Source organism: Brachycentrus maculatus, unplaced genomic scaffold (genome assembly GCF_059751285.1).
Source record: "Brachycentrus maculatus isolate JH-2025_06_01 unplaced genomic scaffold, ASM5975128v1 h1tg000248l, whole genome shotgun sequence".
Classification (NCBI taxonomy): domain Eukaryota; kingdom Metazoa; phylum Arthropoda; class Insecta; order Trichoptera; family Brachycentridae; genus Brachycentrus; species Brachycentrus maculatus.
Window position 1 is genome coordinate 102,580 of NW_028280999.1, and position 119,399 is coordinate 221,978.

A 119,399-nucleotide genomic window follows, 5' to 3' on the forward strand; every position below is an offset into this window, starting at 1 on the left:
ATTAATTCATCAAAGCTGAATTAATAAGGCTTGTAATATATTTAGAGCGATGGTTATTTACCCGTACTTATTCTAGTTGTTTTGAAATTTTCTGGAGTGACTTTAGTAATTTTTTCTTACATGAAAGGAATGAAATTACATTTCCTTCATAACAGTGATAATGTCCTACACTCTGAGTTTAGATCATCTGTATCCCTTCAAATATATTTCACGTCTCTCAAGCCTGGACCGCGGAACTGACCGTCTGGCCCGCATATAATCAACGATTAATTTATCACCACGTCAATCCAATGCGGTGTCCTGTATACCATTTGAAGAAGAAAGTATTTACAGATGACATCCTGAACATTTTCATTTAGAAAGATTTTTATAAACCTGAAAAAGAAACAAATAAAATAAAAATTTTAATTACATGGATACACTTGCGTTTGAGGAATAAAGCTGTCATACTTGTCTCCAAATCCAAATGGTGAAAAGAGCACTATTTTTTCATGAAACAAAACATTTCAGAGAAGTATTAAGTACGATAACCGCTTCTATACAGTAGTATTAAACATGCAGGACTTAGATATGTTTTTTATAACAAGAGAAATATTCGTGTTTTTATTATTTTACAAAAATACTACAATTTCATACTATTTCTGTGCTCAAAAATACTTCAATTTCATACTACTTCTGGCTCATTATTAAAAATAGGTATCAAATTGTGTTTGTGGGTTTGAACCCAGAAACTCTAACTCAAAAGAGTCACTAACACTAACCTGACACTAACCACGGGACCACAACCCAACGCTCGAATAATTTGTAATTATATATTCCCTCGACCCAGTAATAAAAGGTAACTTACTTAAATTAAAAGTTAGTCTATCTTGAGTACTGAAGTTCTTACATCTTGAAAATAGTCCACCAGCTTTTAAGTAATGTTAAAACATCTCTTTTATTAAATTTAAACAGATTAATCACAATTTCATTGCATTGTTATGTTACAAAGAAAACTAAACCATCCCACAGTAACAGTCACCTACCTCGAACAGTTGATAGTGTCATATTTGATTTTGAGGATTATTGTCACAAGTTTTATGTTATAAAGTTATCATAATGTGGGCAATGCAAATAAAATTATACTAACAGTAAAAATGTCCTGATTTCAACATCAATATTTTTTATCTTGAAAATGATAATCTTTATTGATTTATACTCATAGGTACTATAACGAAGAGATTAGATAAGTATTTGAATCCGAAAATATGTTTTTTTTTATTATTTGATTTCCCTTGAGGATTATAAATCAAGATTTTTAAAATGTACTTTTTTTATTTCTTTAGTTAGCTTAAATTATATTTAATACAAACTATTATTTACACTTAATTTATGTTTTGCGCAAAAAACCTTTTCATTCCTTGCGCCAAAGATATTGAATTTGCTGCCCGTAACCATTAAGAATTCCAGTAGTGATCATGTCTTTAAGAACAGTGTCCGTCGATGGTTGCTTCTCGATGGAAGGGACAAGGTAGACAGTGAATTAATTAAGCCCAGGTGTAATTATTTTATTGTAAAACCTTTATACTGTAAATTGTAATTGTATTTATTGTATGTAATGTATAAAATCTAATAATTAAAAAAAAAAAAAAATTAAAAAAATTGTATTAACATGTAAGTGTTTCGGCTCAACACAGGCCATGCCTAAAGAGCCGTAATACATATACACGTAACAGTAAAAAAAAATATATGTAGCTATGAAATAAATAAATTCTTCTTCTTCTTCTTTTTCCATGTTCGCTCCCTAGGTGGAGCATATGGCCAACACGAGACGTCTCCAAGTCACTCTGTCACGCGCCATCTTCTTGGCTTCCTCCCAGGTCAGTCCGGCGTCTCGGAGTTCCGCTGAGTATAGTATGGTCGGTAAATAAATTCCATATATATATATAATAAATAAACTTTTTTTATTTCAATGAAATTATTTCCAGAGGCCATAAATATTCTCAGATTACAGCACGCCTTCTTATCTCAATGGTAGGCAATAATAATTCTCTAATTACAATTCTTCTAAATATGAAATTATCACTATTTACTAAAATGGTACTGCAAAAATTATAATTTCTTAAATGTGACAGTAAAATAATTAAGATCGACATAACGCAATGCCCTCTGCATCACTGGCTACATATAAAGAAAATTAAAATTAAAATCATTTATTATTTTTTTGTCCGCCTCCGTAGTGTAATGGTCAGCACGCTCGGCTACCGTTCTGGAGGTCCCGGGTTCGATTCCCAAGGGGGGTAAAATAAATATGAGTGATTTTTTCACTGTAATATTTATTCAATATTATTACCCTGGACTGGTACCTGAAGCGGAGGGCTGATCACCTTTCCTTCATGTGTAAACGATCAAGGTAACACTGCGTTTATATGACGCAGTGCCCTATGCATCATTGGGGTGCGGTAAGGGATTTATTATTATCAAAAAAAAAATATGTTTCTATGAAATAAATAAATAAAATAATAATAATAATAAAAAAATTAAAAAATCTGTCTCTTCTTATTTCAATGAAATTATTTCCATAGGCCATAAAAATTCTCAAATTACAGTCCACTTTCTTATCTCAATGGTAGGCTATAATAATTCTCAAATAATAATTCTTCTTAATATGAGATTATCACTATAATGTTACGGCGTAATATTTGTAGCAAGATGAACTATGACCCCAAGCGCCCGCTAGGGGCAGGGCGGGGTGTACGCGGGGAATGTTTACGTTATATCCCTTATGAGATTGAGGCAGGGAAGACTGCATACACGTGTCATTGTCTGTCATGGTGACCTGTGGAATAAACCGATTGCATCCTAATTACGAGTTATTATTACCTATACCCGAGCCCCGTAATAATTTACTAAAATGGTACTGCAAAAAATATAATTTCTGAAATGTGAGAGTAAAATAATTAAGATTGACATAATGCAATGCCCTCTGCATCACTGGGTACAGATAAAGAAAATTAAAATTAAAATCATTTATTATCTTCTAATGTAATCTTACATTTTAATTTTTAGGAGTCAAAAACACTGTTGTAATTGTCTTCAGCGGTTCTTGAATAACCTTTTTTCCCGTCATCTTCGTAATTGTACGAAGAGATTAATTTTCTTTTCACGGGGGCAACAGTTGTGGTTTTACAAAGCAAATAGACAATAAGGCACATGGATAAGAAAGCCAGAAGAGAGAGGACTTTTAAATACATGCATATTTTGGCATTTGTCAAAGCTCTGATCTCCCTTTGCCTAAAATAAAAAACAACCGAGTTAGTCAATAAACTCCCTCAAAATAAAAAAAAATAGATGATATAAAAATCCTTAAGAAAAAAATTAAAGCTCCATATTTAAATCTTTAAAAAAATACATAAAAAAAAACTATTTTATCTTTTATTATATAATATTAAACCACGAGTGTAAGTCCCTCTCCAAGCACAAGAGCACAGTCTCTTTTATGGAGAGGCACAGCTAATCGAAATATAAAAGTTCTCCGTATGTATAAATGATTCAAATGTATTATGTTATAAATAAAAATGTAAATATATTAAATAAATAAAAAAAATAAAAAAAACATAAAATAACCCATAGTTCACGTCAGTTCTATTTATAAATTTACTTCACTGTGTAATTAGTGATATTTTTTATTTTTATTTTATTTAATTTATTTATGGTTTTGTCCGCCTCCGTAGTGTAATGGTCAGCACGCTCGGCTACCGTTCTGGAGGTCCCGGGTTCAATTCCCAGGGGGGGTCATACAAATGTAAGTGATTTTTTCACTCTAATATTTATTCAATATTACCCTGGACTGGTACCTGAAGCGGAGGGCTGATCACCTTTCCTTTGCGTGTTAACGATCAAGATAACACTGCGTTTATATGACGCAGTGCCCTATGCACCATTGGGGTGCGGATAAGGGTTTTGTTATTATTATATTTATATCTTGGTATAATCATCGATCAACAAGTAAAATCATACAGTCACAATTTAATGCAGTGCCCTATGCACCATTGGGGTGCAGATAAGGGTTTGAATGAAAATTAATATTTATGGTTCACAAACAATGAAAAACATATTAGAAGAATTGAAATACAGTGCAATACAAATTGTTTGAATGTTTTTCATCAATTGTATGAGGAGATGCATGAATGTAGAAGAGGCGAAGAATGTTTGCAAAGACAGAGTGGTGTGGCGTTCGATTCTCTCTGCCTACCCCTGCGGGGAAGCGGCGTGATGGTTAGTTAGTTAATTAGTTAGATGAGAACACAACCAACTTACAGAAACAAATAAAGGTGCAGGTTAAATACATATATATTTATATATATAAAGAAAAGAAATTTGGTTTAAAAAAAATTGTTATAACAATTAAAAGTAATAAAATAAAAAATAAAAATTAGAAGTAAAAATTAAAAGTGAAATTAAATAAATAATAATAATAATAAAACCCTTATCCGCACCCCAATGGCGCATAGGGCACTGTGTCATATAAACGCAGTGTTATCTTGATCGTTTACACATGAAGGAAAGGTGATCAGCCCTCTGCTTTAGGTACCAGTCCATGGTAATATTGAATAAATATTACAGTGAAAAAATTACTTATATTTATTTTACCCCCCTTGGGAATCGAACCCGGGACCTCCAGAACGGTAGCCGAGCGTGCTGAACATTACACGGACTTTTACGGAGGTGGAAATTAAATTAAATGAATGAATATTTTGAACTATAACTGTCAACTGACAATTTGTCGGCAGTTCCCATCTGAACTTAGGGATGCGGCCCTAACCTGGAAGAATGCAAAGGAGCAGGCAGCCAACAGAAAAGCCTGGATACAGTTTGCGAACTCCATATGCTGTATAGGGGACAGATATGGATAAATGAATGTATATTTTCAACTATAACTGTCAATTGCTTAATTAAGAACACAAATTTAACATTCTTTTTATTTTTAAGGAATAACCTGCTAAACTTCTATTTCAGAGGCTTGTCCGCAGGTAGGATAGTTAGGAAAAGGAAGGTATATCGCTCACTCCTTTCAAGAACGTCATAAATCAAAAATCGTACATTTTTAGTTTTGCATGTTTTCGGAATGCCCAGAAAATGTACTACATCCCAGCAAAAGAGGCATATTTTTAACTTAATATTTACCCGCTACAGGGCAGAAAGTGTTGTTTTTTGCATTTTGAAGAAAAGGTTAACTATTTTTTTTAATTTACTAAATATTTTTCAAATGGAGAAAAAAACCTTCAGGTTTTACCTTGAAAGATCTGTTTCACAGCAAAAACTTTAATAAGTGGCTTGATATTTATTTTCAATACATTGTATTATATTTTCAAACTTTAAAAATGTTCTCCTGAAAAATCAGTTTTTTTGATTTATGACGTTCTTGAAAGGAGTGAGTGATATGTGAAAAATACATTACAAACACCCAGACCAATTGAAAATGAATATTTCTTGAGTTCACTTTGCAGTTGGAGGGAAACGAACCAGCAACGCCAGTTTCGCAGTAGAGCGTCTATGCAACTACGCCACTATGCCTGCAGCTTTATTAATTCTATAATATGTCAAATAAGGAAAGAATATTTTACGAATAGCAAACTTCCAATGCGCTATGAATAAATTCTAATGTTTCTTGAATGTTTTTCGCAGATACATTGGCACATTTTATAAACTTTATAAAATTAAACACATTTAGGATTTTTTACAGAATGTGTGGAAGTTTTTGGTAAGGGAATGTAATTAATTATTTTAATGTTTTTAGAATTTAATAAACCCTGATGATGGCAAGGTTCTTGTCGAAACCGGTAGGTTAAAGTGTACTAATAATAAAAAAGTGGTTAAAACAAAGTTGTTTAATTTTATAAAATTCTAATATACTTACGAGTTTATTGCTTTTTCCTCCATCTTGATTGTTTTATTAGAAATCTTTGAAAATGAAATATAATTTAAAATAATATTTATTCTGTTATTAAAAACCAATAAAATGTAGGTATATGTCAAAACCCAAACTATCAACATTTTAAAACAAGTCATTGGATTCTACTGTTTTATACACATGTATTTAAAATAAAATAAAATCTGTAGGTACCTACTTTTAATGTAAAATATATATTCTATATATATATATATATATATATATATATATATATATGTATGTATATATATATATATATATATATATATATATATATATATATATATATATATATATATATATATATATATATATATATATATATATATATATATATATATATATATATATATATATATATATATATATATATATATATATATATATATATATATATATATATATATATATATATATATATATATATATATATATATATATATATATATATATATATATATATATATATATATATATATATATATATATATATATATATATATATATATATATATATATATATATATATATATATATATATATATATATATATATATATATATATATATATATATATATATATATATATATATATATATATATATATATATATATATATATATATATATATATATATATATATATATATATATATATATATATATATATATATATATATATATATATATATATATATATATATATATATATATATATATATATATATATATATATATATATATATATATATATATATATATATATATATATATATATATATATATATATATATATATATATATATATATATATATATATATATATATATATATATATATATATATATATATATATATATATATATATATATATATATATATATATATATATATATATATATATATATATATATATATATATATATATATATATATATATATATATATATATATATATATATATATATATATATATATATATATATATATATATATATATATATTTATATATATATATATAATATATATATATATATATATATATATATATATATATATATATATATATATATATATATGTATATATATATATATATATATATGTATATATATATATATATATATATATATAGAGAAACTGTATCAAATTGTATGAAAAATATAACTGTATTAAATAAATAAAAATTGAAAAAATATCTTTTATTAGTATCAAATAATATAATGGTATTTTTAATAGAGTTATGTACAAAAAATATATAACTGAATAAGAGCGCTTGTGCACTACAGGAATTTTACCATCCGGCAGTCCGGTTTTTTAAATAAAAGAGACTACAACAGTTTAGCGTGATCGAATTTACGCGCACCGATCCGAAGAAAGAAAGACAAAAACACAAGCCAATCATCCGTTTTATCATGCTAACAGAATGTGCCGGACGGTGAAATTCCGTGTAGTGCACAAACGCCCTAACAATGACTAGTTTCATCCAATAACTTTTTCCATATGTCAAATTGTTCTTTGAACTCCACCATATGAATACTAATAACTCGTTGCACTGTGCACGCGTCCAGAGAAATTCGATTATTTATAAAACCCTTTTCGCCAACTCTCTTGATATTTAATGTCTCTGCCACTATGCCGGTCATGAACACATCTTCCAGGAGCATAAACCTCTGCGTTTTAGAAGCGTTGTACAGCGAAGGTGCCAAGATTGCCGGGAGAATATAAGACGGCCCCGTTGTGAAATCTGGGAAATATCGGCCCGGGAAATCTTCTTCCCCTACATAGTACTTGTTATTAGGATCTCTTATAGGCCCCCATCTGTGAGCCAATCTTCCGAATATCGTGTTTGTTTCACCAATGTGATCATCGACAAACTTCAACAATCTGATCATGTTTATGTACATGTCGTCGTCAGTTTTCAAGAAAAACTTGGCTTTTAAGCAGTATTCCATAATCCATTGCATCATTGCGATCGTCTTAAGAGTTAAATTGTTGTATTTCTCGTAGAAGCGACCGAATATCATGTCCGAGTAGAGATCATTTTCTTCCTGTAGTTTTCGCGCGATCTCTTCATCGTTAGTGATGCCCATGAAGAAAGCTATGGAGACATCACGCCTATTTGTAAAGTGTCCCCAAGTCTCGCGGATGGCCATTCGCGCCTTGAAATTTGGAGGCGCCGAAACAACAAGAGCGATGATTTTAATTCCTTCGCCCGAATTTTCGCAAACTTTCGGATTAGGATCTATAAATCCCGGCTCGTAATAGTCCTCAGCCACTTTGTTGCGTGTTGAAATCGTAACCTCAGTCGGTGGATCAGTTGTAACGGCCTCTTCATTGATCGAAATGATCGTCTTGGCACTTTTTAAAGTGTGGAAGGACACATTTCTGATTGTTTTAGCGAAACTGCTATCGTAATATGTAGCGACATACGTGAGATATAAAAGTAGGCATATGGCGCCTAGCGCCAAAGCGTGAAATGTTTTAACTATCATGGTAGTGAGGTGATTTGCACATTGTCATTTTATCTTGCTGAAACCTGAAAAATTCAGAAAACAAAACATTTAAACATCTGAATTTAAATTATATGTGAAAACTTAAGAGAAAATATTCCTTATATCCAGACGGAGTCAAACTACCACAGCCTAAAATTCTTCGTATCCATCTATTCTCCTTGCTAAGTATACGGCTGCTTTGGACCGTATAAGAGAATAAGATATATATAAAATAACAAAGATAGAAATATTATTATTATTAAACCATATCCTCTGCCTAGGTGGAGCATATGGAGTCCACAAACTATCTCCAGGCTTTTCCGTCGGCTGCCAGCTCCCTTGCATCCTCCCAAGTCAGATCCGCGTCCTGAAGTTCTGACGAGAACTGCCGACGAATAGTCAGCAGTGGTCGTCCTGGGCGGCGCGAACCTGATGCCTTGTAAAAGAGGCAAGCTTGATTAAAGCTCGCAGGAGGCATGCGGAGTACATGGCCTAGCCAACTGAATCGCCTTTTCTTGACGACAGTTGTTTGATTTGCTGCGTCATACGCCTTATCTCTTCATTCCTCACAAAGTCAAACCACCGCACGCCTAAAATTCTCCGCAGACATCTATTCTCAAAGCTTAGTACACGGCTGCACTGGGCCCTTGTAAGGTGCCACGTTTCACAGCCGTACAAGAGAACAGGAGCAATGCAGGCATTGTATAGGCGGCAATAATAAATATTTTTGTCCAAACTTTTTGTTCACAAATACTGGATTGTATTCCACCTCAAAGTTTCTCATATTAACACAATGTTTGCGGGAAATGCTTAAAAGCATCTTTTACATACTGCTAGTAGAGGGCGGGAGACGCCTACAAGCGTTTTATTTGCTTACTTTTGGTAGAGAGCGAGCCGCCAAAAAACATTGTACAGATCGGAATTGGGTTTGCTGTTACTTGTGATAAGTATACAAACCTTATTATTATGCTAAATAGGGTCGGGATTGATGAAAAAACCGCCCGACAACAATATGTTGACACCAAAGATATCTGGTGTGTCTCCTCGCAATCGTAAGAATAAAAATTCAGACAAACTTAAAATATTGTGATTAGAAATTATTTATAAAATTGTTTTGTGGCGGAAACTAATTATTATGTTAAAAAGTCAGGTTTCAGGAACAGTAAACTCATATTTAATTGTTGGGTAATATATCCAAAATAAAACAAGGCTTTTGTCGGATTGAATTCTACATTTATTTATGTATATCTTAATACGTGTATGGAAGTGAAACATGGAGTTGGCAAAAGAAGGATGAAAGTAGACTGAATGCAGTCGAAATGCGATCTCTCAGAAGAATGTGCGACAAAACGATGTATGATAGATGTGCGAATAGTGAAATAAGGAAGGAATGCAAAGCTGAGATAAGCATTATCGATAAAATTAACAAAGGTGTGTTGAGATGGTTTGGACATGTAGAACGAATGAGTGAGGAAAGAACGGTAAAACAAATTTATGAGGCGAATGTTTTTGGGAAAAGAAGCAGAGGAAGACCGAGAAAAACATGGCACGATCAGGTATGCCAAATACTTGAAAGTGGTCAGGTTAGGAGTCGTAACAATCGGCGGGTGTGTATGAGGAGATGCATGAACGTGGAAGAGGCGAAGAATGTTTGCAAGGACAGAGTGGTGTGGCGCTCTATTCTCTCTACCTACCCCTGCGGCGAAGCGGCGTGATGGTTAGTTAGTTAGTTAGTTAGTTATCTTAATATGTGACGCATTTTGTATTCTTAGGACATTATCAAACACGAGTGACATTATCAAACAAAAACAAGAGTGTTTGATGATGTCCTAAGAAGACGAAATGCGTCACGCATTAAGATATACATAAATAAATATAGAATTCAATCCAACGAAAACCTTGTTTTATTTTGGACATATTACCCAACAATTCAATATGGAATTCTACCAACTGTCTGCGGATACAATAAATAACTCATATTTACCTGCGCTCTTGTGTGCAATGTTTCCCTGGTCATCATATATGCTTTTAAAAGCACCAAAAAAATATTACTATATCTTCATTATTATCACTCACTGGTATCAAAATACTTAATTCGAACTAGTATTACATTAGGACGTGTTAGTAGGATGTAACATTGAACATATTGACTGCAATCTATAATGTATCTAGGGCTGCCACTTCAAAATTATTCAGGTATATGTAACTATCAAGAATCGGATTTTTTTTTAGTTTTCTTCTGTCCCTCATCTGCACCCAATGGTGCAAAGGGCTCTGCATCGCATTGCTGCAGTAATATTCTGATCAGTAATTACTTGTATTTCCAGGAAATTTTAGCAGCAGAAGAAGACTTGTAAACATTATAACAAAATCATTGAGAAAAACACTGTTGGGATCAATGTTATCTTAGACATTTTTTTTCTCGATATCTCAACAAAGATGAAGAAGAATATGGAAGTCTAGGTATTTACATCGCTTACGACCTGTCATAGTTTGATTAAGTAATCACACACATGCAATATTCACCATTCTACCAATGATTGACAATCACACTTCTCAAATTTTTGAAACCCCTAGATATATCATTAATTTTGTGACACAGTACATATCGCTCACTCCTTTCAACAACGTCATATTTCAAAAATTGTCAATTTTGAGTTGTACATGTTTTCGGAATGCCCAGAAAATGTAATATATCCCAGAAAAAGTGGTATATTCTTAACTTTATATTTACCCGCTACAGGGCAGAAAGTGTTTTTTTTGCATTTTGAAGAAAAGGTATAGTTTAATTATTTTTTTAACTATAGTAAATATTTTTCAAATGGAAAAAAAACATTCAGGTTTTACCTTAAAAGATCTATTGCACAGTAAAAAGTTCAATAAGTGGCTTGATATTTATTTTTAATACATTTTATTATCTTCTTAAACTTTAAAAACAATCTCCTGAAAAATCAAGTTTTTTGATATATGACGTTGAAAGGAGTGAGCGATATGAGTTCACAACAGCCTCTGTCATAGGCTGGTTTAAGTCATCACTTGCAGCGACAGCTCACTGACAGCGTGCTTCTTGACGGCTGCTAAAATAATGTAAACCCCAAGCAATGCAAAATATAACATTTTCTTTCTTTTCCATTTAACCACACTAAGACACAATAACGAATGAAGTACAGCTTAGTTTGAATAAAGAAAAATATATTAATCCATGATTTTTCCACGATTTTCATTTTTCAAGACTGGAAGGCATATTTGCAAAATCTCAATAAGTAAGTCACATCTAGACTAAAAATACTTAAAAAGGGAAAAATTAGGTAAGGAATATTTTTACTTTATTAAAAAAAATACTCAAAATAATTGGTTACATAATAATTTTTTTATAATAATAATAAGTTTTTTATAATATTTTTTTTACTTTAATTTGAAGTTAAGAAAACCGTTGAAAATAAGAAATAGTTTTAAAAAAGTGAGCATTCATTAAAATCATTGAATTCATTAAATCCTAAAAGTGCTGATTTTTTTTATTTTGCAATGGAAACAATGATATTACGTAATTCATACAAGTTACTTATAAAATAAAATACAATACATATTATTTTTTGACATCTCATCAAAGATGAAGAAGAATATGGAAGTCTGGGCATTTACGGGGCTGACGACCGTCAAAGGCTCATTTAAGTGATCACTTTACACACGTGTAACATTCACCGATTCTACCCATTATTGACAGCCACACTACTCAAATTATTGGAAGTTCTATATATATGAACCAATTTAGAAACATTGTTCTTGAATCACTAGAACTTCACTAGAGACATCTGTTGGTGAGAAGAAAAGAAGCTTTTTATTGAGCAGAAACTCTTTTATTAGTATGTGAGGTCCAAATCCTTGATTATAATCACATACATAAGAAACGCCAGATTTTATTTTTTAAGCTTATATTTTGACCACTCAAAATGTCGTAAAAAAAACAGTAAAATCAGTTGACGGTTGGCAGCCCTTGCTGTCATCTAAAGATAACATCCTTATCAATAAATACGAAGGGATAAGGATACATTTATCTATCAGCTTAAGGTATAAAAACGAGATGTGATAATTTACTATTTTTATACAAATTTTTATGAAAAAGCAATGGTTTAAAATACAAAATATTAACCTATAGAGGAAAGGATGAAAAAATACGAATTAAAATGTAACTTTGTTTTAAAATCACTATAAATATTTTATTATAACTTAATTAAGAGAAAACATCATTTTATCATTTTGTATGGAAATATTATGTACAAATTGGCTATGCCGTCAATAAAGGGAAAAAAAGTTTAAGTTATCCGTTTAAAAAACCTATAAAAACGTACTGGTTACCTATAAAAAAGAGACTAATATATCGCTCACTCCTTTCAAGAACGTCACAAATCAAAAATCGTCAATTTTCAGTTGTCTATGTTTTCGGAATGCCCAGAAAATGTACTATATCCCAGCAAAAGAGCCATATTTTAAACTTAATATTTACCCGCTATAGGGCAGAAAGTGTTGTTTTTACTTTTTGAAGAAAAGGTATTGTTCAACTATTTTTTTAAATACACTAAATATTTTTCAAATGGAGAAAAAACCTTCAGGTTTTACCTAAAAAGATCTGTTGCACAGTAAAAAGTTCAATAAGTGGCTTGGTATTTATTTTGAATACATTGTATTATATTTTTAAACTTTAAAAACATTCTCCTGAAGAATCAAGTTTTTTTTATTCTATATCTGCTTATAAATCTGTGTTTCTTTGGCTCAAAATACAAAACAATAATTAAGAGGAAATGACAAAACAATATGAAATACACATTTTGGGATTTCAACATAGAGGAAGAAGAATGTGGAATATTATGAATATTAAGAACATCTATTTCGTCCGCCTCCGTAGTGTAATGGTCAGCACGCTCGGCTACGGTTCTGGAGGTCCCGGGTTCGATTCCCAAGGGGGGTAAAATAAATATAAGTTATTTTTTCACTGTCATATTTATTCAATATTACCCTGGACTGGTACCTGAAGCGTAGGGCTGATCACCTTTCTTTCATGTGTAAACGATCAAGATAACACTGCGTTTATATGACGCAGTGCCCTATGCACCATTGGGGTGCGGATAAGGGTTTTATTATTAAAAGCATTGTTAACTTTGTGGTATAGTAATATAACACTCTCCTTATCATTCGTCCTTCACTTTGTGTAATACCACTTACTAGGGTTATTACACAAAGTGAACAATGAATGACAGCTGGGAATCGACATTGCAGGATGTTAATGCCTCTTAAAAACAGGCCACAAGGTCTTTACAAATCTGTGTTTCTTTGTTTCAAAATACAAAACAATGATTATAAGAGGAAATGACAAAACAATATGAAATACACATTTTGGGATTTCAACATAGATCAAGAAGAATGTGGAATATTTTAAATATTAAAAGCATTGTTAACTTTGTGGTATGGTAATATAACACTCTTCTTATCATTCATCCTTCACTTTGTGTAATACCACTTATTAGGGTTATTACACAAAGTGAACAATGAATGACAGCTGGGAATCGACATTGCAGGAGGTTAATCCCTCTTAAAAACAGGCCACAAGGTCTTTACAAATCTGTGTTTCTTTGGTTTATAAGAGGAAATGACATAACAATATGAAATACACATTTTGGGATTTCAACATAGATGAAGAAGAATGTGGAATATTTTGAATACTAGCTGCGGGCGGATTCGCCCTCATAATAGAGATAAACATCTCTGAAAAGAAGTGATAACATTTAACCATTCTGTATACATCGATATGTGATCAAAAGATGGCACAAAAGTCATGCGTAAAAATAACTTACTCGCAATTTACGACGAGTCGAGTGAAAAGGTAAAATTACCCTTCCCGCCGAACACTACCAGTCGAGTGAAACGGTAAAGTTACCCTTCCCGCAGATAGTGTGTTAAAAGCATTGTTAATGAGTGGTATGGTAATATAACACTCTCCTTATCATTCATCCTTCACTTTGTGTAATACCACTTTTTAGGGTTATTACACAAAGTGGACAATGAATGACAGCTGGGAAACGACATCTCAGGAGGTTAATCCCTCTTAAAAACAGTACACAAGGTCTACACCAAGAAGAAGAAGAAGAATAAATGTAGGAGATAAAGGAAAACTCGAAAATGTTTTATAATTTTCATTTTAATTTGCAGGTATAATTCAAAATAACAATACACAGAGCCACCTAGATTATTAAAACAAGTAATTTTTTCTAACTTATGATTTATGCATTCATTTTTAAATCAAAAACAGATTTTTTGAGTCTAATAAATTGCATTTTATTTTTTATAAAAAAAAAACAAATAAAAATTAATATTGTGACAGTCATTTCGTCTAGTTATGGCATTTTCAAACGAATGTTCAAACATTATAAAAACCTATCGTTTCAATTAAAGTCAATAATTAAAGTTATAAAATTGACTACATAAAAAAAACCTTTAATTCACAGATAATTTTCAAAATGAAAAAGCTGTATTTACATTAAAATTTTGTAATTTCTATGCTTTCTTGACATTTTCACAAAATTACAAAATAAAAATAGACACAGTAATTGCAAAAAGTTAGTTATATCTAGGTGGCACTGCTTAACCATGATGAACTTCGGAAACAAGAGCATCTAGATTTTTCTCAAACATAAACATTATCAGGAAGATATACATATTTACATACAAAAAAAATATTTCCTTAGTTACATACACTTTTTTTCAGCATTAATATCACATCCCATAAGGTTCACGATTCATCTGTAATATTAAATAGGTATTTTTACAATTTATACAATGTGTAACACAATTTATACAATATGTTACAACGTGTAACACATTGTATAAAATTTATATAAAACAAATTTGAGATATTCAAAATTAATGCACAATATAACAAGGTTCAGAATTCATCTGTTATGTAAAGTAGGTATTTTTACAATTTATACAATGTGTTACACAATTTATACAATATGTTACAATGTGTAACACATTGTATAAAATTTAAATAAAACTCAAGATATTCGAAATAAATGCACAATATAACGAGTACAAATATAAAATAAAAAAGTATGATAGCTAAGAAAAAAAATCATTTTCATGGGATGAAATAATGAAAAACAACTTAAAAAACAAATATCGACATTTCAATTTATATAATAATTCTATTACAATCTATATAAAAAAATATCACTAGAAATTCATAGAATTAAATAAAGTGATGCCTCGTATAACGTACTTTATTTGTTCCAGGAACAAATTCGTTATGTGAAACACGTTTTCTCATAACAATATATGTTTGAAAAAATGAATTCATTCTGTAGCATAAAATATGCTATTTTAACATAAAAAATATACGCAAATTAAAAAAAAATTGGTTAAATTTTTCTAGCTGATCTCAAGTGGCTTTATTTTTTGTGTCGATTAGCAGTCACAGTCAAAAGGGATCAGGGACTTTGAGTTATTGGAAACATATTTAACAACGGACGGTTTACTTGTATATTTATTAGTAAATTATTATCAATTGCTTTTTTTAATTTGTAATATTTCTAAGTAATATAATTTAAGTCCTTTGTTGCATGTGTGTAATATATTATATATTTATATATAAATTATAAAAAAAAATCTGTTTCATTGTGAAAGTGTATTGGCTCCATGCAACCTTGGAGCATTTAATACGATACAGTTCGTTGTATGAAGCGAGGGGCGTTATATGAATCGCGTTATAGAGAATTCGTTATGCGAGGCATCACTGTACCAAAAAGACTAGTTGTCTAAATTAGACTATACAATATTTACAATTATATTACCCTGTACTATCGTACAAGTAAAAATAACAAAATTATGCCCCGTCATTCAGGGATTCGTTTGGCAAAATGTTAATGATTACATGCATAATACACACATCCTATCTGTGTATTGGTACATACATACTTGTGTAATAATTTATTTTGAATTTAACCTGTCCGAGAGTGTGTCCGTATATGGTCATCCAAACAAAACTTACCTCAAAGGAGTATGGGCGTTTGTCCACTACACGGAATTACACGGAATTTTATCGTCCGGCACGTCAGTTAGCGTTTTAAAACGGTGATTGGGTTGGATTGGGTTGGATTGGCTTGTGCTTTTGTTTATCTTTCTTCGGATCTGTGCTCTTGATCGGTGCGTGAACACGTTGCGCGTAAATTCGATCACGCTAAACTGTCGTAGTCGCTTTCTTTTTTCAAAACCGGACTGCCGGACGCTCAAATTCCGGGTAGTGGACAATCGCCCTAAGGGTGTATAGGAGTATAACTAAAGCCTGGTGACATTTATTAATAAAATGGCACTTTTACTGCCATCTGTGTTTGCATGTAAACAGTAAAACTACACTTCAGATTATTTTTCTGTTTTACCCACGACATTTTAATTTAAATAAAGTTTGTATGATGTCATCGTGATGACCCTGTCACAGAAAACCAATAAAATAAAACATTGATGATTTTAATATCAAACACGTTTCTTCATTCTTCTTTTTAAAACCCTTATCCGCACCTCAATGGTGCATAGGGCACTGCATCATATAAAGTCAGTGTTATCTTGATTGTTAACACATGAAGGAAAGGTGATCAGCCCTTCGCTTCAGGTACCAATCCAGGGTAATATTGAATATATATATATTAGAGTGAAAAGACCCCCCCTGGGAATCGAACCCGGGACCTCCAAAATAGTACCCGAGTGTGCTGACCATTACATTTTATTTAAAATAAAGTGTGTGTGACCTCATCGTAATGACACCGTCAAAGAAAACCCATGAAACAAAACATTGATCATTGTAATTTAAAACATGTTTACTGGTGTTTTATTTTTTTATTTAAAAAAATATGTAGCTTATAGCATTGACATAAAAAATTAACTAACTAACCATCACGCCGCTTCCCCGCAGGGGTAGGCAGAGAGAATAGAGCGCCACACCACTCTGTCCTTGCAAACATTCTTCGCCTCTTCCACGTTCATGCATCTCCTCATACATACCCGCCGATTGTTACGACTCCTAACCTGACCACTTTCAAGTATTTGGCATACCTTGGAACATCCACATCCAGTTTTGTCAGCAGAAACTCACTCCTGGACAAGTTAATGGATAGGATGTGTATTAACACAACGCATCACACACACTTTACCAAACGTTTTCCGTTTTTTGGCCTTGTCTCTGCTTCCACTTATCAATTTGATAAATCAACATTTTCACTCAATATATGCATAGTAATTGATCAAAAATATCAACACAATTCAGACGGGAAGGGTATTTCTACCCGTTTGGTCGATTGATGCAAAAGGACGGGGAGGGTATTTTTACAACATTTTGAGTGTGTCCAAATACTTGTTCACAAAATCTGGATTATCTCCAATTACAGGAGTTATTTTCATATCATTTTTTGACATCTCATCAAAGATGAAGAAGAATAATAATGATAATAATAATAGAATAATAATCTCATCAGGATTCTGACCTCACATACTAATAAAAGAGTTTCTGCTCAATAATAAGCTTCTTTTCATCTCACCAACAGATGTCTCTAGTGAAGTTCTAGTATAAGAACAATGTTTGAAAATTGGTTTATATATATATATATATATATATATATATATATATATATATATATATATATATATATATATATATATATATATATAGAGCTTTCAAGAATTTGAGTAGTGTGGTTGTCAATAATGCGTAGAATTGGTGAATGTTACACGTATGTAAAGTGATCACTTAAACCAGCCTATGACGGTCGTCAGCCCCGTAAATGCCAAGACTTCCATATTCTTCTTCATCTTTGATGAGACGTCAAAAAATGATAAAGGGTATTTTTAGCTTCTGCACTGCCCTCATTTCAAAGGCAGAAAACAAGAAATTATCCAACGTTTTCATATGAATATTATATACTAATCTCTTTGTTAAATGTACATAATTATCAAATCCCGACGTCAGCGGTCCATAGGCATAAAAAATACCAGTCTGAAATGTGTTGATGGAGAGAATATTTGATTTCTTAAGGTGGAAACTGACCGGAGCATTTCGTCGTAACGTAACACGTTACGATACGAGCATTCGTATAGTCAGTACAGCGAGCCGAGTGCTCCGTCCATAGTTTCGGATGCCCGCTGAAGCTCGCCGCGAGCGATATTACAACGTTATGTTACGACAAAATGCTCCAGTCAGTCTCCACCTTTAGATGGTTATTCAGACTTTTATAACATTTTTAAAAATTTCAACAGGGCTTTTCTGTCTATATTTATGATCAGGCGCCTAAAGGATAATTAAATGCACTGCACACATTTTTTTTATGGAAATCGCAAGTTGACATTAACACACTAAGGGCGTTTGTTCACTACACGGAATTACACGGAATTTTACCGTCTGGCACGTTAGTTAACGTCTTAAAACGATGATTGACTTGGATTGGCTTGTGCTTTTGTCCATCTTTCTTCGGATCGGAGCTCTTGATCGGTGCGTGAATACGTTGCGCGTAAATTCAATCACACTAAACTGTCATAGTCGCTTTTATTTTTCAAAACCGGACTACCGGACGGTAAAATTCCGTGACAAGCGCCCTAAGGACGGGAAAGTATTTTTATCTTCTGTGCCGGCCTCATTTCAAAGTCAGAAAAGAAGGAATTATTTTTGGTTTTTATATGAATATTATGTACTAATCTCTTTTTTTTTGTTGTTGTGAGGGCAAGGGATCTTGCATCTATTATTTCTATGCGACCATATTAGATCTATTGTGATCTTACCAATCTCTTTGTTAAGGTCTGAACTATATGTACAAAAATATCAAATCCTGTCGCCAGCGGTAAATAATTAGGATAGTTTATATAACGCCATTTTCGTAAAATACTACCTTCAGGGCACTTCACAGTGAAAGAATTGGGGAAAAGAAGATGGTAAAAATGATTTAGCAAACAAATGTGTCGCCTACTTTCAAAATCCGCCAGATCCAATTTTATAAGATTTGAAAATAAATACTCTATCGGAATGCCGATTGCGGATTTTATTGTTTAAAATATTTACATACTTGAAAACCCTGCTAAAAAATAATTAAAAACAGCGTTGTATTTCAAATGCCGCCATATTCATGGAACTTGCCTTCTGACCCGTATCGGCCAATCAGAGAGCGGGGATAGGTCAAAAATTAAGATGACATCATTATCGGTTTATGTCTCGTGTTTTTTTTAAATACTGAAAAAAAATCTTAAAAAATGGGAAAATTCTCCAATTTCATAATATTTTATCTAAAGATATACAAATCTTTGAAACATAAACGTTACCCGGAGAATTTTGTATTTTTTTTTAAATCGACTTTCATGGATCTGGCGGATTTTAAAAGTAGCCGACACAAATGTGATTTTTGTTTGTAGTTTTTTTCTAAAGATCATCTCACTCTCGCTATTTATAACCACTGGTGGAAGAGCATTCCACGCCATCGTTTGCCCGCAACAGCAAAGGCACGCTTGCCAAATTTAATGCGCAGGTTGCGAGCTGGTAAGATCACTTTGCCCATTGCAGTTGTTGTAACCAATCGAAGCGTGAGACGTAAAAAAACACCCGTCCTAAATGTGTTAACTAGAATTAATTAGTTCTAACTATAATTGTAAAAGGAAAACACTTGTTTTTTACCACATGAGTTTATTTTATCACGACGACTAATTTCAGAAGCTATGCTTCCTCTACAAGTCTAAATATAAACATTTTTATTTAGACCTGAAGAAATAAAAAAAACATTTACATTTATTCCGTTTATATTTAGGCCTGAAGATGGAAGCATAGTTCCGAAACTAGTCGTCATAATAAAATAAACTCACATGGTAAAAAACAAGTGTTTTTCTTTTACAATTTTATCATGTCTTACCACAAAGTGAATGCCGAAACAATAAATAAAATATCTTTGTAAAATTAATTAACTGTGTTTTCACCACTTTTTTTATTAATACAATTCAACCTACCGGTTTCAACAATACATTGTCATCATCAGGGTTTATTTTAAATCAAAAACATTAAAATACTCTCACCAAAAACTTCCACACACTTCATAAAAATTCTAAATGTTATGGAGTGTGTGGAAGTTTTTGGTGAGAGTATTTTAATGTTTTCGATTTAAAATAAACCCTGATGATGACAATGTATTGTTGAAACCGGTAGGTTGAATTGTAGTAATAAAAAAAGTGGTGAAAACTTAGTTAATTAATTTTATAAAGATATTATAAAATGCGCCACAAAGTATCTGCGGAAAACATTCAAGAAATAAATAAAATATCTAACTATAATCACAAAACGGTATTTTTTCTCTAAATTCACAGTCAGGCCTTTTACATATTCTAGTCAAAATTGATTTATCAAATTTGTGACCTGCGTTCTCCTCACGGCCGCGATTGGCCGACGTGCCCGCGGCACTCCTGTCTCGGGACAGTCGCTCAGACAGACACAATGTGGCGATCTGGACAGTGTCCGGTTCCAATTGCCACCAAGCGCCGCCACGCCGGCGGCAATCAAACCAAATATTACTTGAGAGTGCGGTAATGCAGCACCACGTCGGCGTTGGACTTCCATATGAAGTGGCGGACCGTCCTCAACTCCATGCCTGGCTCCAAAACCTGAAAAATAAAGATGATAATTAATATTTCCACATATCAACATAGATGAAGAAGGATGTGGAATATTATAGGAATAGAATATTATACATACTAAGCAAAAAAACTAGCAAGTTTTGAAAATAGGTGCCTGAGGCGAATACTGGGTATAAAGTGGTAGGACTTCGTCAGGAATGACGATGTGAGGAGAAGAACTCAACAGCCCCATACTGGAAGTCCGGAAGTCCGGAAGTACTGGAAGAGGAGAAGGTGGACATGGTTGGGACATGTCCTTAGAATGCCACCTGAGAGCATCAACCCCTCATGTCTCATAGTCTGGCCGCTTGGACAGAGAAGGAATTACTGAAGAATGTGTTATGGCGAGTAATGGAAAGTGTTCTTTCTTGGTATATGTTACCTGGGTTTAAAGAAAATGAAATTGAACTTTATCATATGTTGGACCTTAAATGATAAAATTAGGATGCTATCGCGCCCCTTAGAGTGGACCTTACCTGTTCACAGCATAGCAGCTCGATTTTATCCTCTGGCGCTTCTGTTTCCCCGTTACCAGTCTTGGCGTTTGCAGTAGTCGGCGTCTGAGAAGTGGACGTGCTATTCTGGCCGGATTGGCCGCCCTGCCCGCTGGCGGAGGTGGAGTTGTTGCTGTTGACATTGTCCGACCCGACAAGAATCTTGTCCGAGACATGCTCCGATACCTTCCGGCACTGGATGAAGTCGTTTGCTATCAGGCGTTCCTAGATGATCAAAGTTTAAAATTAGACAAAACTCTATTTGTGAATGTGGTTAATGGAATGTGTTTATGTAGACAAAACGTGTGTGTTTTTGTAGACAAAACTCTATTTGTGAATGTGGTTAATGGAATGTGTTTTTGTAGACAAAACTCTATTTGTGAATGTGGTTAATGGAATGTGTTTTTGTAGACAAAACTCTATTTGTGAATGTGGTTAATGGAATGTGTTTTTGAAGACAAAACTCTATTTGTGAATGTGGTTAGTGGAATGTGTTTTTGCAGACAAAACTCTATTTGTGAATGTGGTTAATGGAATGTGTTTATGTAGACAAAACGTGTGTTTTTGCAGACAAAACTCTATTTGTGAATGTGGTTAATGGAATGTGTTTTTGTAGACAAAACTCTATTTGTGAATGTGGTTAATGGAATGTGTTTATGTAGACAAAGCGTGTGTTTTTGCAGACAAAACTCTATTTGTGAATGTGGTTAATGGAATGTGTTTATGTAGACAAAACGTGTGTTTTTGCAGACAAAACTCTATTTGTGAATGTGGTTAATGGAATGTGTTTATGTAGACAAAACGTGTGTTTTTGCAGACAAAACTCTATTTGTGAATGTGGTTAGTGGAATGTGTTTATGTAGACAAAACGTGTGTGTTTTTGTAGACAAAACTCTATTTGTGAATGTGGTTAATGGAATGTGTTTATGTAGACAAACGTGTGTGTTTTTGTAGACAAAACGTGTGTGTTTTTGTAGACAAAACTCTATATGTAAATGTGATGAGAGCTCTTTTTTTTTCTTTATTTTAAATTCTTTTGCATTTCACAATATATTATAAGTACAAAAAAATATATAATATTAATAGAAAAAAGATCCCACAAAGTCATGGCCTGTTAACCAGCCTTGGCTGGTCTCTGTAAAAAGTATATATTTATGTCGCTCACTCCTTTCAACAACGTCATAAATAAAAAAAAACTTGATTTTTCAGGAGATCGTTTTTAAAGTTTAAAAATACAATACAATGTATTAAAAATAAATATCAAGCCACTTATTGAACTTTTTACTGTGCAACAGATCTTTTTAGGTAAAACCTGAATGTTTTTTCTCCATTTGAAAAATATTAAGTATATTTAAAAAAATATTTAAACAATACCTTTTCATCAAAATGCAAAAACAATACTTTCTGCCCTGTACCGGGTAAATATTAAGTTAAAAATATGCCGCTTTTTGCTGGGATATAGTACATTTTCTGGGCATTCCGAAAACATGCACAACTGAAAATTGACGATTTTTGAAATATGACATTCTTGAAAGGAGTGAGCGTTGTATTAACACATTGTTTGCGGGAAACACTTAAAAGCGCCTTACATAATGTTGGAGATGCCAAAAAACATTGTACAGATCAGAGTTGGGTTTGCGGTTACTTGTGATTAGTGTACGACCCTAATAAGTATACTAATTAGGGCCGGGGTTAATGACAAAAAACTGCCTGACAACAATGTTTTAATTATGTTTTTGGATTTATAAATTAATGTATTTGGGTAGGCAGTAAAGGTAAGTAGTAAGGTAAGCGAGTGCTGCTTAGTGAGGTAGGGTAGAGTTATTGCGTTTTTATATCGCTCACTCCTTTCAAGAACGTCATAAATCAAAAATCGTCAATTTTCAGTTGTGCGTGTTTTCAGAATGCCCAGAAAATTTACCATATCCCAGCAAAAGCGGCATATTTTTAACTTAATATTTACCCGCTACAGGGCAGAAAGTGATGTTCTTGCATTTTGAAGAAAAGGTATTGTTTAATTCTTTTTTTTAAATATACAAAATAATTTCAAATGGAGAAAAAACCTTCAGGTTTTACCTAAAAAGATCTGTTGCACAGTAAAAAGTTGATATTTATTTTTAATACTTTGTATTATATTTTTAAACTTAAAAAACATTATCCTGAATAATCAAGTTTTTTTATTTATGACGTTCTTGAAAGGAGCGAGTGATATGTCACGTGGGTAAGTTAAGATAGGTACTGCTTTTCTGCCTAAACGGAAGACACGTCTTTGTATATATGTATGTATATGCACAAATATTTAATGAATAAATAAAATTATAAAAATATTTAATTTAAAATAAAAAATATTTAATAAAAATATATAATATATTATATGTATATATGAGAGGCACAGCGAAACTAAGATTATAATGTACGTAGATGTACGTTTAACCTCGGCTCGTAACGCATGTCTGTATTGAAAACTATAGTGCATGTTGGTCTTCGGGTCGACCAAAAATCGCATGTGTTAGACATTTTGTGTAGTTTTGAGTGTGTAAATGGTGCTATGGTGGTGAAGGGTAGTATTGTTTGCATGCTGTGCTAGTGATTGTCCTGACGAAGAGACGGGTACGTCTCGAAACCGGTAGACGTAAAAATCTCGGCGAGTGGTTATATACTAATTTTATTAACATTTTTGTAAAAAAAATAAAAAAAAAATAAGTAAAAATGACTAACCACAAAGTAAATGCTTTAAATATTAATAATATTGAGAATAAGATTATAAGTTTGCCATGGATAGAAATCGTATCAAATTGTATAGAAATGTAACTAAATTACATGAATAAAAATATGATACCTTTTTCTGGCGATCCTGTTTTGTTTGGCAAGTGGAGTGGGGCAGTAAGTAAAAAGGTAATTTTACTAATTTAGGTGTCGTCATTTCAATGGCAACATCGACCACCCACTGTGGGACCGTCTCATTGAGTAAGGTACACTCTGTTTCACCGCTGGCGTCACCTACTGACAACCTGTACAGCGTTCTCCCGCCAACCTCGCTGAATATCAACGGAGTGTGAATGGGGACAGAGAAATAATTGTTTCCTACGATTTTGGCACCGGTGTCTGGATGGGTGGTTAATCTCTGAGGATGGTTCCAGTGCTCCAGAAGGGCTTGCAGGAGCAAGTTTCCGTAATTGAGCTTCTGGTCTCTGTCTGAAGTTAGACCCGCCTCTTTAGCGCTCACCCAAGCTCCGAGACAGTCCACTTCATCCTGCCCGAGATGTATCGTCAACATCCCCGTCTTAAGGTCTACGTTGAACCAGTTCGGTACATAGATCATTTTGAACCTATTTTTTATCTCTTCTTCATAGTCTACTTCCCCGAGGTCTTCGACTTTAACGGCTTTTAAGACGTCGTAAAGTGCGACTTTGTTATCGGTGTCTTTAGTTAAAATGTGTCTCTTGTCGTTTAGTACCGTGTAGTTTCGTATCGCCGCGCCTCCCGGGATTAAGACTAAAGGACCGTTTGGATGGTTGACGTGGTATTGAGGAAAGCCGGCTACTTCAGCGTTTAAGGAATTTACAGGAGGTAAACGCCAGCATCTTATATCGGAGTCTGACGTCGCTACCCAGACGCCTTGATGATCCGAGGTAAAGCATAGCTTCAAAATAGGAGCAGATTCTTCGCAAACCACGACAGAATTATCAGGATTACGCAGTTCAGTCATTATAACCCGTTTATCTCTGCCGCCAGATATGATGTGTGTGAAGTTATCGGTTGCCAGGATGGCCCAGACGGCTTCTTCATGTACCCGGATGGTTTGTATCGGCCTCTGTTGGCCGAGAGACCAAAGCTTGATGGTGCCGTCTGAGCTTCCCGAAACGCATTGCGATCCATCCTGACTTACGACGAGGGCTTTCACGTTGTCCGTGTGCCCTTTCAGCTGCATGAGCTTCCCGCAAGTCCTCGGATCCCAGACCCTGAGAATCTTCTCCGTCGACCCGCTGACCAGCACCGTCCCTGGAGGGTTCATGGCCAGACTGTATATAGACTCCATGCTGCCGCTCAAACTCGACGTAGTAACGGTGTTATTACTCGCGGTTAGCGCAGTCAGAGTGTTGACATCCCAAAGAAAAATGGCTCTGTCCAAACCAGCGCTAGCGACTTGCTCTTTATCCTTAGCGTAAGCCAGAGTTCGCACGTAATCCTTGTGAGTTCGGAGAGTAGACATACAGAACCCCTTGTGCGCATTCCATACTTTAACAGTAGTATCGCTAGAAGCGCTGATCAAATTCTTTCCCCCGCAACACAGCACTATATCGTTCACCCAATCCGTGTGATGCTCCATGCTTTGAATATACCGATCTTGCGCGTTAGTAGAAGTGTGCCATACCCTAATAATACTATCCCTCCCGGCGGAATACAATCTCCCTTGCACGGGGTCCAATTGCAACGCGCTCACCCCGGCTTTATGCCTCCGTTCCTCTTCATCCCTTATAACGAAAGAAACTTGAGTTTTCTTCCTCATTGGCTGGCCGGTTTTGTGATTAGCCATGACTTACAAAATATACTAAATAGGCGTATTTTGAACGCTTTTAAAGCGAAAATATTGGAAGCTCTCGAGCTTTATCACTTTCGCGACGTGCGAAGATCGCTGATGACATATTAATTTGTGAATACACTCAATTCTAGCCGATATTTAGACACATTATTCCGACAAACACGTAAAACTCGAGTGAAAACTGTCAATTTGCGAAGCCCTATTCTCGAATACTTATTTACCATAGAAAATATGTCAACTGGAATGTTTCCAACTTACGATAATAATAAATATTTGAAAAATCTAACATCAATTTATATAGAAAAAAAAAAAAACTTTATTTTTATAAGAATAATTTTATTATTTTAAATTTTCAGGTTCTTTTTAAGAAATTCTAACGGAATTTAAAAAAAATATTGTCATTATGTTGATAAAACATTCGTAAATAGGGTTTCGATGCTGTATACCAATACGTCTACATTTTTTACTTTTCTCTGGTTTATCTTACGAGTCGGTAGGTACTATAATATGTAAATTTTGTTTACAAATAAAACTTTAATAATAAGCTAATCGTAGTAAAAACGACCACAAAAAATACTTAACAAATATTTTTCTACAGTATCACAAACGTTATGTGTTATTATTTTTCCGAATGATTGAAAAAAGTGTCTTGTTAGACGACAGCTAGAAATCAATGTTTACAGCCATAAAATTTTGAATTTCATTATTTTTATTTTGTCTTTTGTCTGTTTTCTGCCTGATTTTCGCGCCAATTCTGCGCGAATGTCAACCACAACATTTTCGCGGACGTTTCGTTCCTTGACGTTTTATATAGAATTACAACCTATTAATTACTAGTTTTGTGTTCAAACAATCTTTCAGAAATGCATGTGAGAGTGAGGTTGTGCGGAAAACCCGAAACAATTGTTGTAGTGCCGTCAAAGTTGACAAAAATTGAAGCGTTTCGAGTTTTGCTCGAGGAAAAATTTGGCATAGTGCCAAAACTTCAACGACTCTTTTATGGAGGAAAACTGGTATTTAATAAAGCTTTTTGTAAATTTTTATTAATTAATCGTACGATTAAATGATTTTTTTAAACATTTTTGATATTTATATCCTGAATAGTGTGTATTTTTGCACAAATCTATAGCTATGCCGAATCCGATTTTTTTTAGCACGTATACATAAATATACATGAAAAAACAATCCGGTTTAAATATAGGTACCTCAGCGAGGCCATTATATTAGCAAATTCATCCTGCATCCATTTAAAAAAAGTAAAATTCCATTGCAATTCATAGTAAATGTATCCATCTTTCATGTTTTTTTTCTATGCTGTTCCATTTTTAAATAACCAAACAAAATTGTCTTTGTTCAAATTTGCAAAAATAATATTCTTTCATATTTACCATTGCTATCCCTTTTTAAATAACCTGATAAATTAATCATAAATACTTTAATTAAAAGAATTTTAGCCAATTTGTGGAATGACCACAATAAAAATGAAGATAATTTAAACCCGGTCACAGCATTTCAAATCTGTTGTGTCATTTTCAACACATAGTGCAGACATCTTTTTATTTATTATTTAACCCTTGATAACTAAACTATATTTGTAGATACAATGCCATTGATGATCGCACAATATTGACATATCGCTCACTCCTTTCAACAACGTCATATATAAAAAATAGTCAAATTTCAGTTGTGCATGTTTTCAGAATGCCCAGAAAATGTACTATATCCCAGCAAAAGCGGCATGTTTTTAACTTTATATTTACCCGCTATATGCCAGAAAATGTTGTTTTTGCATTTTGAAGAAAGGGTATTGTTTGATTATTTTTTGAAATAAACAAAATATTTTTTAAACGGAGAAAAAACATTCAGGTTTTACGTAAAAAGATCTGTTGCTTATTCTGTCTCGTAGACTCTTGCCATTATTATTAGTAATTTTTTGTTACTCAGGACCTTGAAAGTGTTCATATAATATGTGACTATTCGGCAACTAACATTTATACTGTACATCTTACTTGCTCTTCAAAACTACCAATCAAGTTGGCACTGCATCATATAAACTTGATTGTTAACACATGAAGGAAAGGTGATCAGCCCTCTGCTTCAGGTACCAGTCCAGGGTAATATTGAATAAATATTATGGTAGGGACTGACCTCCACATTTCGTCGTAACGAAACACGTTACGATGCGAGTATTCGTATAGTCAGTACAGCGAACCGAGCGCTCCATCCATAGTTTCGGATGCTCGCCGCGAGCGATGTTACAACATTACGTTACGACGAAATGCTCCGGTCAGTCCCCACCATTAGAGTGAAAAAATCACTTATTTTTAGTTGACTCCCCCCCTGGGAATCGAACCCGGGGCCTCTAGTATGGTAGCCGAGCGTGCTGACCATTACACTACGGACGCAGACAAAGCATAAAGCGTGGAATAAACCAAAAATGTTGTCGTTGTGATAACAATAATAATAATAATAATAATAAATTTTGATAATTTATAATCGCCAATAAGCCCCATTTTCTTACTAATACTACCTCAATACTACGCTTCACTGTGAATGAATTGAGGAAAAAAAGAGTGGTGGAAATAAATTAGCAAACAAATGTGATTTTATTTTTTTTCTAAAGATCATCTCACTCACTCTTTCTAACCATTGGTGGAAGTGCATTCCACACCATCGGTCCCGCAACAGCAAAGGCACGCTTGTCAAATTTAGTGCGCTGGTTGTGAGCTGGTAAGGTCACTTTGCCCGTTGCAGTTGTTGTAGCCGATCGAAGCGTGAGACGTCTATCAAACAATTCATCTGGAATTCACAGCTCTTTTAGATACTCTGGAGCCATATTAAGATATTTATTTAATTTATTTTTTGACATCTCATCAAAGATGAAGAAGAATATGAAGTCTGGGCATTTACGGGGCTGATAACCGTCATAGGCTGGTTTACGTGATCACTATACACACGTGTAACATTCACCAATTCTACCCATTATTGACAAACACACTGCTCAAATTCTTGACGTTCTGTATATATGAACCAATTTTGAAACATTATTCTTGAATCACTAGAACTTCACTAGAGACATCTATTGGTGAGATGAAAAAATTAAATTATTTAATTTGTTTCAAATTTGTTTCAGCTTGATAATGGATATTCTTTCCATGACTATAACATTAAGTTGAATGATGTCATTCAGCTGATGGTAAAAATAGAACCCCCCCCTGAAAAATCTGAGAAAACCGATGACGACTCAAAATCTGAAAATGTTTCGGAAAAGAAAGAAACCAAAGTTAAATATGAAGGTAATTTTTTTACTATCACAATTTTATCAATTGATTCGGCAGTCACTTTGTGGTAAAAATCTATCCATTTTTAATTAATGTTTTACCTAGTAAATACCACTTTTTAAAATCTACTATGTACTAAAAATACACATTTCTTAAAATCTACTGTGACACGTGTTTCGATGCATTCCGCATCATACGGTGTTTGAGAATGATGCGGAACGCATCAAAACACAGTAGATTTTGAGAAATAGTAGTATTTACTAACTTAAACATTAATTAAAAATCATTATTTTAAATAATTAACTGCCCTACACATGCTAGCGTACGTGATACGCGTCTTTTTTCCGCACCATTGGGTTTACCCTGTGCCAAAAATATTAAATGCGAGACAGAGAGAGGAACACGCTAATGCAAAAGTACATCATAATTAAAATGTAACTTTGTTTCAAAATCACTTTAAATATTTCATTATAACTTAATTACAATGTCTACCGGTTTCGAAGTTAACCGCTTCTTTATCAAGACTGATTAATATTAATCAGTATTGATAAAGAAGCAGTTAGCTTCGAAACCGGTAGACATTATAATTAAGTTATAACAAAAAGTTTTTAGTGATTTTAAAACAAATATAAAATGGAAAATAGCAAAGTAAATGCTTCAAATATAAATTATAAAAGTACATCAGTTCTGTCCTAAAAACACCTATTGTGGCAAAAAAATCCAGTATGAATAAAACAAACATTGTTTTCATAATTCTGTAGAAAATAAAATGATCTACTGAATTAACTCAGAAAATAACCCGTGAGTAGGGTGATTTAGTAGTATTATTTTCGTAATCTTTTATTTATTTATAGTATGTATTTGTATTACTACTACCATCACACCGTTTTTTTTTTGAAGCAGTAGACAGACAGGATGGATGATCGGCTGTCCAAACTCAAAACACAGTAAGGGACATTTTTTTGCATTTTTAGACTAAGTAGACTCTACTTAGTCCAAAAATGCAAAAAATACGTACTACAAAAAAATGTCCCTTACTGTGTTTTGAGTTTGGACAGCCGTGATGATAATAACAGGAGGACGATAATAATAATATTGACAATTTTTTATATTGCCGTTTTCATAATAAATCACCTCAAGGGCTCTTACCAATTTCAGATCTACCCTTCTCCATTATCCTTTTATGAATAGCTCTTTTAGGGCGCTTGTGCACTGCAGGAATTTTACCCTCCGGCAGTCCGGTTAACATGATAAAACGGATGATTGGCTTGTGCTTTTGGCCCTCTTTCTTCGGATCGGTACGCTTGATCGGTGCATGATCACGGTGTGCGTAAATTCGATCACGCTAAACTGTCGTAGTCACTTTTATTTTTAAAAACCGGACTGCCGGACGGGAAAAATTCCGTGTAGTGTACAAACGCTCTTATACTTATTTTAGTTATTTATTGACTGTATGGATAGTGAAAATAGGTTGTATAACTTTATTGCATAATAATCAATGTTTTTCTGAGCAAAAGAGTTACGTATTAGGTTATATTTTATGTGTTTCTGTGTTTTGGACCTTTTGATTCCTAAAAACAACTTCTTAATCTTTTCATATATCCCTAACATGATCTTACATCATTTTAATTTTTCATCAAATCTAACTTTGCCATACATCGGTTTCAAATAGTATAATGATGTATTTTAATTGTAGATGCCGCCAGTAAATTGTTCAAAGTTGGAGATCTGGTTGACATGAGAGAAAGAGTTCATAACGCGTGGTTCGAAGGAAAAATTGTCCAAATTGTTAAAGATCCCGATTATGTTTCAAAGAAAAATTCACCAGGATCAAGCAAGTGCAATGGAACCCCGAAAAGTAGTAAAAAACTTGCTAACTCTTTTAAAAATGACCCTGAAAAGGAAATTGACAACAATACTTCCATTGGCAGAATACAAAACGGTGATGCAAAGTCGCCTTGTAAAAATGAAAGTGCCGATTCAAAGTCGCCTCGTAAAAATGAAGGTGCCGATTCAAAGTCGCCTCGTAAAAATGAAGGTGCCGATTCAGAGTCGCCTCGTAAAAATGAAGGTGCCAATTCAAAGTCACCTCGTAAAAATGAAAGTGCCGATTTAAAGTCGCCTCGTAAAAATGAAGGTGCCAATTCAAAGTCACCTCGTAGAAATGAAGGTGCCGATTTAAAGTCGCCTCGTAAAAATGAAAGTTCCGGTTCAAAGTCGCCTTGCGAGAAAGAAAATGGTGAGTCAAAGTCACCGTGCGTGACTCCCAAGTCAACAAAGTCCCCTAAAAACAAAACCCCAATGAGGGGAATAAAGGATTATTTTTCTAAAGCAAAAGTGAATGGATCTACCGGTGAAAGTTCTAAAATGGATAAGGTTGTAAATGGTGATTCAATCGATGACAAATCCAGTTCGGATGATAAAATGAATGTCTCAAATAAATCCTCCGATAGCGATGACCATAGCATTGATGATGACAGTGATGGGGAAGTTGGACTTCTCTACAAGACATATTTCGATGGGTAAGTCAAATATTTTATATATGTTTTTTTTATTATTAATTCCGAAGGGGGTACCAAAATACCCCAGTTGATATGTGTATGGAAATCGTAGTACGCAGCTCTCAACCAACTCTCGCCAACTGAGTCATAGATAAATGTTCCTTCCCAACGTGCCGTCAAGCGGCGACTGAATGCTGCCAACCGATAAGGGAGAAACCGGTTATCAGATCAAACGAAACCCGACGAGTTTAGTTGTCTCGCTCACTCGTTATGGTAGTGCTACGTTTATTAGAGTGAAAGAAATAACATGTCGCTATCAGACAACAAAATTAACATGCTGAGTTATAATTACGTAGATCTCACGACAGTGACTGATTGTGCTTTTAATCAAAAATAATATTTTGAAATTAAAAATATAGCTTAACACACTAAGGACAGGTGTTTTTTTTATGCCTGAGGACCGCTGGCGATGGGATTTGATAATTATGTACATACAGTTAAGACCCTAAGAAGAGATTGTTGAATATTCATTTAAAAACATTCAATATGTAATTCCTTCTTTTTTGACTTTGAAATGAGGCCGGGGCAGAAGGTATAAATACTCTTCCCGTCTATTTATTGATTTGGCGTTTAATTTGTAGAACTCCATTTTAATTTATGTATTAATTTTAAATCAAACACAGATTTTTTGAGTCTACTTAGTTGTATTTTATTAACAAAAACACATAAAAAATTATATTGTGTCAATTGTTTCGCCTTGTTAGGGCATTATCAAACGAATGTCTATAATATATAATATATATATATATATATAATAACATTCGTTTGAAAATGCCCTAACAAGGCGAAACAATTGTCACAGTATAATTTTTTGTGTTTTTGTTAATAAAATACAACTTAGTAGACTCAAAAAATCTGTGTTTGATTTAAAATTAATACATAAACTCTTCCCGTCCTAAAGCATCAATCTACCAAACTGGTAGATAAATAAATACCTTTACCATCCTTAGTGTGTTAATATTATTTTTAATATTACAAAAAATGTGGAGTATGTAGCTCTTATAAAACTAAAGTTAAGGAATAAAAATTCATTTATGGGGGGATTTCAATCCTCATGTTACATCCGGCTAGGTTAATATTACCCTGGACTTACACCTGTAGCGCAGAACTGATCATCCAACCAGTCCAGCCTTCAACTAATCAATAATCATTGTAACACTGCGTCAATGCGATGTAGTACCCTATAAACTATTTGGTGCCGATAAGGGTTAGAAGAAGAACATTGCGGATGTGCTTTTTTATATGTATAGAAACAATTTTTTGCTGTTGAATTTTTAGCATATTGCTCACTCCTTTCAAGAATATCATAAATCAAAAACTGACAATTTTCAGTTGTGCATGTTTTCGGAATGCCTAGAAAATGTTCTATATCCCAGCAAAATTGGCATATTTTTAACTTAATATTTACCCGCTACAGGGCAGAAAGTGTTGTTTTTGCATTTTGAAGAAAAGGTATTGTTTAATTATTTTTTTAAATAAACTAATTATTTTTCAAATGGAGAAAAAACCTTCAGGTTTTACTTAAAAAGATCTGTTGCACAGGTGAAAGTTCAGTGAGTGGCTTGATATTTATTTTTAATACATTGTATTATATTTTTAAACTTTAAAAACGTTTTACTGAAAAATCAAGTTTTTTTTATTTATGACGTTCTTGTAAAGAGTGAGCGATATGTGACTCGCAGCTGCTCAGATAACGTAACGTAAATGTTGTTTATCTTTTCAGGGAGGAAGAAACATCTGCCCAGTATTGCAAATTGGCAGAGATAAGGCCGCGCGCTAGAAAGGAAATTCTAATTGAGGATGTCAAACCCAACCAAACTTTTATGCTTAATTATAACATAGAGGAACCTCACGAAAAGGGATTTTGGTAATTTATTTTCAATTTACAGTGAATTTTGATGTTTACACATTGTTTGCGGGAAACGCTTAAATGTGTCTTTTGCATACTGTTGGTAGAGAGCGGGAGACGCTTATAAGCGTTCTATTTGCTCACTTTTAGTCAAACGCGAGAGACGCCAAAAAAATTGTACAGATGGGAATAAGGTTTGAGGTTACTTGCGATTAGTGTACCGAGGGTCGGGCGGAAGACTGTTTGAGTATAAAAACCGCCCGACAACAATGTGTTAACACATTATTTACAGTGCACACATATTTGTGCACTTCAGAAACCTTATGTTGCGGCAGTGTGTACATTTTTGTGTATTTTGGTCTTGCAAAAAATAATTATACACAAAAAACAATTACATATATAAAATATAGAAAAAAAACGTCTTAAACTTCTAATTTTTTCTGTCAGACTAGTATTTTTTTTTATTCGCCAGTTACTTTGTCGTAATCTTATATATATATAATTTCCATTTTTAATTTGCGGTATTTTAAAATGATGCCACCATAATGTAATGGTCAGCACGCTCGGCTACCATGCTGGAGGTCCCGGGTTCGATTCCCAGGGGGGGTAAAATAAATAAAAGTGCTTTTTTACTTTTATATTTATTCAATATTACCCTGAACTGGTACCCGAAGCGGAAGGCTGATGGTGTTACCTTTCCTTCATGTGTTAACGATCATGATAACACTGCGTTTATATGATGCAGTGCCCTATGCACCATCAGGTACGCATGAGGAGTTTGGAGAAAATGATACAGAATGCATCGAAACGCAAAAATAGTGGTTTTTACCAAATAAAACTTAAATTAAAAATATTATTTTTTATTGCAGGTACGATTTCAAAGTGCAGGAAGTCAAGAAGCTGCGTAAAAACACGGAATTGGTGGGAACACTCTTCCACGGGAAAGATGTACCTTTGAATGACGTAAGAGTAAAAGTTCACGACAAAATATACGCCATTGAAACGGTCGTTCCTCTGAGCAAACGCAGTCAGGAATATGAGAAGTTTATGGTTACGGAAACGGAGAAAAGTAAGTGTTATGTACCGTCAGTCCATCTAATCTTCACATTCGTTTGAAAATGCCATAACTAGGCGAAACAACTGTCACAAAATTGATTTTTATGTGTTTTTTTTTTACAATAAAATACAACTTAATAGACTCAAAAAAATCAATGTTGTATTTAACATTTAATACATAAATTAAAATGGATTTCTACAAATCAAACGTAAAATCTATACATAAATTATGTACAGTGAAACCCCTATTTTACGTTTTTTAAGAGACTAAAAAATAAAAATATAAATAGAGGGAAAATGTAAATGTGGGGTATTGAAAAGAAAACATTTTAATTTTATGGAGGGAATGTATAAAATGGAACGCATAAAGTGCACTTGGGTATTGAAAAAAAAAATATTTTATTCATTTGTAAAAATGACAAAATTACATACAAATATCCACAGATGTCATTACTATACAAATTACATCACACCAACTGGCAGACAGACTTTGACAATTATTTACATCTATACTCCCGGAAATGTTAACCCTTTCTGGTCCCCCAAAATAAAAAAAAATCTAGGTAGACAGTTACATTCTCCATTTGGAAAAAAATCTTTTGTCCTCTGCTCCACGTACTGTTGTAATAGATACGAGTGACAAAAATGTAAGCTTGGAATTTAAATAAATGCCGAATAACATCCGACAAGAGCAAAAAATCGATGTCCAATGAGATTCTACATTGGACCAGTAAGGGCTTAATATTTTAAGGAAATAATTTTGTTTGAATTTCTCTTTTCTTTAATTTATTGTTATTTTTTGTGTAATTTGATATATTTTTATATACATTTGTTAAGGGTCTGGTCCTTTGGTCTGTACAAAGTGCAGGGATGATCCGGAGATACCTTGCAAGGAGTGCGGCTGCAATATTTGTTCCGGAAAGAATCAACCAGAAAATGTCAGTATAAATACATGTTTTATTATTGTATTTATTTATTTTTTAATTAAAATAACACACTGTTTGCAGGAAACGATTAAATATCTTTAGCATACTGTTAGTAGAGAGCGGGAGATGCTTATGAGCGTTCTATTTGCTTACTTTTGATACAGAGAAGCTAAAAAACATTGTACATATCGGAGTGGGGTTCACAGTTACTTATGATTAGTATACAACCGTAATTAGTATATTAATTAGGGTCGGGGTTGATGAAAAAACCGCCTGCAAACAATGTGTTAGCCCATCCGCATATCAGTTTTATTTATTTTATTTAAGGCGTATATATTAAAAACTTGAATAAAAAAGTAAGCAAGAAGACTCTTGTTAAAGATGTAGAAGAATCCCTCTTTGGAATACCCCCTCACACACATGGAACAGATCAAAACCTGGCATGAAATAAATGAGTAAATGATATTGTTCAGCATAGCTGTAGCTCTTCCTACAGGCATAACCACCGGCAGGTTGGTCCTGTATATAGGAATATGAAACAATCTATGCCGACGCTGTCCTAGGTAACTATCGGGAACATGGAGACCAACGCTCCAATCGCAACAATCGATTAAAAATGCGCAGTCAAATACACATTGCTTCTAGTATCTAAACTAATAAGAAATAATGCATTACCAAAAGTTTTCTTTACTGATTTGAAGATATCACAAGAAAGTATCTTTATAATATGAACTACCCGATGACGATGTGTAGCTCACACTGCGGCTGATATGTGCATGTAAAATATTCTTAGGCGCCAAGATATGGCGGCTGGTATGCCGATGGGTTAAGTCCGGATGATGGGGGTTCTATTGTATATTGACTATGCATTTTCCGCAGATAATCCTCTGCGACGAGTGCAACCAGGGCTACCACCTGCAGTGCCTGCAGCCGCCTCTGGAGGGCCTGCCCTCGGAGGACTGGTACTGCGCCGAGTGCCGGCGTGACCCGGCCTGCGTGGTGGCGCCCGGCGGCAAGGCGCAGGCCCGCAAGCCCAACCAGCACAAGGCCAGGGACTGGGGCCGCGGCATGGCGTGCGTCGGTGAGCCACCTCGTCTGTACTAACACACTATCTGCGGGAAGGGTTATTTGACCGTTTCACTCGACTCATCGTAAATCGCGTGTATGTTGTTTTTACGCATGACTTGCGGCATCTTTTGATCACATATCGATGTATACAGTATGGTTAAATGTTATCACTTCTTTTCAGAGATGTTTATCTCTATTATCAGCGCGAATCCGCCCGCAGATAGTGTGTTAAGGGCTAATATTAATAATAAAACCCTTACCGCACCCCAATGGTGCATAGGGCACTGCTTCATATAAACGCAGTATTATCTCGATCGATTACACATGAAGGAAAGGTGATCAGCCCTCCACTTCGGGTACCAGTCCAGTGTAATATTGAATAAATATTAGAGTGAAAAAATCACTTATATTTATTAAACCCCCATGGGAATCGAACCCGGGACATCCGGAACGGTAGATGAGCATGCTGACCATTACACTACGGAGGCGGACAGGCGGAAGGGCTAATATTAAGCACGTATATCTCCAAGTTTATTATGCAGATAAACGGAAGAGTATTTATTTATGTGTCCGCCTCTGTAGTGTAATGGTCAGCATGCTCGGCTACCATTCTGGAGGTCCCGGGTTCGATTCCTTGGGGGGGTCAAATAAATAAAGCGATTTTTTTCACTCTAATATTAGCCCTTCCTCCCTTAAGGTTCAAAAACACCCTGGACTGGTACCTGAAGCGGAGGGCTGATCACCTTTCCTTCATGTGTTAATGATCAAGATAACACTGCGTTTATATGCAGTGCCCTATGCACCACTGGGGTGCGGATAAGGGTTTGAAGAAGAAGTGAATTTATTTCATCAGATAAGGCGGTGTGGACATGCGCAGCGAATTGACATCGAGAAAATAAAACTTTTTTTTACAACATTTTGAGTGTGTCCAAATACTTATTCACAAAATCTTATCCGTAAATGCCCAGACTTCTTACCATATTCTTCTTCATCTTTGATGAGATGTCAAAAAATAATATGAAAAGAACTCCTGTAATTGGAGATAATCCAGATTTTGTGAACAAGTATTTGGACACACTCAAAATGTTGTAAATAAATTATCTGGTCAAATTATAAACTTAAATAATAAAAATGTAAATTATATTTTCTGGCATTTCTCATGTGTGTGATTATAAACCAGGATTCGGATCTCACATACTAATATAAGAGTTTCTGCTCAATAAAAATCTTCTTTTCATCTCACCAATAGATGTCTCTAGTGAAGTTCAAGTGATTTAAGAACAATGTTTCAAAATCGGTTCATATATATAGAACTTTTAAGAATTTGAGTAGTGTGGTTATCAATATTGGGTAGAATTGGTGAATTTTTAAGTGTGTAAAGTGATCACTTAAACCAGCCTCTGATTATCGTCAGCCCCGTAAATGGCCAGACTTCCATATTCTTCTACATCTTTGATGAGATGTCAAAAAATAATATGAATAAAACTTAAATTACATTAATTTTGATGTTACAGGAAAAACGCAAACCTGTGCAATGCCGGCAAATCATTTTGGACCTATTCCCGGAATTGAAGTGGGAATGGCTTGGAGATTTAGAATACAAGTAAGACTATTTTGTAATTTTTCGTTGTAAAATAAAATCTTTGTTATCCTAGTCCGGCTCCATAGTGTAGTGGTCACTGCGTTTGGCTACGGTGCTGGAGGTCCCGGGTTCCATTCCCAGGAAGGTTCAAAATAAGTATAAGTAATTTCTCGCTATACTGACCACCTTGCCTTGACATAATTAAAGCCACGCTCGCAACGATAAAATTCATTTAGCTTCTGGCAATGCATAGAGCCGGATGTCATGTCATGCCCATTTTTTTTAGTATACATACTGGGTTTTTTTTGTTTTTTAGAATATGATATTGAAAAAATATTTTTATTTATTTTTCTCTCCTAGGTATTAACTCCTTACCTTTCAATAACTCTTTTTCTAACTTATTTTTCTAATACAAAAACAGTGTTTTAAAAAAATTTGGGCTTAAAGAAAATTTAGCTTTTTAACAAATACAAGGTCTTAACAATCAACTTAATATTTCATCAATTTGATGCGGTGCTCTATGCACCATTGGGCACGGACGAGGGTAAGAAGAATGTGTAGAAAATATAATAGTTAAATCAATGAAAATGATATTTCTGCAATTCTGATATTATTTTGCTGATGGTCATAAGCCAGTATTGTTTTTGCAGTTATCAGAGTCCGGAGTACACAGACCCCCTGTATCTGGAATTCACGGGAGAGACGTCGAAGGAGCATATAGCATCGTCCTATCTGGTAAATAACTTTTGTCCATCTGTAATATGAACTACATATGTTTATTTATTTATTCATAGCCGTAACCAATTCTTACAAATCGAACAAACAAATTGTAAAATAACAATAAAATAACTGATCAAATTATAAGCCATTTAAAAAATTTAAAATCATATTTTCAGGCGGGTCTCAGTTTATGAATATAATCCGGGGTTCAGATCTTGCACACATTTTTTTAAAGAGTGCTAAATAAAAGCTCATATGTACTGTGTCACAAGATTGATCAATATATCTAAGAGTTCCAAAAATTTGAGTAGTGTGGTTGTCAATCATGGATAGAATTGGTGAATTTTGCACATGTGCTAAGTGATCACTTAACCAGCCAATGACAGGTCATAAATCGTGTAAAAACCCAGACTTCCATATTCTTCTTCATCTTTGTTGAGATGTCAAAAATGTAACAAACAATTCCTAAGTAGAGATAATCTAGATTTGTGAACAAGTATTTGGACACACTGAAAATGTTGTAAAATTATAAAATAAATAAGACACTAACTTTGTTTTTATACCACTTTTATTTTGTTATACTATTATACCAACTTTGTCCTCTTCAGGGATGGATATGCACTAAACTATGAGTACTCCTTTATCTCGCTTACTAACCCAACTATGAATATTTCTCTGTTTTAAGTTCAGTACGCTTGAATTATAGATAGTTGTTTTTCTTTTCTTTTTTTTTATTTCATCATACACATATTTACAATTTACTTTTTGGTTGTCATGTCATCTAGCTGGGATATTTATGTTCTTTAATTGTCCATTTCTCTTTTGATTCTTATTGTTATTATTTTTTATGTGTGATATTTCAGGTGGCTACGAAGATGACGTTGACCATGGCTTTGAATTCACGTACACAGGAAGTGGAGGCCGAGATCTATCTGGAAACAAGAGGACGGCTGATCAATCCAGTGATCAGACACTGACAAGAGAAAACAAGTATGTCACACACTTAGAATTTTTTTATTTATTTACCAATCATTGCTCCGTTGGGAACTGTTATGGACAGCTCGGCTGTCCAAACTTAAAACACAGTAAGGGACATTTTTTCTGTAGTATGTTTTTTTTGCATTTTTGGACTTAGTAGAATCTACTTGGTCCAAAAATGCAAAAAAAAAAACTACTACAAAAAAATGTCCCTTACTTTGTTTTGAGTTTGGACAGCCGAGCTATTATTATGTTCTTTTTCTTTAAACTAAACACTTGTTATAAACCAATAAATGAGTTTTATTTAATTTAAACACAACTTTCGAAAACTAACAGATGTTTTCATCTCATAAAATATATTTGTATAACTTTATCGGATATTATTTATTAATCCTAAAACTAACTAACTAACTAACCATCACGCCGCTTCTACCCGCAGGGGTAGGCAGAGAGAATAGAGCGCCACACCACTCTGTCCTTGCAAACATTCCTCGCCTCTTCCACGTTCATGCATCTCCTCATACATACCCGCCGATTGTTACGACTCCTAACCTGACCACTTTCAAGTATTTGGCATACCTGATCGTGCCATGTTTTTCTCGGTCTTCCTCTGCTCTTTTTTCCACTTACATTCGCCTCATAAATTTGTTTTACCGTTCTTTCCTCACTCATTCGTTCTACATGTCCAAACCAACTCAACACACCTTTCTTAATTTTATCGATAATGCTTATCTCAGCATTGCATTCCTTCCTTATTTCACTGTTTTTCTCGTAAGTATTCTTGTAATATTACAACTAATTGCAAGATGTAAATGATCAGTTGTTCTTAATTTCGATGTATGAAATAAAAACATTAAATGAAGCGAAATATTTTGCACAATCCTGAAGGAATCCCTAACATAGGGTGCTTGTCCACTACCCGGAATTACACGGAAGTTTACGGTAAATTCGATCACACTAAACTAACGTAGTCGTTTTCATTTTTCAAAACCGGACTGCCGGACGTTGAGATCCCGTGTTGTGGACAAACGCCCATACTGTCTCTGATACTTAAAATAAATCAAAAATCAAAAATCTCTGATACATAAATGGCAATGTCGAATTTTTGTCAGTATTTCTCACTAAGGTACCGAAAGCCGATATATCGAATTTTGGTAACCAAAGGGCTTTACATTTGTCTAGTTTATTTTGGTTAATCATTCGACTGACTTGATTTTTGATCATTTTTGTATTTCAGGGCGTTGGCGAGAAACTGCGCAGTCAAAGAAGTGAAAGAAGAAGGTGCGGACAGTGGAGACAAGTGGAGAGAAGGAAAACCAGTTCGCGTTGTTCGTTCCTACAAGATGTTAAAACATTTTCCGGAATACGCCCCTAAAGAAGGAATCAGGTATGTTATTTGTGCTTATTTTAAGATGTTGATTTCATCTGTTTTTTTGCTATCTTTAAAAAAAAAAAGACAGTTGTATCAAATAAAAGACTATTACCGAGAGCTAAACTTGCAGTATACAACGGAGTTCTGGTTCCAACTCTAATGTACGGAAGTGAATCGAGTTGCCAAAAGAAGGATGAAAGTAGACTGAATGCAGTCGAAATGCGATCCCTCAGATGAATGTGGAGCAAAACGATGTATGATAGATCTTTGAATGCTACAGAAGGACAGCATGATTCGAAGGCATGGCCTGGGTGACGTTGTACCATATATGATAGAAGGACCTACAACCTGAGGACGATGAGAGCTGACCCCAACAGTCTACAAAGACCGATATATAAGTCTAAGTTGACATTATTCAAGGGGATAAAGTGATCGCTTATGCCAGGCAAGTGCAATGAATGAGTGAGGAATGAACATAAAACATATTTATGAACTGAATGTAGTTGGAAAAAGGAGCAGTTCATTATTTAATTTACCTGATTATTGTCAAATTTGAACGACACTGATTAATCATCTGCAGGTACGATGGAATATACAAGATTGTCAAATACTATCCGGAGAAAGGCAAGTCTGGTTTCCGGGTTTGGAAGTACCTGCTGAGGAGAGACGACCCCACGCCTGCTCCGTGGGAGAAAAACGCCAAGATTTTCCCAATCAAGGTATTTTTTTAAAATTATTGAATACTATATATTATTATTTAATACTAACCTTCCCCTCCCGGTGATATGTATTTACTACAACACGACTTTTCAAAAAAAAATATATTATGTTGGTTTGTCCGCCTCGGTGGTGTAATGGTTAGGATGTTTGCCTTGCTGGAGGTCCCGGGTTCGATTCCCAGGGGGGATGGGGTTATAATAAATAAATATTATTTATTTATCAATCTAATATTTATTTATCATTACCCTTGACTGCTCCCAGAAGCGCAGGAGTGATCACCTTGCCTACATGTATGTAACAATCGAGATAATGCTGCGTCAATACGATGCACTGCCCTATGCACCATCGGGTGCAGTTAAGGGTTGAATAAGGGTTTAACTATTTTTTCTGAATCGCAATGGCAGCGCCATCTGTTAAACGTAATAGCAATACGCTCAATTATAACACTGCTCATGACGGATAGATGGACTATATTGAGATATCAATTCCTAAGTGGAGGAACCCAGATTTGTGATCAAAGATTCGGACGCACTCAAAATATTGTGATTTTATTTTATTCAGTATCCCGACGGGTATCTGGAGGCGGAAGCCGAAAAGCAGGCGCAGAAGGAACGGGAAAAGCTGAAGAACCACAAGAGTCCGGCCGTGAAGAAGGCCCGGAAGCGTCCGCTCAGGGAGAGCAACGGTGCTCAAGACAGCGACGATGAAGGGGAGGCCAAGAAGCGGAAGTCCAGAGGCGCCAAGGACTCTTCTCCGCCGCCCAAAAAGATGAAGACCAGGTCTTCTATGGGAGAAGAGAAAGAAGTCAAGGTTGCCAAAACGCCTACGCCGAAAAGAAAAAAAATGAGTATGTATTTTTTTGTACATTTCTATGATGATGTTTGATATTTGAGATGTTCGCTTACTCCTTTCAACAACGTCATATATCAAAAATTGTCAATTTTCAGTTGTGCATGTTTTCTAAATGCCCAGAAAATGTCCCAGCAAAAGAGGCATATTTTTAACTTAATATTTACCCACTACAGGGCAGAAAGTGTTGTTTTTGCATTTTGAAGAAAAGGTATTGTTCAATTATTTTTTTTTAAATAAACTAAATATTTTTCAAATGGAGAAAAAATCTTCAGGTTTTACCTAAAAAGATCTGTTGCCCAGTAAAAAGTTGAACAAATGGCTTGATATTTATTTTTCATACATTCTCTTATATTTTTTAAACTTTAAAAACGTTCTCCTGAAAAATCAAGTTTTTTTATTTATGACGTTCTTGAAAGGAGTGAGCGATATGGTACCAATGCTAGGCTGAGATGAGCGTTATCGATGAAATCAAGAAAGGTGTGTTGAGATGGTTTGGGAATGTGGAACGAATGAGTGTAACTAACAGTAAAACAAATTTATGAGGTGAATGCAGTTGTAGCCTTAAAAAATGTGTTATCACATTGTTTGCGGGAAATGCTCATAAGCATATTTAACATATTGTTGGTAGATAGCGGGAGACGCTTATAGGCGTTCTATTTGCTTACTTTTGGTAGAGCGCGAGAGATGCCAAAAAACATTGTATAGATGGGAATTGGGTTCGCAGTTACTTGTGATAAGCATTTTGAGAGTGGTGGACTGTCTGGAGTATAGTTAGGGTCAGGGTTGATGAAAAAAAAACCTGACAACAATGGTTAATACAAAAACTAATTTAAAATAACATAATCTTTTTTCTTCTTCTTTTAGCCAAGCCTGCAGAGAAGATGTCCAGTCCCAAAGTGAACCCGTTTACTCTGGCCGCAAATAAAAAAGCGACAACGCAAAGCGATGAAAACGAACTCGTCATTTTGTCTGTCGCTGACAAGAAGGCCATCGCTGAGGACACGGCCAATAAGAAACTTTGGGACGAGTGTCTCAAAGCGCTAGAGAAAGACGGCAAGAAGGTACCGTATTTTACATATTTAATCTTTCCATCCCTAGAAAACATTCTTTCCAAATACGCAAAATCATCTACCTACTCTATAAATAGTAAAAATACTTTATTACTGTATTTTATGTTACAAAAATTTGAAGACACTCGAAATACTGAGGTTCTACTGTATTCTAAAAAGTAATAAATAAATAAATATAAATGTTGAATTAAATGATCCTCTGTTTTCCAGGGTCAAATTAAGTGTTGAATTTAATGATCGTATATTTTCCACGGTCAAATTAAGTATTTAATTGAATGATCCTACATTTTCCAGGGTTGAATGAAATGATCTTCCATTTTACAGAGTCGAATTATGTGTTGTGTTAAATGATCTTCCAATTTCCAGGGTCGAATTAGGTGGTAAATTTAATGATCCTTCATTTTCCAGGGTCTAATTATGTGCTGAATTAAATGATTTTAAATTTCCAGGGCCTAGTGGACAAGGTGACCGAAGTGTTCCTGTGTATCATCTGTCAAGATGTTGCCGCCAATCCTGTCACCACTAGCTGCTGTCATAACTTCTGCATGGTGAGCCATTTGTTATTACTGATTTCCGAGATATATGCATTTCATTTCCATCAAGACTAGAACCGCCAAGAAATCCGCCATCAGAGATGGCGTTTTGACAACAACAACAAAAAATGTAGGTGGAGAGGTTGGTAGAGAGCGGGAGACGCTTAAAAGCGTTCTATTTGCTTACGTTTGGTAGAGCGCGAAAGACGCCAAAAAACATTGTACGGATCATAATTGGGTTAGCAGTTACTTGTGATTGTCGGGCTGTTTTTTCTTCAACCCCGACCCTAATTATACTCAGACATTTTTCATTAATAGATTCGGCAATCACTTTGTGGTAAAATCAATCCATTTTTAATTTAAGTTTTACCACTATTTTTTGCTGTTGATCAACTCCCGCTCTCTACCAACAGTATGTAAAAGACACTTTTAAGCATTTCAGTAAACATGATTTTTTACCACTAAAATAACAAAGACTGCCCTTACCTTTTCCTAATAATTTATATTGTAAGTTAAAAAATAAACTTTTTCTTCTAATAATAAGTGAATATTTTATTGTTTATTATTGAAATGCTTTTTTTTGGTTGGATCAATCTGTTAGAGTTTTATTCTTAAGCAATTATTTTAGTTTATAAATAATTTACTGTCTGACGGATCTACTGTGTTCTCTTATTAAATTTTTATTATAATTTTTTTCCTTCTCATTTACAGGCTTGTTTGAAACTGGCATTCAAAAGCACGGAATCCAACAGCTGTCCATATTGCCGAAACGATTTATCCAAGGAAGAACCGCTCCAGAACGAAATGCTCAAATCCGTCTTGCGATCAATTCTTCCCGGATATGACATGCACAAGAAATAAATTAAATTTCACTGTGGTATCGCCAGTACAAATATTAACAAAATTTCTCTTGATTAATTGATAATTAATTTTGTATCAATTGATTTGGGTAGACAAAATATTTATTACGTATGTATCCAGTCAAGAAAGATTAATATCTAATAGTACTGAAATATCTGGAAATTTGACTTATTCATAGGTCTTTAGCATTTAGAGAACAATGTAATGCCAAGATCAATGTAATAGCCCCAAACAAGCCCAAACAAAACTTTAATAAGCCCCAAACAAGCCCCAAACAAAACTTTAATAAGCTAGTTTATATAGAGAACTATTTAAACTAGCTTACTAACTGACCATCACGCCGCTTCCCGCAGGGGTAGGCAGAGAAGAGAATGCCACAATAATCTGTTTTTTCACTACAATCTTTGTCTCTTCCACTTCGTGCATCTCTTGTATTTCTAAAATTGATGACAGTAATGGAGTGACTAACACGACGAGTGTTGACATTTTATTTTTGGTCAGACACAATATAATTTCTGCTTTAGAAACATTTGCTAGCTTGCCAGGTGTGAAAATTACTCCATATTTCCACGTGATTCACGCGGCGACACAGAAAATGGTCCCAACAGCTGGCAACTTCAAAGGACTCTGCTACATAAAGTGATAAGCTCTACATGTCATTGGACAACTTTGTGCTTACCTTGCAATTGTGTCACTACAATTGCATATATATGTACAATATGAGTACGCTATATATTTTTTACTGCACAATTCTTCATGGTTGCCAGGTGTAATAATTACTCCACATAAACTACATGATTCGTGCGGCAACACAGAAAATGGTCCCAACACCTGGCAACTTTAAAAGGCTCTACTAGATAAAGTGTTTAGCTATACATGTCATTCGACAACTTCACGCGTAGCTTGCGATTATGTCGCTACAATTGTATATAAGTACAATATATGAGTATATTTTATATTTTTTTACTGTACAATACTTCACGATTGCCAGGTATGAAAATTACTCTACATAATTCATGCGGCGACACAGAAAATGGTCCCAACAGCTGGCAACTTTAAAGGGCACTAGGATGCAAAGTCATTGGACAACTTTGTGCTTAGCTTGCGATTGTATCGCTACAATTGTATGTACGTACAATATGAACTATATCTTTTTATTGTACAATTCTTTGTTGGCTGCAAAAGACGCAAACTTAAAAAATTAATTTAAATCGCCACCATCAGATGTTGATTATTTTTAAATACCGTTACATATTGATGATTTTGTCTGTTCCATGTGATTTCATTTTATTTTTAAACGTATTTATAGAATATTACCAATGTGCCTTATTTTTTTATCTGTTACTCTTTAAGTTTTAATTTTTAGATCTGATAAAGAAATTATATATAAGAATTAGATTATTGTTACTATTTGTAATAACTATTGTGAACATTACGGCTGCCCAATTTCAAAACGTAGAAACTTAAAACTTTTAAAAAATATGACATTTTTTGCTTGCATTAAATTACAATACAAGTAACTTTTTGGACTAGCAGAGGTTACATCTGTAGCAAAAATCAAAAGTGACACTATTCAATTTGAAATATTTTTGAAATAATTATTAAAAACTGTTGTACAATGTATACTTCATACAGAAAATATGCTCATTTTATCATGTTGGCAGTTATCCCTGTTTTATTGCACATAGACATTACTTCTTCTCCGTCTTATTCCTCATTACTGAGGGTTGTGACCCTTGTGGAAGCAATGACTCTTCTCTAGTTATCCCTTGACTGCGCTGCACGTAGCGCTCCAACCACCGAGGTGCCTGCCGCTGACTTTTGATCGGTCCATCGTGTGGGGATCTTCCTCTCCCTCTCTTCCCCTCCAGGCTACCGATCACAACCAGGCGTTCCAGGCTGCCCTAATTGCCACACGCAACGTGGCCAAGAACTGGAGAATCCGTCGTGTACAGACATTCGATGATGGAAATTTGACGATACTCGGATGATTTGATCATTAGTTGCTCACTCCTTTCAAGAACATCATAAATCAAAAATTGTCAATTTTCAGTTGTGCATGTTTTCGAAATGCCCAGAAAATGTACTTTATCCAAGCAAAACAGGCATATTTTTAACTTAATATTTACCCGCTACAGGACAGAAAGTGTGGTTTTTGCATTTTGAAGAAAAGGTATTGCTTAATTATTTTTAAAAATAAACTAAATATTTTTCAAATGGAGAAAAAACTTTTAGGTTTTACTTAAAAAGATCTGTTGCACAGTAAAAAGTTCAGTAAGTTGCTTGATATTTATTTTTAATACATTGTATATTATTTTCAAACTTTCTCCTGAAAAAATGTTTATGACGATTTATGACGTTCTTGAAAGGAGTGAGCGATATACGAACGCACGTTTTTCGTTTTATAAAAATATCTAAGGTTTGAACCTTCATATATCCCTTATTTCTCTACATATTTCAATAAGAATGCTACCGATAGTCTTGTGATTTTTCATATTAATTTATTAGCAAATAATCACACATCGTGGTATTTTTCCATTGGGCAGCCAATTAGGTTATATTAAACTCAGGGTATTTTTACTTAGTGTCCGGAAATGGCTCTTAGCGATTGTTAAACGATTTCTGTTTTTACAATAATCGGTCAAATGATAATAATTGTGATTATTTTTCTTCTCCCCTTTTGAAACTTTTCCTATCTGCCTAAATTTCACTGTTACCGTCGTGTTTCTTATTTTGAACTAATTATTTTAAACTTAAGCAAATGTATTTTGTGCCGAAATAATTATAAATGTTGATCGTTGTAATAATAATGCATTCCATAATTCTTTATATTTTTTGTATCCATATTATGTAATAACTCCATATTCATGTTTAATTTCACTGTGAGTATTCTTCAACATACCTCAATATATTTTTATGATATTTCTTGTTGATTTTTTAAAATAAAATTATGTGCCATAACTTTGTTTTGATTTTTATTTGACCAAATAATATATCTTCTTCTACAACCCTTATCTGCACCCGATGGTGCATAGGGCACTGCATTATACAAACGCAGTGTTACCTCGATTGTTTATACCTGAAAGAAAGGTGATCAGCCCTCCGCTTCAGGTACTAGTCCAGGGTAATATTGAAAAAATATTTGAATGAAAACATCACTTATATTTATTTGACCCCCCCTGGGAATCGAACCCGAGACCTCCAGTACGGTAGCCGAGCGTGCTGACCATTTCACTATGGAGGCGGGTGGAATAAAATATATCAAAGTAACAGCTCAGTAAAGTTAATGTGATGGAGTGGCATTAAAAATATATATATATCAGTATTCTTATAAGTAATACTTTTGCTATTTGGCATAAGTAGAGGAAAATGAGCAACTTTTTAAAAAATATTCGAAAACTAGATGAATCCAAAAATTAAAAAAACCTTTCTATTCACCTCATTTGATGGGATCTCAAAAATGTTACCTAAAAATGTTTTAGAAGCTAGCAGAGACTTTTTTGGTCAACCAGCCAATGTTTTGTTGTAAGACCTGTAAATAACTATTCTTTCACATTTTTAAATTATTAGATTTTAATAAATATCTCAACTGGACCAAATTCAGCATTTGTGAATAAAAAAAAAGTATCACAATCGAAAAATTGTGAGGTAGGTACTAATAAAATATCAATACCCGGTAAAATATACAAAATTACAAACGTAAAACAAACTTCTCCCACGCCATACTAAAAGATTTCCAATTCCACCTGTAAGAACGCAATAAACAGTTAATTTAGTAGTATTTTTTGACATCTCATTAAAGATAAAGAATAATATGAAATTCTAGGCATTTACGGGGCTGACGACCGTTATAGGCTGGTTTAAGTGATCACTTTGCAAATAAAACCTCGTAGGCTGGTTTAAAGTGAGGTTTTATTTCTAAAGTGATCACTTTAACCAGCCTATGACGGTCGTCAGACCCGTAAATGCCCAGACTTCCATATTCTTCTTTATCTTTGATGAGATGTCAAAGATTAATTTGAAAAATACTCCTATAATTGGAGATTATCCAGATTTGTGAACAAGTATTTGGGCAAACTCAAAATGTTGTAGTTAATTTTGTGTTTTTTTTTTATACCATTGGGGTGCGGATAAGGGTTTGAAGATGAAAATTATTTTCTAGGGTAGTTTATCCCAATTTTTTTTATATTCTTTTTTTGACAGTTGTAAATAAAATGCTTATGGCAATCTTATTCAACGGGCTGTCAACGTGACATTTTTAGGTTATATTTTAATAAATTACATCGAATGACAGTTGTGTGCAGTTTTATGAGTCGTGGAAAAAGTCATTCATAGGTGATAAAATGAACTGTGGTGTGATCAAAGTGAATTTGATGAAATTGCAATGAACGCTTCGGAAAAGGACATCAACGACGTGTTCGACGACCTGCTACTGAGTGAAGAGAAATCTGTCGAGAAGGGCTATGAAGAGGGAAGAAAGGCTGGTGCTGAAGAAGGGAACGTAGAGGCATATCATTTGGGATATCACCGAGGAGCGGAGATTGGCGCTGAACTAGGTATATGAGTTGTAAATGTTGCCATTATAACCGAAATGCAACTTTAGCCCTTTTTTCGTAGTGATAACTAGGTTTGACTATGTGGTTTTGTTAGAAAAAGGGTTTTAACCCTTACCGGTCCGATGTCGATTCTCATTCCTCGTCGTTTTTTTCATCCTATGTCGAACGTTCTTTGTTTATTTTAAATATGCTCCTTACCTTATGTTTCCTCATTTATTTCTTTTAAATATGCTTCTTATGCCTATTTATTATACCTGTTTATTGTTTTTAAATTTTGCCATGTATTAGTATTAGTTTTGGTTACTTAAAAAAATATTTTTTGTTACTTTATTATTTGTGTTCCAGTCTTGTTAACCTTAATCCCATCTCCCAAAATGAGAAATATAAATTAGTCATTGGGAATATTAAATGTATATTATATTACATAAAACATTAAACCTGAGTGTAAGTCCCTCTCTAAGCACAAGAGCTCAGTCTCTTTTTTGGAGAGGCACAACGAATCTAAAACTATAAGTTTGCCATATGTATGAATGTTTAGAAATTGTATTATGTTTTACTTAAAAATGTAACTATATTAAATGAATAAAAATAAAAATATGACTTATGTGTGTAATATGTTTTGAAATAAATAAAAGTTGTTTGACATTTTTTTATCATTAGTATTATGAAGTTAAAATCTCACATTTTTTTTCACTCGTATATATTACAACAGTATGTGGAGCAGAGGACAAATGCTTTTTTGCCCATTTGAATGAGTAAATGTTAACCTGGAAGGGATACAAAAGTGTCATTTTAGGAGCTGGCTCATCACGCGGCGCCGCACAATCTCCGAACAATTCGCATTCAACAGTTAGTAACTTATTTATTGTAACTGCAGACAGTTGGTAGAATTCCATATTGAATTGTTGGGTAATATATCCAAAATTAAACAAGGTTTATTGGTATTTTAATTAAATTAAACACTTGAATAATCCACTGAATTGAGTTTTATTTTTATTTACGACTAGTTTCGAAAACGATAAAACAATAATTAATAATAAATTTAAATTCAGATAAAACAATAATTAATAATATACTGTTTCAAAATACGTCACCATTATTATCAATGTTTCCTTTTACAAAAAATGTTGTTCCTTAATCCCCCTACCTATATTTATTAACCTATATATACACCTAAATATATTTTTATTCGTTAGTTTTAATTTGTACCAGAAGATGAAAACAATTGTCGTTTTCGAAACTAGTCGTAAATAAAAATAAAACTCAATTCAGTGGATTATTCAAGTATTTAATTTAATTAAAATAATTATGTCATTCCACAAAGTTAATGCCGAATCAATAAATAATATAAAGGTTAATTGGATTGAATTCTACATTTATTTATGTATATGTTAATATGTGACGCATTTCGTCTTATTAAGACATTATCAAACACTCAGTAACTGTCAGTTACACTTGCTCCGTGCACGCATGAACAACTATTAGCAATGCGGAAATTATTATCAATATTTAAGAATATTCAACCTACGAGTACTGTTAGGAATAAATTCCTGATTTATTATATTTATCGACTTTATCTAAATATCTTAATACTTTATAAAAACTATAATTAGTATAATAGGCAGGTTTTCAATTTTTGGGGAGTGTGTCTGAAATATTATTTGCTAATTTTTTATCAACATATAAATAATATTCTTCTCCACTGTGAATTTTCATTGAATGTGAACATTCAATGTGAATTTTCATTGGTGGACAAGAATATAAGTATGTGTTTCTAATATTTATTTTTGGTTTTTTATTTAAAATGGAACCTATTAGTTACGAAGCAGTTAGCTTCGAAACCGGTACACATTTTAATTAAGTATTAATAAAATTGATTTTAAAACAAAGTTACATTTTGATTATAAATTGTTGATGAGTTTAGTTGGTGATTTCCAGGCTACTATCAATAAAAAATATATTAAATATAGATAATAAGCTGTACGGTGTTTGAAAATGATGCGGCATGCATCGAAACGCGTGTCACAATAGATTTTAAGAAATAGTGGTATGTACTAAGTAAAAATTAAATTAAAAATATATATTTTCATCTCAATGTCAGTAAGTAAAAGTTGGTACCAGGACTTCATTGCGTATTGATCAATTAATTTTTATTTTCTTTCTAGGTTATTACTTCGCTGTAATCTGCTGCCATTTATCATCTCACGAAAAGGATTCAAGCATTTATCCCGAAAAAGTTGTGAAACAGTTGACAAAACTGAAGGAAACCATCACGGAATTCCCTAAAATCAACAGTGAAGAATTTGACATACACGCCATTTTTGAACAAATCCGCGGAAACTTCAGACGAATTTGTTCTCTATTAAAAATTGAAAATGAATACGCTTCTACAATAGCCATATCTTTTTAGCAAATTTTGGTGATTGTTTTAAATTTGTATTTACTATTGGGTATTATATTATCCACTGACACCTCGTGATGGAATTGCATTTTTAATATATTATTAGATTAAAACCAATATTTTTAGCTTTTCAACTTTATTTTTATTTGACCAGCGACCGGGTTTCGTTCGCTGGTCAAAATATTGGTTTTAATCTAATAATATATTGGGTATTGTTTGATTTTTTTTTTAATTATAGATACTAAATATTTTTCAAATGGTGAAAAAATCTTCAGGTTTTATCTAAAAAAATCTGTTGCACAGTAAAAAGTTCAATAACTGGCTTGATATTTATTTTTAATACATTGTATTATATTTTTGAACTTTAAAAACATTCTCCTGAAAAATCAAGTTTTTTTTATTTATTACGTTCTTGAAAGGAGTGAGCGATGTATCTTCAGCACAGTAAAAACAAAACTTTTTTTTTTCTATTTTCTACTAGACTTAGTGAATAACCTAATAATAATAAAAATATATCAAAATCTTCTAGTACACAACCATGATACAGGATTTACACACAACGAAGGTTTGATAGTCCCTAGAATTAACAATAAATATGGGAGTCGAACACTGCAATATATCGTTCCGAACATTTTAAATTTGTTGCCGACGGATGTTAGAGGTCAAAATAAAACATGGGACATAGGCAAAATAAAGGAATGGGAAAATGATCAAGAGTTAATTTGATGAAAATTGTAACATGTTTATATTCTTAATTTTTCTCTCTTTTTTGTGTGTATATTAGGTTAAAATGGTTAAAAATAATGAAAAATGTACTCAAAAAGAACTCCACCGACAAGACACACAAGGTGGCTTAGTGGGTCTCTGCAATAAAAAAATGTTTAAAATTGTGATTCAAATAAATGTATACAATTTATGTTAATAAAATAATAAAAAAATTTAAAAAAATAAATGTTATACAAAGGTCCTTTAATTTTTAGGAAATTAATGTACAAAATGAGTGAAATAAAGATGAAATTGATACAAAATAGCATCGATAAAACTGTACGTTATCTCCAGCCATTCCTACCATTGGCGAACTGTCACATGGTGGGGTTTATAACTCAAGATTATTGGAAACGTTTTGTCCCGACTGAAATTGCAGAGGAAACTGAGCAGAATGGAGCGAAATGTACTCTGGACGCTTTTGGCGATACCGTCAGAAATATTCTCATTGAAAATTGTAAAGGCGATACTGACAAAAGCCCTATTAAACAATCCTTATTCACTCGTAAGTATTTATTCTACTATTATTTTTTGACATCTCATTAAAGATGAAGAAGAATATGGAAGTCTGGGCATTTACGGGGCTGACGACCGTCATGGGCTGGTTTAAGTCCTCACTTTACACATGTGTAACATTCACAAATTCTACCCGTTATTGACAACCACATTACTCAAATTCTTGGAAGTTCTATATATATGAACCAATTTTGAAACATTCTTGAATTTATAGAACTTCACTAGAGACATCTATTGGTGAGATGAAAAGAAGCTTTTTATTGAGCAGAAACTGTTTTATTAGTATGTGAGGTCCGAATCCTGGATTATAATCGCACACACGAGAAACGCCAGAAAATATCACTTTCATTTTTATTATTTAAGCTTATAATTTGACCAGATAATTTATTTACAACATTTTGAGTGTGTTCAAATACTTGTTCACAAAATCTAGATTATCTCCAATTATGAGATGTCAAAAAATAATATGAAAATAACTCCTGTAATGTTGTAAATTTATTCTACTCACTGACTAACTAACCATCATGCCACTTCTCCGCAGAGGTAGGCAGAGAGAATAGAACTCCACACCAATCTGTCTGCAAACAATCTTCACCCCTTTCACATTCATGCATCTCCTCATACATACCCGCCGATTATTCCGACTCTTGACATGAGCAATTGAAATACTTGGCCATGCCAAATTTTCCTCATTCTTCCTCTGCTCAAACTCAAACTTTGCTTTTAACCACTTTTATTTTTGGCACTATTTTTCCAACCGGTTTCAACAAATACCTTGACTTCTTCAAGGATGGAGACATACTGTGTATCCATTCCTGAAGAAGACAAGGTATTTGTGGAAACCAGTCGGAATAATAGTACTAAAAATAAAAGTGGTTAGAAACAAAGTTTGTGTTTTATAAATTTTATATTGTATTATTTATTTACATTTTTTTTAAATATTCTCATTTTTTCCTTCTTTTATTCCTAACACCTTCCATATGAATTAAAAAACTTCCGTCTTAAAATAGTAAGAGGGCATAGAAATATAGAAAGATGGGGGTGTTTAATAGATTTTGTTTCTGGAATTGATTCGTCCATGAAGAAACATCTCCAGAAAGCAACTGTTCCAAAGAAATTTCTAAGACAATCAAAAATAATTAATTGTATGCAATTTCAAGCAGAATTAATTTAAAGTAGACCCGTTCTCCGCCTCCTAACATTAGTGAATGGTTAGCACGCTCGGCTACCGTTCTGGAGGTCCCGGGTTCGATTCCCAGGGGGGGAGGTCAAGTAATTATAAGTGATTTTTTCACTCTATATTTATTCAATATTACCCTGGACTGGCACCTGAAGCGAAGGGCTGATCACCTTTCTTTTATGTATTAACGATTAAGATAACACTACGTTTATATGATTCAGTGCCCTATGCACCATTGGGGAGCGGATAAGGGTTTCAATGATTTTTTAAATTAAAATGCACTGCTGACATTTTCTCTCTACCATTATTTTAATCTCATTAATTGAGTCGGCAGTCACTTTGTGGTAAAATCTATCTATTTTTAATTCATGTTTTACTTAGTAAATACCACTATTTTATTGCACACACAATAGCTTTATGTGCAGCGATACTGTTACATTGAGTTTTTATTTGATTGAATTTTGGAAACACTGTTTGTTTTATAATTTTTATCTCTTATCTGCTTGCCCAGAATTTTAGCTCTTTCAATATTCTTAGTTTATTTTTTATATCTTCTTCTTCTTCTTCTTATTATTGTAGGCCTTGCGGCCTGTTTTTAAGAGGGATTAGCCTCCTGCGACGTCGATTCCCAGCTATTGGCCCATCTCTTTGGTGGTCTACCCGGGAGTCGTCTACCATGGGGTTGGCCGTACAATGCGATGTGGGGGAGTCTGTATGGCTCCATTCTCCTCACATGCGCATACCATTGTCTTCTTCGTTGCCTTCCTCACCTAACGACATCTTCGATCTCGCATATTTCCCTGATCTTGGCATTTCTCAATCTATCTCGAAGACTCTTGCCTGTTATGCTTCTCAGAGTCTTCATTTCTGACACTCTAAGCGCGTTTTTTGTGGCAGCGGTGTCTGCTCTACTTTCGATTCCATACGTCATGGTGGGTCGGACACAAGTTTATATGAATTTTTTATATGAATTTTAGAAAAAACGGCAGGTTTTGACAATTTGGTAAACTTTATCCACGAAGCAGACAAACACAGTTTGAAGGCAGACGGAGTGCTGTGTCTCACGGTCGATCAACTGAAACAAAAGTTTGAGGATATGGGAGAGAGCAGTGTGGACTCGTGGCGAATTGACGAGTTCATGTCTAGTAAGAAAAGTCACGAGGTAACGGTTTAAGTACAAAATATGATAATGAAATGTGTTTCTCCCAAATTAGATTATGCAGAAGTTTTATTTAATAAGAATTTGTGTATTTTTTTATAAAAATATTGTATTCATACATGTATTCGAGAAGAACTAAGAGACGCAGTTTATTGACTTGTTTAACCTGTTAACCGGGCGGTCCGCTGTCCAATTACGCAACTTGTAACGGGCGCAAATACTGATTCACTCCGTGTCTTAAATTCATGTCGAGACATGTATGGATGACTTATACCTTTGTTGTTCGAAAAATATACATCCATATAAATAATATAATAAACATATATTTCAAGGACGTATTCATGTCTTACCCGTACCTGATAATGGTTTACGTTTGACGTATTTATGCGTCCCGCCCGGTTAACAGGTTTATAAATGCTTACAATATTGTCCCCACCACATGTAACTCCTTTAAAATAGTATATAAAGGGTGGAAGACCAATATTTTTGTATAATTTATATTTGAAGCACTAACTTTGTGATTTCCCATTTTATAATTAAATGTAACTTCGTTTAAAAATCAAGTGATTTTAAAACAGAGTAACATTTTAATTACAATATTTTTGTACTCAGATTAGATAATATTTCAAACTTAATACTTTGTCCTTTGAGTTTCTGGACTGAGTATTATTTGATCGGTTTGGTGGTGTGTTTTCTTTGTGTTTATACTCAGTGCTGTTAAGAAGCGAAACATTATGCTTCACTCAATTTATTGGCATCGCTTTGATCTTCTCGCCCTGAAAATTTTGTAATTTTCGGTAAATAAATAATTGTTTTCCATTTGCGCGTTTCCGTCTTCCTCATCATCAGTGTTCCAGTACCATTAGCCGCTACAATATGATTTATTTTTTGTAACTGCAGACAGTTGGTAGAATTCCATATTGAATTGTTGGGTAATATATCCAAAATAAAACAAGGTTTGTTGGATTGAATTCTACATTTATTTATGCATATGTTAATACGTGACGCGTTTGTTTTTTTGCAAACTTTATTTTTGCAGAGACCCACCAAGCCACCTTGTGTGTCTTGTCGGTGGAGTTCTTTTTACATATATTTTTTATTATTTTTATCCATTTTAACCTAATGTACAAACAAAAAAGAGAGAAAAAACTAAGAATATAAACTATTTCGCAATTTTCATAGAATTAACTCTTGATCATTTACCCATTCCTTTATTTTGCCTTTGTTCCATATTTTAATTTGACCTCTAACCTCCGTTATGTGTGTATGTATGTGTATGCGTGTGTGTGTGTTATGGAATGACTTATGCTTTATATGTTTTTTATGTAATAAGTATATGACAAGAATTGTAATGTACATAAAAGAAAATAAACCAATAAATGAGAAAAATATTAAAAATACCTTACATTTTTAGGTTGAAGTTTTATCCAGTGTTGTCGCTTTGCTGGCTACAAGTGCCCGGGTTGATTATTCCGTAGAGCTGGGAGGTGGAAGAGGTTTTCTGGCGACTACACTGAATACTCTGTATAAAATGCCAGTTCTAAACATAGATTGTGCCGAAGGAAATCAACAAGGCGCTAATAAAAGGAATAAAAAAATGCAGGTATTGTATATCAAGCTGAATGTCTGTTGCCTTTTGTATGCTGACGATGCTGTGCTTCTTGCCGATAGTAGAGAAGACTTGCAGGAGCTGGTGTCAATGGCGTAAAATGTGTGCAAGGAAAGTGATTTAAATTAATGTGCACCAAATCTAATATATATTTTTTTTTAAGAGATGAATGTATTGTAATCTGGGTGTAAAATAGTAGTCAATGGGATAATTATGGATTTTGGTAGGTTGGGAAATATGTTTTCTAGAGATGGAAATTTGGAGATTTGCTGATGAATGTGCAGCAAATCCAAAGTCATGGTTTTTTAACCTCTCAATGTGTTCCGCTCCAACTGTGGTCCCAATTTGTATTTGACTACGCATTTTTATCGATTGTTGTGCGGTATGATCTATCGATCAGATAATATCGATAATTTCAGGATTATCATCCTGAAATTATCCGGAACATTGGTCTGCATGTTCCCGATAGTTACCTAAGACTGCGTCGACATAGATTGTTTCACATTCCTATACACAGGACCAACCTGCCGATGGTTATGCCTGTAGGAAGAACTACCGCTATGTTGAACAATATCTCATTGGATATTGATCTGTTCCATGTGTCTAAAGGAGTTTTCCGAAGCGGGATTCTTCTACACCTTTAGCAATAGTATTCTTGCTTATTTTCTATTTTTGTTAATATATATACGATTTAAATTTAAGTTTGTAATGTGTATGTTAACTATGAATAAATAAATTTAATTGAAAATAAAATACCAGATAGCGTATGGCTCCGCGCATCTGTTGTAGTGATTATTTTCAGATTATGCCAGGATTTAGACTACCAACGCCATCTATTGATGATACAACTCAATTAAATCATTTATCGGCTATTTACATGTTTTAACGACTGAATAAACCATGTTTTAAAATTCTCATTTCATATAATTTTACTGCTCGAGAGTTTAATATTAATCTTCTTCAAACCCTTATCTGCACCCGATGGTGCATCGGGCACTGCTTCATATAAACACAGTGCTATCTTGATTGTTAACACATGAAGGAATGGTGATCAGTCCTCCGCTTCAGGCACCAGTCCTGGGTAATATTGAATAAATATTATAGTGAAAAATCACTTATATGTATTTGATCCCCTCCTGGGAATCAAACCCGGGACCTCTAGTATGGTAGCCGAGCTTGCTGATCATTACCAGGAAGGCATCCTGCCCAACACCTTGGCCATTCTCCAGCCCATGAGATAAAGAGGAAGGCGTTTTAATTTGTCGGCTTATCTCTTCCCCGCTCCAGACTCGAAGGCCCGAGACCAATTGATGACGTTCTAATCCATTTATTTTTTGTATATCATTATCATCATCATCCTATTATTATTATTGACCCTTTCTTTATAAGCGCCGTTGAGGTAGTATTTTACGAAAATAGCGCTATAAAAATCATCCAAATTATTATTATATTATCACTACGGAGGCGGACTAATAATAATATTTATAATTGAATTAAATTATAGATTAATTGTGTCAGCTCACATATGTTTTTTTTTAGAAAAAATGGCCTGGGCTTATAAAGAAAGCGGAAGAAAGCAAATCTGGAGCAAATACAAATGAAAATCTTGATGACAAAGTTGAATTATCGGAAAACAGTACGCAAAAAATTGCAACAAAGAGTAGTAATGTCGATAAATTGGATCCTTTATCATTGGAGATCGATCTCGACAAAAGGACTGGTGAACTTTACAGACATGTTACAGAATTTGTCACGGTAGAGACAGATTTGATGAAACATGTCAGATGTTCTTATCCCGGCTGTAAACCTGATATAAACCTTTGTCTAACCGGTAAATATGGTTACAATTTTCAATTTTATTCGCAAACTAAAATATTGACCAAAGGAAAAATAAATAAATGGGTAAATGATCAAGACAGGTGCCGTGGGGTAGTTGGGTAGACACTCGACTGCGAAACTGGTGTCGCGGGAACGATTCCCACCAATTGCAAAAAAATTCAAAAAAGATTTATTTTTAATTAGTCTGGGTGTTTACGATGTGTTTTTCGCATTAACCTTCCCCATCCTTTCTATCCTACCTGCAAACACACAAACCTTTTGAAAAAAAAGAGTTAATGCTGTTAAAATTGTAAAGAAATAAAAATTCCTTCTATTTTGTGTGTTTATTATGTTAAAATAGATTTTAAAAATGTACCGTAGAACAGGGCCACTTGAACTTTGATGTGTTTTATGAGCCCAGTACAAAACATTGATTTAAATCTGTATTTGGTCTACAATAATGAACGTATTGTGACAAAAAGTGTCACCTGTCAGGGAAACAATGAATCATGTCGATACGTTCATTATTGTATACCAAATATAGATCTAAATATTTTTTTTGTACTGGGTTCAAGTAACACATCAAAGCTCAAGTAGCCCCATTCTACGGTACATCATGTGTTTTTTTGAGGGTACTCTAAAATTAATTAAGTTTAGGTCAGTGGAGTCGAAAGTATACCAGAGTCAATATATCGATTCAGACCACTCTAAAGATTTATTTTTTAATGTTTTATGTAATTCTTTCAGGTCTTCATACATGCGGTGACTTGGGATCCACAGCATTAAAACTATTTGTGAACAATCCGTCAGTCTCCGTTCTTTGTGCCGTACCTTGTTGCTTTCATCTCTTGACTGAAGAAGCAGTTGGAAATATGGGTCCAGGATTTCCAATATCTAATTATTTGAAAGGTAAGATTAATATAAGACGGACTCCCACAGAGGAAAAAGTCAAACAACTGTACGCTAAAACAATCCTTACATATGCATATAAGAATTACTCATACATAATAAAAGCTTTCTCAATCCAATCGTAGATCGCTGTTGTGAAATCATATGTACTGTGTCAGGAGATGTCCGAAAATTTCAGCAGTATGGTTGTCAATTAACGGTAGAATTGTTAATGTTACATGTCGCTCACTCCTTTCAAGAACGTCATAAATCAAAATTTGTCAATTTTCAGAATGCCCAAAAAATGTACTATATCCCAGCAAAAGAGGCATATTTTTAACGTAATATTTACCCACTGCAGGGCAGAAAGTGTTGTTTTTGCATTTTTAAGAAAAGGTATTGTTTAATTATTTTTTTAAATATTCAAAGTATTTTTTAAATGGAGAAAAAACCTTCAGGTTTTACCTAAAAATATCTGTTGCACAGTAGAAAGTTCAATAAGTGGCTTGATATTTATTTTTAATACATTGTATTATATTTTTAAACTTTAAAAACGTTCTCCTGAATAATCAAGTTTTTTGATTTATGACGTTCTTGAAAGGAGTGGGCGATGTATGTAAAGTGATCAATTACCCAGCCTATGAAGGACCTTAAACCCTGTAAATACTCCATATTCTTCTTCATCTATGTTGAGATGTCAAAAAACATGTAAAAATAACTTCTAAATGGAGAAAACCCAGATTTGTGTACAAGGATTTGGACACATGCAAAATGTATATTTCATATCGTTTCATTCTTTCCTCTCTTTAATTTTTGTTTTGCATTTTGAACCATTGCTTTTTTCACGAAAATTTATACAAAAATAGTTGTACTATCACATCTTGTTTCACATTATCACACATGTATTCAGACACACTAAAACTGTTGTGAATTTATTTTTTGTATATTAAAAGCATTGATGACTTTGTGGTATGGTCATAAAACACTCTCCTTACCATCCATTGTTCACTTTGTGTAATACCACTTTTTAAAAGAAATAAGTAAAGCAATTAATAAAGACGTACCTATAGTAAATATTTCGTCCGCCTCCGTAGTGTAATGGTCAGCACGCTCGGCTACCATTCTGGAGGTCCCGGGTTTGATTCCCCAGGGGGGTAAAACAAATATGAGTGATTTTTTCACTGTCATATTTATTCAATATTACCTTGGACTGGTACCTGAAGCGGAGGGCTGATCACCTTTCCTTCTTGTGTAATTGATCAAGATAACTCTGCGTTTATATGACGCAGTGCCCTATGCAACATTAGGGTGCAGATAATAATAATAATAATAAATCCCTTACCGTACCCCAATGGTGCATAGGGCACTGATTCATATAAACGCAGTGTTATCTCGATCGATTACACATGAAGGAAAGGTGATCAGCCCTCCACTTCAGGTACCAGTCCAGTGTAATATTGAATAAATATTAGAGTGAAAAAATCACTTATATTTATTAAATCCCCCTGGGAATCGAACCCGGGACCTCCAGAACGTTAGGCGAGCATGCTGACCATTACACTACGGAGGCGGACAATGAAGGCGGGGGTGCGGATAAGGGTTTTATTATTATTACATATAATAAATAAACAACTAAATTTAACTTTGAGTCCACTTTTGAAAATATTCATATTGTGATTCATTTGTCGTCGCAAATAAGTGTTTAAAAAAGTGGTATTACACAAAGTAAACAATGGATGATAAGGAGAGTGTTGTGAATTTATTTAAAGTAATTAGTTTGGAGGTTTTTGAAACCTTTGTATTGCCTTTAACATATTTTTTATATGAATATGTTTTTAATGTAATATTTTATTTTTTTAGGTTTCACAATGGGCTGTAACGCCCGCACTTTGGCTTCACAATCTCTGGATAGATTTTTCGACACGGAACAACTGCCACCAAATTCACTTTACTACAGAGCTTTACTCGAGGTAAATACACATTCAAAAGAAAAAAATAATAAAATTTAGTTTTGGTGAAGACAGGTTATATCAAATAATAATAATAAATCCCTTACCGCACCCCAATGGTGCATAGGGCACTGCTTCATATAAACGCAGTGTTATCTCGATCGTTTACACATGAAGGAAAGGTGATCAGCCCTCCACTTCAGGTACCAGTCCAGTGTAATATTGAATAAATATTAGAGTGAAAAAATCACTTATATATTTATTAAACCCCCCTGAGAATCGAACCCGGGACCTCCAGAACGGTAGCCGAGCATGCTGACCATTACACTACGGAGGCGGACATATCGGATTACATCAAAACTATATCAAATTTTATCCGTTAGGGGGCTTGTGCACTACCCGGAATTTTACCGTCCGGCAGTCTGGTTTTTAAAAATGAAAGCGACTACGACAGTTTAGCGTGATGGAATTTACGCGCAACGTGTTCACGCATCAATCAAGAGCACCGATCCGAAGAAAGACGGACAAAAGCGCAAGCCAATCATCGTTTTATCACGCTAACTGAAGTGCCGGATGGGAAAATTCCGTGTAGTGCACAAATGCCCTAAGAGTGCCGAGAATCTATATATCGGATCTGGTATATTTTGCCAGAAGTGCATTCCGTATATTGATGATGACGGCAATGTATTTTACATTTCTAAAGTTCCGATTTATCAATAATATTCACATGTTTTACTAATTTGTAGTAGAAAATAGAAATACATTTTTTGTGATTTTTGGTTTTCGCCCTTACAATACCGGATTCGTCCAAAAATAATGTTTAACCGGATCCACGCGGCTCGCATAAGCGTATGTGTTTTAACAAGACATGCCCCATACGCGGCTGACATAAGCGTTTGTGTTTTCACTTTGCTCCAAGTTTCGAACCTCAGTTCAACTTGGAGGGATTTTTTCATGGTGTGGAACTTTGGATAAAATAATACGTCAATCCTCGGCCTTATGACATCTGTTGAAATATCTGACTAATAATTTGTAACATCACAAGGATAAATAAAACAACAGATCCCTGATTTTTCTTGCGGTCGGTAATTAGTCCGCACCATAATCATGCCCTATATCTGTCTCACTCTCGACGCTACGCATCGCCAGTGGGTAAGAGTGACACACGATGCGTGCTTTAATTTATTTATGTTACGATCTAATTTGTTTATATTACGATATATTTCAAGAATAATGTGACACACGTGTATTATAGAGTACCAAAAAGGCACAATGAATCCCATTGAACGTTTTTGTTTAGGAAAATAAATCGTTTCATAACTAAATACATGATAAAAGTAATCATTTGAAAAACGGCGAAATATAGCCGCGCACGAGCGTCTCTTAGGAACAAAGTTAACACGTTTAAAAGGTTAAACTGACTGTTATGCTCAAAGTAGTGATAGTGACGATGAAATTAGACTAGTGAGAACTCCAAGGATGAGTAATTTCACACCACCTTGATACATTCCTGTGAAATGAAAATTTGCTGTTTTTTTTTTCAAATTGCATTTATTTTTAAATAAACATAGATATGTTTGTTGCAAAATGGTATTTTATTTGAGTGGTTTAATATTTTTTCCACCAATACCAGAAAGAAATACTAAAATTGATCGATTTTTGAGAAAAATATTCTTGATTTTAATGCAATTTTAGTTTTGTTTTTTCTCAAATTTAATTTAATTTTAAATAAACATAGGTATAATTATTTTGGAAATTATGTGTCCGCCTCCGTAGTGTAATGGTCAGCACGCTCGGCTACCGTTCTGGAGGTCCCGGGTTCGATTCCCAAGGGGAGTAAAATAAATATAAGTGATTTTTTCACTCTAATATTTATTCAATATTACCTTGGACTGGTACCTGAAGCGGAGGGCTGATCACCTTTCCTTCATGTGTAAACGATCAAGATAACACTGCGTTAATATGACACAGTGCCCTATGCACCATTGGGGTGCGGATAAGGGTTTTATTATTATTAATATGTTTCCTACCAATACTAGAAAGGAATACTAAAATCAGTCACTTTTTGAGAAAATATTGTTAATTTCAATACACCTAATAAAATGGAAGTTTAAAAAAAACGTCTTCTGCAATTTCAGCATATAAAATCTCAAAAGTAAAGTGGTTTAACACACTTTTTATTTATTTTTCAGGTGCTTTTAAAAAGACTTGAAATAGATACACCCGCTACGGTAAAATTGAAAGGATTTTCACACAAATGCTCTGATTTTTCTCAATATTTCAACATTGCTGCAAAAAAGTTGAAACTTGAATCAGATAAGATGAGCTTCACTGAAGGATGTCTCGTTGCTTTTGAAGAGGAACACCGGAAACACAAGGACGAGCTCTATATATTTTATTTGCTGAAGATGTGTCTAGCTCCTGTTGTAGAAAAGATTGTTTTGTTGGATAAATTGATGTTTCTATGGGAAAATGGATTCCATGGTGAGTTAGGGGAAGGCTGTATTGTGAAGTTATTTGATCCTGTTATATCTCCCCGATGTCATGCTTTGATTGGATACAGGAAACAATTTATTAAATAGATTATTTTATACTTTATTAATAAAATAACATAATATATCATTTGTGGTACATGTAAATCATTTCTTCTTCTTCTCCATCTTATTCCTCATTGCTGAGGGTTGTTACCCATGCAGAAGCAATGACTCTTCTCCAGTTATCCCTTGACTGCGCTGCACGTAGCGCTCCAACCACTGAGGTGCCTGATGCTGCCTTAACTTGATCGGTCCATCGTGTGGGGATCTTCCTCTCCCTCTCTTTCCCTCCAGCCTACCGATCACAACTAGTCGTTCCAGGCTATCCTTGTTACCACGCGCAACGTGTCCAAAGAACTGGAGAATCCGTTGGGTACAGATATTGCATATTTATGAATCATTTTATTCCATATTTATTAATTCTGAAATATTAATTTTTTGACATCTCAACATAGATGAAGAAGAATATGGAAGTCTGGGATTTACATGGCTTGTTACATTCACCATTCTACCCATGATTGAAAACCACATTATTTAAATTTTGGAACTCCTACACATCATTAATCTCATGACACTCTACATGTGAGTTCACTGGAGCCATCTATGGTGGGATGAGGAAAGCATTTTTTTAGCAGAGACCCTTTTATCTAGAGGATATATATATGATATAATTTATACACCACTTCATGTGCAAGTTCACGGCGGTATCGATAGTCATATTTTTCTTCAGCTATATTGAGATCTCAAAATAATTCCTAAGTGGTTCAGATTTAGACAACACGCTGTTGTCAGGCAGTTTTTTCATCAACCCCGACCCTAATTATACTCAGACAGTCTGTCGCTCGACCCTTAGTATACTAGTATACTAATCACAAGTAACCGCAAACCCAATTCCCATCTCTACAATGTTCTTTGACGTCTCTCAAGCTCTACCAAATGTAAGCAAAAAGAACGCTTATGAGCATCTCCTGTTCTCTACCAACAGTATGTTAAAGATGCTTATAAGCAAACAGAACACTAATAAGCGTCTCCCGCTCTCTACTAACAGTATGTAAAAGACGCTTTTAAGCGTTTCCCTCAAACAGTGTGTTAAAATAAAAATACTGACATATTTTTAAAGATTTTTTTAATGTTTTGATCAACTTAGTTCTGTACTCAGTTTGATAGAGATTACAGAAAAACAAATGATAATTTACTGGAACATCTATAGTATGAAATCACTAATCCAGGGGTTTCCAAAGTGTGCGCCGCAGCGCCTTGGTGCGCCGTATAAAGTAAAGAGGGGCGCCGTAAGTCTATCCTCTATCACTATCCGAAACCACAAATATTGTCTTTTTTGTTGTTCTCTGTTTCAATTCTGAATTCTTATAAATATAATAAAACTCAATTTCATATTGTGGATGTTTTAATTTTTGTGCCTATCTACCCAACTACTATTATTGTAGGTACATATTTCTTTCGACTATAATGTATACAGGATCTTTCATTGAGTACTTTCTTTCTTTAAATTTTAATAAAACAAAGTGTGCGTCAGAGATGTAGCACCAACAATATGGTCGCTTTTAACTAAGAAATTTTTTAATGTAGAGTCTTGTAAAGTCTTTATTGAAAGACCCTATATATATATAGCCCCTATATCTATTCCAAATAGCTTACTAATATAGGGCGCCGTGACAAAATACTAAGCTTGTATAGGAACCCCTACACTAATCCATTAATTCAAGTTTGTCTAAGTCTCCACTTGCATCCATCACTGCTGTATCCTATTATTCCTATCGCAATCTTTCCCGCCTTGAAAATCCGGAGCGTTATCCTCAACCTCAGTTTTGATAAGCTTCATTCCTTTATTATTCTCTTTTTTAACTAACGGAAAACCAGAGATGATTCTAGAGCTTCCCTTGTAATCGTTGATTTCATTCTTTCTAACTGTTGGCGGAGCAATCATCAGCAGATTATTCCCATTTCTGTCAAAAACTAAACCGGGATTCGAAGCATTTAGCAGTGATTTTTGTTCTACTATGCCTGGGCCGTCTGCGTTCCTTTGAAAGTATTTAACTCCCCTAGGAATGAATACGTCGTCATCGCCAATTTTACCCGGGATGTTATAAGACCGTTCGTTCCGTATTCCGGGGATTATGATATTTTTAATGGTATGGTTATTCAGTTGTTTCTTCTGATCCGGGTCGTCCTTGTTATTGCCATTATTTCTGCGAACTCTCGCTCTTGTTCTGAAGTGAGACTGCTTGAGGGTGCTGAGGTGAGTCTGGCCGCAGTTGACGTTGTTGGCGGAGAAGAATCGTGTATTGTTATTGGTGCTGTCTTCGTTCCTGGAAGCTCTGGAGGAGGTTTGGCCATTTGCTTTTTGCCATTCTAGTACGTTGCACAAAAGTTTGATGTATCTGAAACAAAATCAATAAAAATATATGTGTGTGTCATTCTAATGTAATGGTGTGATATTTATTTTACTGTTAAGATGAAGTAAAGTTAAAGTTATCTTTACTACATAGTTTAAACCTTGATTTCTGTAACCGTAAAAGTAACATTAACTTCTAATTTACTTTTATTTGGTAAAGAGCAAATATTCATTAATTTTCTTTGTTTGTTATTTATTATTTATTATTTTTTTTAAAGGAATAACCCGCAAGGCCTCTATTAGAGGCTTGTCTGCAGGTAGGATAGTAAGGATAGGGAAGGTAAATGTGAAAAATACATCACAAACATCCAGGCCAATTGAAAATAAATCTCTCTCAGATTTATTTTGGACTTGGCGGGAATCAAACCTGCGACGCCAGTTTCACAGTCGAGCGTCTATCCAACTACGCCGAGGCGCCTGTTGTATCATCAATTTTTAAACGACATTGATCAACAACCATCGTAAAATACCAGAGTTAGAAATTAAATCTAAAAGTTAAATTTATCCCCGCTACGTTGTTATAGAATTGTTCCACTTCTCTGTGGAATCAGCGCCCTGGAGCTATTATTATTTCATAGACATCCAGAGTGCACTAGAGCTGTTATTATCTTATGGACATTTGGAGCGCCCTGAAGCTGTTATAACCTTACAGACAATTGAAGTGCCCTAAAGCTGTTATTACCTTTTAGACAACTGGAGTGCCCTGAAACTGTTATTACATTTTAATTATCCGGAGTGCTCTATAGCTATTATTACCTTTTAGACAATTGAAGTGCCCTAGAGCTGTTATTACCTTATAGACAATTGAAGTGCCCTAGAGCTGTTATTAATTTATAGACATTCGGAGTGCCTTAGAGCTGTTATTACTTTATAGACAATTGAAGTGCCCTAGAGCTGTTATTACCATATAGACATTCGGAGTGCTGTAAAGCTGTTATTACCTTATAGACAATTGAAGTGCCCTAGAGCTGTTATTACCATATAGACATTCGGAGTGCTGTAAAGCTGTTATTACCTTATAGACAATTGAAGTGCCCTAGAGCTGTTATTACCTTATAGACATTCGGAGTGCTCTAAAGCTGTTTTTACCTTATAGACAATTGAAGTACCCTAGAGCTGTTTATTACCTTATAGACATTCGGAGTACTCTAAAGCTGTTATTACCTTATAGACAATTGAAGTGCCCTAGAGCTGTTATTACCTTATAGACATTCGGAGTATTTCGTTCTTAGAGAGCTTCTTGTCGGGAGGATGCGTTGGCACAAGTCTCCTGAGTTCTGCAAAAGCTCCGGAAACGTTCTGTTGGCGCCATCTCTCTCTGCAGTTTGTAAATTGCTTCCTGCTGGGTCGTGCCGATGACTGAAAATGTAATTTATGTATTAATTTTAAATCAAACACAGATTTTTTAATACATAAATTAAAATGGAGTTCTACAAATTAAATGCCAAATCAATAAATAAATAAATAAAGAAAATGTAATTGATTGCAAAACTAAAACACTTTTTTTTTTAAAGTGTCTCAACTTGATATGAAACATGTATATGGAAGTCTGAGCATCCCAGGGCTTACAACCTGGCATTTGGCTGGGTTAAGCGAACACTTTATACACTTGTGTAACATTCACCATTCTGCCCATTATTAAACATCTATACTGTATCAACATACTCTGATTTCCAATTGTTTTTTAAACCCTTATCCGCAGCCATATGGTGCATAGGGCACTGCATCATATAAACGCAGTGTTATCTTGATCGTCAACACATGAAGGAAAGGTGATCAGCCCTCCGCATATGGTGCATAGGGCACTGCATCATATAAACGCAGTGTTATCTTGATCGTCAACACATGAAGGAAAGGTGATCAGCCTTCCGCTTCAGGTACCAGTCCAGGGTAATATTGACTGAATATTAGAGTGAAAAAATCACTTATATTTATTAGACCCGCCCTCTGGGAATCGAACCTGGGACCTCCAGAACGGTAGCCGAGCGTGCTGACCATTAAACTACAGATGTGGTGGTTTTACAAACTTATATATATTTAGATTTGCACTGACGGGGATATTGAAAGCTTTTAAATGTAAATTCACAGTAAAATCGGGATACAATTTTGTATCACATTTTCTATAAATTTCATACTTAGTTCATAGACAAAAACAAAAATCGCTTTGCAAGAGAAGGTCTGTCAGGAAGCCAGATGCTTCTGTATCACATATGGGAATGCGGTGGGACAGCTTTCAATATTCACTCGAAAGTGTCAAGCAGTGTGATGGGTAGTTAGTTAGAGATGTAATTCAATCACAAGAGCGCAGTCTCTTTTTGGAGAGACACAGCGCAACTAAAATTATATGTTTGCCATATGTATAGAAATTGTATTAAAAAATGTAACTATATTAAAAAATAATAATAATAATAAATGTGATGAAATTCAGATGATAGACACATAGATAGGTAGGTGCCGTGGCGTAGTCGGGCAGACGCTCGACTGCAAAACTGGCGTTTCGGGTTCGATTCCCACCAATTGCAAAAAGAATTCAAGAAATATTCATTTTCAATTTGTCTGGGGGTTTTTTTTATTTTTATTTTATTTATTTAATATAGTTACATTTTTAAGTACAACGTAATACATTTTCTAAACATTAATACATATGGCAAACTTTTTGTTTTAGATTCGCTGTGCCTCTCCAATAAAGAGACTAAGCTTTTGTGCTTGGAGAGGGACTTACATCATGGTTGAATGTTTTATATAATTAATGGTATTTATCGTCTGCCTCCGTAGTGTAATGGTCAGCATGCTCGGCTACCGTTCTGGAGGTCCCGGGTTCTATTCCCAAGGGGGGTTAAAATAAATATAAGTGGATTTTTTCACTGTTACATATATTCAATACTACCCTGGACTGGTACCTGAAGCGGAGGGCTGATCACCTTTCTTTCATGAGAAAACAATCAAGATAGTACTGCGTTTATATAACGCAGTGCCCTATGCACCATTGGGGTGCGGATAAGGGTTTTATTATTTATTATTATTATTAATGGTATAATAGTCTTTTTTAATATATTTTTTTCAAGATTTCTTTGTAATTTATTTTTCATATATACCTTCCTTATGCTAAATATCCTATGTATCTGCAGACAAGCCTCTAAAATAGAAGCTTTGCGGGTTATTCCTTTAAAAAGTTTATTTAAAAAAATCCTCTAAATTTACCTGATGACCATTGATGATAGATCCTCCTCTGGAAGTCTTGGTGTCCATATCTTCATCACTGTCCTGAAGAGAGAAGTCATCCGACAGCATCTCGCTGCAGTTCTCATCTCCTGAAGAGCTCGCGGAGTCATGGTCACTTCCTGCCCCGGCCATATTGATTCTGTATCTAAAAACTAACTGAAAAACAAAGAAAAAGCTGTTATAACTGCCCTTCTCTACTCGACAGAAGATCTACATATCGCTCACTCTTTTCAACAATGTCATATATCAAAAATCGTCAATTTTCAGCTGTTTTCGGAATGCCCAGAAAATGTACTATCTCCCAGCAAAAGCGGCATATTTTAAGCTTAATATTTACCCGCTACAGGGCAGAAAGTTATGTTTTTGCATAGAATACATATAAAAATTAGTGATTTCATACTAATATTATTTAATATAACCCTAGACTGGTCCCTGCAGCACGGGAGGGATCATTGCCTTCATGTAAGAACCTAACGATCAAGATAAAACTGTGTCAATACGGTGCAGTGCCCTATGCACCACTGGGTTCGAATATGTTTTTTTTTAATAATTAATAATATAACCCTCTGCTTACCATTCATCGTTCAGTCTGTGTAATTTAGCATTGTGTGTTTTAAGTGATTTTTACACAAAGCAAACGATGAATGATAAGGCGAGTGCTAATAATATAGCTGGTCAAATTATATTTTATTTTCTTATCTTAAAAAAAGGTTTTTAACCAGTGATTCCAAGAAGACTTGGGGATTAAAAAGCGTTACGTTTTTTTTTAAATTTTTAGATAAGTTTTATGGCAATGATGTGACTTCTATTTCTATTTTGGTCATTATCAAATTCCTGAACAATATTCCGGAAACGAAACATCCGTTTTGTGATAAATACAAATCAAAGATTACTCACAGTTTGAGTATTTAGTTTAGTTTATCGTGTGAAACTTTGAAAAAAATGTCGTTCTTACTTACTAGTTGACTAACTAACTAACCATCACATTTCAATTAACGTTTACTTAGTCATATCATTTACAACATTTTGAGTGTGTCCAAATACTTGTTCACAAAATCTGGATTATCTCCAATTACAGGAGTTATCTTCATATTATTTTTGACATCTCATCAAAGATGAAGAAGAATATGGAAGTCTGGGCATTTACAGGGCTGACGACCGTCATAGGCTGGTTTAAGTAATCACTTTACACACGTGTAACATTCACCAATTCTACCTATTATTGACAACCACACTACACAAATTCTTGGAAGTTCTGTATATATGAACCAATTTAGAAACCTTGTTCTTGAATCACTAGAACTTCACTAGAGACATCATTGGTGAGATGTAAAGAAGCTTTTTATTAAGAAACTCTTATATTAGTATGTATTAAACCAGCCTATGACGGTCGTCAGCCCCGTAAATGCCCAGACTTCCATATTCTTCTTCATCTTTGTTGAGATATCAAAAAAATAAATAAATAAAAAAATAGTCAAATCATATTTTATTATTATTAAAGTATGTACGATTACTAAAGGAGGTTGTTTAAAAAAATCATGTATTTATGTAATAGGAATTTCTAAACAAAAAACCTTTTTTGTTTAGAAATTTCCTTGGACTTTTTTACTTTGCCCCTCTTCAACCTTCAACGTCCCAAGGACCCAACACTAAAATTTAGAATTAGCTTCACATACGGTGTTTGAAAATGTTGCGGAATGCATCGAAACACGTGTCACAGTAGATTTTAAGAAATAGTGGTATTTACTAAGTAAAACATTTATTAAAAAAATATATAAACTAGTCGTTAAAATAAAATAAATATAACTGAAGTGGTGAGAAACAAGTGTTTTATTTTTAACTTCATTATGTCTTACCACAAAGCGAATGCCGCAACAATAAATAAAATATAAATTATTTATGTAAATAAATATAAATAATTTATACAACTAAATAAAAGTGATTTTTTCACGTTAATATTTATTAAATAGGGTTATTTATTAAATAGGTTATAGGGTTGATCACCTTTCCTTCATGAGTTAAAAAGTAACGATCAGGATAACACTGCGTTTATTTGATGCAATGCCCTATGCACCATCGAGTGCAGATAAGGGTTTGAAGAAGGCGAAGAATATTTTTAATTTTTTTTTTTAAATATATTCACAAATATAAAATATATTTAGGCAAGGGTGATATGTATTCAATATTACCCTGGACTGGTACCTGAAGCGGAGGGCTGATCACCTTTCCTTTATGTGTTAATAAGTAACGATCAAGATGACACTGCGTTTATATGATTCAGTGCCCTATGCACCATCGGGTGCAGATGAGGGTTTGAAGAATAAACTTTATAAATTAATTGAATATTTCGCTCACTCCTTTCAACAACGTCATATTTCAAAAATCTTGATTTTTCAGGAGATCGTTTTTAGAGTTTAAAAATATAATGAAATGTATTAAAATAAATATCAAGCCACTTATTGAACTTTTTACTGTGCAACAGATCTTTTTAGGAAAAACCTGAATGCTTTTTCTCCAATTAAAAAATATATAGTTTATTTTTAAAAAATAATCAAACAATACCTTTTCTTCAAAATGCAAAAACAACACTTTCTGCCCTGTAGCGGGTAAATATTAAGTTGAAAATATGCCGCTTTTGCTGGGATATAGTACGTTTTCTGGGCATTCCGAAAACATGCACAGCTGAAAATTGACGATTTTTGAAATATCGCTCACTCCTTTCAAGAACGTCATAAATCAAAATACTTGATTTTTCAGGAGAGCGTTTTTAATATTAAATATTATAATACAATGCATGAAAAATAAATATGAAGCCACTTTTTGAACTTTTTACTGTGCAACAGATCTTTTTAGGTAAAACCTGAAGGTTTTTTCTCCATTTGAAAAATATTTAGTATATTTGAAAAAACAATTAAACAATACCGTTTCTTTAAAATGCAAAAACAACACTTTCTGCCCTGTAGCGGGTAAATATTAAGTTGAAAATATGCCGCTTTTGCTGGGATATAGTACGTTTTCTGGGCATTCCGAAAACATGCACATCGGAAAATTATCGATTTTTGATATATGACGTTGTTGAAAGGAGTGAGCGATTTGATATAATTAACTCACTGTGTTTATGATGACAAATACGTTTATAAAATGAATCACTGTAACAGCTGCTAACGAGAGAATTGACGAGCGAACACTGAATTCGCAAGATCTGAATGTGTGGTATGGACCTATTTTCGAGTGGGCGGTTCGGTCTCTAAGTAAGGGTGGTTTTCAGCCAATGAAATAATAGGGGTTGGATTCATTGTGTAATGTCAGCATCTCTTAGCTGTCATTGGTGGAAATTTTAGAGGAAAATTGTAATGAAAATGAAAAATTACATGCTGATGACCTACTACTATTATTACTGCTGCCATCACGCCGTTAGGGGGTAGGTAGAGAGGATAGACCGCCACACTCTTCTGTCCTTACATACACCCCTAGCCTCCTTCACATACATACATCTAGTCATACATGTCCTGCGATTACGCAGACTTTTGACACCACCAGATTTTAGATACCGATTAATCTATTCGTGCCAAGTATTTTTCGGCATTCCTCGTTCTGTTCTCCCGCACACATTCACCAAATAAACTTTTTCTGACGTTCTTTCGCTATCCATTCGCTCCACACGTCCATATCACCTTAAGGGACTCATATGTAATTTGCTCATTTAGTTTATATAATATATTATTTTTCAAATGATAAAGTGGTTAGAGCGTTCGACTAACACTATGCAAAATAAAGGTTTGATCATCTGCCCGTTTTTAATTTAAGTTTTTCGACTGCAAAACTGGCGTCGCGGGTTCGATTCCCGCCAATTGAATTCAAGAAATACTTATTTTCAATTCGTCTGGAAGTATTTTTCACATATATCGTCCTTATCCTTACTATCCTACCTGCAGACAAGCCTCTGAAAGTAGGCTTTGAGGGTTAATCCTTTAAAAACACACACTCTATCTGTTAAAATTACATTTTCGGATAAATATTCTTAAAAAGAATATATGCTTTTGCGTTTTGATTTACGATATTAATTTCTTGTTATTTTAATTAAATTTAAATACAAAACTTTTAAGCATAAGTACACATGAACTAATAAATAAAAATAAGAGACTTATATAATTTTGAAACATAGAATACTTTTGTACTTATAATTATATTGTTTTGTGAAATGAAAAAAAAATAAATTAAAAACACATAAAAAATTATTATATCACCCACAAGCATAAACAATGTATAATAAAACATAACTTTATAATATAACTAGTATTCAAAGAACTTAAAGTACTAACAATTGAAGAAATTTTTAATAAAGCCTCTATCTTACAAACTTTTAAATAAAAAACAACTAAAGTGAAAATTTCACGTAACCCCAGATTTTCTAATAATTTAATATTGCACAGATCGCTCACTCCTTTCAAGAACGTCATAAATAAAAAATTGTCAATTTTCAGTTGTGCATGTTTTCAGAATGCCCATATGTACCATATCCCAGCAAAAGCGGCACACTTAAAACTTAATATTTACCCGCTACAGAGCAGAAAGTGTTGTTTTTGCATTTTGAAGAAAAGGTATTGTTTAATTTTTTTTAAATATATTTAATATTTTTAAAATGGAGAAAAACCTTCAGGTTTTACCTAAAAAGATCTGTTGCACAGTAAAAAGTTCAATAACTGGCTTGATATTTATTTTAAATACATTGTCTTATATTTTTTAACTTTAAAAACGTTCTCCTGAAAAATCCAGTATTTTGATTTATGACGTTCTTGAAAGGAGTGAGCGAGATGTAGAACAAGAGCAGCGTTAAACCATTATACGTACGTAGGTATTTTTTTTAACAAACTTCCGAAAAACTTAAAATCTATAAAAAATTATCAAACCTCTAAAACTATACGTAAATACTATATATAAATAAAAAACATACGAGACTCACCCCTACCTAGACTCCATACCAAATAATATTTTTAATTTTTTATTTACTTTGTTTTTTTTTATTTTAATTTTAATTTATTTTTTTGGTAAAAAAAATAATTGTAAAACGAACTCCCTCTCTAAACACAAGTATCTACTTTATTAGAGAGGTAGAAACGTTATATTTGAAATGTTTTGTATTTTTACCAACTATTTTGTATTATTTAAATATGTATTTTGTAAAAAAAAATCAATAAAAAATAAATAAATGGTCACTCTTCAAGTACAGGAGCTTAGTCTCTTAATTAAAATAAAATACTAATAAAAAACCTCAAAAGTAATATATGCCTTTATTTTTTGGTTTTTGTTTTTTTTTGCAGTTGTATTTTGGTCAAATTAAAGCAAAACTTTTAAGCATAAGTATACATGGACTGACAAATAAAAACGAGAGACAAAAATGTTTTTAAATCATATTAAAAAAATGTAATACGTAGTTATTAATTTTCTCCCTTTCTCAAAAAAAGATCTTTGTACTTCTTCTTCTTTTTGATGGCTTTTCACCCATCTTGGGTGTTATCGCCAGTGTCGAGTTTTTTTTTATTTACACTTTTTACATTTGACTTATAAGTGTCAGTATTCCTGTTAGTGGGGTTTGTTTTATTAGTAATGTTAGTTTGTTTAGTGAGTTATCATACACCTTTACAAATTTATACAATTAATTTTAAGGTATTTACAAATAAAAATAATAATAAAACCCTTATCCGCACCCCAATGGTGCATAGGGCACTGCTTCATGTGAACACAGTGTTATCTTGATCGTTTACACACGAAGGAAAGGTGATCAGCCCTCCGCTTTAGGTACTAGTCCATGGTAATATTCAATAAATATTACAGTGAAAAAATCACTTATATTTATTCGACCCCCCTGGGAATCGAACCCGGGACCTCCAGAACGGTAGCCGAGCGTGCTGACCATTACACTATGGAGGCAGACAAAAAGGTATTAAGGTATTTAATAATTATTTTATAAACAAGTTTGTTAGGGGAGGTTAATAAGGTTAAGATGTTGGTGGGAAATGGAACGTTTATGCTGGAGAGGTCTGAAAGGAAGCTCGGGTAGCCGTCATTCAACGGACACCCAAGGAACATGTGATCTAGATCCTCCTCTTCAAGACGACATTCACACATGGCAGTATCCCGGACATGTATTCTAAACAAGTGAGCACTGCAACAGCAGTGGCTTAGTCGCATTCTGCATAAAGATGTTGTCTCGAACTTGTTTAGAGTTATCCGGGAGAACCAGGATTTCTCCGTTACCAAAGGACATATATAATATCTACAGATTTTTACCCTTTATTTGGGCAGAAGTATCCCAATATTCCTGCCACGAGTGAAAAAGTCTTTTCTTTACAATAACGAGGAGGTCATCGATGCTGAGTTCATTCACATATTCTGGGCCCCCGCTAAGGACGGCCTCCTTTGCCAGGGTATCCACATTCTCATTTCCCTCTATGCCGCAGTGGCAAGATCTTTGTACCTTCATAGATGAGATGAGAAAAAGATATATAGATAATAGATAGATCATAGATAATAGATAGACCTTAATAGATTTGTATATATCATCCTCATAATATTTTCAATAGATTTTTAATATTAGGTGGACAGACTAATGAAAGATTTCATTTCGGATAGAAGATTTGAGATGTCTCTGAGAGCGATAAGAGGTTTTATCTGTAATAATTTAGGTATTACGTTTATTGACACTTCTTTACGATTGGACACTTAAAATTTTATCGCCATCTTATTCTTATTAAATCTACCGCGAGATGAACATACCAAATCTTCATATTTATCAAATTTTTATTTTTTATTATAATTTTTATTTTTTTAATCTGTCCGCCTCCGTAGTGTAATGGTCAGCACGCTGGCTACCGTTCTGGAGGTCTCGGGTTCGATTCCCAAGGGAGGTAAAATAAATACAAGTGATTTTTTTCACTGTAATATTTATTCAATATTACCCTGGACTGGTACCTGAAGCGGAGGGCTGATCACCTTTCCTTCATGTGTAAACGATCAAGATAACACTGCGTTTATATGACGCAGAGCCTCATGTACCATTGGGTGCGGATTAGGGTTTTTTTATTATTATTTTTAAAAAAGGCTGTCCGCCTCCGTGGTGTAATAGTTAGCGTGTTTAGCCACCGTGCTAGAGGTCCCGGGTTTGATTCCCAGAGGAGGTGAAAATAAATATTAGTGATTTTACAATCTAATATTTATTAATTATTACCCTGGACTGGTCCCTGAAGCGCAGGAGTGATGACCTTGCCTTCATATAAGTAACGATCAAGATAACACTGCGTTAATACGATGCAGTGCCCTATGCACCATTGGGTGCGGATAACGGTCAGAGGAAGAAGAAGATTATTTTAATATGCTTATAATGGTTTTTTTTTAATAATTTTTAATTGATTATCTAGACATTTCTACTCTTACTATCTTTAAATTATTAACGCAGTTCTATCCAATAAAGAGACTAAGCTCTTGTGCCTGGAGAGGGACTTACACTTATTATTTATTGTTTTTGTTTGTTGGTAATACAATTTTTCTTTTCTTTTTTAGATAAACATGAATATTATTCATTTGAATTATTTTTCAGCATATTGATGTTTTAATTTTTTTATCTGTAGGAAGATTATTGAAGCTTGTTCCCAAATATTTAAAGTTCTGTTGGAATTATTTGGTATTGCATTTTGGTATTATTAAGTCATGTTGGTAACAAGTGCATATGTTTTCAGGTGTCTAAATTTAATTCAATATTGGTTTCGTAAAATGAAAATAATATTCTCGGTATAAGTACTTGGACAACGACTTAATACTACAAAAGGGAGTATTTTTGCCAAGAACTTTCACTCATAAATTAAATTAAATTATAGTATAAATTATAATGAGTAAACTCACTCACAAGTAAGTATAGGCAGTGGCGTGCACAGATAATTAATTAGGGCAGGCGGTAAAGGTAGGTAGTAAGGTAAGCTAGGTACTACTTAATAAGGTAGGCAGTAAGGTAAGCTGGTATTACTCTGGTAAGGTAGGGTTGGTACTGGTAGTATTTTGACCAACAAAAAATAAAGGTACAAATGCTTAGATAAATAAATAATAACAAAATATTTATTGAGTTCGCATTTCTAATACATATAAAAGTATTCGCCAAACCCTAAAAACATACGTATATAATAATGTAATTTTAGTAATATGAGTAGGTACTTACTTTCAATGCGAGTACCAGTTGAATTTTTAAACCCCGATGCGCCCCACCGAGTCCGCTTCTGTCATTGATATTAAAATCCAAAAATACGCATATTTATTGTATCTGGGTGATAATCGTGGGACATACACACGAGCTTCAGTAACTAACAAGACGCGGTAAGCGATATAGCGGCACACACATCACAGACACAAGTATCTCCGTCATTATCGGAACAATTAAACGCGGGACACGTGTAATCCGACATATTTATTCGTCAGAGAAAAAATATTGGCGCCATTTCACTGACAGCGCGGGAATAATGAACTGTCAAACAGAAAAAAAGTGCGTTCTATTTTTCAACGTAAACAGTCTAAGTAAATACTTGAATTCCTTCGAAGTTATTGATGTGTTGTGATAGGATTATTTTCAATTAAGTGAGCAATTTCAGTGATATAAAGAATTTAACTGAATGACACTAGTTTTTCCGCGCTTCATTGTGTTTATTTATGAAATTAAATATAGATACCTAGCACTTTTGTTTATTCACTGGTTTCTGTATTAAATTCGACCGGTGACTTATTGTTGGCGACGCCGCAACAGCTGATATCGGTAAACCTATTTTAAAATACTGTCAGATTTTACTAAACAATAATACACATCATTTGATTTGAATTTTTGGTGAAAAATCTACGTAAAAAAGTAATTTTTTAAGCCATTTATTAAATTTTCGAAGATATTTTTTGCTGCTGTTATTTTCATAGATCTCTGGGCTGCAGATTTTTAAATATAGGAATTAAGTAGTGGTAGAGTAGGCTCAACTTTGAAATTTGAACCAAAACCCAAATCCATAAAAAATAAATGCATTTTTATCAAAACATTTTTTGTACATTGTAATGTATTTATTCTTCATATTATTTCCCTTGTACGCACTCACCTGGTGCATAGGGCACTGAACTAAATTGATGTAATACTAAGTTCATCGTTAATAATATGACGGCGAGGTGCTCAGTCATACGCTTCAGGTGCAGTCCAGGGAAATATTACATAAATACTTTGGTGTAAAAATGCTTGTATTCATTTTGATACCACTGGAAATCGAACCTGGGACCTCCAGCATGGTATCCAAACGCGGTAACCACTACACTGTAGAGGCAGACAATGTATTTAGTGATTGTATAATAAAACAATAACTATTTGGTTTTTAACATTTCATTTGACCAGGGACCGGGTTTCGTCGTTACCGACGTCACATCACCAGACTGGAGCTAGAATGTCGTTTTGAGACGAATGTGCGATTTAACCCTTAACAACAGTTCATTGGTTCAAAAGAAAATATCAGATTTTTTCAATCTAAAACAATTTTTTTTTTTTTTTAAATTATTCATTCGGTACCTTAATAACAATATATAATAAAGAGTATAAATAAACAAAAATTTCATATTTTTCACTCAGTAATTAGAACGATTCCCAAATCCGAACAACCCACTGTACGATGCGTTCGGATTAGCGAGCTGCCACTGTACTTTTATAATAAAATATCCTCTTTTTGAAAACCAAAGGAAAAACCTTTGGTTTTCAAAAATCACTAAAATTTTAGCATAGCATTCCTGATTTGGAATTTAGAGAAGGTACTTATCGCCAAAACATTGATCTACCCACTAACCTAAGCGAGGGTCAAAAGGAATACTAACGTAACCGGTTCGTTTTCTGCTATCTAGGAGGCACTGGTTAAGAAGTAAATGTAAAAAGTACAATCAATGGCCTTGTTTATTTTGCTGTATGTTTTATTTTATCATTATTATTTTCTACCCAATCTCCAACATTATAAATTAATTGTGTCTGAGTGTTACAAAGATAAAAATTGTTTTAAATTATTTTGTTTTATTTTTAAAATAAAATGTTTACACAAATGTGATTCGCAATTTCGATGACGGTGTTTACTTTAAATTCTTTCGCTACTCAATTGTTACGTAAAAGTGTCCATACTATTTGATTTTTCAACTACAAATAATTTACGAAATATGTGTAAAATAATCGACCAGTAAAGCATATGGTATACGTTTTATCTAAAGTAAAATAACTGATCAGAAAATTATTTGACTTTTTATATCAATTTTTAATAGATTTATATTATCCACTGACACTTCGTGATGGAATTGCATTTTTAATATATTATTAGATTAAAACCGATATTTTTAGCTTTTCCACTTTATTTTTATTTGACCAGCGACCGGGTTTCGTCGTTACCGACATCATCAGTCTGATGATGTTGGTAACGACGAAACCCGGTCGCTGGTCAAATAAAAATAAAGTGGAAAAGCTAAAAATATTGGGTTTAATCTAATAATATATTTTTATATCAAATTAAATAACCGATGTGAAATTTATTCGACGTTTTATATCAAATAAAATAACTGATCACATTTTTTTCTTTTGACCCATGTGCGTACCAAATGGTGCGTAGGGCACTTCATCATTAGTGTTGTATTGATCGATAAACATATGACCTTTCTTTAAAGGTGATAAACCTTTTGATTTAGGTACTAATCTAGGGTAATAATAAATAAATGATTAAAAAAATACTTATATTTATTTTGACACTTCCTGGGAATCGAACCCGAGACCTCCAGTACGGTAGTCTTACGCATTTATGACCACACTGTGGAGGCGGACACAATTGTATAATTTATTCGGTACTTTTTATCAAATAAAATAAGTGATCGGAAATTTATTTAATGATCTGATAAAATTTAATAGATATTTTGTTTCAAAATTTAAAAAATAACCGGTTTAATGAAAGGCTTACAGAACCACAAAAACACAATTAATTCATACCTACTCATAGTGAAAAAAATTCAACAACATTAAAGTAAAATGATACACACACACACACAAACATACACACACACATATTTAAATATAAATATATATAAATATATATATATATATATATATATATATATATATATATATATATATATATATATATATATATATATATATATATATATATATATATAAATATATACATATATATATATATATATATATATATATATATATATATATATATATATATATATATATATATATATATATATATATATATATATATATATATATATATATATATATATATATATATATATATATATATATATATATATATATATATATATATATATATATATATATATATATATATATATATATATATATATATATATATATATATATATATATATATATATATATATATATATATATATATATATATATATATATATATATATATATATCATCGTGGTGCTGAAATGATATTTTTTCCATGTATGTGATTTTGTAAGGATTAAAACATTACACGGGAGGTGCTAGATAGAGTGTATGACTCAGTATTCCTAAAACAAATTCGCGAGAATTTTTCAAGTCTGTGTTGTGGAATGTTGTTCCTCAACAAAGCCAAGCAGATTTGTGAGCAAGTATTTGGACACACTCAAAATGTTATGAATATATATATATATATATATATATATATATATATATATATATATATATATATATATATATATATATATATATATACATATAATAAATAATAAATCCCTTACCGCACCCCAATGGTGCATAGGGCACTGCTTCATATAAACGCAGTGTTATCTCGATCGATTACACATGAAGGAAAGGTGATCAGCCCTCCACTTCAGGTACCAGTCCAGTGTAGTATTGAATAAATATTAGAGTGAAAAAAACACTTATATTTATTAAACCCCCCTGGGAATCGAACCCGGGACCTCCAGAACGGTAGGCGAGCATGCTGACCATTACACTACGGAGGCGGACATATATATATATATATATATATATATATATATATATATATACATATATATATATATAAATATATATATATATATATATATATATATATATATATATATATATATATATATATATATATATATATATATATATATATGTATATATATATATATATAAATATATATATATATATATATATATATATATATATATATATATATATATATATATATATATATATATATATATATATATATATATATCTTCTTCATCTTCTTGCTCAATGCTGAGCGTCGTGGTCTTCTGGAATGTCAGGCACTTGGTGCACAAGTCCTCTCCATTCTTCCCGGTCCTGGGCCAACTTGATGGCAGCGTTTAGCGAGGATCCGGTTAATTCCTTTATTTGGTCTGTCCATCTTGTTGGAGACCGTCCTCTTGCCCGCTTGCCTTCAACTGTACCTGTTACTACCAGTTTTTCAAGACTCTTCTCGTTCTTTCTGGCGATATGCCCAAAGTAAGACAGAATCCTTTTCCTGCAAGTCGTGGAGAGTCTTTCTGTCACTGTTCGCGGAGAATGGAGACGTTTGTGCGTCTTGCAGTCCAAGGAATGCGCAGCATCCTCCTCCAGCACCACATTTCAATATATATATATATATATATATATATATATATATATATATATATATATTTATATACATGTATTAATTTTTCTTTTACGTTTTATTGAAGTTTGAAAGCAATTACATAGATACTTAAATAATAAAAGTGAAAAGTTGAAATTGTTAACAAGAGATATATATATATATTTTTTTTAAAACTGTTCTATACCAAAGTGACAAGTGTTTTATAGATTTGATATAAAGTTTGGTGAGCGAATCGAAGCGGAGATCACCACCCCCGATGGAATGTAAATCATTCCTCTCCCCTAACTCTGCCAGGGGATCAGAATCAGCAATAGATATCATTCAAGAATTCGAACTCTCTCCGCTTGATCAAGGTAAGATTTATTTATATCATTTCTAAATTGATTAAGACCCAGTATTCGTTTAGACCCAACTTAATTTTCTAATTTTAAACTATTAATTAATAAATTTATGTTCCGTTTAAGTCTTAAATCGTTCATTTTGTTTAACTAACTAACTAACTAACCATCACGCCGCTTCCCCGCAGGGGTAGGCAGAGAGAATAGAGCGCCACACCACTCTGTCCTTGCAAACATTCTTCGCCTCTTCCACGTTCATGCATCTCCTCATACATACCCTCCGATTGTTACGACTCCTAACCTGACCACATTCAAGTATTTGGTATACCTGATCGTGCCATGTTTTTCTCGGTCTTCCTCTGCTTCTTTTCCCGCTAACATTCGCCTCATAAATTTGTTTTACCGTTCTTTCCTCACTCATTCGTTCTACATGTCCAAACCATCTCAACACACCTTTCTTAATTTTATCGATAATGCTTATCTCAGCTTTGCATTCCTTCCTTATTTCACTATTCGTACATCTATCATACATCGTTTTGTCGCACATTCTTCTCAGAGATCGAATTTCGACTGCATTCAGTCTACTTTCATCCTTCTTTTGCCAACTCCATTTTTCACTTCCATACATTAGAGTTGGAACCAGGACTCCGTTGTGCACTGCCAGTTTAGCTTCCGCTAATCCAGATAACATTTTACGTAATTGTTTTTTTCTTTCTTTAAACACCTTTTACAAATTTTTCTTCGAAATAAGTACATGGTTTTCAAAAGAAAGACTTATTTAAGTGAAAGGAGTATTTTTTCAAAAAAATATAAAATTATTTTTTCTGTATAAATATACTGTCCGCCTACGTAGTGTAGTGGTCATCACGCTCGGCTACCGTTCTGGAGGACCCGGGTTCGATTCCCAGGGGGGGTAAGAATAAATATGAGTGATTTTTTCACTGTAATATTTATTCAATATTACCCTGGACTGGTACTTGAAGCGGAGGGCTGATCACCTTTCCTTCATGTGTAAACGATCAAGATAACACTGCGTTTATATGACGCAGTGCCCTACGCACCATTAGGGTGCGGATAAGGGTTTTATAGTATACAATATAAATATATTTCTAAAAAACAAAAAAAATATTCAAAAAAATATTTAAAAAAAACGGGCGTGAGCAGACAAGTGACCTCTCCGATGGTCTCCGGTGGAATGTATGCTACTTAACGAATGCTGGGTCTTAATCCCATGCCCTAAAATGAGTAATGAAAATTACTTATCTGGAATATTATATATGTGACTTATATATGTAATATATTTTTTTAATCTTCTCTTGGTGTTGGCCTTGTGGCCTGTTTTCAAGAGGGATTAGCATCCTGCGATGTCGATTCCCAGCTATCGATCCATCTCTTTGGTGGTCTGCTCGGGAGTCGTCTACCATGGGGTTGGCCGCACAGTGCGATGTGGGGGAGTCTGGATGGTTCCATTCTCCTCACTCTATCCTATATCTAAACTCTAAGCTTTTCAGCTCTTTAACTATTATTTTACACTTAAATTTACACTAAAAAAACACGTTTCTTATACATGTTTCTTGTATAACATGTTCCTAATAATATGTTTCTAACAAGTTTCCAATATATTAAGATGTTGCTATGATGAGATTACATTATAAAATTAATTATGTACTAAGTACCTACTTAATAATATTACGTAGATGTGACTGACCGTGACTCTTTATTTCGAAGGTCAGCCACAATAAATTATTAACAAATAAACAGTCAAATAATTTTAATTAATAAACCGGTTAGAACCGAATTTTTGTCACATCTTCGTTTCGATAATTTAACTAATTGATAATTATCTGTACCCCACCATAGATTGCGGTGGCTCAGTCTATTTAAATAGAAATGAAAGAAAATATAAATATTCTAATATATATTATATTATTTCGCAATACTTGAACTATTTTTATTAATTAAAAAAAAGATAAATATTTCTGTTTTTATTATTTACAAAAATACTTTTATTTCATACTATTTCTGTGAGCCTAAGCGGCTCATTATTAGAAATAGGTATTAAATTGTGGTAGAGTGGGTTCGAACCCAGAAACTCTGACTCAAGAGTCCGCGACACTAACCGCGGGACCACAACCCGACTAAGAAATAGTTGTATTTACCAGGTAAAACGTAAATAATAAAAAAATACAAAAAATATTAAAAATGCCATGTAACAGCAGCGCCATGAGCAAAGTTTAGTTTTGCTTATGTTGCTGTCATGTTCAATAGATGGCGCTGCCATTGTTGTAAAAAAGCTGTTTTAAAATACCTATATACATATATATGTACATACATAAAAACACGCGAATGCAACATTGTACTGAAATTTCAAAGCAATCGGTGAAAAGCGTTAGAAAATTTAAGACTTTTAACAAACGAACATTTATATTTTTATTTATGAATATGGATGGATTCTTCGTGAGCAGTGAAATTTCTTATCTGCATAAATATTTGGTTATTAATTTTTTATCTAATTTTTTCAGTCAAAACACATTTAAAATGATATAGTAAAATAAAAACAATATTTTTACAAATACTAGGTCACTATCTCTCAGACAAGTGTGCGCCAGATGGTTGTTTGATTGACGTACAGTAAAACCTCGATATACCGGACTAAGATATTTCGGCTTTAACTTTTAATTTAAGGGGTGTCCATTAAAGCAGAAGTCCGTTATATTGCGACACTTGAATTTAGGACGTATAATATCGATGTGCCCTACGTAAAGTGCTCTAACTACATTTTTGTCAATTTTGAGATATCGCTCACTCCTTTCAAGAACGTCATAAATCAAAAATCCGCAATTTTCAGTTAGGCATGTTTTCGAAATGCCCAAAAAATGTACTATACCCCAGCAAAAGAGGCATATTTTTAACTTAATATTTACCCGCTACAGGGCAGAAAGTGTTGTTTTTGCATTTTGAAGAAAAGGTATAATTTTATAATTTTTTTTAATAAAATAAATATTTTTCAAATAGAGAAAAAACCTTCAGGTTTTACCTAAAAAGATCTGTTGTACAGTAAAAAGTTCAATAAGTGGGTTGATATTTATTTTTAATACATTGTATTATATTTTTAAACTTAAAAACGTTCTCCTGAAAAATCTTTTTTTTTTATTTATGACGTTCTTGAAAGGAGTGAGCGATATTTGATGTACTATATTAACTGACCGTTATCTACAAATATAAATAAACAGAAATATATATAAAAAAATAGATTACGCCTAGTTTTCAGGCGCATAAGACTATCTACATGGAATTTTCGAAATAAACTGAACTCCAAAACCGCTAACTCCTTAATTTTGACAAAGCATAAAGTTTTAAAACGATTTAATACATTATTTTACCGTGTTTTTGAATGTTTAATACTAGTTTAGATTTTCAGATAAAAACGTTAATCAATAAAAAAAATACGTTGAAAAAATCTTCTAAGCTCTATCCTGTAAAGTAACAGATTTGCAGATAGAGTACTTTACGTAGGGGCCGTCGATATTCACAGGACGTTTTTTCATATTTCACTGGATTTTTTATCAGATTTATCCGATGTTCATTAAATAGAGGTCCGTTATATCGATGTTTTACTTTACTCGTAAAAAAATTGATGACTTAAAACGGAAAGCAGACTAAGATAAGCATTATCAATTAATTTTTTTTAAATTGTCATAAGATTCTGTTGATTTAAATATTAAAAAAATAAAAACAAAAATGAAAATACTTGTATACGACCACTTTTGAGTTTATTATTGTAAACACGACTTATTTCGAGTACTACAGATGGTCTCATCAATATATGAAAATACATACAGTGTGTCGGGTTGTATGTAGTCCCGTGGTTATTGTCGCGAACTATTAAGTCTGAGTTTCTCGGTTCGAACCCACTCTACCACAATTTGATACCTATTTCTAATAATGAGCCGCTTAGGCTTACAGAAATAGTATGAAATTGAAATATTTGTGTAAATAATAAAAACACAAATATTAAGCTTTAAATATATATATATATATATATATATATATATATATATATATATATATATATATATATATATATATATATATATATATATATATATATATATATATATATATATATATATATATATATATATATATATATATATATATATATATATATATATATATATATATATATATATATATATATATATATATATATATATATATATATATATATATATATATATATATATATATATATATATATATATATATATATATATATATATATATATATATATATATATATATATATATATATATATATATATATATATATATATATATATATATATATATATATATATATATATATATATATATATATATATATATATATATATATATATATATATATATATATATATATATATATATATATATATATATATATATATATATATATATATATATATATATATATATATATATATATATATATATATATATATATATATATATATATATATATATATATATATATATACATATAAATATATATTTACGTTTTAATGAAGTGTGAAAACAATTACATAGGTACTCATATAATAAAAGTGAAAAGTTGAAATAGCAAACAAAAAACATTTAAAAAAAAAACTGATATATAATGTAATGTGTACTTAAATGCATCCATTTATTTTTCGACGCTGTCTGACTATGCTTTTGTACGGCGAAACAGCTGTCATAAAAATAAAACAGTCCATAGAATAATACATCGCGTTTTGATTTAAATCAAAAGTAATGATTAAGCAAATAGTGAATTTTATTTTCTATCAATTGGCCTGTTGCAAAAGACAGTCATAATTTAGCAATTTACATTGTGATGAGCATGTTATCTTATCGGATATGACAATATTTTATTTGCATTTTGACAAATACTTATAGTGAAATTTGTTTGTATTATTCTTGATGTTTATTTTTAAAGATATACTTATTTATTGACTTGGCGTTTAATTTGTAGAACTCCATTTTAATTTATGTATTAATTTTAAATCAAACACAGAGTTTTTGAGTCAAAATTGATTTTTTAAATCAAACACAGAAAACAAATATAAGGGTATATACCTACATCCCCCATTAGCGACTGTTGTCTCCCATAAATTATTGCTGCACATGTTAAAACTGTCACTTAGAATTGTATAGCTACATAAGGACCGTAGTCCATTTGATCTTCACATTCGTTTGATAATGCCCTAACAAGGCGAAACAATTGTCACAATATAATTTTTTATGTGTTTTTTGTTAATAAAATACAACTTAGTAGACTCAAAAAATCTGTGTTTGATTTAAAATTAATACATAAAAAAAAAAGATATACTTGTTTGCTTATAACTCAAGTCATGTTGCAAATAAAATGATATTCCCATTATTAAGTGTCCAAATCTTTGTCCACAAATCTAGGTTTATCCACTTTACCGCGGTGGAGATCCCGGGTTCGATTTCTAGGAGAAACAAAATAAGTATTTGCGTTGTCAGAAATGAAGACTCTAAGAAGCATATCAGGCAAGAGTCGAGATAGAATAAGAAACGCCAGGATCAGGGAAATATGAGAGATCGAAGATGTCGTTAGGTGGGGAAGGCAACGATGGAGACAATGGTATGCGCATGTGAGGAGAATGGAACTCCCAGACTCCCCCACATCGCACTGTACGGCCAACCCCATGGTAGACGACTCCCGGGCTGATCACCAAAGAGATTAGTCGAGGCTAATCCCTCTTAAAAACAGTCCACAAGCCCTACAACAAGATAAAGAAAAGCAGGAAGATTTTTTGACATCTTAGCAAAGATGAAGAAGAATATGAAATCTAGGCATTTTACGACCGTCATAGGCTGGTTTAAGTGATCACTTTACACACATGTAACATTCATCAATTCCAACCATGACAACCTCACTACTTAAATTCTTTGAACTTCTAGATATCTTCTAGACTCGAAACATTTGTGGATGTAATCCAGGAGACCGACCTCACATACAAATGAAAGAGTTTTTGCTTCTCTCATCCCACCATAGATGTCTCTAGTGAAATTCTAGCGAAGTCAAACACTATGTTTCGAGTTTGATCAATATATCTAGAAGTTCCAAGAATTTGAGTAGTGTGGTTGACAATCATGGGTAGAATTGGTGAATGTCACACGTGTGTAAAGTGATCACTTAAACCTGGCTATGGCTAGCACAGGTAATCCAGATTTGTGAACAATATGGACACACTTAAAATGTTTTACATACTTAGTATGTTTTTTTTACATAACATAAATTTATTTAAATCACAATTTTAAATATATTATTTTTTTTTTAAATGCAGAGACCCACCAAGCCACCTTGTGTATCTTGTCGGTGGAGTTCTTTTTTAATACATTTTTAATGTTTTTAACCATTTTAACCTAATATACACACAAAAAAGAGAGAAAAATTAAGAATTAAACATTTTACAGTTTTCATAAAATTAACTCTTTATCATTTATTCCTTTATTTGTATTGTAGATTGTGTCTAGCAATACTAGGTTTCGTTTGTACCTAAGTGGAAATGTGAAAATGTACATAGATTGTAGACAAGTACTTTATCAATTGTAATATCGCAATTAAGAGAAGGTTCAACCTGTCTGGGAAAGCTTATCTCTAAAACGATAACTGATAACAGAAATACAATAAGTAATATTTCAATATTTTATTATTAACTGGAAATAATTGCACATATCGCTCACTCCTTTCAAGAACGTCATAAAACAAAAACCTTGATTTTTCAGGAGAACGTTTTTAAAGTTTAAACACAAATATACAATGTATTATAAATAAAGATTAAGCCACTTTTTGAACTTTTTAAAACCTGAAGGTTTTTTCTCCAGACTTCCATATTCTTCTTTATGTATGTTGAAATGTTAAAATATAAATATTCGTTTGTTAAATATCTACATCCTAATGCAGATATAATTTATTAAATAAAAAAATTAAACGTACCATAAATTTATTCTACGATACAGTTTATAAGAAAACTCTTCTTTTTATCCAAAATTCTACTTTTTTACATACCAATTCTGTGTTTTTTTTTAAATCGCTGATAGTTTTTTTTTTTGCGAATAATATTACACAAGCTCTGTCGGAGAATTCTCTGTTTACATTTAATGCCCTCGTATATTTTTATTGGGGGCAAATTGAATAATATTTATTATTCATTAGGGTTGGTTTCGGGCCGTCGGAAGGGTGTTTTAGGGGTGAGTGCGGCGCGTCACTTCCGACACTCGTTAGGGATTAATTTTCAAGCGATACGATGTTCAGCCATAATATTTCCCATAGATAGCTATAAGAGGGACAGCTTCCCAGATCGTTGGAATAATCTCCCTTCAAGAGGGTCAATAGAGACAGTCAACAATGCTTGATCTATTGTCTGTGATAATATTTTATTTGTTCAAGTGTCATTTCTATTAAATTTGCCACTATTTGTTTGTTTATTTATTTGTTATCAGTTTTCAACGACACTGAACCGTTGATAACGGTTACTTTGAAATATTCGCATTGATTAGAACGCCTATGATTTCATTGGTTGAAGTGTCCAGAAAGAATAACGTCCAAAATAAATTATTCCAACCAATGACAATCCAATGGCGTCCTATCCTCTCTGCTTACCCATGTAGTGATGGTAGTAGTAATAGTAGTATCAACATATTTATAAAACAACATTTCGAGTGTGTCTAAATACTTGTTCACAAATCGGGATTAACTCCAATTATAGGAGTTATTTATCTTTTTTGCATCTCAAGCCCCGTAAATGCGCAGACTTCCATATACTGTATGTATATATATATATATATATATATATATATATATATATATATATATATATATATATATATATATATATATATATATATACACACTATATATATATATATATATATATATATATATATATATATATATATATATATATATATATATATATATATATAGTGTGTATATATATATATATATATATATATATACATACAGTATATGGAAGTCTGCGCATTTACGGGGCTTGAGATGCAAAAAAGATAAATAACTCCTATAATTGGAGTTAATCCCGATTTGTGAACAAGTATTTAGACACACTCGAAATGTTGTTTTATAAATATGTTGATACTACTATTACTACTACCATCACTACATGGGTAAGCAGAGAGGATAGGACGCCATTGGATTGTCATTGGTTGGAATAATTTATTTTGGACGTTATTCTTTCTGGACACTTCAACCAATGAAATCATAGGCGTTCTAATCAATGCGAATATTTCAAAGTAACCGTTATCAACGGTTCAGTGTCGTTGAAAACTGATAACAAATAAATAAACAAACAAATAGTGGCAAATTTAATAGAAATGACACTTGAACAAATAAAATATTATCACAGACAATAGATCAAGCATTGTTGACTGTCTCTATTGACCCTCTTGAAGGGAGATTATTCCAACGATCTGGGAAGCTGTCCCTCTTATAGCTATCTATGGGAAATATTATGGCTGAACATCGTATCGCTTGAAAATTAATCCCTAACGAGTGTCGGAAGTGACGCGCCGCACTCACCCCTAAAACACCCTTCCGACGGCCCGAAACCAACCCTAATGAATAATAAATATTATTCAATTTGCCCCCAATAAAAATATACGAGGGCATTAAATGTAAACAGAGAATTCTCCGACAGAGCTTGTGTAATATTATTCGCAAAAAAAAAACTATCAGCGATTTAAAAAAAAACACAGAATTGGTATGTAAAAAAGTAGAATTTTGGATAAAAAGAAGAGTTTTCTTATAAACTGTATCGTAGAATAAATTTATGGTACGTTTAATTTTTTTATTTAATAAATTATATCTGCATTAGGATGTAGATATTTAACAAACGAATATTTATATTTTAACATTTCAACATACATAAAGAAGAATATGGAAGTCTGGAGAAAAAACCTTCAGGTTTTAAAAAGTTCAAAAAGTGGCTTAATCTTTATTTATAATACATTGTATATTTGTGTTTAAACTTTAAAAACGTTCTCCTGAAAAATCAAGGTTTTTGTTTTATGACGTTCTTGAAAGGAGTGAGCGATATGTGCAATTATTTCCAGTTAATAATAAAATATTGAAATATTACTTATTGTATTTCTGTTATCAGTTATCGTTTTAGAGATAAGCTTTCCCAGACAGGTTGAACCTTCTCTTAATTGCGATATTACAATTGATAAAGTACTTGTCTACAATCTATGTACATTTTCACATTTCCACTTAGGTACAAACGAAACCTAGTATTGCTAGACACAATCTACAATACAAATAAAGGAATAAATGATAAAGAGTTAATTTTATGAAAACTGTAAAATGTTTAATTCTTAATTTTTCTCTCTTTTTTGTGTGTATATTAGGTTAAAATGGTTAAAAACATTAAAAATGTATTAAAAAAGAACTCCACCGACAAGATACACAAGGTGGCTTGGTGGGTCTCTGCATTTTTTAAAAAAAATAATATATTTAAAATTGTGATTTAAATAAATGTATACAATTTATGTTATGTAAAAAAAACATACTAAGTATGTAAAACATTTTAAGTGTGTCCATATTGTTCACAAATCTGGATTACCTGTGCTAGCCATAGCCAGGTTTAAGTGATCACTTTACACACGTGTGACATTCACCAATTCTACCCATGATTGTCAACCACACTACTCAAATTCTTGTAGCTTCTAGATATATTGATCAAACTCGAAACATAGTGTTTGACTTCGCTAGAATTTCACTAGAGACATCTATGGTGGGATGAGAGAAGCAAAAACTCTTTCATTTGTATGTGAGGTCGGTCTCCTGGATTACATCCACAAATGTTTCGAGTCTAGAAGATATCTAGAAGTTCAAAGAATTTAAGTAGTGAGGTTGTCAGGGTTGGAATTGATGAATGTTACATGTGTGTAAAGTGATCACTTAAACCAGCCTATGACGGTCGTAAAATGCCTAGATTTCATATTCTTCTTAATCTTTGCTAAGATGTCAAAAAATCTTCCTGCTTTTCTTTATCTTGTTGTAGGGCTTGTGGACTGTTTTTAAGAGGGATTAGCCTCGACTAATCTCTTTGGCGATCAGCCCGGGAGTCGTCTACCATGGGGTTGGCCGTACAGTGCGATGTGGGGGAGTCTGGGAGTTCCATTCTCCTCACATGCGCATACCATTATCTCCATCGTTGCCTTCCCCACCTAACGACATCTTCGATCTCTCATATTTCCCTGATCCTGGCGTTTCTTATTCTATCTCGACTCTTGCCTGATATGCTTCTTAGAGTCTTCATTGCTGACAACGCAAATACTTATTTTGTTCCTCTTAGAAATCGAACCCGGGATCTCCACCGCGGTAAAGTGGATAAACCTAGATTTGTGGACAAAGATTAGGACACTTTATTAAGTGTCCAAATCTTTGTCCACAAATTATTATAGGAATATCATTTTATTTGCAACATGACTTAAGTTATTAGCAAACAAGTATATCTTTAAAAATAAACATCAAGAATAATACAAACAAATTTCACTATAAGTATTTGTCAAAATGCAAATAAAATATTGTCATATCCGATAAGATAACATGCTCAACACAATGTAAATTGCTAAATTATGACTGTCTTTTGCAACAGGCTAATTGATAGAAAATAAAATTCACTATTTGCTTCATCATTACTATTGATTTAAATCAAAACGCGATGTATTATTCTATGGACTGTTTTATTTTTGTGACAGCTGTTTCGCCGTACAAAAGCATAGTCCAGACAGCGTCGAAAAATAAATGGATGCATTTAAGTACACATTACATTATATATGCATTATATATATATATATATATATATATATATATATATATATATATATATATATATATATATATATACATATATATATCATTATTTTTTGACATCTCAATATAGATAAAGAAGAATATGGGAGTCTGAGCATTTACAGGGCTTACGACCTTCATAGGCCTGGTTAAGTGATCACTTTACACACGTGTAACATTTGCCAATTCTACTCATGATTACCCTCTACTTGAATTTTTAAACTTTTAGATATATTCATCAAGCTTGTAACATAGTATGCGCGAGTTCACAATAGGCATCTATGGTGGGATGAGGAAAGCTTTTATTAACTAGAGGCTCTTTCCATTTGTATGTGAGGTCCGAATCCTGGATTATATTCACACACTTAAGAAACGCTTGATTTTCAATTAATTTAAGCTTATAATTTATCAAGTTTCTTAAATAAAACAACTTTGTTTTAACCACTTTTGATTGGTACGCTTTATCCAACCTGTTTCAACAAGAACCTTGTCATCATCAGGGTTTATGTACTCAATTCTAAAACATTGAAATACTCATAGTTAGGTTATAGTTATGACCCTTCCCTTACGATACCAAAAACTCCACGAAAATAGAATTTAAAATGTGGCACAAAGTATTTTATTTATTGTTTCGGCATTAACTTTGTGGTAAGACATGTTACAATGATTAAAGAAAACACTTGTTTTTTACCACTTGAGATTTATTATTGACTACATGTTTCAGAAGTTAAACTTCCATCATTCAGGTGGTCATAATAACTAAAATATAAAATTGTTCTATAAATAAGGAGAGGGGAAAGTTAGGGGGAGGGGGTTAGTACAGGGCGGAGTTTGAAAACAAAGGAAAAATGGAAAGCAAAGGTGAAGAATTTTGAAACAATATATTATTTAATAAAACTCAAGTGGTAAAAAACAAGTGTTTTCTTTGATCATTGGCACAAAGTATTTGCGAAAAACATTCAAGAAATAATCATTTATCCATTGAATTTATTCAAACATTTTGAGTGTGTCCAAATACTACACAAATCATTTATGAACAAGTATTTGGACACACTCAAAATGTTGTAAGAGTTAATTTCATATTAAAAATGTTTATTATTTTTTGACATCTCATCAAAGATGAAGAAGAATATGGAAGTCTGGGCATCTAGGGGCTGACGACCGTCATCGGCTGGTCTAAGTGATCACTTTACACACGTGTAACATTCACCAATTCTACCCATTATTGACAACCACACTACTCAAATTCTTGGAAGTTCTTTATATATGAACCAATTTAGAAACCTTGTTCTTGAATCACTAGAACTTCACTAGAGACTTCACTAGAACTTCAATATTGGTGAGATGTAAAGAAGCCTTTTATTAAGCAGAAACTCTTATATTAGTATGTGAGATCCGAATCCTGGACTACAATCACACACATGAGAAACGCCAGAAAATACCATTTTCATTTTTATTATTTAAGCTTATAATTTGACCAAAAAATGTTTGTTTTAATAAAAGTTACCGCAATTTTTTGACGACTCCAATTTTATTACGTATTGCGGCCATCTATAAAACTCAAATCTTTTAATAATAGATTTATGGAAGTCCTAAATACCTTTCTATTATTGGAGCACACGTGCTAGGGTGCTGGCACGTGCCGGGCACGCGCCGGGCACGGCGCGGACACTGCGCGGCCGTGGGCATCGCATAACACAAGCCGCTTAGCTGGGGCCGATAAAAAATACTGTATTTACAGGATAATGATTTTATATTAGGGGAAATTTGATTTGACGTTGGATGATTGTTGATAAAAAGTAATAAAAAATGCTGCCAATTTTTTTCAGACTTGTTCAGATAAATATTCAAAAATATTCTTCTTCTAACCCTTATCCTCGTTCAATGGTGCATAGGGCTCTTAGCAGCATCATATATTGTCAAACTCTTTCAATAAAATTTCAATTTGAACACAATTTTTTTTCTTTCACAAATGTTTTATTTTATTATTATTTCTAGTACTTTTTTTATTCATTTGATCCTTATATTTTATCCTTATAATAATAAGGCAATTTATCGTCAAAATTACCTAAATATTATAAAATAAGCATATTATACAGTGGGTATACTGAAAAAAACGTTAACTCTAAAATTCCTGTTTGAATAATCCCTGTTCTTTAAAGCTTTTAGCCTGAATAAAATACCCGCTATTAAACTTAAAGTTGAATTTACCTTTAAAACCACATAAATATGACATTTTAAATTACTTACTTGTATTTTGCCAGTTTATAGAACATTGAAAACCTTGTAATATGCATCATTAAGTCAAAATTTCCTATTTTCGAGTCAACGTTTTTTGCCAGTATACCCAAGATATATTAGTCTCTTTTTTATAGGTTGCGTTTTTCTCTCATTTTTTCTACAATCTTATATCTATTTTTCTTAAGCACTGTTCTCATAGCTTTATTTCGAAGAATCCTCAATTTATTTTAATTTCCTTCATTGGTCATAAATAATACTGTGGAGCAGTAATACCTATATATCGTAGTCGTACAGGAGAAAGTGACCAACTAACAAAACGTAAAATGTTCAAGAGGGCCGTTCAACTCACTTTTGCTTGGCAAGAAAATAAACATCAATGCAGTTGGTCATTTTTAATAAGTCAATATATTATACTTCCAAGATTAAAATCCTTTGGGATTTTTTTCAGGGCAATATTAAGCAAGGATATCACATAGTCAATGATCACGTGTTTGTAAAAAATGCACTTGGTCACTTTCTCCTGTATGACTACGATATATGGAATAATTATTGTGTTTCTATATTTAAGTATGTATAATTTGTTATATAATATTAAGAGATAAAATGATAATTTTACTAGGTGTATCTTTTTAATATATGATTCTGGAAGATAATCGTTTATCGAAATGTCCCATCAAAAATTATATTTTTATACTTAACTATTTCACCTAAAAAAAGAATTCTGGGGTCAATTGGTACACCTTTTATAAGTGCATGAACTTTTTAAGTAATATATAATAAGAAATGTTTTCTAGGGATGGAAATTTCTAGAATTTCTAGAAATGATTTCTAGGGATGGAAAGATTGATAAAGACATGGAAAGGAGAGTGAATGCTGGGAACAAAGTTAATGGTGCACTGAAATCAGTTATAGCAAATAAAATCAGCGGAAGCTAAACTGGCATTGCACAACGGAGTCCTGGTTCCAACTCTAATGTATGGAGGTGAAACATGGAGTTGGCAAAAGAAGGATGAAAGTAGACTGAATGCAGTCGAAATGCGATCTCTCAGAAGAATGTGCGACAAAACGATGTATGATAGATGTTCGAATAGTGAAATAAGGAAGGAATGCAAAGCTGAGATAAGCATTATCGATAAAATTAAGAAAGGTGTGATGAGATGGTTTGGACATGTAGAACGAATGAGTGAGGAAAGAACGGTAAAACAAATTTATGAGGCGAATGTTAGTGGGAAAAGAAGCAGAGGAAGACCGAGAAAAACATGGCACGATCAGGTATGCCAAATACTTGAAAGTGGTCAGGTTAGGAGTCGTAACAATCGGCGGGTATGTATGAGGAGATGCATGAACGTGGAAGAGGCGAAGAATGTTTGCAAGGACAGAGTGGTGTGGCGCTCTATTCTCTCTGCCTACCCCTGCGGGGAAGCGGCGTGATGGTTAGTTAGTTAGTTAGTAAATAAGAAATAAATTTGTTTAACTGTTCTTTCTTCACTCATTCGATCCACATGCCCAAACCATTTCACCCCACCTCTCTTGGTTTTGTCGATAATGCTTACCTCAGCCATGCGTTCTTTCCTTATATCATCATTGGAACATCAATCATACACAGTTTTACATTTTGACATCAACATAGATGAAGAAGAATATAGTCTGGGCATTTACAGGGCTTACCACCGTCAAAGGCGTGGTAAAGTCTCTTTACACCGTGTAACAATTACTAATTCTACCCATGATTGACAACCACACTACTCAAATTTTTGGAACTCTTGGATATATTGATCAAACTCATAACACTGTATTTGTGAGTTCACAACAGCCATCTATGTTAGAATGATGAAAGCTTTTTTATTATTATAAATTATTATTATTAATTTTTTTTTGACATCTCATCAAAGATGAAGAAGAATATGGAAGTCTGGGCATTTACGGGGCTGACGACCGTCGTAGGCCGGTATAAGTGATCACTGTAACACGTGTAACATTCAACAATTCTACCCATTATTGACAACCACACTACTCAAACTCTTGGAAGTTCTATATATATGAACCAATTTAGAAACCTTGTTCTTGAATCACTAGAACTTCACTAAAGACATCTATTGATGAGATGAAAAGAAGCTTTTCATTGATATTTTCAATATTATTACTGTTTTTTTTTTGTTTTGTAAGTAAGTGTGTACTGATTACTAAAGGAATCCAGAAATGGCGCTAATGCTAGTTTCTGGCCTGCAAAAACAGTATTTTTTCTAACTTATATAAATGCGACATTCCTTGTAGTGAATACACGATTACATTTTTTTAATTATATGTATTACGGCTCTTTAGGCATAGCCTGTGTTGAGCAAACACTGTATTGAACTCACATATTTACTTAAGGTCCGTTTTACCCCATAGTTTTGTCGCAGTTAGAGATCGCATTTCGTTTTCATTCAGTCTACTTTCATCCTTCTTTTGCAAACTCCATATTGATTATTTGTTTTTTTTTTCAGATTGCAATAAGGATATTCCGAGAGAGAAAAAATCATGGATCGGCGCAAGAAGGTCCATTCAAAATACAGCCAGTTGGTCAGGACCTTTGAGAGCCATAAGGATCTTTCTCCTACTTGCCTTTCTACCTGGTCTCTTGATAGCGGTTCCACTTTATCTGAGGTAAAGTTTTAATTTTTAATTTTTTAATGAATTATTTACACAAACGTGATTATTGACTATTTGATATCTTACTAGCTTAAATTGCCCTGAAAAATCCCAAAGCGATTTTAAACTTGGAAGTACAGTGGAACCTCTCACAACGAGCATAATTCGTTCCGGAATCTAACTCGTTAAGCGAAACATTCGGTATGCGAAGCACTTTTTGTATTGACTGGCGCAGAAGTCCCGTCTTACGAGTTAATTCTGTAAAAAAGGGACTTGACCTTTCCCTGTTACTCGTTATGTAAAATACCGCTCGTTAAGGGAGCAACTTTTAAAAAAATTCAACGCTCGTTATGCGAATTCCTCGTTATGAGAGGTGCTCGTTATGAGAGGTTCCACTGTATAATATATTGACTTGTTTAAAATGACTAACTGCATTGATGTTTATTTTCTTGCCAAGCAAAAGTGACTTAAATGGCCCTCCTGAACATTTTACGTTTTGTTAGTTGGTCACTTTCTCTTGTACGACTACGATATATTTTATTATGCATTTTGTTTTTCAGATATCATGTGTTTTCTGGGCAACTGTACCCTGTTGGCATGAGCGATATGAGAATAATTGACAATAAAGTTTCTACAACATGGTGTCAGGTAGGATAACATACTCGTATTACATATCGCTCACTCCTTTCAACAACGTCATATACTCATTAAAAAACTTGATTTTTCAGGTTGTTCGTTTAAAAGCTTGAAAATAAAATGAAATAATAATATTTCACAATTATCATAATTTTATGGTATTTGATGTTACATGCATCGAAATATGTCGCTCACTCCTTTCAACAATGTTATATATCAAAAATCGTCAATTTTCAGTTGTGCATGTTTTCAGAATGCCCAGAAAACGTACTATATCCCAACAAAAGCGGCATATTTTTAACTTAATATTTACCCGCTACAGGGCAGAATGTGTTGTTTTTGCATTTTGAAGAAAAATTATTGTTGAATTATTTTTTTTAAATATACTAAATATTTTTCCAATGGAGAAAAAACATTCAAGTTTTACATAAAAAGAATCTGTTGCAATAAGTGGCTTGATATTTATTTTTGATACATTTTTTTATATACTGCACAGTAAAAAGTTCAATAAGTGGCTTGATATTTATTTTTAATACATTGTATTATACATGGCACGATCAGGTATGCCAAATACTTGAAAGTGGTCAGGTTAGGAGTCGTAACAATCGGCGGGTATGTATGAGGAGATGCATGAACGTGGAAGAGGCGAAGAATGTTTGCAAGGACAGAGTGGTGTGGCGCTCTATTCTCTCTGCGGGGAAGCGGCGTGATGGTTAGTTAGTTAGTTTTATTCCTTTCTTTATTTATGTGTATTTCATGTGATCTAATAAAAGGTATATTTATTAGAATGTACAAATTTTGGGTTTTGATTTTTTTAGAATATATACTTATATATTTTTTTAAAATTATATTTTTTAACTTTAATTTTAATTACATTTCAACAACTCTTTTTAAAAAAAAAAAACAATTTTTTGTATCATATTTTTATATTTTAAAAACGTTCTCCTGAAAAATCAAGTTTTTAAATAAATGACTTTGTTGAAAGGAGTGAGCGATATGTAGTTTTGACATTGAAAATTGTCAACAGACATCAAACACTGTCATGTTGATGATCTAATCGTGATTGTAAATTATAAGAACGAGGAATTATGTCTAATTGTCTGTCGGCTGGAAGAAATTTCTAAAGAGCGATAAACCCACCGAGTCAAGAAATAATAAAACAATAATTACTATAATCTGTTTGGCCAATGTTGTACATACAATGTGTTGTACAACTTTTTCAACGATTTAGTATGGAATTACTGTAGTTCGTTTCACGTTTGTCGAATTTCTTATCTTGCCTTTTATTTTCATTTCAGAAAAGTATGAGGAAAAAATGCTTGCCTTATTCAAAAATCATTATGCGTTTTTTAAATATTTTTTATTTATTTGTTTAATAGAGTTTCAAAATATATTACAATTTAATTCATTAGCTACGCACATCTATCTACTTATAAAGTATTTTATACTTGTTAGGCTGTATCTCTCCAAAAAAAGACAAGGCAATGTTTATTAATTTTACTTTATTAAAAATGTAATAGTATTTTTATACTTTTAAAATAAAAATTGTTCAGTATATAGTTAAAAAAATGTAACGATAAAATTTATTAGCTAGACATTTCTACTTATAAAATATCTTATACTAGAGGTACACTGTGCCCCTCCAATAAAAAGTCTAAGCTTTCGTGCTTGGAGAGGGACTTACACTAAATATTTGTTTATTTTACTTAATTAAGGATATAATTCAGTATTTTTTGGGTTTTTATGTACTTTTAGTAGGTATTTTATTTTTTTGTTTTAATGTTTTCTGTTTTTTTTTAATAAACGGAGGGACGTTATTGTAATATTCTATTCCCAAATATTTGAAATTCTGTTAGAATTGTTTGAAATATGTCTATATACTTATATTGACGAATAGTTTCAAGCAATTTCAACAAAATTTCGGATGTATGGGAAATGAAAATGTAAATAGTAACATGCAACAACCCCTTGAGCCCCGTAAAAACAGTTCAGAGTGCAATAATTAAAGTCATTTAAAAAATATTTCAACAAATTTATTATTTTCAATATTCCAAGACTCAAAAGTAGAACTCGTTTTTAAAAAATCAGCAATTCTCCAACTATTTAAGGGTGAAAAATACTTAAATCTAAAGAAAAGTTCACCTTCGAGATGCCAACATGGCTTTACAATACCCAAATGCAATTACCAAACAATTCCAAGAGAACTTTATATATTTGGGAACCAAATACTTCAATTACTTACCTACAGATATAAAAAATTAACGTATTAAAATGCTTAAAAATTAATTATATGCAGGTTATTTTATTTATTGTTTCGGCATTAACTTTGTGGTAAGACATGTTACAATGATTAAAGAAAACACTTCGTTTTTTACCACTTGAGTTTTATTATAGACTACATGTTTCAGAAGTTAAACTTCCATCATTCAGGTCTGTATAATAAATAAAATATAAAATATAAAATTGTTTATAAATAAGGATATGTTTCAAAATTCTTCACCATTGCTTTCCATTTTTCCTTTGTTTTCAAACTCCGTTCCTTGACTAACCCCTTCCCCTTACTTTCCCCTCTCCTTATTTATAGAACAATTTTATATTTTATATTTTAGTTATTATACAGACCTGAATGATGGAAGTTTAACTTCTGAAACATGTAGTCTATAATAAAACTCAAGTGGTAAAAAACGAAGTGTTTTCTTTAATCATTGTTATATGCAGGTTAATTTAAGAAAGAAAAAAATACACAAAAAATAATTACAAAAATAAATTATATTACCAACACACATAAACAATAAATAATAAGTGAAAGTCCCTCTCCAAGCTCAAGAGCTTAGTCTCTTTATTGGAGAGAACTGCGTTGTTAATTTTAAGATAGTAAAAGTAGAAATGTCTAGAAAATGAATTTAAATTATTAAAAAAAATTGTAAACATATTAAATAAAATGAAAAAATTCATGTCAACTAAGAAATCACACCGATTGTCCGCAGCGGTAGGCGCAGAGAGGATAATTGATAACGTCAAATTCTCGTCGGTCTTCTTATTTTTGATGTGTTATAAAAATGGCTATTTTTTCACAGAGGCAACTTCTACATTCTAACGCCACCTTCAACGCGTTTCTGATGGCTTCCAAGCCCAGCATAGCCAGCCATCTACTGCCCGTCTCCATGTCCAGAGAGCTCATTCTGGAAGATGACATGAAGGAGTATTGGGGCTTCTACCTCCTGGAAGGATCGTCTGTTACCGTTTCCACGTGTGTCAGGTAATTCCTTTCAATCTGAAAACTATCTGACTAACTGTTACGCTCCTACCCTGTTGGGGATTACCTCTGATTGATTTATATTCATATATATTTGATTATATTTTATTTATGTTCATTTTTATTTAACCTCTTATTTATATTTAGTTGTGCATTTTTTACAAAAAATTATTCTTGAATATTTGATATCTTACTAGCTTAACACTGCCCTGAAAAAAGCCCAATTCGATTTTAAACTAGAAGTAACTTTTAACTTAGAAGTAACTTTTGACTTGTTAAAAATGACTAACTGCATTGATGTTTATTTTTTTGCCAAGCAAAAGTGACTAAAATGACCCTCCTGAATATTTTACGTTTTGTTAGTTGGTCACTAACCCCCGTACGACTACGATATGTGGTATTCTGGATTAAGAATATCATTGTCACGGATTTGTCAATTATTTGGTTGCCTTTCAAAGTTAGTTGCAACTTTCTAACACAGTAAAGGTTTAGGTCTTCCTATGGATTTACAACCGTCTAGCGTGTTATCTAAGATAAGCCTCCGTTGTTGCTTGGTGAATTTCCAAGTCATAATAAAAGTAAATATACAACTAGTTTAAACTAAACCATTACTTCAAAATTACCGCAAAGTATTGTACATACTACTAAGAAGAGTGTTAGTGACAAGAGAGATAAGATTATTTTGTAAATACAATATTTGGTGCACATTTTAAGCTATATGGTACATAATTATATGCACAAATGATGAATTTAATTTTTGGTTGAGATAAATCATATTGACAAAAACAATGTAAGTACTTAAAATTTATCAATCTGTTGAATTTACAAGTCCGTCATAATTTTTTATGGTTTTATTGTATATTACAAAAAACAATCGTGACAAGATATTCAACTGATAATATATTTTGATAGACCAATTAATCAATCGTTTGAGGATTAAATTATTGCTATTTTCAAAACCTTTAATCTCCAATTGTAACAGTTTTTGGCATATGATGAAAAATTATGATTTATTGCCAAACAATTGACGTATTAAAAAAGATGTTATGTACCATATGATGTATTGAATTGGTGTCTACTTCGTGGAATCTCATATCTACATCAACATAAATATTTTGATTTTTTTCCAATAGATGGCCAGGTGCATCGTTGATCATGATCCGTGGTCACAAACATCTCCAAGAATGTGCATATATTGGAGACGATTCCTCGGAAGAACTTGAAGAGATCCTAAGAGCAAACGGAGGACGATTGGATAATGCGACAATTCAGAGACTTCTTGCTGACCAGCCAACGAACAGACCAGGTGAGGATGAAAAGATCTGAAGTGGACCCAACATCGATCCCTGTGGTACACCAGGATATTTGGTTTAACCTAATTCTAATTCATTCGCACATTTTCTTTAATTTCCTTCGATATTTTCGGTTCTGTGGTATCTTATTTATTTATTTATTTTTCTAAACATATTTCATACATAAGTCATATAAATAATATTCCCGATGAGTAATTTCTATTTCTCATTTTGGGACAATTAAATTTCAATTAAATTAAATTAAATTAAATTTAAATTAAATAAATTAAATTTTGGGACAATTAAATTAAATTAATTTTTTTTTTTAAATAACCGTAACTTATACATGGCAAATTATAAAAAAACAATAAACAGGTTTAATAAATAGCCATAAGAAGCATATTTAAAAGAAATAAATGAGAAAAACAAAAGGTAAGAAAAACATTAAGTAAGAAGTATTGATCTGGATATGACTGGTATTTTCTATTATGTTATATAATTGATCTTCGTTTTAATTTTCCTACGATCAGATAGTTTTTCTTATATTCCTTTCTTTCTTTCTAGTATTTTCAGTATTTTCTAGTATTTTCATTTCTTTCTAGTACTTTCTTTATTTACTTCATTATTCACATCAAAGGGTAACATGGCTTTATATTTTCTTTAATTTTGGTGTAGTAAAAGCAATATCACTTCTTTTATTACGCCAATCATGACGAATTTAATGGTGATAACAACAGTCCAAAAACCCATTTAATTAGTTAGGTAAGAGGTACTTAAACGATGCCAAACTGTATCAAATAGAAAATTGGAGATTAATTTTCTAGGATAATAAAACAATATACCTAATTGCTTTTACTTTGTCATGTGTTTTTAGCGGATATGACGCGACATTTAAAAGAATTGACTCTCCATCAACCCAGGTCTAAAGTCCATGAGTTGGATTCTGCTGATCAAGTCCATACAGGTCATAGCGATGAAAAGGAAACTCCTGATTCACACGTACGTACTATCTTAGAAATAATAATCTTTTTAATATTCAACATCTCTAACCGTTCTTTCCTCACTCATTCATTCTACATGTCCAAACCATCTCAACACACCTTTCTTAATTTTATCGATAATGCTTATCTCAGCTTTGCATTCCTTCCTTATTTCACTATTCGAACATCTATCATACATCGTTTTGTTGCCTATTCTTCTGAGAGATCGCATTTCGACTGCATTCAGTCTACTTTCATCCTTCTTTTGCCAACTCCATTTTTCACTTCCATGCATTAGAGTTGGAACCAGGACTCCGTTGTGCACTGCCAGTTTAGCTTCCGCTGATAGGTTTTTATTTGCTATAACTGATTTCAGTGCACCATTCACTTAGAGAAGTTACATTTTTTATACCATTTCTTTACATTCCTACTAAACACAATAAGTATTATAGTTTTAGTTGCGCTGAGCCTCTCCAAAAAAGGGAGCTCTTGTGCTTTTTTTTTATTTTAAATTCTTTTGCATTACATAAATTCAAAAACAAAAAATATTAATAAAAAATAAAAATGAATACAAAAAAAGATCCCACAAAGGCATGGCCTGTGTGTGGGTATACAAAATAAATAGTCATAGTACAGGGTATAAGGGTATAGGTTTCTAAGTAGAATTAGTTAATACAAAATACAAAAAACTTAATATAAAATACAACAAAAATACTTGACTCTCTGTAAACATTTTTTATTTTATTTTTTAAATTAAAAACTTAAAAAACATAAAAAAGATGACAAAGTAAAAAAGTAAAAAGCTAGCGAATATGTGCTAAATGAAAAGGCTTGAAGAGGGACTTTTCTTCTTTTTTTTGTTGTTGATAGTATGTATCATGTTATATATTTAACATCTAATCTGATCTTATCAGGATCTATTCAGGATTTCCAAAGTTTACCAAAATAATGTTTTTTAAACGTTTCTTTCAAAACATGTGCTGTTATGTACGAGTAGATATTGAAGAGTATTCTCGCACAACTGAAGTTCAAACACGAGGCAAAGAAGAAGGCCAAAGCGCCACATCCGAGGCCCAGTTACATAGTACCAGTGCCTGAGTTGGTTCACAGGCATAGGGAAACGAATATCAATGAAGAGGAAGGAAAATGGCTGTCTTTTAAAGGTTAGTCTAGTGATTTCTATATATTTGTGTATTTCAAGTGATCCTGTAAAGCAAGGGTGGCCAACCCGCGGCCCGCGGGTCGCATGCGGCCCGCCGGGTGTCTTCTTGTGGCCCGCGGAGCATTTCACACAAGTGTATATAAAACCGCCAAAATAACATTCCATCGTGCGTAGTTCGCATCATATCCAATTTATGGAAGTATCTCACTATCGTGACAATTTCTTCTGTGGTATATTCGTGTTAACAAACAATCAGAACATTTTGCGATCGACTTTTAAATACACATTGATAAGAATACAAGCTGCGACTCAAAGTCAAAATGCTATGTAAAGCTAGTTATACAGTAGCCATGATACTCGTGGAATGAAGCATATTAAATCTCAAGTAAGAACAAGAATCACTGATGAGCATTTGGAAAACTGTTTGCGTGTAGCAACAACATCAATCGTTAACGTATCAACATTGATGCAGTTAGTTCTGACAAACATCTCACAAAAAAAATTGTATTGCCTCACTCTTATTAATATGTTTGATTACATATTTGTTATATCTTCTTAAAAAATAATGTATTTCATGTTTGCTTTGAATAATAAAAGAACATTTGTTTTATGGCCCGGAAAGAAATCTGATATCTTAAATCTGGCCCGGCTGCTGAAAATGTTGGCTACCCATGCTGTAAAGGTTTCTTTGTTCCATTCTTTATAAATGAGTATTTCATCTGATCTTTTAACTGTTACTTTATTCCTTTCTTTATACATGTGTTTATTTTAAAGGTTAGTTTATTGCTTTCTTCGAACATATGTATTTCATGTGATCTTTTAAAAGTTATATTTTTTTAAATTATAATTTTTTTCAACTCCTTACCTTTTAAAAACCAAATATTTATTCCGAAGAAAAATTTAAGTATTCGATGTATAATTGTGCTTTAAGCAAAAATTGAATTACATTAAATGTTACCTGAGTTTAAAGAAACTTAAGTTACGGGCCATTGATTATTCCCCTTAATGAGATTAATGTTTTTTTTAAATGGTTTTAAATTTGACTCAAACTATTGCAACCTGATTTGAACCTCTATTTCAAAGATACTAGGATATTCATTGTAATTTTCCATTACATAACACAATCTTTATCTTATTTTGAATATTTGATACGCGAATACTGTGACACAAACGGGGATTATAAATTTACACAAACCTTATCTATTTTCGAAAATTTCTAACAATCAATCATTAATTTTGGCATTGAATCTTGACGAAAACTAAAATAAGCCATTATCTATCATTTTCGAATCTTAATTAGATCAACAGCATTAACAAATTTTAAATGGAACTGATCATATCAATTATTTTCAGATTTGGATAAAACGGCCGGTGATCAAAGCAATATAGCTGAAGATGAAAGGCTAAATAGGAGTATTGAAACAGCAAAATTAAAAATATTGAATGAAGGTGTAAAAGGCAATATCTCTAATAAAACACTCGTTGAGAGCGGTAATGTAACAGAAGAAGTAAGTATTATCGTTCTCTATCTTGCTTTTGGTCAGCACGCTCGGCTACCATTCTGGAGGTCCCAGGTTCGATTCCCAGGGGGGGGGGTGAAATAAATATAAGTGATTTATTCACTGTAATATTTATTCAATATTACCCTGGACTGGTACCTGAATCGGAGGGATGATCACCTTTCCTTCATGTGTAAACGATTAAGATAACACTGCGTTATATGACGCAGTGCCCAATGCACCATTGGGGTGCGGATAAGGGTTTAAAAAAAATCTTGCTCTAGTGCAGGCCTGGCCAACCCAAATTGTACCCCTAAATATTTTTTACGTTTTAAATCATGTTTTTTTCAGGAGATTGAAATATTAACAGAAGCAATAGAAGAGGAGGAGGCTCAGGAACCATCATCTGCAGAAATTTTCGAGGATATATTCAAAAAGCTAAACAGCCTTGGAGCTAGAGGAAAAACGGTTTTAGAACGGTTAAACAAAAAACTGGCAAGCGAAGAAGTGACTGACAGCAAAAACCAAACTTTACCGATTGAGGTATATAAAACCCGAGCAGCAATTATAGTTTTCATCATCATTAATATTTTAAATACTTCGAAGTGAAACTTTTTCGGGCACAGAAGGTAAAATGGGCCTGGATCAGATGAACAAGTGAAACGCTTAAATGTACGTTTTTAGTATTGTGGCTTGAAATTCGGATAATTTACATCACATTGAAATCACAGTGTCGGATTAGGGTCCCGTGGTTAGTATCGCGGACTCTTAAATCAGAGTTTCTCAGTTCAAACCCACTCTACCACAATTTGTTACCTATTTCTAATAATGAGCCGTTTAGGCTCACAGAAATATGATGTTTGAAATTGAAATATTTGTGTTTTAATAAAAACAAAAATATTTATCTTAAAAACAATATTTGCCGCAAATCCCTTTTCTCTTGTTACATTTTAGTATAATTTATTTGCATCACCAGCTATCAAAAAAACATTGTTTCCTTCTTAGAGCGTGAATGAATGGAAATTAATGAATTAAAGAAATATGTTATTAAATTAAGAGAAATTTTGATCAATTGAATTGCACATAACCATTTTCTATTCCTGAAAAAATAAAATCATCAACAAATGCAAAGAGAGGTAAAACTCATGGGTTCTTTGGAAGACTGAAGAATTCATGGATGCTGCAGAAAGAAAACATGATTCGAATGCATGGCCTAGGTGACGTTGTCCATGATAGAAGGACCTATAACCTGAAGACGAGTAGAGCTGACCCCAATAGTCTACTAAGACGATAAGTTGGGATGAAATCAGCAAGAAGAAGGGATCAATGCTTAAAATCAACTGTTCATAGACCCAAAAATATTCACTTCTAACGCACAAGAGTTTCACGCATATATTTTTTAAGTGTGTTTTTAAATGCTTTCTTTTTGTAGAACTCTGATGATTTTCCAAACAAAACTGAAAATGGAGAACATAGCGGAAACACAAATGCACGATCCGATGAAGAAGTAGCAGATAAAAAAATAGAAGCGCTTAGAAATCTGCTAGAAGAGATCATGGAAGAACAAAAGAAATCTAGAAAAGGTGAGCGTTAGGTTAGCTAATTGATTTTTTAAATTCATTTATTTCAACGTTACATACTTTTTTTTTACTATATGTATTACGGATTTTTAGGTATGGCCTGTGTTGAGCCGAAATACTTATATGTTAATACAATTTTTTTAAATATTTTTATTAATTATTAGATTATATACATCACATACTAGAGATATAATAACAATTTACAGTATAAAGGTTTTACAATAAAATAGTAATTATTTTGCCCGGACATTAATTAACTCACCAATCATAATCAAGTTTTTTAAATGTTTAAGATAAGAAAAGAAAGCTGAAACAGGACGCAGTGCTAAAAAGAAAGAGAGAAATTTATATTGAACAAAATTTACAAAAACAGCTGAACGAAGAAGACGAAAAAGGAAATTTAGCCATAGAAGAGGTACAATAAAAAACTGTTTTATTTCTATTTATTTCTTAAATAACAAATCGTAGTCATACAGGAGAAAGTGACCAACTAACAAAACGTAAAATGTTCAGGAGGGTCATTTAAGTCACTTTTGCTTGGCAAGAAAATAAACATCAATGCAGTTAGTCATTTTTAACAAGTCAATAAATTATACTACCAAGTTTAAAATCATTTGGGATTTTTTTCAGGGCAATATTAAGCTAGTAAGAAATCAAATAGTCAATGATCACGTTTTTGTAAAAAAATGCACTTGGTCACTTTCTCCGGTATGACTACGAAATGTTAAACGGGCTGAAAATAGTAGTTCCTTAAAATTTTGCAATTGAAAAATTGTCATTTTATTTTGAGAAATAAAAAGACTTTGTTTTTTGATCCACTCATATTTTTATTAACCAAATAGTTTCGGCAACAACCTGTCGCCCTCTTTAGGGTTTAATTAATTCAATATTCAAAACAAAAAATATGTCCGTTATAAAAATGTTTATGTGATACTAGAAACTTTCTAATAAACAGGACTGTCATTCACTTTCTCAAATAAATTTCTATAGTTCAAAATAAAATCATAAAATTGTTGGGTAATATATCGCTCACTCCTTTCAAATCAAAAATCGACAATTTTCAGTTGTGCATGTTTTCGGAATGCCCAGAAAATGTACTATATCCCAGCAAAAGCGGCATATTTTAAACTTAATATTTACCCGCTACAGGGCAGAATGTGTTGTTTTTGCATTTTGAAGAAAAGGTATCGTTTGATTATTTTTTAAATAAACTAAATATTTTTCAAATGGAGAAAAAACCTTTAGGTTTTACCTCAAAAGATCGGTTACACAGTAAAAAGTTTAATAGGTGGCTTGATATTTATTTTTAATAAATTGAATTGTATTTTTAAACTTTAAAAACGTTCTCTTGAAAAATCAAGTTTTATTTTTATTTTTGACGTTCTTGAAAGGAGTGAGCGATATCCAAAATAAAACAATGTTTTTATTGGATTGAATTCTACATTTATTAATATATATCTTAATACGTGATGCGTTTCGTCATCTTTGGATATTATCAAACACTCAGGTCAAAGGTCGACGATGTGTGGGCAGAAGACAGATCTCCTGGTTATAGAATATACGAGATTGTACAGGGATCAGGACCGTTGAGGCACTGTTTAGAGCTACCCAAGACAAGGACAATAACTCTCAAGTGATAGTCCACTAGGGGGGTCTGACATGACACGTAAAGAAGAACTTAAAATATTATTACATGGACACTTCCACCATGGACACCCAAATTGTAATTTGCATAAATGTTTTTTTCGAACCTGAAGGACCTGTGTTTCAGGGTTTCGAGCCGGATGGAATAGCGGATCACCACGTCCGTCTGAACGAGACCACGCTCAACGACATGTCCCACTCAGAATTCTGGTCATCCTTTTCATCTAGCGAAGAGGCCTTGCTGGAATGTGATGGCCTTATCTTGAACCTCCCTCTGATTCCACACAAGTCGTGCGAAGCATCAGAGATATCCATCAACAACCACGATGCTGTGTCGAGATCAAATACCGTCACATACAGGTGAGAGAAGTTAGGATTACATTTTTACATTCTAACAAAGATGAAGGAGAGTATGGAAGTCTGGGTATTTAGAAAACATAGTGTCCACCTGAGGTAGGTAACTTTGATGAATGCTTCGAACGGAGAATCAACTAGTACAGCAACGATTGCTAGACGCAACCGCCACCGATACTTCTAGAAAAAATCAAACATATTTGATATGATTGACATTGAATTGTTGGGTAATATATCCAAAATTAAACAAGGTTTATTGGATTTGAATTCTACATTTATTTATGTTTTTGTTAATACAAGCCGCGTTTCGTCTTATTAAGAAATCATCAAACACTAGTGTGACGAAACGACGAAACGCGTCACGTATTAACATCTACATAAATAAATGTAGAATTCGAATCCAATAAACCTTGTTTAATTTTGGATATATTACCCAACAATTCAATATGGAATTCTACCAACTGTCTGCCGTTACAATAAATATGATTGACATTTCTTGGTGGAACTGCATTTTATAGAATAAAATAACAACTAAGTATGTGTTTTTTTCCATATTAATTTTATTTGACCAGCAACACTACTCTAATGATGTCGGTTACGACGAAATCCGGTTGCTGGTCAAATAAAATTCATGTACAAAAAACAACAAATGTAGCTGTTATTTTGTTTATTACACGCTAGTGCTTGCCTTTTTTTGCTAGTGTCGATCAAATTTCAGAAAATATACGTACCTACATATTTTACATACGTGTCATTAAGTGTTCTACCAATAAACTCTGTTGGAGTACCATGCTTGATGTGTAGTAATTTGAGTCTTAATTTTATTTCAGGGTACCTACAAATGGATATTATTTTTTCGTCTTCAACAGCGAGAATGAGGTGCAAACAAACTATATCCGAGTGAGATTCGACATGCAGAAAACCATTTACGATTTGAGTAAAGATACTTTGATGGGATGCAAGAACTCGACGGATAGATGCGATATACCGTTGGCGTTTTTCAGCGGTGAAAAGGTAAATAAATATAGTTGATTCAATGCTTAACTGATAACCTTTCAAGGGTTTAGGACTCTCGCAAAACTGATGATAACCCTTCAAAGGTTTAGGACTCTCGCAAAACTAATGGCCCTTCAAAAGTTTAGGACTCTTGCAAAACTAATGACCCTTCACAAGGTCTTCAGTTCCACTAGAAGAGGGTTCAGCATTTCGTGTCCTAGCTTGGTTTATGGTACCAATTTTCTTAACTATTTTGATCGTGTACGATACCATCTCTTGTGAGAGTTCCTTGTGAATTAGTCTGTATCCAAAGTCAGAAAGGTCCTCACCCAGGCTCCTGCAACGCGCCTCTAGCTGGTGTATTTTAAGACCTTCAAGAGTTTAGAGCTATCACAAAACTGATAACCCTTTAAGGGTTTAGGACTCATGTAAAATCAAAAACCCTTCAAGAGTTCAGACTTCTTGCGAAACTGATAACCCATTAAGGGTTTAGGATTATTGCAAAAATTATAACCCATCAAGGGTTTAGGACTCTTGCAATACCGATAAACTTTTAATGGAAGACTCTTACAAAACCAATATTCAATCAAGGGTATAGGGCTCTTGCAAAACTGATAGCTCTTCAAATGTTTAGGGCTCTCGCAAAACCATTAACCTCTCAAAGATAAATCTTTAGGACTCTTGCAAATCCCAAAACCCTTCTAGAATTTCGGACTATTGCATAATCAAAAACCCTTCAAGGGTTTAGGACTGTCGAAAAACTTGTAGATGAGTCAACATATATCAACAGGTCGACAGGTATGAGGAGATGCGTGAAAGTATAAGAGGCGAAGATTGTTTGATTGATTAGTGTGGCGTTCCATTATCTCTGCCTACAAAACTGCAAGAAGCAGCGTGATGATTCGTTAGTTAGCTAGCTGATCAGTATTATTATCTATCAAAGCTTTTAAAAACCCATAATTTTTATTTATTTATTTGATTATTTTCAGGTGGTTTTCTATTATCTATCAAAGCTTTTAAAAACCCATAATTTTTATTTATTTATTTGATTATTTTCAGGTGGTTTTTGAGGTGCCGGTCGGTGATAATGATTCCCTTTGGAATGAAGAATTTGTCGTCATATCCGAATGCGAGCCGAGGACTTCCATCTACATATTGTGCGTTATTCTTGTACCCGTACTAGTTGTAGTTATGGCGTTCCATTAACACGATGGGTGCAGAGTACGCGCTGGGCGCGTACAGCTATGTCATTTCTCCCAGTCGGAAAACGCGGTAGGCGCGTATGAATGAAAAGTGATAGCAATGAGTCAAATGGGCTCAAAGTATATTTTCGTAGTTGAAAATATGCCCTTACAGTCTTGGCACAATATTTTATATCTAAGTTTTACTTGGTAAATACCACTGTTTCTTAAAATATTGTGACACGTGTTTCGATGCATTCCGCATCATTTCCGCATCAAACACCGCATCGAAACACGTGTCACAATAGATTTTACGAAATTGTGGTATTTACCACGTGAAACTTAAATTAAAAATGTATAGATATTACCACGAAGTGACTGCCGAATCAATTAATGAAATAATATCGTATGCCGGTGTGTATTGAATAAGAAAAAACAATTAAATTTCATGTTAGAATGTATAATATGCGAGAGTAAACTTAATTTTATACTCCTCGACGACTCATACTTATACTCACTTGTTTAAAAGCGAGTATAAATATGAACTACGCCTGAATACTACACACAAAGAAAACAGTGTGTACAAAATTAAATTAGTAATTTTTTAGAAACAGTGTCTACAGTGTCAGTATCTACAAAAGATATTTCATATTATTTGAACACTGTTTTATCGTTCTGACATTTTGTCAGTGAACATGTTAATATAACAATTCAAAGTCGAATACTTCCAAACCACATGGATTTTTTTGTACAATATTTTCATGTATGTAAATAATTTAAACGAGAAAAATGCTGAAACACACATGGATATTTCTAGCATATTTTTTCTAGTGGATTTATTGGTTGTGGGTTAGAAAAAAAAATCTCCCAAAAATATTAGGTTTAGTCTTCAGTTATTTAAAAAATTACTTTCGATGAAGTAGCAGCCATACACCAAAAAATAAATTTTTGCTAATTGCGGGTTTCTGCATAACATGGTCCAATTTGGAATCGTATGCATAATTTTCTGGTTATTATATCTGCATATTTATTATTGAAATCGAAATCAAGATGTGATAACAAATATATAACGTGGTAATATTTTTCTTTGTAAATTGGGTGTAAATAATATGTAAAGTGGGTGTATAATAATAAAATAAACAATGTGTTGCTTTGTAATTAAAGTTTATAATTAAAGTTTATTCTTAATTTATCTTTATAATATTTTTTCTATCTATCTATCTGATTCTGACAGTTCAGAATATTATATTTTTTCTATCGGATGTCTTTTGTTTTATTCTGTGCGACGCATGCGACATCTGGTGGTAGAACTGTTTTATGTAGGTTCTATTTGTAAGTACTTAATAAAATGTATAGGTGGGTACCTAGGTATTTTATTACATATATATTTGTCGTCAAGCTAATCGTAAAGTAAAAGATCATGGTCCAATGGAATTTTGCACAGAGTGTACTAGTAAAAATCAACAAGATAATAAGAAGCTAAATTTAATTATTATCTCTTTTGACAATAAATTTAGAACAAAATGCAATATTTTATTTTGTGGAAATATAAAAATTATACCACTGGCATTGTGCCCATTTTAGAATCACATATTCAAAAACATATAAACATATACCCACACCCATGTGTATGTCTGTGTATGTCTCTTTAGAGAAAACGTTGATAAGTAAAAAATCTATTAGATAATATCGATTTATTTTCTTTTAAATTGCAAATTGACTTTAATTTAAGGGTAGAATTAAATGAGTGATTAGAAATGAATCCCATGATTTTACATAAAAACTAATTATTCACGTATTTGAGGTATAATATTAAGTTATTTTGTATGTATTACGTTTAAAAAAATGTTGTTTAGTTGGTATTGATATCAATGATGGCACCCAAAGAATCCAAAATCATAATTAAAAATATATGTATCTTGGTTATGTTGGTATATTTTAATTAGTTGAAAATACATATCTTAGTTATGTTGGTTAGTGAAGAAAAAACATAACTTGGTTATGTTGGAAAATGTGAGTTAAAATAAGAAATATCTTTGTTATGTTGGTATATGATGATTAGTCAAGAAAATACATATCATATATATGTTGGTTAGTAAAGAAGAGATATGTATACATATATTGATTATTTTGAAATATGTTGATTAGTTAAAAACATACATATCTTGGTTATGTTGGTAAGTGAAGAAAATATATATCTTGGTTATGTTGATTAGTCAATAAATGTCATATCTGGGTTATTTTGGTTGGCTAGTTAACTAGTTGACTAAGGATAAAGGGATGGAAAATATTGTTTTATCGACGTTGACTTCTTATATGTTTATCTACTTTGATGTTGAAATGGCTATCGGGCTTAGCTAGCTTTATTGCTGAGATCCTGGGTTCGATTCCCAGGTGAATCAAAATAAATGATTTTTTAAATTAAAAATTTCTTTGAAATCACTTGGAGCTGGTACAAGAAGCGAAGGTCTGATCTTTTTCTGGCCCTCGTTCGCACTTAATGCTACATGGAGCACTGCATCATATTGACGCAGTGTTATCTTGATTGTTATTTACATGAAGGCAAGGTTATCAGTCCTGGGCTTCGTGTACCATTCCAAGGTTATATTCAATAAATATATATATATATATATATATATATATATATATATATATATATATATATATATATATATATATATATATATATATATATATATATATATATATATATATATATATATATATATATATATATATATATATATATATATATATATATATATATATATATATATATATATATATATATATATATATATATATATATATATATATATATATATATATATATATATATATATATATATATATATATATATATATATATATATATATATATATATATATATATATATATATATATATATATATATATATATATATATATATATATATATATATATATATATATATATATATATATATATATATATATATATATATATATATATATATATATATATATATATATATATATATATATATATATATATTTATATATATATATATAAATATATATATATATATATATATATATATATATATATATATTATATATATATATATATATATATATATATATATATATATATATATATATATATATATATATATATATATATATATTTTCAAACAATATCTATTTTGACTCTAAAAGGTCGATTAAATAATTGTTTCGTTTTTTTTAAAACCGAAATATAATCTACCTCATGTATAGTATTTTATACTTTTGCCGTGTTATTTTATATGTTGTTCTGTTTTAAAAATTTTATGTTTTTAATCAGCAGAAAACACACAGTGGTTGTTTAATTTAATTATAGATAATAAGTGTTTGAAAGAATTAATTTACATGTTTTTATTATTTATTTTATCAGACATTGGATTTTATAATATTTATTTTATTTGGATACTGGATTTTGTATTGTATTATAGGTATCTCAGCTTGAAACGAACCATCTATAGTTTTTTATACGGAAGAAGATGAGTAGCTTGCCAGGGCTTGCTACTTAGATTGATCTACAATTAGCTTAGCAATTAGCTTTCATTGATCTACAATTTATTACAAAAATATTAAATACTGCAGGCAATCGAAAAATAATGACAACATTTAAAAAAATTACAGCACCAACACTCTTTATGTTAAACGGGTAATTCTGTCACTGAAAACTAGCTGATAAACAAAAGTTTTTATTTAGGAGGTAGTTATTGAAACATGAAAAATCGTTTTTCGTAGAAAATATCTTTACAGCCCTAGTTTACCTGGACATACTTGGACTAAACAGTTCAAGTATTGGTTCAATTTGAGGCAACACAAACGTGTTGCCTCAAATTAAACTAATCTAACAATCTTTTGTTGTTGGCATCGAAACATACCAAGATGTAAATTTAAAAAAATCTTTTCCGCACATTTTAAGACCAAAATCATTGAATTACCTTTGATGGATTTTTTCAAACAGTTATATTAAATGTTGGTATTTTTTTTCGATGACCCTGTTTATTAAAAACTAACAAGTAAATAATGTTGTTATTGTAAATTAATTTGTTTTAGGTTTACCTAAGCTTACATATATATACATATATATGTATATATATATATACATATATATATATAATATATATATATATATATATATATATATATATATATATATATATATATATATATATATATATATATATATATATATATATATATATATATATATATATATATATATATATATAAATATATATATATATATATATATATATTATATATATATATATATATATATATATATATATATATATATATATATATATATATATATATATATATATATATATATATATATATATATATATATATATATATATATATATATATATATATATATATATATATATATATATATATATCTAGAGTGTATATTTTGTACAGTTTGTATTTAATGATATATTTGTTAAAATAATATTGATTAAGAATAATATTCATATGTTCTATGTTACATTGGATAGTAAAACCCAAAGTCATACATATCAAAGTTAATGTTATATCTATCTATAATCTTTTCGTGTAAATATTATGTTGTTGTACAATAAATCAATTGTTATATATTGAAGAATTTTATTTAATCTAGTTGTACCCGAGACCTCCTTGCTGTGGCTCTTTCTGGTTAAATGGATAAGAAAGAAAATAGCAAGCACAAATTTATAATATACAAATACATTTACCTAATATACATATAGGTATACTCTCCAAATACTCGAAAGCGGCCGGGTCAGGAGTCGTAATAATCATCGGGTATGTATGAGGAGATGCATGAAGAGGCGAAGAATGTTTGCAAAGACAGAGTGGTGTGGCGTTCGATTCTCTCTGCCTACCCTGCGAAGAAGCGGCGTGATGGTTAGTTATTAGCATTTACTTTGTGCTTAGTAATTTTTACATGTCGCTCACTCCTTTCAACAACGTCATATATCAAAAAACTTGATTTTCAGGAGATCGTTTTTAAAGTTAAAAAACAAAATGAAATGTATTAAAAATAAATATTAAGCTACTTACTTGAACTTTTTACCGTGCAACAGATCTTTTTAGGTAAAACCTGAATGTTTTTTCTCCATTTGAAAAATATTTAGTATATTTAAAAAAATAATTAAACAATACCTTTTCTTCAAAATGTAAAAACAACGCTTTCTGCCCTGTAGCGGGTAAATATTAAGTTAAAAATATGCCGCTTTTGCTGGGATAGAGTACATTTTATGGGCATTCCAAAAACATGCACATCTGAAAATTGACGATTTCGGATATATGACGTTGTTGAAAAGAGTGAGCGATGTATACATCTATTTCTAGGTATGGATGTATATGCGATATTAATACATCTATAGATTTAAAAAAGAATATAACAGATTGTCTTGTGATTTAAATGGTATATCATTTATTAGCGAATAGAAACCCGTTCATT

The 119,399-nt window shown here is 32.7% G+C and overlaps 7 protein-coding genes across 17 annotated transcripts in view; 3 read left to right on the forward strand and 4 right to left on the reverse strand.

Moving 5' to 3' along the window:
- Positions 1–6,024, reverse strand: part of LOC148306148 (beta-1,3-galactosyltransferase 5-like) — a 7,083-nt gene extending 1,059 nt beyond the window's left edge. The window contains exons 1-3 of one of the 4 annotated variants that reach the window (XM_088265534.1): positions 5,900–6,024; positions 3,035–3,273; positions 62–375 (exon numbers count right to left, since the gene is read on the reverse strand). The gene's annotated coding sequence lies outside the window, so the exon portion shown is untranslated. Of the gene's footprint in view, positions 376–847; positions 1,218–3,034; positions 3,274–5,899 lie in introns of those variants that run through there. The other 3 variants (XM_088265530.1, XM_088265532.1, XM_088265531.1) reach the window with 3 other exon arrangements.
- A 1,140-nt stretch (positions 6,025–7,164) lies between these two features.
- Positions 7,165–10,529, reverse strand: LOC148306149 (beta-1,3-galactosyltransferase 1-like). Its single transcript, XM_088265529.1, has 2 exons — positions 10,409–10,529; positions 7,165–8,468 (listed from the first exon to the last, which is right to left on the reverse strand). The coding sequence occupies exon 2, from the start codon at positions 8,422–8,424 to the stop codon at positions 7,396–7,398; it is 1,029 nt and encodes a 342-aa protein (XP_088121655.1). The 5' UTR covers positions 8,425–8,468; positions 10,409–10,529; the 3' UTR covers positions 7,165–7,395.
- A 10,235-nt stretch (positions 10,530–20,764) lies between these two features.
- LOC148306150 (WD repeat-containing protein 48 homolog) lies at positions 20,765–26,350 on the reverse strand. The gene is made up of 3 exons (XM_088265528.1): positions 24,442–26,350; positions 21,585–21,827; positions 20,765–21,096 (listed from the first exon to the last, which is right to left on the reverse strand). Exons 1-3 carry the CDS (start codon positions 26,137–26,139, stop codon positions 21,004–21,006), a joined length of 2,034 nt encoding a protein of 677 aa, XP_088121654.1. The 5' UTR covers positions 26,140–26,350; the 3' UTR covers positions 20,765–21,003.
- Positions 26,351–26,892: 542 nt separating this feature from the next.
- LOC148306151 (E3 ubiquitin-protein ligase UHRF1-like) lies at positions 26,893–45,716 on the forward strand. Its single transcript, XM_088265536.1, has 16 exons — positions 26,893–27,158; positions 29,279–29,441; positions 31,123–31,948; positions 33,711–33,854; positions 34,706–34,905; positions 35,730–35,830; positions 36,698–36,899; positions 38,401–38,489; positions 39,119–39,203; positions 40,052–40,178; positions 41,404–41,553; positions 42,119–42,257; positions 42,820–43,105; positions 43,975–44,171; positions 44,630–44,728; positions 45,425–45,716. Exons 1-16 carry the CDS (start codon positions 27,009–27,011, stop codon positions 45,572–45,574), a joined length of 3,108 nt encoding a protein of 1,035 aa, XP_088121662.1. The 5' UTR covers positions 26,893–27,008; the 3' UTR covers positions 45,575–45,716.
- Positions 45,717–49,830: 4,114 nt separating this feature from the next.
- Positions 49,831–65,054, forward strand: LOC148306152 (putative methyltransferase-like protein 25). The gene is made up of 10 exons (XM_088265526.1): positions 49,831–50,130; positions 52,296–52,539; positions 52,686–52,697; positions 53,512–53,801; positions 55,970–56,154; positions 57,566–57,754; positions 59,300–59,591; positions 60,326–60,487; positions 62,327–62,436; positions 64,608–65,054. The coding sequence occupies exons 1-10, from the start codon at positions 49,959–49,961 to the stop codon at positions 64,995–64,997; spliced, it is 2,046 nt and encodes a 681-aa protein (XP_088121652.1). The 5' UTR covers positions 49,831–49,958; the 3' UTR covers positions 64,998–65,054.
- Positions 65,055–66,058: 1,004 nt separating this feature from the next.
- On the reverse strand, positions 66,059–79,023 carry HLH3B (Helix loop helix protein 3B). Of its 3 annotated transcripts, none has more exons than XM_088265547.1 (4): positions 78,794–79,023; positions 70,564–70,740; positions 68,564–68,721; positions 66,059–67,348 (listed from the first exon to the last, which is right to left on the reverse strand). In XM_088265547.1, the coding sequence occupies exons 2-4, from the start codon at positions 70,714–70,716 to the stop codon at positions 66,700–66,702; spliced, it is 960 nt and encodes a 319-aa protein (XP_088121673.1). In that variant the 5' UTR covers positions 70,717–70,740; positions 78,794–79,023; the 3' UTR covers positions 66,059–66,699. The 3 variants fall into 3 exon arrangements, with proteins under 3 accessions (XP_088121673.1, XP_088121675.1, XP_088121674.1); XM_088265549.1 differs by lacking the exon at positions 78,794–79,023 and adding an exon at positions 73,696–73,773 and having other exon boundaries at positions 70,564–70,736; XM_088265548.1 differs by lacking the exon at positions 78,794–79,023 and adding an exon at positions 73,696–73,773.
- Positions 78,883–114,776, forward strand: LOC148306154 (uncharacterized). Of its 6 annotated transcripts, none has more exons than XM_088265543.1 (15): positions 78,883–78,948; positions 83,321–83,588; positions 99,189–99,348; positions 99,894–99,981; positions 103,047–103,228; positions 104,359–104,531; positions 105,392–105,516; positions 106,495–106,660; positions 108,013–108,167; positions 108,510–108,701; positions 109,591–109,741; positions 110,032–110,153; positions 111,510–111,742; positions 112,567–112,750; positions 113,792–114,776. In XM_088265543.1, exons 2-15 carry the CDS (start codon positions 83,492–83,494, stop codon positions 113,936–113,938), a joined length of 2,175 nt encoding a protein of 724 aa, XP_088121669.1. In that variant the 5' UTR covers positions 78,883–78,948; positions 83,321–83,491; the 3' UTR covers positions 113,939–114,776. The 6 variants fall into 6 exon arrangements, with proteins under 6 accessions (XP_088121669.1, XP_088121667.1, XP_088121670.1 ...); XM_088265541.1 differs by having other exon boundaries at positions 78,931–79,381; XM_088265544.1 differs by having other exon boundaries at positions 78,931–79,381; positions 83,425–83,588.
- The last annotated feature ends 4,623 nt before the right edge of the window (positions 114,777–119,399 follow it).

Coding starts and splice junctions, on each gene's coding strand:
- LOC148306154 (XM_088265543.1), top strand. CDS start 83,492: ATGGAATGTAAATCATTCCTCTCCCCTAACTCTGCCAGGGGATCAGAA. Junction 108,168..108,509: donor GCGGTAATGTAACAGAAGAA/GTAAGTATTATC, acceptor TGTTTTTTTCAG/GAGATTGAAATATTAACAGA. Junction 108,702..109,590: donor ACCAAACTTTACCGATTGAG/GTATATAAAACC, acceptor TTCTTTTTGTAG/AACTCTGATGATTTTCCAAA.
- LOC148306151 (XM_088265536.1), top strand. CDS start 27,009: ATGCATGTGAGAGTGAGGTTGTGCGGAAAACCCGAAACAATTGTTGTA. Junction 34,906..35,729: donor GGTTACGGAAACGGAGAAAA/GTAAGTGTTATG, acceptor ACATTTGTTAAG/GGTCTGGTCCTTTGGTCTGT. Junction 38,490..39,118: donor CTTGGAGATTTAGAATACAA/GTAAGACTATTT, acceptor TTGTTTTTGCAG/TTATCAGAGTCCGGAGTACA.
- LOC148306152 (XM_088265526.1), top strand. CDS start 49,959: ATGAACGCTTCGGAAAAGGACATCAACGACGTGTTCGACGACCTGCTA. Junction 50,131..52,295: donor GGAGATTGGCGCTGAACTAG/GTATATGAGTTG, acceptor TTTTCTTTCTAG/GTTATTACTTCGCTGTAATC. Junction 53,802..55,969: donor TAAACAATCCTTATTCACTC/GTAAGTATTTAT, acceptor TATGAATTTTAG/AAAAAACGGCAGGTTTTGAC.
- LOC148306149 (XM_088265529.1), bottom strand. CDS start 8,424: ATGATAGTTAAAACATTTCACGCTTTGGCGCTAGGCGCCATATGCCTA.
- LOC148306150 (XM_088265528.1), bottom strand. CDS start 26,139: ATGGCTAATCACAAAACCGGCCAGCCAATGAGGAAGAAAACTCAAGTT. Junction 21,828..24,441: donor AACAGGATCGCCAGAAAAAG/GTATCATATTTT, acceptor TTGATCATCTAG/GAACGCCTGATAGCAAACGA. Junction 21,097..21,584: donor AGCTGCTATGCTGTGAACAG/GTAAGGTCCACT, acceptor TTTATTTTTCAG/GTTTTGGAGCCAGGCATGGA.
- HLH3B (XM_088265547.1), bottom strand. CDS start 70,716: ATGGCCGGGGCAGGAAGTGACCATGACTCCGCGAGCTCTTCAGGAGAT. Junction 68,722..70,563: donor CTATCATCAATGGTCATCAG/GTAAATTTAGAG, acceptor TTACATTTTCAG/TCATCGGCACGACCCAGCAG. Junction 67,349..68,563: donor ATACTCCGAATGTCTATAAG/GTAATAACAGCT, acceptor ATTTTGTTTCAG/ATACATCAAACTTTTGTGCA.